The sequence below is a fragment of the Homarus americanus genome, unplaced genomic scaffold (assembly GCF_018991925.1).
Source record: "Homarus americanus isolate GMGI-L3 unplaced genomic scaffold, GMGI_Hamer_2.0 scaffold23598, whole genome shotgun sequence".
In the NCBI taxonomy this organism is placed as follows: domain Eukaryota; kingdom Metazoa; phylum Arthropoda; class Malacostraca; order Decapoda; family Nephropidae; genus Homarus; species Homarus americanus.
In genome coordinates, this window is record NW_024731054.1 from 3119732 (window position 1) to 3258917 (window position 139186).

General features: G+C 45.9%; 2 protein-coding genes across 4 annotated transcripts; both read right to left on the reverse strand.

The window, feature by feature from the left end:
- Positions 1 to 15889: 15889 nt before the first annotated feature.
- On the reverse strand, positions 15890 to 16900 carry LOC121867429 (elastin-like). Its single transcript, XM_042367339.1, has one exon. The coding sequence runs from the start codon at positions 16898 to 16900 to the stop codon at positions 15890 to 15892; it is 1011 nt and encodes a 336-aa protein (XP_042223273.1).
- A 2378-nt stretch (positions 16901 to 19278) lies between these two features.
- Positions 19279 to 121098, reverse strand: LOC121867518 (rho GTPase-activating protein 7-like). Of its 3 annotated transcripts, none has more exons than XM_042367496.1 (20): positions 120624 to 121098; positions 40129 to 40200; positions 39783 to 39931; positions 37926 to 38037; positions 32592 to 32785; positions 31962 to 32102; positions 30753 to 30962; positions 29639 to 29786; positions 29302 to 29436; positions 28164 to 28275; positions 27415 to 27543; positions 27024 to 27237; positions 26634 to 26829; positions 26238 to 26368; positions 25059 to 25226; positions 24300 to 24490; positions 23338 to 23490; positions 22435 to 22560; positions 21913 to 22092; positions 19279 to 21013 (listed from the first exon to the last, which is right to left on the reverse strand). In XM_042367496.1, the coding sequence occupies exons 1-20, from the start codon at positions 120700 to 120702 to the stop codon at positions 20899 to 20901; spliced, it is 2955 nt and encodes a 984-aa protein (XP_042223430.1). In that variant the 5' UTR covers positions 120703 to 121098; the 3' UTR covers positions 19279 to 20898. The 3 variants fall into 3 exon arrangements, with proteins under 3 accessions (XP_042223430.1, XP_042223431.1, XP_042223432.1); XM_042367497.1 differs by having other exon boundaries at positions 28164 to 28272; positions 120624 to 121097; XM_042367498.1 differs by lacking the exons at positions 37926 to 38037; positions 39783 to 39931; positions 40129 to 40200; positions 120624 to 121098 and adding an exon at positions 35298 to 35729.
- Positions 121099 to 139186: the final 18088 nt, after the last annotated feature.

Here is a 139186-nt window from a genome sequence, read left to right on the forward strand (position 1 = left end):
GTATAGTATATATCCAGCACTCTACTTAATGGTGACAGACTAAAAAGTAAATCAATAACAGCCAATAGGAGAACAGAGCAGCAGTCAGCACAACACCCCAACTTATGTTTTCCTGTTGGATATTTCTCTCCTTACATTGCCCATGGTGCTATGATGCTGGAAATGCGATGGGCAGTGTATTTGTTAACGTCTATCTCCCAGTGTTCTAAATAGTGCAAAAACAACTGCCAGGGGTCCTACAGAGACAGTACTGCCTCGGTCCGTGCATTTGCCTATGAGGTGCAGCGTCCCAGAGGCTGACAGAGGTGTTGGGGTCCCCAGGGGATCTCCATGGTGTCAAGAGCCCCCAGGGACGGCGGTCTAGGGCCCTTTGGAAGTGACGTCCTAGGAGCCTTCAATGGACAATGGCATCCTCAGCAGCCACAGGGCGATGACAGACCTCTTACGTGGTTGGGCCAGCAAGTGTTCCCTCCCAGGGCTTATCGCCCTATAGGTCATCTCAAAGCAGTGAGTGGGACCCTGAAGGACGCTGGTGCTAACAGGGGCCTGGCAGTAGTGCCACCAGGACTCTGCATGGGGCAGTGGTGCCCCAGTGACCCTCTAGGGGCATTGCGCCCCAACAAAAGTGCCCCTCCACGAGTCCCATAAGCAGCAGTAGGCCCATGTATACATTGTATATATCCAGCAATTCATACTTAATAATGTGATTGGTGATTAAATGTTAATCCACACAGCCAACAGAGAACAGAGCAGTCAGTCAGCACAACACCCCAACTTATGACCTGTTGGTTTCGTCTCCCTTTACATTGCTCATGGTGCTATGATGCTGGAAATGCACGATGGCAGTGTGTTTAAACGTCATATCTCCCAGTGTTCTAAATAGTGCAAAACGCACTCCCAGGGGTCCCTCAGAGACAGTACTGCCTCGGTCCATGAAATTTGCTATCAGGTGCAGCGTCTACAGGCCCTGCCAGAGGTGTTGGGGTCAAGGGTTCTCCATGGGTGTCGGGGCCCTAAGGGATGACGGTCTAGGGCTTTCAGAGTGGCATCCTAGGGACCTTCCAATGGACAGCCAGCATCTCATGCAGGGAGCGATGGACGTGACCTCTTGGGTTGGCGCCCTCATAGCAGGGTGAGAACCGCAGGTTTTCCTCGGGAGCGGCGCCCTTATGGGCCCTCTCAATGGCAGTGGAGTCCCAGGGACCCCTGCAAGGGGCCGCTGGTGCTAACAGGGGAACCTCCGTGAGTAGTGCCACCAGGGGACCCTGCCTGGGGCAGTGGTGGAGTGACCCTCCTAGGGCAGTTGGGGCCCCACAGAAGCGCCTCCAGGAGTCACCATAGCTTGCTTGGTAGTATTGTCATACAAGTATATATCCCCAATTCTTACCTAAGAACTTTTTTTTATGGTACATTTGCATTCGTCCATAATCCTTACTTAAACTGAAAAACCAAAATTACAGTCAATAGGAAACAACAATCAGTGCTTTGCTTAACTTATCTTTTCACTCATATTTTAAACTCTGGAGTAATGATAATAAAAACACACACGCCCATAGCATTATAGCAACCTGAACAATAAGGAGAATAATATCAAAAGCAAAGCATAAGTTATAAGCAACAGACTACTTGTTTTTCCTATTGGCTGTACTTGATGACGCACTTATTCCACAACCAAAGTAGCCAAGATACTCAAAGAATGCAATACTTGACAGACACCTTCCACATTTTTGGGGCGCCACCTCCCCTGGAGGACCTAGAGAGCCACCTGAAGCGTTGGCAATTCAGACGGCACTCTATGTTTGATGAGGTGTCTTTCAGGGAGACAACTAGGGCGGCAGCACCCCCAGGGGCCCTTCCATGCAGCACCCCAAGAACTTCATATTTTGTATTTTATTTTGCATTGAGTCAGTAATCTCTTAGCCGCTTGTGATTGGTGGGTAGATGCGGCGTCATAAAATTACGTATGGGAGGCAGGCAATCAGTCAGCACAACACCCAACATACTTTGCTGTTGGATATTTATTCTCGTTTCACTATTTTCGCTCTTAGGGGCCATAGTGCCAATAAAATACCTGCGCATAGCATTTTCCAGTATTATGCATAGCCTGAACAATGAAAAAGGAGATAATATCAACAGCAAGCATAAGTTGGGGTGTTGTGTGCTGACTTCAGTTGCTCTGTTTTCCTGTTGGCTGGCAATTTGATGACGTTACCTCTTATTCCGCAATCACGATTTAACGGCCAGGGAATTACTGAAAGAATGCAATATTCGACACCAGTATCCATTTTTTTGGGGCGCCGCCTCCCTAGGAGGACTATTGTGAGCCTGGGCATTGGCTGGTCCCTGGAACAGTGCCCTCTAATTGGCTGAGTGGAATGTCTTTCCAGGGCAGCAGGATCTCTGCCAGGGCGACAGCCCAGGGCACCACATCCAGCTGCAGAACTATATTTTGTCATTACCGTGCATTCGTCAATCAATCACCACTTAAAACGTGATTGGTGGGTAGATGTGACGTCTGGGGTGGCAATAAAGGAAATTAGAGCAATCAGTCAGCACAACACTAACCCTGCTTTGCTGTTGGACTATTCTCGTTTTACTATTTTTGGCTTCGGTATGATGTTAAATAAATACACACTGCTTATAGCATTTTCAGTATTACTTCATATGCGCAATGAAAAGAGGCATCAACAGCAAGCATAAGTTGGGGTGTTGTGCTGACTGGTTGCTCTGTTTTGGTGGCTGTAATTTGATGGCGTTACCTCTTCTTCACCAATCACAGTTAAGTAGAGATTACTGAAGAATGCAATATTCACGACACCAGTATCCATTTTTGAGCGCCTTCCTAGGAGGACCTATTGGCGGAGCCCTGAGCGTTGGCAGGTCCCTGGGCAGTGGCGCCCTCCCTAGTGGCAGTGGGTGTCTTTCCAGGGGCGGCGGATCTCTGCCAGGCGGCGCCCCCAGGAGACCTCCACATGCAGCACTTTACCCCAAGAACTTCATATTTTGTCGTACATTTTGCATTCGTCAGTATCCTTACTTAAAAGTGATTGGTGGAGAGTAGATGTGACGTCATAAAATTACAGCCCATGTTTCAGAGCAATCATTCAACAACACCCCCAACTTATGCTTTTGCTGTTGGATATTTATTCTCGTTTCACTATTTTTAGCTCTCAGAATATGATGTTAAATAAAATACACTGCCCATAGCATTTTTCCAGTATCACCCAACTGAACATGAAAGGAGAATAAATATCAACAGCATAAGTTAATTGACCATGCTGTTTCTATTTTCAATAACTGTAATTCAATGACGTTACCTCTTATTTTAATCTGGTAATGAGGAATTACTGAAAAAAGAATGCAGCATTTACGACACCAATTATCCATTTTTTGGGGCTTTTCTCCCCTAGGACACAATGGCCTGGGCGTTGGCTTTGGGGTCCCTGGAACAGTGGCACTTTTCCCTAGTAGTGGGTGTCTTTCCAGGGCAGGATCTCTGCCAGGGCGACCCTTCAGGGGCCCTCCACGCGGCACCCCAAAAGAACTTCATATTTTTGTGGTACATTTTGCATTCGTCCAGTAATCCTTACTTAAGCGTGATTGGTGGAGTAAGAAGATGGTATCATAAAATTACAACCAATAGGAGAACAGAGCAATCAGTCAACTGCTTTTAACTTATGCTTTACTATTTGGATATTTATTCTCGTTCACTATTTTTAGAAAACTCTTGGAGATATGATGTTAAATAAAATACACTGCCCTATAGCATTTTCAGTATTATACTTAACCTGAACAATGAAAGGAGATAAATATCAGCAAAGCATAAGTTGAGATTATTTGTGTGCTGACTGGTTTATACTGTTTCCCAACGTTACCTCTTTATTCCTGTCCTATTAACTCAGAGATTACAAAGAGCTTTAATATTTCATTGCCAGTATCCCATTTTTTGAAACATAGCCTCCCTAGGAGGACTATTGTGAGCCACAGGCGTTGGCAGAAGTCCCTGGGGCAGTGGCGCCCTCCTAGTGGCAGTGGGTGTCTTTCCAGGGGCAGCAGGATCTCTGCAAGGCAGCAACGCCCCAGGAGACTCCCTTCTGCAGCTTTACCCAAGAACTTCATATTTTGTCGTGCATTTTGCATTAAGTCCGTGTCCTTACTTAAACGTGATTGGTGGAGTAGATATGACGTCATAAAATTAGGGAACTCTGGGAGATATGATGTTAAATAAAATACACACTGCCCATAGCATTTTCAGTATTATCGCAACCTGAACAATGAAAAGGAGAATAAATATCCAACAGCAAAGCATAAGTTGGGGTGTTGTGCTGACTGGTTGCTCTGTTTTCCTATTGGCTGTAATTTGATGACGTTACCTCTTATTCCACCAATCACAGTTAAGTAAGAGATTACTGCAAGAATGCAATATTTACGGCACCAGTATCCATTTTTTTGGGGCGCCGCCTCCCCTAGGAGGACCTATTGTGAGCCACAGGCGTTGGCAGGGTCCCTGGGAGCAGTGGCGCCCTCCTAGTGGCAGTGGGTGTCTCTCCAGGGGCAGCAGGGTCTCTGCCAGGGGCGACGGCGCCCCCAGGGGCCCTTCCACATGCGGCATCGCCCCAAAAACTTAATAGTTTTGTCGTGCATTTTGCATTCGTCCAGTAATCCCTTACTTAACTGTGATTGGTGGAGCAAGATGTAACGTCATCAACATACAGCCAATAGGAGAATAGAGCAATCAGTCAGCACAACACCCCAACTTATGCTTTGCTGTTGGATATTTATTCTCGTTTCACTATTTTAAACTCTGGGAGATATGATGTTAAATAAAATACACACTGCCCATAGCATTTTCAGTATTATCGCAACCTGAACAATGAAAAGGAGAATAAATATCCAACAGCAAAGCATATGTTGGGGTGTTGTGCTGACTGGTTGCTCTGTTTTCCTATTGGCTGTAATTTGATGACATTACCTCTTATTCCACCAATCACAGTTAAGTAAGAGATTACTGGAAGAAACCAATATTTACGACACCAGTATCCATTTTTTGGGGCGCCGCCTCCCCTAGGAGGACCTATTGTGAGCCACAGGCGTTGGCAGGGTCCCTGGGAGCAGTGGCGCCCTCCTAGTGGCAGTGGGTGTCTCTCCAGGGGCGGCAGGATCTCTGCCAGGGGCGACGGCGCCCCCAGGGGCCCTTCCACATGCAGCTTTACCCCAAGAACTTCATATTTTTGTCGTACATTTTGCATTCGTCCAGTAATCCCTTACTTAAACGTGATTGGTGGAGTAAGATGTGGCGTCATAAAATTACAGCCAATAGGAGAACAGAGCAATCAGTCAGCACAACACCCCAGCTTATGCTTTGCTGTTGGATATTTATTCTCGTTTCACTATTTTAAACTCTGGGAGATATGATATTAAATAAAATACACACTGCCCATAGCATTTTCAGTATTATCGCAACCTGAACAATGAAAAGGAGAATAAATATCCAACAGCAAAGCATAAGTTGGGGTGTTGTGCTGACTGGTTGCTCTGTTTTCCTATTGGCTGTAATTTGATGACGTTACCTCTTATTCCACCAATCACAGTTAAGTAAGAGATTACTGAAAGAATGCAATATTTACGACACCAGTATCCATTATTTTGGGGCGCCGCCTCCCCTAGGAGGACCTATTGTGAGCCACAGGCGTTGGCAGGGTCCCTGGGTGCAGTGGCGCCCTCCTAGTGGCAGTGGGTGTCTTTCCAGGGGCGGCAGGATCTCTGCCAGGGGCGACGGCGCCCCCAGGGGCCCTTCCACATGCAGCTTTACCCCAAGAACTTCATATTTTTGTACCGTACATTTTGCGTGCGTCAGTAATCCCTTACTTAAGTGACCAATTGAATAAATGTGACAGCCAATAAAGATTTTAAACTTTGGAGATATGATGTTAAATAAAATACACACTGCCCATAGCATTTTCAGTATTATCGCAACCTGAACAATGAAAAGGAGAATAAATATCCAACAGCAAAGCATAAGTTGGGGTGTTGTGCTGACTGGTTGCTCTGTTTTCCTATTGGCTGTAATTTGATGACGTTACCTCTTATTCCACCAATCACAGTTAAGTAAGAGATTACTGAAAGAATGCAATATTTACGGCACCAGTATCCATTTTTTTGGGGCGCCGCCTCCCCTAGGAGAACCTATTGTGAGCCACAGGCGTTGGCAGGGTCCCTGGGAGCAGTGGCGCCCTCCTAGTGGCAGTGGGTGTCTTTCCAGGGGCGGCAGGATCTCTGCCAGGGGCGACGGCGCCCCCAGGGGCCCTTCCACATGCAGCTTTACCCCAAGAACTTCATATTTTTGTCGTACTTTTTGCATTCGTCCAGTAATCCCTTACTTAAACGTGATTGGTGGAGTAAGATGTGACGTCATAAAATTACAGCCAATAGGAGAACAGAGCAATCAGTCAGCACAACACCCCAACTTATGCTTTGCTGTTGGATATTTATTCTCGTTTCACTATTTTAAACTCTTGGAGATATGATGTTAAATAAAATACACACTGCCCATAGCATTTTCGAGTATTATCGCAACCTGAACAATGAAAAGGAGAATAAATATCCAACAGCAAAAGCATAAGTTGGTGTTAATGCTGACTGGGTGCTACACAATGGCTGTAATTTGATGGCGGCGTTACCTCTATTCCACCAATCACGGTCATCAAGAATTACTAAAGAAAGGTACAGCTACATTACCAGTATGCATTTTTTTGGGCGCCGCCTCCCCTAGGAGGACCCTATTGTGAGCCACAGGCGTTGTAGAATCCTGTGATGGCGCCCTCGTGGTTTCTTTCCGGGCGTGCAACTACCCCAAGAACTTCATATTTTTGTCATACATTTGCATTAGATCCAGTAATCCCTTATACGCGTGATTGGTGGAGTAAGATGTGACGACATAAAATACAGCCAATAGGAGAACAAGAGCAATCAGTCAGCACAACACCCCAACTTATGCTCTGCTGTTGGATATTTATTCTCGTTTCACTATTTTAAACTCTAGAATATGATGTTAAAATAAAATACACACTGCCCATAGCATTTTCAGTATTATATAACCTGAACAATGAAAAGGAGAATAAATATCCAACAGCAAAGCACAAGTTAGTCTTGTGCTGACTGTTCTATGTTTCCCTAATGGCTGAAATGGCGACCCTTATTCCACCAATCACAATAAAAGAGATTACTGAAAGAATGCAATATTCCGACACCAGTATCCCATTTTTTTAGTATGCATACTCCTAAGAGGACCTATTGTAAGCCACAGGCGGCTCACCTGGGAGCAGTGGCGCCCTCCAATGAACAGTGGGTGTCTTTCCAGGGCAGATCTCTGCCAGGGCAGCACCCCCAGGGGCCCACTCCACGCAGCTTTACCCAAGAACTTCATATTTTTCGTCATACATTTGCATTAGTCAGTAATCCCTTATAAACGTGATTGGTGGAGCAAGATATGACGATCATAAATTACAGCCAATAGGAGAACAAACAATCAGTCAGCACAACACCCCAACTTATGCTTTGCTGTTGGATATTTATTCTCGTTTCACTATTTTAAACTCTGGGAGATATGATGTTAAATAAAATACACACTGCCCATAGCATTTTCAGTATTATCACAACACTGAACAATGAAAAGAGAATAAATATCAACAGCAAAACAAAAAAAAACAAGACGTTACCAATCACAGTTAAACAATTACTGAAAAAGAATACTTCATTACACCAGTATCCACCCGCCTCCCTAGAGAGGACCTATTGTGAGCCACAGGCGTTGGCAGGGACCCTGGGAGCAGTGGCGCCCTCCTAAGTAACATGGGTGTCTTTCCAGGGGCAGCAGGATCTCTGCCAGGCGCGGCGCCCAGGGCCCCTTCCATGCAGCTTCACCAAGAACTTCATATTTTTTTAACGTACATTTTGCATTAAGTCAGTAATCCACTTACTTAAACGCGATTGGTGGAAGTAAAGATGTGAATCATAAATACAACCAATAGAACAGAGCAATCAATCAGCACAACACCCCAACGCTTTGCTATTGGATTTTATTCTCGTTCACTATTTTAAACTCTTGGAGATATGATGTAAATAAAATACACACTGCCCATAGCATTTTCAATATTATGCAACCTGAACAATGAAAAGGAGAACAAATATCAACAGCAAAAGCATAAATTAATTGGTGGGTAAGATATGGCGTCATAAAATTACAGCCAATAAGGAGAACAGAACAATCCAGTCAGCACAACACTAACTTTGCTGCTGTGGATATTTATTCTCGTTTCACTATTTTAAACTCTTGGAATATGATGTTAAATAAAATACACACTGCCCATAGCATTTTCCAGTATTATACACAGCCTGAACCAATGAAAAGAATAAATATCCAACAGCAAGCATAACCTCTTATTCCACAATCTGATATCAAGTTACTGAAAGAATGCAATATTCATGCCAGTATCCATTTTTGCCCCCTAGGAGGACCTATTGTGAGCCACAGGCGTTGCGAAGATCCCTGAGACAGTGGCGCCACTCCTAGTGGCAGTGGGTGTCTTTCCAGGAAACGACAGGATCTCTGCCAGGGCACAACGCCCCAGAGGCCCCTTCCACATCAGCTACCCCCAAAAACTTCATATTTTTATCATACATTTGCATTAGTCCAGTAATCCTTATAGCATTGATTGGTGAGATAAGATGCTGACGTCATAAAATTACAACCAATAAGAACAGAGCAATCAGTACACAACACCCCAACTTATGCTTTGCTGCTGGATCATTTATTCGTTTCACTATTTTAAACTCTGGGAAATATGATACTTAAATAAAATACACACTGCCCATAGCATTTTCCATTATTATACATAGCCTGAACAATGAAAAGGAGAATAAATATCAACAGCAAGCATAAGTTTAGATGTTTTTAACAGACGTCACCTCTGATTAAAATTACTGAAAATTAATATTTCTGACACCAGTATCCATTTTTTTTGGCGCCGCCTCCTAGAGGAACTATTGCAAGCCACAGCCAGGGGTCCCTGGGGAGCATGGCGCCCTCCTGGTGGTGTCTTTCCAGAGGCAGCAGGATCTCTGCCAGAGGCCAAGCGCCCCCAGGGGCCCCCCACATGCAGCTACCCCAGAACTTCATATTTTTGTCATTACATTTTGCATTAGTCAGTAATCCCTTACCAAAACGTGATTGGTGGAGTAGATATGACGTCATAAAATTACAGCCAATAGGAGAACAGAGCAATCAGTCAGCACAACACCCCAACTTATGCTTTGCTGTTGGATATTTATTCTCGTTTCACTATTTTTAAACTCTAGGGAATATGATGTTAAATAAAATACACACGCCAATAGCATTTTCAGTATTATCATAACCTGAACAATGAAAAGGGAGAATAAACATCCAACAACAAAGCATAAGTTGGGGTGTGTAACGTTACCTCCACCAATCACAGTCAACTAGAGATTACTAAAATCAATATTCACTACACAAATCATTTTTTGGGCGCCACCTCCAAGGAGAGGACCTATTGTGAGCCACAGGCGTTGGCAGGGTCCTGGGAGCAGTGCGCCCTCCTAGTAACAGTGGAGTCTTTCCACGACAGGATCTCTGCCAGGCGGCAGCCACCATGACTACATGCAGCTTACCCCAAGAACTTCATATTTTGTCGTACATTTGCATTAGTCAGTAATCCCTTACTTAAAAGCATTGATTGGTGGAGTAAAATGACGTCATAAAATTACAGCCAATAGGAGAACAGAGCAATCAGTCACACAACACAACTTATCTTTCCTGAGATATTTATTCCGTTTCACCACCCAAACTCTTGGAGAATATGATGTTAAATAAAATACACACTTACCATAGCATTTTCAGTATAATCATAGCCTAAACAATGAAAAGAATAAATATCAACAGCAAAATTTTTCTAATGACGTTACCTTATTCACAATCCAGAATAAATGAATTACTGAAAGAATAATCATTTACCAACCTATCCATTTTTTTGGGGCGCCTCCTAGGAGGACCTATTGTGAACCACAGGCGTTGCAGATCCCCTGGGAGCAGGCAACCTCCTAATGGCAATGGGTGTCTTTCCAGGAAGGCAGGACTCTCTGCCAGGCAGCAGCCCCCAGGGCAGTGGGTGTCTTTCCAGGGCAGGATCTCTGCCAGGGGCAGCAGCGCCCACAGGGCCCGCCACATGCAGCTTTACCCCCAAGAGCTTCATATTTTATGCGTACATTTGCATTCGTCCAGTAATCCCTTGCTTAAACGTGATTGGTGGAGTAGATGTGACGTCTCATAAAATTACACAGCCAATAGGAGAACAGAGCAATCAGTCAGCACAACACCCCCAACTTATGCTTTGCTGTTGGATATTTATTCTCGTTTCACTATTTTAAACTCTGGAGATATGATGTTAAATAAAATACACACTGCCCTTAGCATTTTTCAGTATTATGTAGCCTGAACAATGAGGAGGCAATATCAACAGCAACTTATAAGACAAAGATATTAACTCTCTTATTTTTGGGCGCCGCCTCCCTAGGAGGACCTATTGTGAATACAGGCGTTGGCAGTCCCTGGGAGCAGTGGCGCCCTCTATGGCTTGAGTGGGTGTCTTTCCAGGGGCAACAGGATCTCTGCCAGGGGCGACCTGGCGCCCCAGGGGCGCTTACATGCAGCTTTACCCCAAGAACTTCATATTTTTGTCGTACATTTTGCATTCGTCCAGTAATCCCTTACTTAAGCGTGATTGGTGGAGTAAGATGTGACGTCATAAAATTACAGCCAATAGGAGAACAGAGCAATCAGTCAGCACAACACCCCAACTTATGCTTTGCTGTTGGATATTCATTCTCGTTTCACTATTTTAAACTCTGGGAGATATGATGTTAAATAAAATACACACTGCCCATAGCATTTTCAGTATTATCGCAACCTGAACAATGAAAAGGAGAATAAATATCCAACAGCAAAGCATAAGTTGGGGTGTTGTGCTGACTGGTTGCTCTGTTTTCCTATTGGCTGTAATTTGATGACGTTACCTCTTATTCCACCAATCACAGTTAAGTAAGAGATTACTGAAAGAATGCAATATTTACGACACCAGTATCCATTTTTTGGGGGCGCCGCCTCCCCTAGGAGGACCTATTGTGAGCCACAGGCGTTGGCAGGGTCCCTGGGAGCAGTGGCGCCCTCCTAGTGGCAGTGGGTGTCTTTCCAGGGGCGGCAGGATCTCTGCCAGGGGCGACGGCGCCCCCAGGGGCCCTTCCACATGCAGCTTTACCCCAAGAACTTCATATTTTTGTCGTACATTTTGCATTCGTCCAGTAATCCCTTACTTAAACGTGATTGGTGGAGTAAGATGTGACGTCATAAAATTACAGCCAATAGGAGAACAGAGCAATCAGTCAGCACAACACCCCAACTTATGCTTTACTGTTGGATATTTATTCTCGTTTCACTATTTTAAACTCTGGGAAATATGATGTTAAATAAAATACACACTGCCCATAGCATTTTCAGTATTATCGCAACTTGAACAATGAAATGGAGAATAAATATCCAACAGCAAAGCATAAGTTGGGGTGTTGTGCTGGTTTATGTTTTAATGGCTGTATGAATGGCGTCACCTCACCAATCACAATTGAAAATAAGTTACTGAAAAGAATCTAATATTTAACACCAGTATCCCATTTTTGGGGCGCCACTTGCTCCCTAGGAGACCTATTGTGAGCCACAGGCGTGGCAGGGGTCCCTGGGGCAGTGGCGCCCTCTGAGTGGCAGTGGGTGTCTTTCCGGGGTGACAGGATCTGCCAGGCTGGCCAGCGCCCAGGGGCCTTCACATGCAGCTTTACCCCCGGAACTTCATATTTTTTGTCGTACATTTTGCATTCGTCCAGTAATCTCTTATAGCATGATTGGTGGAGTAGATGTGACGTCATAAAATTACAGCCAATAGGAGAACAGCGCAATCAGTCAGCACAACACCCCAACTTATGCTTTGCTGTTGGATATTTATTCTCGTTTCACTATTTTAAACTCTGGGAGATATGATGTTAAATAAAATAGACACTGCCCATAGCATTTTCAGTATTATCGCAACCTGAACAATGAAAAGGAGAATAAATATCCAACAGCAAAGCATAAGTTGGGGTGTTGTGCTGACTGGTTGCTCTGTTTTCCTATTGGCTGTAATTTGATGACGTTACCTCTTATTCCACCAATCACAGTTAAGTAAGAGATTACTGAAAGAATGCAATATTTACGACACCAGTATCCATTTTTTTGGGGCGCCGCCTCCCCTAGGAGGACCTATTGTGAGCCACAGGCGTTGGCAGGGTCCCTGGGAGCAGTGGCGCCCTCCTAGTGGCAGTGGGTGTCTTTCCAGGGGCGGCAGGATCTCTGCCAGGGGCGACGGCGCCCCCAGGGGCCCTTCCACATGCAGAAATTACAGCCAATAGGAGAACAGAGCAATCAGTCCTTTCTCACTAACTTATGCTTTGCTGTTGATATTTATTCTCGTTTCACTATTTTAAACTCTGGGAGATATGATGTTAAATAAAATACACACTGCCCATAGCATTTCAGTATTATCGCCGTCCGTCCATCACAATTCAGTATCATTGCATCCTGAACAATGAAGTTGACAAATATCCAACAGGAAAACATAAGTTGGGGTGTTGTGCTGACTGACTGCTCTGTTCTCCTATTGGCTGAAATTTGATGGTCTTACATTTTAGTCCACCAATCACAGTTAAGTAAGGGATTACAAATTGAATGTATCGCCACTATCAAAGCCTCTGGGGTGCCGCCGCCCGCCCAGGCGGGGCTGTCGCCCCAGCAGGGACACTGTTGCCTCTGGAAGGCCTCTGCCGCCTCTATGAAGGTCCCTAAGGGCGCTGCGACCCCTGGGAGAACATAGGTCAGTCGCTACTCAAGAGAGGGCCTCTGAGGTCGGCAAAGCACCTGGAATGTCTCTGGGAACCGCCGCCCCTGGCAAGTCTGTGGTCAGTGGCGCTCCTCAGATGGACCCTGGGAAAAGCAAAGCCCATGGAAGAGCCCCTGTAGAATACCGCTGTACCTGGGAGGGCCTCTGGGGCAATGGGCGCTGTAGAGGGACCTAGAGGAGCCACCGCCTCCTAGGGACCCCTAAAACCACCTCCCATTGCTAGGCCCCTCAGGGGCACCACAGTCCCTGGAAACACCCCTGGGCGCTACCGTCCTGGGAGTGCTTCTGAGTGTGTGGCTGTCCCTGGAAGAGCCCCTGAGGGCGTTGTCGTCTCTGGGGGCTCCTGGGGCTACAATGTCCATGAAAAGAGCTCCTGAGGCATCATTCTTGGTGCCTGATGGCACTGACGTCCCTAGGACGGCCTCTGAGAGTACTGCTGTCTGAAAGAGACACTGTGTGCGCCAACGCTCCCGGGAGGCACTCATGGGCGCCACCACATTTGGGAGGCCCCTGAGGGCACTGCTGTCCCTGAGAATTCCCCAGGTGGCGTGGTATCCACTGGGGTTTTTGTTTTGCACTATTTAAAACTGTGGTAGATATGACGGTAAAATACACCTCCCATCACAATTCAGTATCATTGCATCTGAACAATGAAAATTGACTAAATATCCAAGGAAAACATAAGTTGGGGTGTTGTGCTGACTGACTGATCTGTTCTCCTATTGGCTGTAATTTGAGTGGACTTACCTGTTAGTCCACCAATCACAGTTAAGTAAGGATTGCTGAACGAATGCAATATGTACAGCCGCCACTACGTCAAGTATCTGGGTTCGCCTCCCTTTGGAAGCACCCAAGGGCACTGTCGCCCCTAGCATGGTCCCTGTTGCCCTGGGAAGGCCTCTGCCGCCTCTAAGAAGGCCCCTGGGGGCTCCTGGATCAAGGGAGAACCCATAGGTGAGTTGCTGCTCCAGGACCTCTGACTTGACCAAAGCACCTGGAATGTCTCTGGGAGGCACCGCTGCCCCTGGCAGGGTCTGTGGTCAGTGGCGCTCCTCAGATGGACCCTGGGGAAGAAACCGCCCATGGAGAGCCCTCAGGCAACCCCTGTACCTGGAGGGCCTCTGGGGCAATGGCGCCTGAACCCAGAGGAGCCACCGCTTATAAGGACCCCCAAAGGCTCCACCTCTGTTAGCAAGGCCCTCGGGCACCAGATCCCTGGAAACACCCCTGGGCGCGCTACCGTCCCTGGGAGTGCTTCTGAGTGTGTGGCTGTCCCTGGAAGAGCCCCTGAGGGCGTTGTCGTCTCTGGGGGGCTCCTGGGAGCTACAATGTCCATGAAAGAGCTCCTGAGAGCATCATTGCCCCTGCAGTGCCCCTGATGGCACTGACGTCCCTAGGACGGCCTCTGAGAGTACTGCTGTCCCTGGAAGAGACACTGTGTGCGCCAACGCTCCTGGGAAGGCCTCTGTGGGCGCCACCACATTTGGGAGAGCCCCTGAGGGCACTGCTGTCCCTGAGAGTGCCCCGGGTGGCGTGGTATCCACTGGGGTTTTTTGTTTTTGCACTATTTAAAACTGTGGTAGATATGACGGTAAAAAAATACACCTCCCATCACAATTCCAGTATCATTGCATCCTGAACAATGAAAAGTTGACTAAATATCCAACAGGAAAACATAAGTTGGGGTGTTGTGCTGACTGACTGATCTGTTCTCCTATTGGCTGTAATTTAGTGGACTTACCTGTTAGTCCACCAATCACAGTTAAGTAAGGGATTGCTGGACGAATGCAATATGTACGACGCCACTGTCAAGTATCTGGGGTCGCCTCCGCCCTTGGAAGCACCCCAGGGAGCACTGTCGCCCCTAGCATGGTCCCTGTTGCCCCTGGGAAGGCCTCTGCCGCCTCTAAGAAGGCCCCTGGGGGCTCTGCGATCCCTAGGAGAACCCATAGGTGAGTTGCCGCTCCAGAGAGGACCTCTGACTTCGGCAAAGCACCTGGAATGTCTCTGGGAGGCACCGCTGCCCCTGGCAGGGGGGTCTGTGGTCAGTGGCGCCCATCAGAGGTACCCTGGGGAAGCCACCGCCCCTGGAAGAGCCCCTGTGGGCACCACTGTTCCTGGGAGGGCCTCTGGGGCAATGGCGCTTCTTAGAGGGACCCTAGAGGAGCAACCGTCACTGGAAGGGCCCCTGAAGGCTCCACCCCTGTTAGCAAGGCCCCCTCGGGGCACCACAGTCCCTGGAAAAACTCCTGGGCCCGCTACCGTCCCTGGGAGGGCCCCTGAGTACGTGGCTGTACCTGGAAGAGCCCCTGGAGACGTTGCCGTCTCTGGGGTGCTCCTGGGAGCGTCATTGCCTCTGGCAGTGACCCTGATGGCACCGACGTCCCTAGGACGGCGTCTGAGAGCACTGCTGTCCCTGGAAGAGACCCTGGGTGTGCCAACGCTCCTGGGAAGGCCTCTGTAGGCGCCACCACCTTTGGGAGAGCCCCTGAGGGCACTGCCATCCCTCAGATGGCCATAGGTGGCTTCATCATCTGGGTTTTTTGTTTTTGCACTATTTAAAACTCTGGTAGATATGATGGTAAATAAATACACCTCCCATCACAGTTCCAGTATCATTGCATCCTGAGCAATGAAAAGTTGACTAAATATCCAACAGGAAAACATAAGTTGGGGTGATGTGCTGACTGACTGCTCTGTTCTCCTATTGGCTGTAATTTGGTGGACTTACATTTTAGTCCACCAATCACAGTTAAGTAAGGGATTGCTGGACGAATGCAATATGTACGACGTCACTTTGAAGTCTCTGGGGTCGCCGCCGCCCTTGGAAGCACCCCAGGGGGAGCTGTTGCCCCTAGCATGGTCCCTGTTCCTCCTGGGAAGGTCTCTGCCGCCTATAAGAAGGCTCCTGGGGGCGCTGCCATCCCTAGGAGAACCCATAGGTGCGTCGCCGCTCCAGAGAGGGCCTCTGAGGTCGGCAATGCACCTGGAATGTCTCTGGGAGGCACCGCCGCCCCTGGCAGGGGGTCTGTGGTCAGTGGCGCCCCTGAGAGGGACCCTGGGGAAGCCACCGCCCCTGGAAGAGCCCCTGTGGGCACCACTGTACCTGAGAGGGCCTCTGGGGCAATTGCGCTTTTTAGAGGGACCCTGGAGGAGCCACCGCCACTGGAAGGGCCCCTGAAGGCTCCACCCCTGTTAGCAAGACCCCTCGGAGCACCGCAGTCCCTGGAGACACCCCTGGGCACGCTACTGTCCCTGGGAGGGCCCCTGAGTGCGTGGCTGTCCCTGGAAGAGCCCTTGGGGCGTTGCGGCCTCTGAGGGGCTCCTGGGAGCGCCAATGTCCATGGAAGAGCTCCTGGGAGCGTCATTGCCCCTGGCAGTGCCCCTGATGGCACCGACGTCCCTAGAACGGCCTCTGAGAGCACTGCTGTCCCTGGAAGAGCCCCTGGGTGTGCCAACGCTCCTGGGAAGGCCTCTGTAGGTGCCATCACCTTTGGGAGTGCCCCTGAGGGCACCACTGTACCTGAGAGGGCCTCTGGGGCAATTGCGCTTTTTAGAGGGACCCTGGAGGAGCCACCGCCACTGGAAGGGCCCCTGAAGGCTCCACCCCTGTTAGCAAGACCCCTCGGAGCACCGCAGTCCCTGGAGACACCCCTGGGCACGCTACTGTCCCTGGGAGGGCCCCTGAGTGCGTGGCTGTCCCTGGAAGAGCCCTTGGGGCGTTGCGGCCTCTGAGGGGCTCCTGGGAGCGCCAATGTCCATGGAAGAGCTCCTGGGAGCGTCATTGCCCCTGGCAGTGCCCCTGATGGCACCGACGTCCCTAGAACGGCCTCTGAGAGCACTGCTGTCCCTGGAAGAGCCCCTGGGTGTGCCAACGCTCCTGGGAAGGCCTCTGTAGGTGCCATCACCTTTGGGAGTGCCCCTGAGGGCACTGCTGTCCCTGAGAGGGCCCCGGGTGGCGTGGTCGCCAATGGGGGTTTTCTTTTTGCACTATTTAAAACTCTGGTAGATATGACGGTCAATAAATACACCTCCCATCACATTTCCAGTATCATTGCATCCTGAACAATGAAAAGGAAAATAAATATCCAACAGGAAAACAAAAGTTGGGGTGTTGTGCTCCCTACGGGCGCCTCTGCCCCATTGAGTATCCCTGGGAGCGCAGCCACTCCTGGGAGGGCCCCTGGCGGCATCGGCACCCCCAGGGAGGGTCCCTTGGGATGCTGCTGCCTCTGGGGTCACCATTGCCCCTGGCAGGGCCCCTGGGGGCATCCCCACTGTTGGGATTGCCCTTGGGATGAGCCGCTCTCAATAGGAGGGCCCCTAAGGGCGCTGCCGCCCTGGAAGGTTCCCTGAGGGCGCCGCCAACCCTGGGGGTTCCCGTTGGGCATCGCGGCATCTGGAAGGTCCCCTGGGGGTGCTGCTACACCTGGGAGCACCACAGTCCCTGGGAGTGCTGCTGCCCCTAAGGAGGGCCCCTGGGAAGGCTGTTGGGGATGCTGCCCCCCCCCCCCCCTGGGAGGTCTGCTGAGGGCACTCTCTACCTTGGAGGTCCCCTGGGTGCACTGTCGCCCCTAGATGGGCCCTTAGGGCACCGCCACCTTTGGGAGGCCCCTTGGGGGGCTTCTGCCTCCTGTATAGTCGGCGCTGCCCTTAGGAAGGCCCCTAAGAGGGTCCCGGTCACCCCTAGGAGGGCCCTTGGGGCCTCACCACCCCTGGGAGGGCCCCTGGGTTTGCCATCGCCCCTGGGGGCTCCGCTGCTCTTATTAGTAACAGGATGTTTAGCAATAGCAACACAACTAATAGCCTCCTTGAGCTACTTTGTTACATTCACCCAAAAATATAGTGCCGACCCTCATACACTTGGTCACTCCAGACACCCATACAACTGAGGAAACTACATACATGGGTACTCAGGTGAATAACCCACCCAATATGTAACTCTACTTATTGTGGTGGACTCGTAACAATGCCATGAGCTGGTCGTGTTTATTCCTCACATATGATCAACAGATGGGCAGTGAAGCTGTGAACACGTTCTGCTCCTCTGAGCAGCTGGCTGTACGTGAGATCTCAGCTCATCACACACCGTGTTATGTGACGCTATCCAATCTTAATGACAGTCATACATCTCCATACTGGTATTGGACGTCATCCTGGCATACAACAAGAACCCTCGGTCTATCAGACACCTGTTCACAGAGAAGTTGACGGCTTGAGTGAGGCCGGGAGGGAGTCTGCCTCTTGACACCCAGCCTCTCACAACCCCAGAGTCAGAACTTTTCTAGATATAATCATCAGACTCCTTTGCTGTACACATCGGCTTGTGAAAATCAGGCTCTGAGCTTATATTAATTTTCTAAGATCAACTTTTTAAACTAAACAGTGACTGAGCTTACAAATGCAAGAATTAAACCGACATCAAGTACTAAGAATGGCAGTGTATTGTGGGAGGAGCTTCGGGAGCAGATAATGATATATTTTCGCTATACAGTATTCCAGTGATAAGCAATAGACTGTTTACATTTCAGAAGACTGTTTACTTTCTATAATACTGTACAAGACTGACAACAATTTCAATACTATCATCAGATTCTCTGGTGTTCATAGATCAAAAAGTTATGAATTCAATTTTGGAATTGCTATCCCATAAGTTCACAAGAAACATATTGATTTACTGCTGGCGGGTGGGTACTCAGAACACATCGTCTTAACACGATGTACTCTACACATAACTATATATGGTGCCTTCAACATTCACCCAATACACCTAGAATGCTTTCTCTCACTGTAGGCATACCTTATTTAATGTATAATAAATTCATTCACTCTAAGTTTCAAATCTCTGAACATCATATGAAGTATTAAGAAATATCAGAGTCTCTGAGGTACATGAGAGAAAACGGAGGACTCGGGCGCACTGAAGTGGTGAGAAAACGAATGTCTCAACTGGTGGACTTAACAGTTTCACACATGTTTTGTGGACGGTGGAGCATAATATGAACAATTAGTGTTAAACAGACGAGCCATGCTATGATGACCATGACACCATAACGCTTTAACAAAGTTGCTTTCATTGGTACCAGATATCAAAATAAGTACAGTACTTTCTGTTTAATATAGCGGGAGGATTGAATAACTTCTAGACGCAATGTTGTTCTCAAACAATAGCAATGATATATAAATGGTAATAAATTTGAATTGATTACAGTATTTGATACTGATTATTATGTGTACATACAGTAATGGTAAATTGTTGGAAAATGTTATTAAAACATTCAACACACATTAACATATTTTATCTAACACTTTTCCAGTTAACAGTCTTCAATAGGTCACACATCTAGACACTGAAAAGGTTAGGAAACATATCATTAATTACTGATAATATATATTCAGCACCAAGAGGTACAACAGGAGTTCAGATTATGTGCCTAAACCTACAGCCTGTATTTAAGAAGTGCCTGTTTTAAGACATTAACATTTACAGTTGTACGGAGAATAACAAAATACAAAACTGATGTGGGGAATACACAAAAACAGGTTACTGTATTAAGAGGTAACTGTAAATATAAAATGTATGTTTTGTGTTATGAAAAGTTACTTACAATATACAAAATGATAAAACCTGTAAGACTAGGAATGTGCGCTTCAGACGACCATGCCAAAAGCATCTTGTCGAGTATCTACCATTTTTACTTTTAATGTCTTAACTTTGTAGATAATTATTTCTATACAGTATAAGTTTTCATTCCTTGTGATTCATAAATGTTAAGCTTCGAGAATATAATGAGACTGAATTTTCTCATATACATACAACAAGAATTTGGTAACTTCTTTTTTTATCTTTTATTTATATTTTCCTGAACCCTTATCAATTATATCATTTAACATTGTTTCTAAAAGAATACCTTTAAAGTACATTGAATTTTAAAATAAAGCCTTATTGTTAAAAGACTAGGAATGATTAATTTTGGGGCAACTCAAACAATTTAAGCATATTTTTAGAATGGTTAAATACTGAGAGTATCAAGCTCAGAAATAATAACAGCACCATTGCCTCATTAAAGAGTTTCATAACTAATGTAAAATACACTTTCTACTCTCAAAATTTTCTTGCTAGAATAATATATAAAAATATTCAAGGTATGTGTAAGACATACACAGTAAACTTATGAGCTCACTCACAGTCTCACTTGTGAACCAGTGAGCAGTCACAGTCTGTATGATACTGACATTCATCACAAAAGCTTCACAAAGTCAAGGCAGCTTTATATGAGGCATAAACCACATAGATTGAAAAACTTCATAGGCATTTATTTCAGTTCCAAAATAATAATGTTGGAAATAATAAATAAAAGACTTAGATATTGAACCTATGAAACAACTCTTAATACTTTTAAGTTGAAACTGTTCATGGCTTGTAATGAAATATTTCATGTCATGAATGATTTCAATCTGTTTTGACTCATCCTATGATTGTCATATGAAGCAGCATTTTGGTACAAAGTTTGTACACAAAGCCAAACTGGTGTATAATACATAATCTCTGCTATGTACATTAACTCATACCTGTAGGGATACAAACATACATCTATACTCTTGACACTCCACCGTGGAATGTACATCATGGTCCACACTGATCCTGGATAATGTAGCTGGGCACATAATACAATATATATATTTTCTGTTATGTTGCTTGCTTACAACATAAAATATAAAAGTTTTCAGTCACTTTACTGTGAACACATGGAAGCTCTGGTATAATATCACTTTTCATGGTCCACCTTCACTCATAGGGAAAGTTCTGAACTGTACTCTAAATGGTACAGCAGTGATGGGAAGAGTTGGTAGAAGATTATTTATACAGTAGGTTACCGAGATAAATTTTAGGGAGGAACCCCTAAACTTTGCTTTCTGGTCCAATGGCATGGTGCTGGAAGCTTTCTCTTATTCGTGTTAAGTGTGTGGCAGTGGCATGACCGTACACTTTGTTGTACCACTCAGGTGTTCTCCCTCTGAAAAAAAATTTTTTTTAATAAAGTTGAAGGAACTGTACAGTATCTGCAATCTAATAGTGTCATTTTGATTATAAATCTGAAAACTATAAATAATATTTACTCTTATCCTACTCTTAAGGAACTGGGTCATGGGATATACACCTTCAACGTCGGTTTGGCTTACCATACTTCACTGTTTACCATTACAGCTTTTATCTGTATTCCTGCACTGTTAATGCATGCAGTATTACACTGTTTGTATACCTCACCACATACAAGTAATATCTCCATTAGCCAGAATCCTTCAAACCCGGAACTCTCTGAGAGCCGGAATTGAAAATTTTTCTGAAAATTGTTCCCAGTCTGAATTTTCTTGAAAATTCCCACTTTGGGAACGATTGTCCGAGGGTCAAAATTTTTTGAAAAACTCTGCAAAAATTTTCCCAGTATCCGGAAAATTCCGGGGAAGAAGCAGTTTTTTCCTGGTTTGAGAGATGAAAATCGGGCACAGTTTCCGAATTTTCTGAGAACATTTTACGGTACCCAGAAAATTCCGAGGATGTGGGATATTTTTTCCAGGTTCAAGAGATCATGTAATGAGTAATTTCTGGAACTTCCAAGAATATTTTTCCGTTACCCGGAAAATTCCGGGTTGAAGGATTTTTTTCCGGCTTTGGGAGAATCGTCTCATTACCCAGAAATCTCTCATTCCCGGAAGTGCTCTGCACCAATTGTTCTGGCTAACGGCGCTACCACTGTACAGTATTGTACTGTAGCCACCTAGCTCCTGGTTCCAAAAAATTTTAAACCTCAAAATCTGAATCGTCATGTTCTGAGGTACTGTACTATTTCTGTGTGGAAAAAAAAATATCAAGGCTCACTTGTTATCTTAAAAGTAAGTTGTTTACAATAGATACCTCATATCAAGTCGTGATATGTGAGTGATCCTTGACTTGCCGGAGCCACAGGGCTGGATTAGATACCGGGAAGCTAAGACTATGCCCCGAACACCTCCGACCAAGACTGGGGCATCAGAGTGCTCCACAGAGGTTTCCACAACCACACAACTCCCCCGAGCCAGGCCGCTCTGCCAACATCTGGTGAGAAAAAAGGTTAACTAGTATACACAGATTATGAAATACATAAAGTTTTATACATTGTAACAGATTTAAAAAAATACAAATAAAAAAATAAGAATAATAATACTGTACCAGTAATAATAATACTGTAGTAATAATAATAAAATTAAAAGAAAATAGACATGTTAGGGCAATCAGTTAATAAGGCAGTTATTTATAACTTAAAAGACTACTCCTTAAGCCTCATGTGAGACTCATAAGAGTTCTTCCAGCTTCATGACTTGAATGTTACATTTTATTAATTAATTAGAGACCTTAACTTTGGTGATATGTCCCATAAACATAAATGTGGTGACTCACCTTAACACACAGTAGTCTACTGGGGGTCGGGGAGGCATGGAATTGCACATGTATTGGAAAACTTCAGCCTGGCGATCCAAACGACAAACTACTCTCCACTTTAGTAAAGAATCGTCCCATAAGTGCCTGAAAAATACCATGATTCAATATTAACTGCTTCTAATACAAATAACTATGGAACTGTATGTCTTTTTATCTTCTTTATGTATGTAATGACTGTTGTGAACTGTAGCTGTCTATTATTCTGTAATGTAAAAATATGAATTACGTCTGTTTGTTGTTGGAATTTTGGCCAAATTATTCCCCATCCTATGAAATCTGCATCACAGCATTAGACATGTACTGTATGTGACCTGCCAGGAGAAGACAAGGGTACTTTTACAGTATTTGGGAGGTGTGGGACTTAAGTGAGAACTCCAACCTCTCCAGGAATGCAAAAAAAATAATGTAAATGTTGATACTAAAGGTATTCTCATAAACACTAAAAGAAACTGTTTTTAAATACTGTAATCTCCCTCAAAATTAACACCATTTGATCTTAAGAATTACCACTGTTGTGAAGATAGCACAGCAACCTTTCTTATTACATTTAGTCTCTAGCACAACACTTTTTCCACTGTCAATGATCTAATTATTACTAGTGTCCGTATTGAGGTCCTTTGTCATTATCATTATCGATATTATAATCAGTGTGTATACAGTACAACCTTCTGAGAAAACCAGCAGCACAAAATAACCAAATACTGTACAACAATGATTTGTATTGAAGTCTTTAGTCATCAGCAACCAAATACCATACAGTAATGATGTGAATACCAAGTAGGGTAATACAAACATAAAGATACTGTACCAAGTAAATGGTCAGTAAATTCATGTGATATGAGACTAGAGACTTTGACTTACCTCTCTCTAATGACACGGTTTAGCAGTTCTGCGGGTGGGGCTTCTACTTCAGTGGTCGCTCGCCATAAGCGTAAAGGGTGTCCATCTCCGACTTTACGGTATAATATTTCGACGTGTGAATCAGCGCAGTTCATGTGTACCCAGCCTCGAGATCTGTGTGGGAGGTAGTTTATGTAAAATATATAATAATAATACAGTATACCTTTACTCTAATAATAATACTATAACAGTAATAGTTAAATTATATGATAAACAAACAATTCGGAATACATATACAGTACTGTATTGTACTGTATATACTTTTACCTCATGTACCAAAACACCTTAAGGTACTAAAACATACCGAGACCTTCAGTAAGAGCGAGATAAGCGGGTGACAATCTAGTGGGGTTTTGGAGTACCGTTACTGTAACGTCAATTATCTTCATCAAATCATTCGTATTTCACCACCCCTACCCTGGGTTAACTTGTACGTATAGATATAAATTTCAACTTTAAAAAACAAAACAAAAAACAATAAAAAAGATGAAAGAGTACTATGAATGATAGGACAAGTAATTCATGGGGAGGCTACACCAGTGAGAGAAAATATTTAACTGTTGAAAGCAAAGAAGAGAGCGAGAGAGAGAGTACAGTATTTGTGTTGTTGGTTCCAGCCACCCAGCACTATACAATAATGGCAAGGGGCCTGCAAGAGTCTAAAAAAAAGGAAAATGCAATACAGATAATTTGGTATCGTTCCCTCTTTTCTACTTTCACCTAAGACAGCTTTTTCTAATAAATATAATAATGCATTCTCAGACAGGAATGTTTTTTTTGTAGTGTACTGTACTCAAAGGCCAGAAGAAATCACACTTTTTAAGATATTTTACGAAAAAATTATACAACCCAACATTTAAATACAGTAAAATGTAAATTAATTACTGTATTGGCATTAAGCATTGAAAATATGGGAGACGTACTTGTCTCTGGCTTCCTTAAGCAGAGATGTAATGCAGGCACTCATATATGAAGCCCAGTCTCCATCCATGGTGGTTGCTCCTGGAGAGCCCATAACACCTAGATCCTCAAGGCACACTGGCTGGCTTTGCTCCAAGTAGGTAAAACGGCAGTTGGACAACATCTCCGTGGGCACACACTGGATTTGACTGACCTGTGGACGATAATTTTATCATTAAAAAGAATTCTAAGATACATTAACTTGCATTTCCATATACTGTACTGTATATGTTAAATAAATACCTGTAATGTCTTATTTGTTTACTTTACTTTTAGGGGTGGTTGATTGAGCGGAACTGAAATCTTAACCCCTTCCCTTTGGGATACCACTTTTACTATTTTATTTGGGTAATGCCAGACAATTTTATTCAGCTCAGAATGGGACCAATACACAAGAGGTTAAAAAAGAGGGGAACAATAGGGGGCAATGGTTGACGACAAGTGCAGAAGCAGTAACCACTTGGAATGCCTACATGTACTTGCTCATTCTCTCAGTTTAAATATACAGTATCGTACAGTACAATAAGTGAACTGTGATCTCCCACATTAATTAAAAATACTGCTATTCATATCATAAATGATTACAACTTCAAATTCAAAGAAACTCAAAGTACTGTAATACAGTAATTATTATTTTTTATTTGTTAATATGGTATAAGCCACAAAAATTATGTAAAACCTATTAGGAGACTCAAACTGACTCCAGGTTACGTATAATTTACCTGTTGGATCATAAGAGTAAGACACTGGTGTGCTGCCTTGTTCTCGTGAAGATCTCGTTGCTCTGGTGTTCCAGCAGCACGACGTCGCAGAGGGCTAGACCCAGAACTGCCTACATTTAGGTGGAACAGTGATGGTGCTAAACACACTGCCAGGTTGCTTGCATGCATCTGGAAGAAGTTCACATTAATTATTTTTACTTTATCTTTCTCTGGGATACACAATTAGGTTAGGTTATCTTTCACTTATTTAAAACATTATTCTTGTGCAAATAAAATTTACATACAGTAGACCCTTGCCAACCGTGGATTCCATGTATCCACAGGTTTCACTCTGTATACCATTCCACCAACCGCAGAATTTAGTTTTATGTGTCCGTGGAATAGCGTGGCATTTTCATCATTCCGCGGTCTAATGTATTCCTCCATAAATGTGAGGAAAAAGGAAAAATAATACTAATAAAAGAAAAAATACTGTAGTGCCATTTGGCAATCGTTTGACTAACTCCCGCAGATGTAAGAAATGTTAATTATCTTTATGTTTTGACCTGATGATAATAATCCAATTTATTTATTTATTGTACGTTCTGTATGAATGATTGTGTGTGCATGTAAGAGTAAAAAAAGACAAATGAAGTAAATTACGTACATCTACCCAAAAATGCAAGTTGATAAATAACAAAAACACAACTTACAGTTTGGCCTGGTAGGGGGAAAGCAAGATACCCGACAGCGCACCCTCTCCCCTCCCACACACATATACACTCATGCTCTCCATTTTTCTTATTTTATAGCAACATGCCATCTCCACAGAGATATACTGTAAAAATTATATTACTATTCAATTTATATTAAGATATTTTATATGTATTTTACTCAAATTTAATTAAATGTACAATACAGGCATTGTTTAGTGAAGGAAAAGGCAACTCAGTTAGACTTTGACGTGTGGTATCTGCGGCCATGAAACCTAATTCCCTATTTCTCATAAGCTTTTAGCCTTGCCAACTGTGGATTTGCTAACCACAGGGTTTTTCTGGAACCTAACCCCAGTGGTTGGTGAGGGACTACTGTACTGTACTGTAATATAATACTTTTAAACTCAACAATGTTTACCTATTAATTATGTCTGACTCAATTGCTTGTAAAAAAAAAGACAAATATAATGGCTGTACAACATACCTGATTAAGATGAGAGTTAGCAGCAACGTCTGCCAGGAAAGTGAGAAGTGCCATGAGGACTTCCCTATTCTCATCTGGCAGCAGGAGAACGGCACACTGAAGGGCCTCCAGACGATGCTCGGCCGGTAAGTCTGATGGAAATATAAAGTGACGACTGAACTGATATCTGAATAAATATGTTGTCTAAATAAACTTGTGCTTGGATAGTTGCTATTGTATTTAGAGGGAAACGTGTTACAATGGCTCAAGGAATCTCCCATAATGTACCAGAAATACAATGGATCTAAATTTTTATGAATGGTCTTGAAAACTAAATTCAACAAGAAGAGCTGCACCTGACCATTAAAATTAAAAATTACGCCTCACAATGTCCGCTACATGACAGCATAAACTTACACTGGAATATGGTAATAAACATCTCTGAAAGTTTGTTGGTGAGCAAAACTTCTGGCAACTCCCTGAAGTACGTCTTAACCATGTCGGCGATGTCGCAGGTACCAAACGTCGAGTACTGGATATCCTCCCCAGACTCGTGAAATTCTCGTAGTTTTTGAATGCGAGACCTAACGCCAGGTTTTCTGAATATACCAACCTAAAAGTGAGATGGATCATTTTTGTTATTAGTACATCCACGACCACCAGAACAAAATGTACCTATAATGTATCTATAACCAGTAGCTCCAATAAAAGTCACATAATCTCATTAACATGTCAAAAAAAAACCCACTACAGTATATGCAAGATGCTGAAAGATATGTGCCTCATTAGTGAAGTTTCCACACTTACTTGATCTAAACTGGTAGCTCTGAGGTACTGAAGGGCAGCCTGTATACCGGGAGGTATCGGCTGTCCTGTTCGTTGTGTGATCACCAGGAGAGGAACGCCAAAGACTTGTCTATCACGATAATCTGGCGTTTTAATTTTTCTCATAAATTTTGGCAGCTCCCAATTCCATCCACTGCGATTACTCGGGCAATACCGCTCCATCAGTGCTGTTAGCCTGTGAGAATAGGATAAAATGTAAAATTGGTTAAAGATATAGGAGTTCAAAATTTGTTTTCTTTAGTAACCATTGTACAGGACCTCTAATAGAAAAAAATATTTAATTAAGTAATCATTCACACTGTATAATAGATTTTTGGAAAAGTCTTATGAATTAGCAGTACTGTATACACACCTTAGTAGGGCCCTTTTTCGTAAATGTAGCATTTGACCAGCGCTAAAACCATTTATTTGAGTGCCTAGCTGTCGAGTACTAGGTAGGTAAGACTTTCTGTTGAAACTGTGCCACCTATCCACTGTAGCTCTACAAAATAAAATTCAAGATAAGAATAAATCTAGACAACCATAAGTAAAAGAAAGTTTGTCAAGAAAATATGTTTATTGCTCTGCCAGACACACAAAACTGTACTATAAAACTATGACTATAATTTTAGTTTAATATGGAAAGTCCAGTTAGCTAAAAAAAATAAGAAACACTTGCTACATAATTATCAGAAGACTTTAATTGGTAACCAACTGATATATCATAAATAAATTTGATCACACGGCTGTCTGAGATGTTGTTAGGCAAGTGTTAATAGTTTTTTTTAATCAAATTTTTTAGCTTATAAAATGTAGCTTCCAGTTTCTATAATATTGTTTCATTTTCTTGTATGATTCCATTTCATTTATTATTTACTGATAATTAATAAACTAATGAACAAACACTTGTTTTTGATTTACAACTAATTGTGTTTTCTCGTCTCATCTTACTTGTTGCTGCATTACTGGACAACTCTTTGTCTGTCAGCTTCATGATCCAAATATATTTTCTGGAACCAAAGTTGAACTACACAACATCTTTTTTTTTAAAAAGTACTTTATATTTATTCTTCTCTGTTTAAACTATAACATTAAAATAATAATAATACTCAAAAAAGTTACCTTCTTGGGCAAGGTTCATCATTATCTTCATCATCGTGTGCAGAGGGCAAAGGTGAATCCCGACTTTCTACGGTACACTCACTGCTCCCAGAACCTTCGTGTGCACTGGCTGCTGAAAACATTTACTTCTTAACAAAACATTCTCAAGATCCTTTGACACGCAGCTTATACCAGAAAACATTACACTAGCAAAAGAATATCAACCTTCCTTATCTATAGCAAGAGCCAGATGATCCTTGAAACAAAATCCAAGTTAGGACACAAAGATTGTGGTACAGTTGCAGCCTATCAATTAGTACAGACATACAATGTGTACAGTCACGAACAAAAGTCGTGTCACCCCTTCTACTGTTTCACGAACCCCAAGATTCAGACCCGTGAACTTGAAGCAGTAAACACATGCATTATTCTGTCCATAAATGCTTCAAAATCATGAACCTGAATTTTGGGATTTGTGAAGCAGTAGAAGAGGTGATAACATTCAGACATATCCAGGGAAAATGGCCGTAAAATGGTGATTAGGAATATACTTTACTCAATTACATAAAAAATATCAACCTTTACATACATGGTGTATAAGACAGCTGTACTATTATACCCACAAGTAAGACCTCACCACTGTATTCATCAATATCTATGAGATGTTACAGTTAACTACATACACCTGAATACCATCTATCACTGGCACATATCTTGACACAATAGTTTGTACTATGCATTTCCTAAAATAAAATTCATATTCAGTACCGTACAGACATCTACATCATTATCTATAGAATTTCACTGACTATATACTGCAGTACACGAATAGATCTAACACAGCTACAACCATTACAATTAACATCTTCCTAACAAAATATACTCACACATCACCTCACCACTACCAAACACTTCTCTGACATTGATTAAACCTTCAGGCAATTGTCTAGTATTTAAATTTAGTTGTCATTCTTAGCATACATGAAAAAAGAAGAGTGGATTACTACAGTTACATTAATATATGACATAAATTACTTTTATGAGAAGGTAACTATACTTTTTCCAAACAAACTCTCTACCCCACACACCTTCCTGACAACATCTACACTAATTTTATTCCTAACATCTGGCAAACAACTACAAACATTTTCAAACTCACCAGAATCCATGACTTCAGGCTGGTAGTCATGGTAACTCTTATTACAGATGATGAGAGGAACATTATCATAAACTGAATGTCTCTCTTCATCAGGGCTTGGTAAAGGTGAGACGTTCTCTGCATTTTTCTCCACCCCTACAAAATGTGTTTCTCAATTAATATTTTTGACATACCAACAAAACAGTTTGATACAATAATAAAAACAATTTAATATCAGAATAATCAACTACCTACTGTATTGTACTGGTAAACAACATTGAAAATTAAGAATTATTGATTTCCAAAAAACTGTTATGTAGAATATTGTACAAAATTAAGAAACAATGATGTAACTGACCTCCTCTGATGCTGGCAAGAAAGTTTTCTCTGGCAACTTGTGACTCTTTACCATAAGTAAGAGAGCCAGTGTGCCGCAGGTGACCAGATCTGGATGGTCTCCCCGAACCCGCCTTATTGGTGCGTTTCTCTGAGCATAACGGAGGTGACTGCAATGTAAAAACCACATCAGACACAAATTCATTACCTATGATTAATTACTGTACTGTGTATGTGTTCTATATCTAACATTGTATAATACTGTATATATTCAGAATTCTCAATAAGAGAAGTTATATGTACTAATGAAGGACTAAAGCTAATAGTCAGGTAATATCAAATGCAGTATACACTATGCAGAGGGTACTGGTCTTATCACAGATAGTGACGAGACATTACAAGAACTAGTTAATAGATTGCTGGAAAAAGGTGAAAATACAATATGGTTTAAGAGTTAATGTTGTAAAGACAAATGCAATGGTTGTTTCCAAATTGAAAATACAGTAAATTTTATATAAAAATTATGGTAGGCAACAGGAAACTTAAACAAATGGAAAATTTTTGTGTATTTGGGAAGTAACATTAGCTGTGGTGGTAAATGTACGGATGAAATAAAAACAAGAATAAGACAAGCTAAAACAGCATTTAATAATCTAAAAGACCCAATGAAAAGGTAAATTAACATCAAATTGAGAACAAGGGCAAGGACTGGTGTATGGGGCAGAAGCATGGAGTCTTTCAGCAGACACCAGACAGAGGTTGGAGGCCTTTGAAATGTGGTGTTATAGGCAAATACTTAGAATAAGTTACACTGACAGGAAAATCAATAAAGAAGTACTAAGATTAGAAAAACTTCAATTGAAATATTGTACTACTTGAAATGTACAGAAAAAGAAAAATAGGATACTTTGGTCATATAATTTGGGATGAGGGAATAATAACAGAAATATTAACGAGCAAATTTGTGAATAGGAGGGTCAGGGGAAGGCAGAGACTGAGATGGATCAATTAATTTAAAAACTGGGTCCCCTCAGATATGAGGATGGTACTCTTAACTGACTGAATGAAATATGATTACAGGAAAGTATGTAGAATCCATGGCTATAATGTAACTTTGTTAGAGAAGAATGTCACACCTGTCCTGCTGGAGTCATTTTGTTGGAGTTGGCATCTGTGAGGTAGTGTCTCCAGGTGGGGGGTGAGTACTCAGAGTCACTGTAGGCTCCACCCCCACCCTCTCCCCCGCCCTGATTGCTGCCTCCTCTCCTCCAAAATCGCCGTCTCCGATGGCCACGGAACATTGGGGTGGAACTCTGAGAGTGATCGGAAGCTAAAGACGAGGAATCCTGTAGAATTAACAATAAATAATTAGCTGGACCTGCTGGATATTACTGTTTAGTGTCATTCATCACTTTAATAATAAATAATACTCTTTAATGATGAATGACATAATTATCATAATATCAAATGTAAACATCTCATATATACAGTACCTAATCCACCTATAATTCCATACTCAAGCATTGGTTTAACTCACTACATCAGATAGACACAACAACATGAATGGGTCCTATATCCACTGGCAGGTTTGGGGGTGCCACAGAGGTTACACGCTCTGACTACTAATTTATTATCAAAGTTCTATTTTATTTCAACTGAAGTTTTATAACACTGGTTCAATTTCTGAACTTCTTTATTACCCTTTGGTTTAATTCAACACCACAGGTAGTTGATTCACGGCACTTTAAGGGTTTATATCAAGAGTTCAAAGTTGGCACAAACTGTTTAAGGACCCTGTGTACAATATATAGTGTACTGTACTGTAACATGTAATGAAAATCTTCATTGTGTGTTTGACTAAATCTCGGCTTCATGCTAACTATAAATGCCTGAGATGAAAACATGTACAGTACCACAAAAATTCAGGTATTGGGGAGATACCAAAAGTATGGTACTGCACAAATTGTTTTTTGAGATACATCCCCAAAATATACTCTAACGTTTGTAATTATTTAAGTCTAGATGTTTAGTTTGCATGGCACTGACTTTTAGGTTTAGACACTGTGTTAATATCTTCACACATATACAGTACAACCACAAGTTCCAAAATGGGTTTCATGTTGACTCTAATCCCTGATACAACCCTTAACTAGTCATACCCCATAATGTGTTCCTACTCTCACCTGAAGCTTGCAAAAAATATTGTAATATATACCCCCTGTACTGTACTGTATTTGAGGATCCTAAATTCATTAGACTAAATTTCTGCTCTACAAACATAACAAGACAGCAAAACGAGATGATAAAACTAATATTACAAGTAGAGTGACAGCACAAAGAGTGACCTCAGCATGGGTGGAGTGTGGGATGCCCCTGGGCTGTGTGGTGGTGGTGCCCCTGGACGACAACTCTGGTGACGCCTCGGGGGAGATGTCCACACAAGCCAGCTCCTCCACCCGGGCCTCCATGCGTGCCTCGTCCACCAGCTGCAATTGTTCCTGCTTGGTTAGTACAGTGCTGTGTTCACTCTCCCCACTGTTTACCGCTACTCTCTTATACTGTACCAACTACAGTAAACATGGAAGTGATACGTTGGACCACCTGAAGAATCTCCATCCCAAGATTATTTCACCTCAAGATTAACCACCCAAACACTAACCTACCCTAACTTTATCCCCCTAAATACAGTATTAGGGTGGTTAATCTTTAGGTGATATAAACTGGGGTGGAGATCTTTCAGGTGAGCCAATACTTTTGTAAAAAAATTTGCTGGTTTACTGATAATAAAACATCCTGTGTATTAAACCATGGTACTGTAGGGGTAGTCTCTTCCTCAACACATATTTAACACCGTGTACAGTACTGTAATGCCATGTTGCAGTAAAGATTCATTCGTCCTAATATATTGTACAGGTAGTCATGTACCTGTTTTGTATTGTTACCATCGAACAAGTGGGTGTTGTTGCCAGACTCACTTTAGGTCCACTGATGACGACACCATCCCTGTTCTGACGTTTCTTCTTCTTGTTCTTGATTGACTCCATACGCTTGAGCAAGGCCTTAGCGCCATCTCGGAGACGCTCTGATCCTGACCGCTTGAACTGACCCAACAGCACGTCCTCCGGCAGCTCCAGTCCGCGAGACTCACCACTAACCTTCCCTTCGCTTCCTGCAACAACAACAACCACAAACATTACACCTGGATCAGTCTACATGATATAACTCTGGTCAACCTTAACAAATTACTGGACAGTTGTTGTTACGTCACACAGGACGAAATGCAGACAAAACCTTGTTATTCTAATGTTAACATTTTTGAGGGGCAGTATTCTAGACTCTTGTTACTAAGGAATGGCATCACTCTTTTAAAAAATTCAAACTATAGTACAGGTACTGTATATATATACAGTATATAAGTGATAACGGCTGGGTGTATATATATATATATATATATATATATATATATATATATATATATATATATATATATAATTACTTGCAGCCTGTGGTACAGTGTACTTAACGGAATGTCTGTTAGTACTGTATTAATAAAATACATTTAATTTGGCTTTTATTTTGTAAAAATTCCTACAAGTATACATATATAAACCTTTACCGAGTATTACACAAGGTATTAGTAATACTTTGTGTTGATTATACATTATGAGCCCGACTAAATCTTCCATAATATACTGGACTAAAGACACCTTCCAGTGTGGACAACACCCCATTGGTGGTGTCACACTGGAGACTAGTTCCCTCACGAGTTATTGTGACACTCGGTGCTGTATCAGACCCAACCATGACCGCCTCTGGCCCAGCCTGTTAACAATAGTGCAACACTGTGCTGAATGTTGAGGATGACAGTCTGCCTCCCACCCATACACCTGCATTACCCCACCTCTACTACCCTGGCCTAGTAACCACGTGGCTCTTTGGTTAAATTGTTTATGAGTCTCCAATGTAGCCACACATTTCATAATTAAATTAAACTAAAACCTGTTCTCGGACATGATCGACTAGATAAAGCTCTTATACCCACGTGAATCATTGAGGGCATGGGTACGTGAATGAGGAAGGGAAGGAGTGATTAGGTGTGAGAGCAAGTGTAGAGAGGCGTGGATGTGTGCGGATGAGAGGAGAAAGACAATGGTGTATATCCTGATCCTGCGTCAACGCCTGAGTGGACAATATATGGCTGAGGAAGGGGATGACGCAAGCTCGTACTGTGACAACGAATAACCCTTTGACTATAGTAATGATTACCTAGGAGTGGGGGAGATATCCTCTTAAAACGTCATTACCTTTCAACACTCACACTAAGGTAAAAAAAAACTTTATCCTGACTTCACGCTCGGCTGATAATGGTGGTGACGTCACGACACACCGAAGGGTTCTTTAATGTGGTCACAATGATCATACGAAGAAGCTTCAAGATGGATAACATAAGCGAATAATAATAAGTTATTTATTCACGTAAATAATAATAATAAAAGAAATAACGCACCTCGGGAAATAAAAGATTTTATAGCTAAAACCATTGAGTCATATCCTCAAGTTTGGTGCACGTGACCTGGGTGGTTGGTGACTGGTTAGTGTTGGCGGGTCACCAGGCTAACACTCATTGTTTACTTACTCGCTGGGGTCAAACGACACGGCAGTATATACATGACCTTAAATATTTGCAGCCGTTCACCCCAGGAATGGATAGTCGTTTACACAAGGAGCTTCTCGAGGACACGGCTTAAAACTAACATACATTAGACCCAGTAGTTTCAAATATATTTATTTATGTTACACTGAATACCACGAACACGACTGCCTACAATCCTACACAGAATGAGTTAAATATCAACCATGTCGTAAATCAGATAAATAACGAATAAATGTATTTCTGTAAACGTCAAAGTGTTAATAAAAATAACACCGAAACGTAATATCACCTCCACGTGTAACCTGGCCTGAGGTGAGGTCACGGGGAGGAGTGGGAGGTGACCGCGGTATTGTGGGGTCATGCGGGGTGTCACCAGCGGCAGGTCATCGACAAGCTGTGTTGGGTTGAGCCTCAGGCGGGACGGAGTTTGGCGGGCTTTCACCTTGGGAGGATGACCTCACTCGACCTTGACTGAGCTGCACCTTACTCAACTGGTCATCTTGTGGTGCACATCAACAGCGAAATTTACCTGTACAATAATCTGCCTTGACACACATACACACACTGGTGATACATTCTGAACTTGTAGTGAGTTGGAACACGAAGCTGATAACTGTGGGCGAGACGGTGTACAGTACACGCTTCATGCTACGAGTACAAACAAAAATAAATTGATTGTTTTTAATCTGATTTTAAACACGAAATTGGGGAATATTTGACCGAAAATCCTGTACAATAACCCAGTCATAAATCAGTTATTGCTACATACTTGCTAGGTTCAGTTTTGTCGGTGTCGTGTCGTCATAAATTATTTACGCCGTAGTCCCTGGGGATTCGTGGATGACGCGTGACATTTGGCTAGCGTCTTAGAACAGGATTTAGGGAAGGAAAATTCTTTAGCCTAGGTGTTCACCGTACCAATGACGTCTTAACTAACTTTTCCTATAAGATGGTTTGTTGTGAACTGTTTAGTCTCATGTATACTCAACAGAGATTCAATCAGGCGACACACATACAATGCACTTACTAAATGGGGCGATGATATACAGGTGTTGGAGAAGCGGCTCATAGTGGCAGTAGCTGTCACGGTAGCCAGGGTGAGCCACATCGTACCCATCTCTATTCCAGGGAATCATCTTTATTCTCTCCCACACTCCCTCTACCCACCAACGCCACAATACTGCCTCGACGTCACCATACACTACACAATCACCACACCATTACGCACACTTTTCTTGTTTGCTTATATAGTGTGTTGATCTGTCGGGTTATATCTGCATCTACACCGATATTTCAACTATACTATAAGCATTCAAACTTGCCGAGAAGAGATGGGTTACGGCAGGTCTGGCTGTTAACAGTTTCTCGCCGGCACAGTACACTTATATCAATGTTTCATACAAGCTGTGGTCATTATACAATATCAGTGTTATAATGATACAAATTCTCATTATTTTAGTGTTAGTAATTGTAATTATTCCGTGTGTGTGTACGGCGTCGTCCCACACCACACACTGGGTCGCTTATACCACCAGTCAGTCACTACTCCACACACACACTGGTGACGCGCGCAACAGCTCACACGACGGCGTATACCCCCACCCCCTTAACTCCTCAGCCCTGGGGGTGTGGGGAGGGATACTAGGTGGGTAAGGAATAGGGGGAGACACTTGTACTGTACTTAGTAACTATTCAACCAACAACACTCCCCCTCTTTCACCCTTTCCCCTAACATGTTGATTTTAATACCGGCATCACCTGATAAATTAGACCCGCCAAATATTTATCTCACGTTATCATTATTGTGTATCTGTCAGCTACACTCGGTATGCTTAGTAAATTGACAGAAGCTTTGAGAATAAATGTATTAGTTAAACATTGACTTTGTATACTGGAGGTGTAACTTGAGGACATAAACAAGTCTTGAAGTTTTATTTGTTTTCTCAGCCGTCTACCGTTGCTTCTCTCCTCACTGGTCTTACGCCATTTAATATTCTTTAAGTTTTACTGGTTTACCTGAAGATTAGACACCCCAGTTTGTTTCACCTGATGATTAAACACACTAACTCTACCTGGGGGGTGGGGGGGGGTAAGTTGGTGAGGGTCTTAAAATGAAAGGTAATTCTTCACAAATTAATAGGGTAGGCTACTAAACTCTCTCTCTCTCACACCTACTGACTTCATAAAGTACGTATTACCAATGACGCTTCATACTTACATAAAGAAAAGATAATTACAATTTTTTTCACAACTTTCTCGGAAACACGTAAACACATTATGACGCAAAGATAATTGTTGAGTATTTCGGACATGACTCAACCAACGCGCGGCATCCTTACCGAGTCAGTGTTGTCCAGCTCAGTCCAACACACACACACACACACACACACACACACACACAGACTGATACACACAAACACATAATAACAGACACAGACAAAATAGTATAATTGTGTGGTAATTTCCATACATTATTTTTTTACGTTTTGAAAATTAGAATTATGTAAATAAATACACACAACTCTCAGTAATAAGATTGGTTATAGGTGTTAAGTGAAATACGATAGATAAAATAGATTATAGGCGGTGTTCTGATGGTCCCCAGTTCCAGGGACCTCATGTTCTGATGGGCCCCAGTCATGATGGTTAGGTTAGGTGAGTGACTTCTTAGAACTGGCTGCCTATTAACTTGCAACCCTCTACCTGACCTACAACAGCGAGTGACCTTCAGTGACCTGACCTAGACGGACAGAGAGGTCATGGAGTTTGACCTATTATATCGTTAAAAGGGTATTAACCTGACAATTGACCTCTTGTGGTTGAAACTACCCCAGTACTCGACACTACATGAAGCGGACTCGAGATGAATAACATGACCAACAGAGGTTATACACTAGGTCAGGTCAGGTCAGGTGTTCATAGATGTTACGAGATCATTTGTAAGATCGATGAATTTTCACAATGAACACTGCGACTCCTGTTGTCTCGGTAGGGTTGTCAAAATCCATCGTCCGTTGTGTCATATTGTTCAACACATCTCCGTAAAGATACTTTTTTGGAACGAGTTACCTTAGACATTCCTAGTTTATTTTACTTGATTAACCTAACCTAACCCACTCTCTTATCCTAACCTAACCTAACCCACTCTCTTATCCTAACCTAACCCACTGTCTTATCCTAACCTAACCTAACCTAACCCACTCTCTTATCCTAACCTAACCTAACCAGTCCCCTCTTCTCACCTAACCTATCCAGAGAAAAATACATGTGTGTGTTTATGACATGTATGTTTGTGACGTGTATGTGTGTGTGGCGTTGTGTTTACATATGTTTGTGATATGTACGTATGTGTGTTTGTGATATGTACGTATGTGTGTGTGTGATGTGTGTGTGTGTTTGTGTGTGTGTGTGTGTGTGTGCGGTATCCCACAGTGGTTTATAATCGTGGGAAGTGTAATGAGATAAGAGATTTCCGAGATATTTTATTATTCTTGTTAGCCGCCAGTGAGAGAGAGAGAGAGAGAGAGAGAGAGAGAGAGCACACAAACACAAAATCAATCTGTGATCTCAACACCTGCACACCCCATCAACACCTGCACACCCCATCAACACCTGCACACCCCATCAACACCTGTACACCACCTCCCTGTCTTACCTGTGTTGGGTGACCGCTCGTGGACGATTCTAGACCACCTGCGGGAATGCCTGACGAACATCCAGTTGCCTGACAGTGCACATTGTTGTTCCTCATCGTCTGACTCCTCCGCCTGTAACAACCACTGTATTAATAACACCATGATGCATAGTTATACACGAGTTATACATAGATATACATAAAGTTATACATAGATAAATATGGAAGTTATACAAAAATACAAAGAAAGTTAGTCACATCTAGTATACATGAACTATATATATGGTTACTACTATTAATACTAGTGTTTATATACAACTACTACTATTGCTACTACTACTACTACTACCACTGCTACTACTACGACTGCTGTTGCTGCTACTGCTGCTACTGTTAGGTTTAGGAGGGAGATGGAAAGGAACTGGTTCACAAATAGGGTGGTGGACGAGTGGAACAAGCTTAGCAACTTTGTAGTAAGTGCTGGAACGCTGGAAAGTTTTAAAAGGAGGCCGACCGGCCTATTGCAGACTCCTTATTTTCTTTTGTTCTTATTACGACTACGACTACTACTACTACTACTACTAATAATAATAATAATACTATCATCTTTTTACTATTTCCCACAATCATCACCTTACCTACCCTACCAATCTTCCTTTCCTCTTAATTCACCCTTCTGCTCCTCCATTCCTTGTCTCCTCTTTCACTTATTCCCCACCTCCTTCCTTTCCTATTAACGACCTTTCCCCAGCTCGAGACACACTTACTGGGAACATTCTTAGCACGAGTTTTTGAGAATCTACTTTACACTTGGTTGATGACTAAGTCCACAGCTGATCACGTGAAGATTAGGACCCCCCCAAGCTTATTTCACCTGATGATTAAACACCCTAACGATATCTGGGTTAGGTTAGGTTAGGTACGTGTGATTAATCTTAAGGTGAAATAAACAAAGAGAATTTCAATCCACATGTTTTAATCTCTCAACACACACACACACACACACACACACACACACACACACACACACACACACACACACACACACACACACACACACACACACACACACACACATACACATTTTCCCATACTACATGTTACTCAGGCTCCTCCGTCACAAAGCTTATAACGTCAACATAACAATAAACGGATGTGGGAAATCTGATCCGCACAGCACTCCGGATATACAGCTTAAAGGACGTATATGTGTGTGTGTGTGTGTGTATAATGTTGCAAGATCACGTGTAAAAAAAAAAAAACCCAAGTGTCTCTCGGGAATACTTTGCACAATTTTGGAAACCCCACAGGAACTTGGTATTAATTATATCATGTGTTTCCTGGGTATGACAGACGCCTTTTTTACCAGTGACAACCTGACCTTTAATACTGATGACCTTTGACCTTTAATGACTGTGAACCTTAATGATACTCTTTATTATTAGCCAAGTTTCACCATAACTGAGTCATTATCTAGATCTATGGTGTATGTGTCACCCCTCTCTCTCTCTCTCTCAGACAAGCCCAGTCGACCCTAGTACCTATTGAGACACCTAGACCACTGCCTCCTCCTCCTCCCAGCTCCAGTATAAGAAAGGTCCTGTAACTAGTGTGTACCAGGCTATGTGGTGCTCCTTATCCTCTCCAGCAGGCTCGTTGAGATCCCTGACACCTGACACCACCTGATACACCACACATATAACACTGACATGAGAGAGAGAGAGAGAGAGAGAGAGAGAGAGAGACTACCTGTATCACCAAATCTTCTCATCTCTAATTTCTTCCTTATTTTTCTTAATCTTCTCCCTGCCCTCATTCTACCTGGCAGATCCTTCCTTATCTCTTTATAAATACTACATGACACCACCTCCTCCTCACCTTGTTCTTCCTGGCGGAGTCGAGACGTATCTTGGCGCAGCGGTTGAGGGTGCGAAGTCTCCTGAAGAGCGCCTCGAGGGAGTCAGTATCCAGGAAGGTGTGGTCACGCTCCACGCACATCAGATCCAGCGGGAACTGCAACTCTGTCGCTACATAAAACACTCCGTCAGTCATCACTCACAGGTTAAGAGGGAAAAAAGTAATTCAAACAAAAGCTTCAACAATACTGATAGATTTTGTTGAATCATGTAACAGAAAGTCCTCTTTAAACTAAACATTACACACGTACACGCACACCCCCCACCCCCCACGTACACACACACACACACACACACACGACACTTACCTTCGTACATTTGGGCATACTGAGGGAAGCCAGCTGCCCGTAGCCACTTGCATGCTTCTATTGCTTCCAGTTCTGTGGGGAGAGAGAGAGAGATGTTAATCATAGTCTACATCTGGCAACACTGACTACTAGAGAACCTACTAGTTGAAATAGTCTAATGATAGTCACAACTCTACCAACACTGCTCACATACTATAAATATTAATTTTTGTCGGTAATTTCTGTCAATATACTGTCCGTCTGTATGTCACGAATGCTTACGAATACAAAGTTTACGAATTTATTTGTTATTTGCCACTTAGTCGTGCACCCACAGATAAATACAGGAACACGCAAGAGTAACTCCCCCGTCTACCGTACACTGAACTTTTAAGTGCTAATTCCCACCGCGCGAAGACACTTTAACTTTTAACGCAGTTGGCCCTTAAGAACTCTCAGCTGTCACAAGTTTTCTTTGATAAGTCCTCGAAGAAAACTTGAAGCTTTAATACAGAGGCTTAGGAATGATTTTGGTATGGGGGGGAAGGAGGAAAGTGGGGGAAGGAGGTAAGTGGGGGAAGGAGGTAAGTGGGGGAAGGAGGTTAGTGGGGGAGGGAGAGAGAGGGGTATAAGTTCCAATTAGTGACTCCCCTAATCACTACTACCAAGCACCCGTTCAGAAAGGTTTGACAGCTGAGTCAAGGAGCGCACCACCACGCCCACAACACGAGCTCTGGCGGGGTAAGAGGGCGTACAGTACACCACACACACACACCACAGACCCCAGGCAGTGTGAGGGGCCTGCAATCAGCGTATCGCCGCCCACTACGCCCACGATGAGTGACACGGACCACTGGAGCTCTGTAATAAGGACACCACCACCGCCCCTACGTATCTTGTCTGGTTTGGCGTATAATCTTGTAATAATAGGGGGGATATGTGACGTGTGGAGGGCGGCGTATTGGAGCGTCCGAAGATGTGCGTAATGATGACGTACGTATGCGTGTTTAAGGGGCGTGTCCGTAGATGTATGGGCGGGGTGTGGGTGGAACCGAAGATACGGAGTCAATATGGCGAGAGAGAGAGAGAGAGAGAGAGAGAGAGAGAGAGTCTGTGTGTGTGTGTGTGTGTGTGTATGGCTGTCAGGGAAGGGTGGTGGAAGGTAAGACGTACACAATAGGACGTGAGGGAGGCACCTGCATATATTACATATAAATAAACATATCGCTTTGTACACTCGCCCGCCATAAATACACACACGTGTACTTTGTTCTGTAAGATGACACTGTTACCATGTCTGTTGTGTACACGTGATAGATATTATTATTATTATTATTTATTACTGGTTTTGTTATTAATGTGCTCTATAAATATCTTTTTAACTATTGTTTCATGTCGTGGATGAGAAAAGTTTGCTCCAGTAGGTAAATATTTATATACCTGGTCCCTCAGTGTTTGTCTCTTCCGGCCCTCCAGACAAGAGACTCCGAAGACAACAAAGAGACGTAACTCCAGCTGGTAAATAGTATACTGTACACCATGTGAGGATTATGACCATTAGTCACCTGATGCCTCGCCGTACGACAACAGGAACCCAGTTTATCCGAGTGGTGGCTGATTAGTGCTGTCGGGCGTACGATACTGGCGGACGTATGCCGATTATCTTTCAACTTCATCCTAAAATGCAGGTTTCTTTTATCGTCACCTCTCTTAGGGCGATTAAACGGGAGGAGTAGATGGATTTGTCTATGGTATATTGTTGTGTGTTTTGTATACGACCAGACGACTGTGGTTTTGGTCGCAGGATGGAGACTTGGTTTGGCTTATGTAAAGAAGAATTAAACCGACTGTCACACACACACACACAAGGAAAAACGACGTGACCACACCAGACAAACAAGAGGCCAACTACTATTCACAAGTATAGACAGACAGATAAAAGAGCTGCCCCCACCATCACCACCACGATGTAGAGCACAAAGAAACCCTAAGGCCTACTTCCCGCCCTCACCCAGGCCTATTCCCCAGCAACACGTAGAAAAAAAAAACTATGATTGGCGGGTAGCTGTTTGTTTACGTAGGCCTGTTTACTACCGACTGTTTGTTTTTGATTCTTTGTTTACAGGATTCTACGACTCTGGTCTCGGATTCTCACGATATTTTTAGATGCTTGAGGTAGATCTATGGATACCTTCCACTAGATGACTCACTGATTAACTGACTGATTGACTGACGGAAATTTTGTGACTAACACCCCTGACCCTCTCACACCACTAAGCTCCCCACTACACCCCTGGCCCTCTCACACCACTAAGCTCCCCACTACACCCCTGGCCCTATCATACCACTAAGCTCCCCATTACACCTGGCCCTATCATATCACCTCCCACTACACTGACCCTCTCACACCACTAAGCTCCCCACTACACCCCTGGCCCTATCACACCACTAAGCTCCCCACTACACCCCTGGCCCTATCATACCACTAAGCTCCCCACTACACCCCTGACCCTCTCACACCACTAAGCTCCCCACTACACCCCTGGCCCTATCACACCACTAAGCTCCCCACTACACCCCCGACCTGCCAATATCACCCGTCCCTCATGAACTGGTCAGGCTCCAGGCGGGTTGGGGTAAGGTGTGAGGGGGGACAGGAGGCCTCATGAATACGTCCGCTACTTAACCTACATACATCTGTGGGCCGTCAGGAGCAGCACCAGCTTCTTCAGGGGCAGAGTACGGCTTCACCTTCCTCTGTGTGGGAGGAATAATTTACATCCTCAGCCTCGAGTTCCTCAAGGTTCGTATACTCTGAATTCCTGAGCTGAGTTAATCCTCTAAACGGAACCACTACTATTTCCTAATCCTGAACTTTAGATTTAATTAGGTTAAGTTATGTTAGGTTAAGATTAAGTCGAGTTAGGTGAGGTTAGATTAGGTTGGGTAGGGGTAGGTTAAGTTTAGTTTGGTTTTTGGATATGTATTAAGTTAAATTTTTCTCATAAAGGGAAACTTGAGGCGGATTGACTCACTTACGAGGATGGATTACTTGTCCGTCGGATATATTTACCTTATATCACTAAATCAATTGGATATACTTAAGAAAAAATGACAAAACAGCCGTGAAAATGGTGCCTAAAGTATACTAAGACTCTACTGTAGCTAATATAGGTTCTAGGAAACACAAAATACGCGAAAAACTGGTGAATTTGAACCCAGGGCCCTCTCTACCCCAGCAACCAACCAATCAAGTGCGGCCAACACGCCCAGCGGGTGTTACGCTAGGGACCTGGCCACTCAGCGGGTCATCAGCAACCCGTGGAGAGAAGAATGGCCCCGCGACAAGCATTTCACGGCCCCCCCCCTGACGTTATGCTGTCTGCTGGGGGTCTTGGCGGCTCATAAATGTGACAGTTCCAACCAGTAGCTAAGGCCTCAGGGGGGTAAGGGGGCGCTCTCTCACACAACCCACGATAAAAATAAAAAAAAGAACATCAACGGACCCCAGATTCTCTCAAAGGTTCTTATCGCCTGAAGACTCGGGAGGGAAGGAAGGGAGGAAGGGGGGTGTGACAATGCATCTAACGGCGTCTCTTAGCTGTGACACAAAGATGGATGACCATAAATGATGTAGCAATTGCAGACGAGACTCGACCAATATCCTAAAGGTCCTTAGAAAAAAAAGAGTGTGTGTGTGTGTGTGTGTGTGTGTGTGTGTGTGTGTGTGTGTGTGTGTGTGTGTGTGTGTGTCCATATTCACGTCGTAGTTTAAGCGAGTCGGTTAGATACGCCCTCACACCTCCAGCCAGGGGGAAGGAGAGGGGAGGGGGAGGGGAGTTTTAAGGCAGGAGGAACTTTTTAAGACTCCAGATGCAGAACTTTAGGGTTTTAAAGGGTCATAAAGTCACCGGTCGTTATATCAGTAGATCTTTAGGCGGGATTTACTTTATTTAAGGTGAAGTAACTTGTATCAATGTTAGTCTCATTATAAACGTGTTCTCTCTCTCTGCTGGACAGGTGGGCTTAAGATAGGTTAAAGGGGACACATTTAAGGTAGAGATAAGGGAGAGATATGATGAGAGATGGAGAGAGAGAGAGACATGTGGGAGATAGAGAGACAAGAAGATAAACAGAGGGTATAGATACAAGATAAAATTGTACAGAGACAAACAATGACACACACAGAGAGAGGAGAGAAGAAGAGACAAGAGAGTGTGACGTACTTCTCGGATAACCAATCTCCAACTAACTGAGAGGCGGGTGGGCGGGTGGGCGTGGGGAGGAGGAGCTAGGGTATGACTGTGATGGAGGAGGGGGTGAGGGCGGGGTGGGTGTGAGGAAGAGGGTGGGGAGGGGAGTGAAGGAGGAGGAAGTGGGTTGAGGGTGGATGGGCGTGAGGGTAAGGGAGAAGGGTTAAGGGTGGGCGTGAAAGGACAGAGGATGCACATCGTTAGGGCACCTGCAATGGGGCAACAGCTGGGGGTGTGGGCGTGGCGGTAGTGATAATGATGGGTTGCAGGGAGTAATGGGCGTAGATAAGATACGGCGTAGGCGAGCGTATGAGGGTTAAAGACAGGAAGCGTCAAGAAGTAATACAGGTGTAAGTGAAGTCTGGTAATTGATGACGGAAAGAAATAAAAATAAGGGTCTCTCTCTCTCTCTCTCTCTCTCTCTCTCTCTCTCTCTCTCGTGAAGGCCGCCACTCTGGAGTTTCAGGACGGACATATCACGTTGCTTAATGAGTAGCTCTAAGTGGGTGAGCCTTTAGCTGTGCCGACCCTCCTTCACAGCTGTTACCGCCCACCCACCCACCCCACCCACCCACCCCACCAGCTCTGGGTACGGGTGGGGTGGGGTGATGTTGGCTAAGGCAGTAGTCGAGTATGGATGATTTATTTATTTGTATTTATTTTTTATTAAACGAACAGAATCACGTGAAAGATCTGGGGGGGTTAGGTTAGCACTAGGTTAGGTTAGCACTAGGTTAGGTTAGCACTAGGTTAGGTTAGCACTAGGTTAGGTTAGGTTAGGTTAGGTTAGCACTAGGTTAGGTTAGGTTAGGTTAGCACTAGGTTAGGTTAGCACTAGGTTAGGTTAGCACTAGGTTAGGTTAGCACTAGGTTAGGTTAGGTTAGGTTAGCACTAGGTTAGGTTAGCACTAGGTTAGGTTAGCACTAGGTTAGGTTGGGTTAATCTTAAGGTGAAATAAATTGGATTGACTAATATTTATGTGGTCTGGCAAAGATTTTTTTATTGTGTGGCATAAAAAAAAATAACAATAACAGCTTCTTCTCACCCCACCACACACACACACACACACACACACACACACACACACACACACACACACACACACACAGAGGCCATAAATAAAACATTCCGTCGTCTTTTCCACACATAAAAACCTACAGTAATCTTAAACCGTCCCCAACCTCTTTTGAGCCCACCCGTCCGTGTGTCTGTCCGTCTGTTCGTCCGTCTCAAGGTCTCTCTCTCTTTCTCTCTCTGTCTCTCTCTTGGTCGCTCTTATCAATAACATCTCGTTCTCTGTCTGTCACTCCTCCCTCCTGTGTCAAGTCCACACACACACACACGCACACACACACACACACACACACACACACACACACACACACACACACACACACACACACACACACACACACACCTGCGAGTAAGTCTATTAGCGGCTGTCACCCATGGGACTACATAAAAAACGCCTGATGTCGCCGCTTGACATATGGTTTTACTTAATCTGACACTAGCACGGCGTATAACTGACACTAGCACGGCGTACATCTGACACTAGCATGCGTATGAGACTAGCAAGGTGGGAAACGCAGAAGGAACAGGTTTCGCCCCACATCAGGTACAACGCAACTTTATGGGAACACCAATATTTTTTCGGGGTGACGTACAGTGCTGAAATACGACCTTATATACGCATCCCCGTAAATACACGTCCTAATACGCCTTTAACTTAAATACAAATACTCAACATTTACGTACCACCACATATACGCACCCCCACATATACGCCCCATCACATACGCACCCCAATATGCAACCCCCTCCCTGTACATCCTGTGGTGATACGCCAGACACCAAGACGTGATCTTCTGCTCACTAGACCAAGACTTGTGGTGACGAGGCGACGTGAGAGTTATCCACACGCTGGCTGCCTCCTGTGTGTGTGTGTGTGTGTGTGTGTGTGTATGTGTACAGATCAAGTGATTCGTGGCTGACAAGACTGTGTGGTAAGAGAGAACATACATACATATACATATACATACATACATACATACATACATACATACATACATACATACACTATATTACACACGCACCCAACTCATTTCACTGATTAAACACTAACACTACCTGGGGGAGGGGGTGTTAGTGCATTTAATCACCACATGAAGTAAGCCTGGGGTGGTAATCTACAGGTGATCACAGGTGAGACAGTTCACCTTCTCTGGTGTTTCCATAAATGTCAAACACAAGGAGACCACAAACATTCAGGACGGACACAAGCAACACACACTAGACAAAGGTTTAACTACGAAGGGTTTAACTGGTTTAACTATGGATGGGTTTAACTGGTTTAACTACGGAAGGGTTTAACTGGTTTAATCTGGAAAGGTTTAAGTGTAGTTTAACTAAGCATGTGGAAAAGCATATAAAAGTTAACCTAACCAAACCAAACAACCAACCAAACCAAACCAAACCAAACCAAACCAAACCTAACCTAACCTAAATGAGTATATAAACCATAACACAATCATGAACTCTTTAACATAGTCAACTAAATATTATTAACCTTAATTTAAGACTGTATACGACACCAAGTAATTTAGTTAATTTATGTTAAGTTAAAAAATAAACACACAACAGAGAGAATTTTAACACAACTAAACCTTATTGTCGACTGTAAGAGAGAGAGAGAGAGAGAGAGAGAGAGAAAGGAAAGTGAATAATGCCGAAATCTCTCTCTCTCTCTCTCTCTCTCTCTCTCTCTCTCACCACTAAGACGCGACACTGAGACACACGCGGGACAAACCAGTGCAGCGGCGGTGAGAAAGATGTCTCTTACTCTACCATTTGCTGAGGCTTAAGAGAGGCGGACCTCCTACCATAAACCCAGACCACAGGGAAGGGAGGGGGTAGGGGAGGGGGGGAAGGAGGGGAGGGGGAGGGGGGTGGGAAGGAGGGGGAGTGGGGAGGGGTGGGAAGGAGGGGGGAGTAGGGTGGAAAGAGGAGGGAAGGAAAAGAGGGAAGAGGAGGAAGGAAGGAAAAGAGGGAAGAGGAGGAAGAGAAGAAAAATAAGGGGGTAGGGAAGCAGTTGGTGTCGTAAGTTAAGGGAGCCAATGAGAATCCCTGTTTATATCCTGGAATCTTCAATGGACCAATAAGATGAATCCACGTATACTGTAATGCGTGCCTGAAACAGGAAAATTTGCGTTCTCACACCTTTAATTAAGAGGAAAAAATACACAGGTAAGATCACTCGAGGACTTGTTTCCATGGTTGGCTGTGTCGCTTCACCTGCCATTGTCTCAGTCTCCTTCAGTCACCCGAAAAGAAAAAGAAAAATGAGAAAAAAAATTAACTTCACAGAGGGTCGGTGATTGGTGTGTTACAATGAGGACTCGAGGAAACTAGGTCACAGCTGAGAGAGAGAGAGAGAAAAGAGAGAGAGAGAGATAATTTAATTTATCACATAATGCAACCCTCCATCACCTCTCTCTTTCTTCTCTCTCTTTCTCTCTCACACACACACACACGAGAGAGCTGACAGGAGGAACACAGTAAAAAAGGTAAACACTTATTTGGTCAAGAATACTGTGAAGTTAACTCAATGTCGACGCGACGTATATGCAAATTAACCGCCAAGGAACGATGAGGAGAGACTCTGGGGGTGCGAGACTTAACGAGAGAGAGAGAGAGAGAGAGAGAGAGAGAGAGAGAGAGAGAGAGAGAGAGAGAGAGAGAGCATTGGCTTTGGTATCTGACTCTCTTGTTCATCTCCTTCCCCTTCCTCCTTCTCTTCTCCTTCTTTTCCCTCCTACCTTTACCCCTTCTTCCTCTCCTCTTCTCCTTCCTTCTCCCTTCTCCCCTCTCTTCCTCCTCCTTAATCCATTCTCCCACTTCCTTTCCCCTTCTTCCCCTCTCCCCCACCAACAAAACACCATCCTCACACCCAATTCAGGAACACTAACTAAAGCCTAATATATGCAACACACACAATGAACCTCGCCGACTTGAAGAAAACAGACAATGAGGTCATACTCCAAGTCATGCTCCAAGTTATGCTCCAGGTTATGCTCCAAGTCATGCTCCAAGTTATGCTCCAGGTTATGCTCCAAGTCATGCTCCAGGTTATGCTCCAAGTTATGTTCCAAGTTATGCTCCAGGTTATGCTCCAGGTTATGCTCCAAGTTATGCTCCAAGTTATGCTCCAGGTTATGCTCCAAGTTATGCTCCAGGTTATACTCTAAGAAATGCACCAAGTTATGCTCCAAGTCGAACTCCAAGGAATGCTCCAAGTCGTACTGAACGTCTGAATATTGTTGACTAAAATAACTTAATGTTTGATGTTATATGAGCGAGTAAGAGCCGTTCCTACATCTCCATTTATGGCTGATGGTTACCTTACCACCTGTCAGAGGCGTGAGGGTGTGAGGAGTGAGGAGGTGGGTGTGAGGAGGTGGGTGTGAGGAGGTGTGAGGAGGAAGGTGTGAGGGTGTGAGGAGGAAGGTATGAGGAGGTGGGTGTGAGGAGGAGGGTGTGAGGAGGTGGGAGTGTGAGGGTGAGGGTGTGATGGGGTGGGGTGGGGTGGGGTGTGAGGGTGGGTGTGAGGGGTGGGGGTGTGGTGTGGGGGGTGTGAGGGGGAGGGGAGAGGTGTGGGGGTGAGGGGGTGGGTGTGAGGTGAAGGTGAGGTGTGAGGAGGGAAGGTGTGAGGGGTGAGGGTGTGAGGAGGAAGGTGTGAGGAAGGTGTGAGGGTGAGGGGTGAGGGTGTGAGGAGGTGGGTGTGAGGGAGGTGTGAAGGTAGAGGTGTGAGGGAGGGTGTGAGGTGAGGGGTGTGAGGGTGGGGTGTGAGTGGTGAGGGTGCGAGGGTGAGGGTGTGAGGGTGGGGTGTGAGGGGTGGGGATGGAGGGGTGAGGGAGGTGTGAGGGGTGAGGTGTGAGTAGTGTGGGGTGCGAGGTGGGGGTGGGGGGTGTGAGGGTGAGGGTGTGGCACAACAAGTGAGGCGTGACACAGCAACACCCCTAGGACCTTTAAGAGATCCATCTTCCTCTCAAGTCCTCCCTGTCTCCGACGCTGCTGACACCTGAGGATAAATACCTAAATAAACATGTAACCAACCCATAAACCTCACCTCTCATGGCCCCACCACCCCCCACCTCACCCCCCCACACCTCACCCCACAACCCCCCACAACTCCCGACACTGGCAGACAATAGTGTTTAGCTCGGGGTGAATGGCGATGGATAGCAAGACAGTTATATCTCAGGAAAATATAAATAATACTCAATATTAAGTAAAAATTCAATAAAAATGATAAATTGTGTTTTTTTATGAGAAACAAGATGATTGGGAGGTAATATAAATGTAAATTAGGTTAATAACAATAATATGGTAATCACACACACATTTATCTACACGACAACAATAACAAATGGTCAATGATTTTCTTTCATAAATGGTAAAAAGAAAAATATACAAGGTACTAAATATTACCTACACACACTACTAGACTGACAACACCAAACAAATCACGATGATGAAGATTTAACAAGACATGAACGAGGGACGTCAGCCAACACCGAGGTAAGAACAACTCGGCACAACTTTTAGATCATATCTGCGACAGAGAGTAAACTAGCCCGTCACTCTCCCTCAGCGGCCTGATGAATGTAGCAAACACAGTGTATTATTATTATTACTGTGTGCCGTGACGCTGCTACTTCTACACCCCCTCCTCCTGTTGCCTGCCATTCATGCCCCCTTCGTGAACAGCTGTCAGGACAACACTCATAGGGGGGGGGAGGGGGGGGTGGGGGAGAGGGGAAGGGGGGACGGGGAGAACAATTGAGAGCCGTCTACAGCCTAGTTGATGTGGTTGTGTCGTGCGCTGTTTATCTGACCACCTGTGTAGGATGAAAGGCCAGGGCCCGAGTGTGGCTTTTGCCTAGGTTACTGCCTCGCTCCTGGGGCCTGCTGGTGCTGGGGCCTGTCTGGCAGCATTCCTCCACTTACTGCGCATGTCCCAACACACACACACACACACATGATCAATTAGAATATTCATCATTATCCTGAATCCTCTCTTGCTTGTGTGTGTGATGGATGAAGGGGGTATAGGAACCTCAGTGAGAGAGAGAGAGAGGCGATACGATACAGCAAAGTCAACAAGTAGAAACATTCATGCATACTTCTTTATATCCTCAACACACACACACACACACACACACACACACACACACACACACACACACACACACACACTAGCCAATACTAATCCAAACAAAACCATAAATAGGTCTTACACAATGCCTCTTCCCAAGCACCTGACTCATTAAACCTGGCAACTAACTGAATATAAAACAAAAAAATAAAAAATAAAAACAATCGATTAATGATAAAAATAAGGCAATCACTCAACAGAAAAAAATCTTCCCGAAAATTTTAAGAGAAAAATAATTGTTTGGTCATGAAAGAGTCAAAACAAACCACATATCATCGACTTTATTGAACATAATCACAATATTAAATCAGTGTCGCGTAAAAAATAAATGATTAACGTAACTCTCCTTCCACAGACAAACTTTAAAACGTAACTACTCGACACACAGACAAATTCACGGTAAACTCGATGGATATATGCCACCTGAGACTAATTATGTCTGTATGAAGCCTTGTACGTCAGCTTAATTCAATTATTTCAACGCCAAGCTTTTGTTGGGGAAAATCGCTGACGTCATGGTGTAGGAATATAGCTTTATTATTATTATTATTATTATTATTATTATTATTATTATTATTATTATTAACATTATATACTATACTAAACTATGTCAAATGAATACCAACAGAATTATCATCACTATTAACAGTCACCACCATCATCATCATCACCACCATCATCATCACCATCATCATCATCATCTCCCAAGTAATAATTATTATCCCCGGCCTTCCCTGCCTCCCGGATCTTACAGTAAAGATGAGAAATAATGTCTGTCTGTGTTCCGGGCAGCAGGGACCTTTGGGGACCACAACGACATAACAACCAGCTGAGGATTTACACCTGCGTCTCTCTCTCTCTCTCTCTCTCTCTCTCTCTCTTCTAGTACACCTGCGCAGTGAACCACGGGGTGTTGCACTCAGGGTGTAAAGCTTCCCTTCTACACCACCACCTTCAGGAGCAGCAGCGACGGCAAGCGAGGTGGGTGATGTCGGGGCAGAGTGGGCAGGTAGTGGCAGAGTGGGTACGCCGGGGCAGAGTGGGCAGGTAGTGGCAGAGTGGGGCAGGTAGGTGGCAGAGTGGGTACAGAGGGCAGGTAGTGGCAGAGTGGGGCACGCTGGGCAGAGGGCAGTAGTGGGCAGCAGTGGGCAGGTGGGCAGGTAGTGGCAGAGTGGGCACGCCGGGGCAGAGGGCAGGAGTGGCAGAGTGGGCACGCCGGGGCAGAGTGGGCAGGTAGTGGCAGGTGGGCACGCCGGGCAGAGTGGGCAGGTAGTGGGCACAGAGTGGGCAGGTAGTGGCAGAGTGGGCACGCCGGGCAGAGTGGGCAGGTGGCAGGTGGGCAGAGTGGGCAGAGGGGCAGGAGTGGCAGGTAGTGGCAGAGTGGGCAGGCGCCGGGGCAGAGTGGGCAGGTAGTGGCAGAGTGGGCGCCGGGGCAGGGGCAGGTAGTGCAGAGTGGGACAGCAGTGGGCAGGTGGTGGCAGGGGGCACGCCGGGGCAGAGTGGGCAGGTAGTGGCAGAGTGGGTACGCTGGGCAGAGGGGCAGGTAGTGGCAGAGTGGGCACGCGGGCGGCAGCGGGGCAAGTGGACAGGCATGGCAGAGTGGGCCAACTCTTCAAGTGGACTTCAATTGGTTAAATTGGTAGACAGAAGCTCATCCACGTGACCACTAGAGAGAGAGAGAGAGAGAGAGAGAGAGAGAGAGAGAGAGAGAGATCAGTCTGTCAGTCCTTAACATCTCTCTCTCTCTCTCTCGCCGTTCTCCCACTTCGTGTCCTCAATCGTTCATCACCGCCACTTGTTCAATGAAGTAGTGGTACCAGTGTGTGTGTGTCCGCCACACACACACACACACACACACACACACACACACACACACACACACACACACACACACACACACACACACACACACACACACACCAGGATGCCCAGTAATAAATCTAAGCAACACCTCATCTCCTCCACTCCCACCACCTTCCTCTTCCTCCTCCCTCCTCCCTACCTCCCTTTCACTCTTCCTCGTTTCCTTCATTCTCTTCCGTCTCTGTTGCTCTTCTTCCTTCCTCTTCCTCCAGCCCTATACACCTGGGTCAACCAACCTAACCTTCCTTAACTCATTGTCAATAAATTCCTAAAGTCCAACATTTTCTTGGTGTTCGACCTCTCACTCTTTCCTAGGATTTCCCCTCCTCCTTACGTCCCTTCTTCTCCTCCTTCCCCCTCCTTCTCCACTCCCTTCAAGGTCTTACTCCACACTCAGATGCCTCCTCCCTCCTACTCCCTTGTCCTACCACACCACCTGCCCCTCAACAAGCGTCCTTAACCTTCCCACTACTTGTTGTTTCCTACTTAAGGTGTCTCCCTTACCCTCCCTCCTTCCCTCCTTCTTCCCCCTCCCTGTCCTTCCCTCCTTCTATCCCTCCAGCCTCACCAGATGACCAGGATGACACCTCCTCCTTCTTCACCACCTTTTCCTTTCCTCTTCTCATTACTCCCCTCTTCTACCTTCCCTTCTTCCACTTACACCACGCCCACCCTCCGCCCACATCCAACCTCACGCCCACCAGCCGCCCACCTCGGAGTAAAAATCAGAGGTGAAGAATTGGGTAAATAAGAATTACATGAGGACTTGAGGGAGCCGGGGAAGTCCCGTAACCCTCTCACAACACTCTCTCCCTCCCTCCCTCTCACAACACTCACTCTCCCTCCCTCCCTCTCACAACACTCACTTCCCCTCCCTCCTCTCTCCCTCCCTCCCTCTCTCACTCTCCCTCCCTCCTCCCTCTCTCCCTCCCTCCCTCTCACAACACTCTCCCTCCCTCCCTCCCTCTCTTCCTCCCTCCCACTTCTACAATTCGTGGTCAGGTCAAAATCAAATGAGACATTAAGTTTACGAGTCAACTCTTCTGTTCACCCAAGGTCCAGTCAAGTCCTTCCAGTCAGGTCCTACCAAGGTCAAGTCCTACCACATTCGAACCAGGTCTAAATAATGTCCAAGGAAAGGGGGGGGGGGATTCCTCAGTGTTCCTGGAAGGGCGGCTCACGGGTCCAGGGAGGAACATTTTCCCGAAGTTGGTAGCCGAGGTGTAGAACAGCACGTCCACACCTCCTGCTGTTTGTGGTGTTGTGGTGGTGTGGTGGTGGTGTTACGATGGTGTGGTGTTACGATGGTGTGGTGGTGGTGTAATAGTGTGGTGTTGGTGGTGCTGTGGTGGTGATCCTGTCTTCACAATGTCGGTAATGTTAAAGTAACTAGCTAAGGTAGAGTCTCAGAGTAATTTAGACGCCACGATTAAGACAGACATGTGGATACGTTTTTATATATACAATTAAGAGTTAAATTCAACGTAAGAACCCTGGTTATATTTCAGATGGTGACAGGTGGTGGAGGGGGGATCAAGCACCCCCCTCCCACCCCCAAGAGCCACCTGGTCTGTCATACTTTCACCAGGTAGAGGGGGGAGGGCGAGGCAGGTCACGGTGCTATCTTCTACACCACAGGTAACACACTTGCTACTTTCTACACCTGTGACGGCTGAGAGGGAGGGAGAGGGAAAACAACAAGAGGAGGAGGGAGAGAAGAGCGACAAGGAAAAAGAAAGGAAGGGAGGAGGAGGAGAGAGGGACAGAGAGGGAGAATATGAATGAGGGGGAAGAGTGAGGGTGGGAGGGAGGAGAGAGAGGGGAATGAGTGATTGAAGGAGAGAGGGAGAAAGTGGGGAGAGAGAGAGAGAGTCAAAGTTTATCACCAGTGGTCATAGACACCAGGTCATCAACTACTTACAGTGCATCACCTTCACTACCAACACTGATAAAACACTGCCACTGATGAACACACACACACACACACACACACACACACACACACACACACACACACACACACACAAAAGGAAGTAAAGGGAAGGTTGGGGGGAAGGGAGGGAGGGGAGAGGGTGTGGTGGGTGATTGAGAAGAGGAAACAAGCACATCCTTAAATCACAGAAAACGACAAGAGGTGCTTAAATCACTGACTCTGGGAGGGAGCAGGGAGGGAGGGTGGGGGAGCAGGGGGAGGGGTGGCGAGGTGAGGGGGTGATGGGGTGGAAGTGAGGGGGACAGGAGAAGTGAGTGAGGGAGGTGAGGGGAAGATGGAGGTGGGGTAAGAGGGAAATAAGAGGGGAGGGCGTGGGAACTCTCCCTCACTCGGCGGGTCTTAACGACACTATAGTCTTCCCAACACATAGTTCTACCGTCCTGACGTTACCAGAGACACTGTAACACCCAGCACAAATATATGACCTGGGAGCGTGGGAGGCGCGTGAGAGGGCGTGGGAGGGCGTGGGAGAAGGAAGGAGGCGAGGTAATAGGAAGGAGAGGGAGGAAATGGGTGGGGGGTGAGACAGGAGTAGGAAATGTGGAAAATGTGAGGAAGGGGGTGAGGAGGGAAAGGGGGGTGAGGAAGGAAGGGGGTGAGGAAGGAAAGGGAGGGAGGGAGGAGGGAGGGAGGGAGGGAGGGAGAGGAGGGAGGGTGAGGGAGAGAAGCACTTTAGCAGAGGGTAGGAGTAGTGAGGGTGGGTGACATCTGTTGTGCAGCTGACCTTTGAGGTTTGACAAACAACAGACAGGGGAAACAGCTGACCAAAGAGACAGCTGACAGAGACAAATGTCGTAGAGGATATTGACTAACTCGACATCGACAGGATACTGACTGCACCGCTGACAGTCACAAGTTATAACAGGACAACCTACAGTCGACTCTCCAGGTTAGCGAAGGATTATTGACCGAGGGGTGATGTTGACACTGGCTATCAGCTGACGGCGGCGAGAACACCTGACTAAGATCTGTGGACAGGTGAGCCAGGAATTGGGACACAACACACAGGTGAGGACTGGGACCCGGATACAGTGAATCAACAGGTGTTTCTCTATTCTGTAGGTCGAACCAACGTGACAAATGAAGTTCTGAAGCTGTGGTTGAAGGGTTGGCTGGCCATGAGGAGAAGAAGGATGAAGAAAGAAAGGAAAGGAAGAAGGAATGGAAGGAGGAGTTAGAGGAGGTGGAGAAGGAAGATAAGAAGGAGGAGAAGGAAGATAAGGAGGAGGAGAAATTAGATATATAGACAGGCCTACACACACACACACAAAGAGGGGCCCCATAGTGACTCACCTAACCCACTGAGTCACCAACCACCCAACCCAATTCATCCCCATTCTCCTATCCAACCCTATCCTGACCAGTCCTCCTCTCCTGTGACTCACTCCCGACAACACATCGTCTATCCTGACTATCCCCTGACTATCCAGCCCTTCCCCACATCCTGTCACGGTTAGTCGCTGCAGGTTGAGAAGGGGTCTAGTCCTAAATAACCCCACTTTTACTAGGCCCCAAACCTAACCAATCATAATGTATTGGTTAGGTGGGGGGCCTACTGGAATTTGGGCTATTAGAATTAGAACCTATTAGAATTGAAGCCTATCAGAACTAGGGCCTATTAGAACTAGGGCCTATCAGAACTAGGGCCTATTAGAACTCGGAACCTATCAGAACCTATTATAACTGAACCCTATTAAAAAAAGGTCAATTAGTACCGAAATCTATCAGAACTAAGAACCATCTGAACTAAACACCATTAGACATTCAGTGTTCTAGGCAGCCTATAGCTGTTCCCTCCTGGTGTGTTCTGCTCAAGCCTTCATCTCTCTTATGAATTAATTAAACACACAAAAAAAGGTAAAATTCTTGAGAGGTGACGAAACTTCTCTGAGTCAAGAGTAGCCATGATGAAAAGTGTGTGTGTGTGTGTGTGTGTGTGTGTGTGTGTGTGTGTGTGTGTGTGCTATCAGGACCTGTGGTATTTCCTGTCCCTAGCTCACCTGCGTCCTACGCCCAGGTAACCAACGCCACTTACAGCAAAAGGCGACCAAATCATCCTAGTACGTGTTTACATAAGTTAGTACACAGTGTTGCCACCAGATGCCCTCCAACACGTATTTCCAACCAGGAAATAAACGATACACTCACAGCTAACCAATGGTGGTGTTAAGAGGGATCACCTGAAGATTAACCACCCTAACGTTAACCTAACCATTAAGGTGTTTCAATCATCAGGTGAAATAAGCTGGGGTGTCTAATCATCAGGTGAAATAAGCTGGGGTGTCTAATCAACAGGTGAAATAAGCTGGGGTGTCTAATCAACAGGTGAAATAAGCTGGGGTGTCTAATCATCAGGTGAAATAAGCTGGGGTGTCTAATCAACAGGTGACCCCAAAGCCAAGACGTGTACACTTGTAAATGACAGTGAACTTCCCAAGCTCACCTGGCCCTCGGCTGAGTGGTTATTACACAGCGTATGAAATAAACTCAAAAGGTTCCCAGGTAGTGAGGAGGAGGAGGTGGTCGTGGTGGAGGAGGAAGAGGAAAGAAGAAATAAGGAGAAGGAAGGAGGAGGGGGAAGGAGGAGGAGATGGTGGTAGTAGTGGTGGTGAAGGATGAGGGAGGGAAGGGATGGTAGTAGAGGTGGAGAAGGAAGAGGGAGAAGAAGGAAGAGGGAGGAAGAAGGAAGAGGGAGGAAGAAGGAGGAAGGAGGAGGAGGAGGATACAGCCACTTGCTACCTAGGTGTTAAGTTATTAGAGTAGAGGAGACTCCAACGTAAACACTTACCTCACGCCTGTAATATTCTCACCTCTCACACACACCTGCTGCTCTCTCATACACACCTGCTGCTCACACACACACACACCTGCTGCTCGCTCTCACCTGCAGCTCCACACACACACACACACCTGCTGCTCACACACACACACACACACCTGCTGCTCCACACACACACACACCTGCTGCTCGCTCTCACACCTGCTGCTCTCTCATACACCTGCTGCTCCACACACACCTGCTTCTCTCTCCACACCTGCTGCTTGCTCTCACACACCTGCTGCTCTCTCTCATACACTTGCTGCCCTCTCACACACCTGCTCTCTCACACACCTGCTGCCCTCTCACACACCTGCTGCTCTTTCACACTGACATTTCTCTCTCATAATTTAGTCATATATGTATACACTGACCTTGTATATCTGCAGTTACAATACACCCCCCCACACACCTGACCTAACCAAACCTCCCAAGACACTCCAAGATGGCTGACACACCTCCCAAGACACTCCAAGATGGCTGACACACCTCCCAAGACACTCCAAGATGGCTGACACACCTCCCAAGACACTCCAAGATGGCTGACACACCTCCAAGACACTCCAGATGGCTGACCACCTCCCAAGACACTCAGATGGCTGACACACCTCCCAAGACACTCCAAGATGGCTGACACACCTCCCAAGACACTCCAAGATGGCTGACACACCTCCCAAGACACTCAAGAGGCTGACACACCTCCCAAGACACTCCAAGATGGCCACACCTCCCAAGACACTCAAGATGGCTGCCCAACCTCAGATGGCTGACACACCTCCCAAGACACTCAAGATGGCTGACACACCTCCCAAGACACTCCAAGATGGCTGACACACCTCCCAAGACACTCCAAGATGGCTGACACACCTCCCAAGACACTCCAAGATGTTGACACACCTCCCAAGACACTCCAAGATGGTGACACACCTCCCAAGACACTCCAAGATGGCTGACACACCTCCCAAGACACTCAAGATGGTGACACACCTCCCAAGACACTCCAAGATGGCTGACACACCTCCCAAGACACTCCAAGATGGCTGACACACCTCCCAAGACCTCCAAGATGGCTGACACACCTCCCAAAGACACTCCAAGATGGCTGCACACACCTCCCAAGACACTCCAAGATGGCTGACACACCTCCCAAGACACTCAAGATGGCTGACACACCTCCCAAGACACTCCAAGATGGCTGACACACCTCCCAAGACACTCCAAGATGGCTGACCTCCCAAAGACACTCCAAGATGGCTGACACCTCCCAAGACACTCAGATGGCTGACACACCTCCCAAGACACTCCAAGATGGCTGACACACCTCCCAAGACACTCCAGATGGCTGACCACCTCCCAAGACACTCCAAGATGGTGACACACCTCCCAAGACACTCCAAGATGGCTGACACACCTCCCAAGACACTCAAGATGGCTGACACACCTCCCAAGACACTCCAAGATGGCTGAACACCTCCCAAGACACTCCAAGATGGCTGACACACCTCCCAAGACACTCCAAGATGGCTGACACACCTCCTACCACACTATTTACATATATCTCAAGGCTCAGTTGCACCTCATGAATATATACTTAACGTGGGGGAAGGGGTGAGGGAGGAGGAGATGGGAGTGGAGAGGTGGGGGGTGGAAGAGGTGGGGGGTGAGTGAGGAGTGAGGGCGAGAGACCAGCCAAAGGGTATAGTGTGGCTAGACAGCAGGTGTGTGGTAGAAACTTCAGTAAATGTTGTGAGGGGGTGAGGTGTGGGGGTGAAAGTACACATAGCAGGGGTCTTGTGGTGGTGGGGATGTGGTGGTGGGGGATGTGGTGGTGGGGATGTGGTGGTGGGGGGGATGTGGTGGTGGTGGTGGTGATGTGACAGCAGTAATTGTGGTGGCAAAAATGACAACAGCGACAGTATCAAAGGTGACAGTACCCATCCCTAAAAAACTGATGACACCGACATACCAAGAAACCACACACGCGCGCGCACACACACGCGCACATACCTACCACACCATCTTCATTAATTCACACCTTCGTCACCACCACAACTCACCTGTCAGTGGTCAAAACAAAACCCACAACAACACCTTTCCAAACACGTCCCCTGTACTTCCGCCCCCCGCCCCCCGCACCCAAACACCCAAACTGTGACCCAAAACAAACACCATTTTGCTACCACCTTCGCGAGGAAAAAAAAAACATCTCGGGCCAGCCAGGTGTGCCATCACAGGTGAGTGCTGACTGACAGTTCATCCCCTTGTTGTCGTTTTCTGTTGCATCATAGGGAAGGAGGGAAGGAAGGAGGGAGGGAGGGAGGGAGGGAGGGAAGACGACCTAACAGGTGGGTGAGTCAGGAGTTAATGAACGCTGAGGTTAACGCACTTGGCACAGGTGAGAAACCCTTCATTTAACACCTTGCCTCCCCTCAAACCTACCCCCTTCCTTCCCTCAAACCTAACCCCCTCCCTGCCCCCCTCACCTGCCTCACACACCTGGTGGGGGAGGGGATCACCTGGGCCAGGCCACCACCACTGGGCTATATAAACTCACTCTTGTCTATTTGTGACGATGATGAGTCGCTCCTGTGGACAGTGATGTAACCGCCAGCTGGTGCACACAGGTGGTGTAGTGTGTGTGTGTGTGTGTGTGTGTGTGTGTGTGTGTGTGTGTGTGTGTGTGTAGTGTGTGTGTGTGTGTGTGTGTGTGTGTGTGTGTGTGTGGATGAGTGTACAGGAAACCTGACCTTTATGAGAGAGAGAGAGAGAGAGAGAGAGAGAGAGTGCGTTTGTATGTAATAATAATAATAATAATAATAATAATAATAATAATAATAAATAATGATAACAGTAATAACAACAATAATAACAATAAATAATAATAATATAATAATAACAAATAATAAATAATAATAATAACAAAAACAACAATAAGATAACGAATGAGAACAAAGAAGAAGCAAAAAACTGATAATACTGAGAACAACATCAGATGATTGATCCTGAGGCGACGAGAACTTGATAAACAGGTAATGTAAACAACAGGTGAGAATAAATTATGATAACGAAGAGATAACACAGGTGAACGGTATCTAAACCACCCACACACACACATACACACACACACACACACACACACACACACACACACACACACACCACGAGAGCAAGTGTTTTGAGGACATCTTCAGAGACAAGAGCTCGTCCTTAAGTCCCCAGTGTACAAACATCTCAGTCAACACACACACGGCTGCCATGTTTACCCTTCAATATTTAAATGTTTAGAAGCGTGACGGGGAAAGTAAGAAGAAAAACCCCGTGGTATTTGTGGATCAATCTCTGTTTACATTATTGGAACGTTCACTCTTGTGGTGTGTGTGGTGAACTTTTTTTTTTAGGTTCGTTTGCTTACATCGTGGAAGGAACGTTTGTTGACATCATGGCAGAGGTGTTTGTAAATGAGGAACTAACGTGAAACTACCACCATTACCAACCACTACAACAACCCCTCCATCACCACCACAACCTCTCCACCATCACCACCAAAACCCTCACCATCACCACCACCAGCAGCATCACCTCCTCCACCATCACCACCACAACCCCTCCACCACCACCACAACCACAACCCCTCCACCACCACCACAACCACAACCCCACCACCACCACCCATCACCTTCCCTCCCTCCCTCCGTCTATTAATCCCAGCCTAACTCCCATACACGCAACTCCCAAACCTACGCACGCAACCTTAGCTATCACACGCGATCTTCTCTTCCCCTATTACTTCTATACAAACAAACCTCTCTACAGTGGTTCGTGTGTGGTGTAGGTGATTGAGAGGTGTATAAGCGGTGTTAAAGATCTGTGTTGGAGAGAGAGAAGAGAGAGAGAGAGAGAGAGAGAGAGAGAGAGAGAGAGAGAGAGAGATGAAGAAGACGCATGTAAAACCACTCACCCACACACACACACACACACACACACACACACACACACACACACACACAAGAGGGTCAAATTCTTCAGCATCAACTCATTTCTTTCCTTCCCCAGCTGTGGGATGTTAGTGTTAACGAAATGCGATAGGGAGCGGTTAAATACAGTCAGTTACCCTGAGACTTTAGTAGTAAGCACAAGCAGACACATGAACGCCCACACACACATACGGACGCCCACAGACACACGGACATCCAAACAGAGATCAATAAATTTACGTACATCCGCGGTCAAAATTCCCTGGACATTGAACAACAAACGGAGACACCTAACCTAACCTAACCAAACCCCCCCCCCCAGAGTAGGGTGGTTAATCTTCAGGTGAAATAAGCTTAGGTGTCTAATGTTCAGGTAATCCTTTCAAATTAGCGTTACCTGCCACCCGTTCCCTGGTTCCTCCTCCTTCGACACACACACACACACACGTACCTGTTAAGAAAATATACGTAAGAATAAAGAATAAAAATAAGAGATAATACAAACAGATAAATAAAATAAATAAAATATAAATGGCCAGAGAGAGAGAGAGAGAGAGAGAGAGAGAGAGAGAGAGAGAGAGAGAGAGAATCACAGCCTGACACAACAGTTTAGTCTGGCTGTAACGTGAGACTGAGACGTGTAACTGGAGCCGATCTCAGCCAGTTGTATACCAGTTAATGTCGTCAACAGTTACACTCGACACCTGTTATCCAGTTAATGACGTCACCAGTTACACTCGACACCTGTTATCCAGTTAATGTCGTCACCAGTTACACTCGACACCTGTTATCCAGTTAATGTCGTCAACAGTTACACTCGACACCTGTTATCCAGTTAATGACGTCACCAGTTACACTCGACACCTGTTATCCAGTTAATGTCGTCAACAGTTACACTCGACACCTGTTATCCAGTTAATGACGTCAACAGTTACACTCGACACCTGTTATCCAGTTAATGTCGTCACCAGTTACACTCGACACCTGTTATCCAGTTAATGTCGTCAACAGTTACACTTGTCACCTGGTCACCACACAGGTAACATTAATACAGGTATAATCACAGGTATAGATAGAAGTGCAGGTAAGAGCACACACACACACACACACACACACACACACACACACACACACACACACACACACACACACACACACACACACACACACACACACACACACACACACACCATTAAGATATCAGTGTACACATATTCACGGAGATGATAATTTGTTGTACGTGAACCAAAAAAAAAAATCTAAAACAAAAAAAACTGATTCTTTACTTTACAGGTTGTGTGAGGGCGGTGGAGTATCGACCTACAGTGTTCAGATTCAAAATGGTTCGTTCAAGTCTAATTTTCTCGTTGTTGAAGATTCATGGATGGATCGATCAGCTTTAATTAAAATAAAACACAAAAAATTACTTTAAAAATTAGTATACGTTCATTTATTAACAGTTAGGAGACAAAATTAACACTGAGACTCTACCTTAACTAGATACCTTCACTTAACACACCAGTTAGGAGACAAAATTAACACTGAGACTCTACCTTAACTAGATACCTTCACTTAGCACCAGTTAGGAGACAAAATTAACACTGAGACTCTACCTTAACTAGATACCTTCACTTAGCACCAGTTAGGAGACAAAATTAACACTTACGAAAATACTTAGGAGAATATATAAGGTAAAAACCTTTGATAATACTGAAGAAAATAATTTGCTTTGAGATCCTTTGAGAAAATTGAACCAAGTTTATTAGTGAGCAGTCCAGCGTCTCGGTCACACCTGAGTTCACCTGATCGTAAAGTGAACAACGCGATGTTTAACTCAGCATTGTATTGGGGATATAAACATTGGTCTGGGTGTTGATGTTCAGTACTAAGAAATACAGATAAGTCGACCAAAACTACAAAAACTCGACCAAAACTACAAAAACTCGATCAGAAGTACATAAACTTGACCAGAACTACAGAAACTCGATAAAAAAATACAAAAACTCGACCAGAAATACAAAATCTTGACCAGTACTACAAAAACTCGACTAAACTACAACACACTCGTCTTCAACCCAACAACTTGACGTAGCTAAAAAAAATGGATTGATACAAAGAATTTATTATTCAGGTCTGGTAAGCGTCTGGGGATTATGAGGCATTAAAACTGACTAACATTCAACCCCCTCCTCCTACTTCTCCCTTCCTCCTCCTCCTCCTCCTTCTACTTGTCCCTTCCTCCCCTCTCTTCCTCCTCCTCCTCCTACTTCTCCCTTCCTCCCTCGCCTCTTCCTCCCTCCTTTCTACTTGTCCTTCCTCCCTCTCTCTTCCTCCTCCCTCCTCCCCACTTCTCCCTTCCCTCCCCGCCTCCTTCCCTCCTCCCCTCCTTCTACTTGTCCCTTCCTCCCCTCTTCCCTCCTCCTCCTCCTACTTCTCCCTTCCTCCTCGCCTTTTCCTCCTCCTCCTTCTACTTGTCCCTTCCTCCCCTCTCTTCCTCCATCATATCTCCTCCTGCCCTCCCCTCCTTCCTCGACTCCTGCCAGGTGTGCTAGTATCCCACAGGTAGAGGGAAGATGTGAGATTAAGACACTTGTATTTACCTGTGGGGGTCTGCCTCTACCCCACACACACCTGTACCCTAATTGCTTGCTACCGTCGTCCTTCTGGTAACCCAACCAAGACAGTGTCACTAATACCCCCCCTTCGTGGGATCAGTTAGTCTACCTTTGAGGTACTGTTGGTATTAAGTTGTTCCATAGTAGATCTCAGCTTAATTTAGGAGTAGTTTAAGCTTAATCCATATTAATATCAGTTTAATCCATGGTATGTATCAGCTTAGTCTATACTTCTATCAATAAGCAGTCTCTCTCTCTCTCTCTCTCTCTCTCTCTCTCTCTCCTTTTACCTTCCCATCTCCCCCTCTTTCATCCTCTATCCACTAACTCACCCTCTCCCCCTCACCTCCCCCATACCCACATACGCCACGGTCGTCTCCCAAGCCTGTCTCATTCCAGCACGCCCGACACCTACCCCGCCCACCGCCGTGCTCCTCTCCTCCCACCCCGCCCGACCCCACCCGTTCCAGAGCCCTTCCCGTCCTCCCCAATCAGACAAGGCAGGTGTTTTAACTCCCCTTCCCCTCCTCCCATCCTCCTAACCTCTGGCCAAACCCTTTACCTCTAACCTAACCCCATCCACATTTACCCCTTCTCTCCCCCCCTCTCATTCCCTCGCTCCCCCTCTCTCTCCTCTCTCTCTCTCTCTCTCTCTCTCTCTCTCTCTCTCTCTCTCCATACTATCCAGTCTTCCCTCCCACCATTCTTTCTCATTTTTCTTCTCCTTTCCCATCTTTCAGCTGTCACCTCCTCTTACCTGCTCTTCATGATTACCATCACATCTCCCTCCCAGTCTTATCTCTTCACCCTTTCCATGAATCTTCCTTCCTTCTCGCCCCCCCCTTGCCCTTGCCTTCCTTCCCTCCTGCAACGCTTCCATAATTCATGACTCTCTCTCTCTCCTCTCTCTCTCTCTCTCTCTCCTCTCTCTCACTAGCTCTTCCATTGAACCACCCTAATCATCATCCAATCACAACCATTGTTTACAGTCTCAACCAATCATAGGCAGGCGACCCGATACAACCGATATTCGACCCGATTTAAGGCGTATCGGAATCAGCCTTCATTTCACTCGACCGTAGTTAATCAGGGAAGATATTTATTTGTATTCATATATTCACTCGAGTCAGCCTAGTGTGTCCGTGTGTGTGAGGTTAGGTTAGGGTGGGTGAGGTGGAGTGAGGTTGGGGCAGGGTGAGGTGAGGTGGGGGTGAGGTGGGGGTGGGGTGGGAGTGAGGTGAGGTGGGAGTAGGTTGGGTTAGGTTGAAGCTCATCAGGACTAAGACCTACATCACCTGACACCTACAGAGGCACCTTAAAATCCCCTCCAGGTAGGGGCCCCAGGTGTGTGAGCTGTGGCAGGGTATATGGCGACGGAGTGGCGACAGGGACTAAACTTGACCCTATACGGAGGAGGCAGGGGAGGAGGGGGCAGGGGCAGGGGAGGGAGGCAGGGAGGAGATGGGGGGGACGGGGGTGACATGCCAGTAACCAGTCAGACCAGTCACTCCCGGTTTAAGTGGTTCGAAGTAGTTAATATTGTATCCTAACTGGTGAACTAATTGAAGGTATCTAATTAAAGTCGAGTCTCTGTGTACTTCTGGAGCCATTTTTTAGGGGGGACAGCAGCTTTCAGTAGTAGATCCAGTTACGGACGCTTTAGTTTTAGGGAGAATCAAGGACCCACACCATCAAGGACGACTACAATCACGGACCAAACCCACTCAAGGACACTCATTTCTACTACCATCTATCTACCATTTATCTACCATCTACTCTTTCTTAAAACTTCTATATAAAGATGGAAGGATAAGAGACAACAGACGATAAATCCCAGAGAAGGAAGGAGAGAGGAAGAGAAGAGGAACAAAGATGAAAGAATTGCAAGACAAGTGGAGGGAGAATGACAGGTAACCAAACATGACTTATCAACACACACACACACACACACACACACACACACACACACACACACACACACACACACACACAGAGAGAGAGAAACATGAATTATGGAAGAGGGAGGAGGTTAAGTTTATGTTAATGGAGACGCTAAAGAAGTTGATAAAGGAGACTTAGAAGAATAGATGTGAAATGGAAGAGGTTACAGGCAAGTCACATGAAGGAGGAGGAGGAGGAGGAGAAGAAGAAATGAGAAAAAAGAAGAAGAAAGAAGAAGCTTAGTACTCGTCAGGTATTTCCCGTGTCGGAGTATGAGGCGAAGTGACCCATGACCTCCGGCCACAGTGTGACTGTCCAGCCCTCAAGATGACCCCGCCCACGCCCCCCGCCCACGCCCACAAGTAAAACGACACCTCCCCTCCCCCTACACACACACACATAATCGTAAGTTGTTATGCTTACGAGGTAATTAAAATGAACTATAGGTTGAGCTGGTGGTGGTGTGGAGGGAGGGGGGGGAGGGGAATGATGGTGTGGAGGGAGGGAGGAACATGGGTGGAGGGAGGTAAATGATGGTGTGGAGTAAAGAAGGCTGAAGGGGAGGAGGAGGGAAGGTATGATGGTATGGGAGACAGAGTCTAGTGACGCAGGTGAGGGTAGTGGCGAGAGGCGCGTCCTGTGGGCGTTAGCTGGAGGGCGTGGCGACATAATGTCAATGATTTTTGTTGGTATAAAAATTTTAGCCAAGGACACTGCCCACACACACACACACACACACACACACACACACATACACACACACACAAACACACACACACACACACACACACACAGATATAAGGCCTACATACACACACTCACAAACACACACACAGACCCACACAAAGACAGACAGACATACAAAGAGACAGTAACAAGACAAAAGGGGCGTAGTCACCACACTATCACCATCTGACAATATTACCATAACAAGATCCACCCTCAACACCGCAGCAACAACTAATGTTCTACTTGGTAACACTGACACACTCGCCCCATCATCTACAAAACCTATTATTTATTTATTTATTTATTTATTTATTTGTGGGATGGGGGATTATGTAATGTTATCTAAAGTAATAATTTAAGGTTATGTTTTGGTTCCTGCGGGAGATTTGTCAGTTATTTCTTGATTGTTATTATTGTTATTATTGTTATTGTTGTTGTTGTTGTTGTTATATGAATGGTAGAATATTACTGAATGTTATCTGTATATCTATCTACGTCCTTCCTTATATCTCCTTCTCCTCCTCTTCCCCCTTCATTTACACCACCCCCTTCCCCCTACACCCCCTTCCTCTTCACCCCTTCTCCTCTACACCCCTCCCCCCTCCTCCCCTACACCCCCTATGTTGCAACACGCAGGTATCAGTTCTTCCCTACACCCAGAAAGGAGGTGAGGCTTCTTCATCCCTCCCTCCTTCCCTCCCTCCGTGTACCGAGTGACCCTCCCTCCCTCCTTCCCTCCCTCCGTGTACCGAGTGAGCCTCCCTCCCTCCCTCCGTGTACCGAGTGACCCTCCCTCCCTCCATCCCTCCCTCCATCCCTCCTTCCTTCCCTTCGTGTACCGAGTGATCCTCCCTCTCTCCTTCCTTCTTTAATTCCCTCCTTCTCTATCTCCCCACACCCTCCCTCGCCCCCCCTTCTTCCCCTCCGTCAGAGTGCACCAGCAGACAGGTCGTGAGCCACAGAAGGATCACCTTATCCCCTACTCTGGTTAGGTCGTCACCAGAGATATCATGTGAATATAGCGTTGCAGGGGAGAAGAGAATGGAGTAAGAGGAGGAGGAAGAAAAGAAAGGAGGGGTGGAAACTGAAAATGGAGGAAGAGTGGTAACTAGGGAAGGAGTGGAAGAGGAAGAGGAGGAGAGGGAGGAAGAGGAGGAGGAGGAAGGAAGAGGAGGAGGGGCTTCCCAGGGTTGGTGTACACATCACTCACACATCAACAGCGTCTCCCTCACGACCTCATAACCTCTCCCTCCTCCCTCATTCTTGTAGTACCTCCTCCCTCACCCCTCACATGTAGAGCTGAGAGGTGAGAGAAGATTAGTAAAGGTATTGATAGTTAGGGAATTAGTCATTGTCAAAGAGAGGAGGGGGAGTGGGTGGAGGGGGGAGAGGGGTGGAGGGGGTGGAGAGAAAGGAGGTGAGTAGGTATCATATGAGCAGCATTGCAGTGGGCGGTATGTGGTAGGTATGTTGGATGGTATGTGGTGGCGTAAATTACACCCTCGTGGGAGATGCTCCAACACCTACTCATCCAGGACACACACACACACACACACACACACACTAATTAACAAGACTCATTTTTCTCATAATAACTTTTAATAATTCACAAATTGTCTTCTTTTGAAGTCTATTAACATCTATATCCGTAAGTGTTAATCTATGCCCAGCCTAACCTAACCAAATCGTAACCTAACCTAACCAAAAAATAACATGTTAAATTCGATAAGGTTTCACACGGGCTGACACGCGAGTTGGGTCACGTGGCAGGGTTGTAGAAATTAGGGGTGAGGGGGTGGGGTGAGGAGGTTAGGGTGTGAGGTGAGGTGTGGTGAGGAAGGGTGTGAGGTGAGGAAGGGTGTGAGGTGAGGGGGTGAGAAGGGTGTGAGGTGAGGAAGGGTGTGAGGGTGAGGAAGGGTGTGAGGGTGAGGGTGAGAAGGGGTGAGGGTGAGGAAGGGTGTGAGGAAGGGTGTGAGGGTGGGGAAGGGTGTGAGGGTGAGGAAGGGTGTGGGGGTGAGGGAAGGGTGTGGGGTGGGGAAGGGTGTGAGGGTGAGGAAGGGTGTGTGTGGGGGTGTGGGGTGAGGTGGGGAAGGGGTGTGGGGGGGTGGGGAAGGGTGTGGGGGGGGTGAGAAGAAGGTGTGAGGTGAGGGTGAGGGGTGAGGTGTGAGGAAGGGTGTGAGGGGTGAGGAAGGGGTGTGGGGGGGTGAGGAAGGGTGTGAGGGGGTGGGGAAGGGTGTGGGGGGGTGAGGAAAGGGTGTGAGGGGTGAGGGGGATTTGTATAAACTAGTCTATGTTAAGAATAATAACACGATCGCAACCACGAGCTTATTTTTTAAGGCATATATTACACTTTAACATACATACATACATACATACATACATACATACATACATACATACCCTGGCCTGGCAACACTGCAAGCTGGAGGGGTGGCAACAATGAGAAGCCGCAGCGGGGCAGAACTAAGTCGGGGTCACAGGTCACATAAAACAGCTGTAACAACACTCTCTCTCTCTCTCTCTCTAATCCGTGACAGTGTAGAGCAGGGGAGGGAAGGAGGGAGTAGGGAGGAGGGAAGGGGAGGTGTCGTGTCAGTGCGTACCTCTCCGTGTCTGTCAGTACCTGTATGTAACTACACCACACACACACGACAGACGATTATCTCCATTTATTTCTATTCCAATCTCTCTCTCTCTCTCTCTCTTTTCCTCCTTCTTCCTTCTATCCTCTCTCCTTCCTCCTCTACTTCCCTCCTTCGTCTGGTCTCCAAGTGAGGTTAAAGGCCAGACGACCTGATAAAAAAAAGAGAGAGACTTTGAATGAAGATAAAAAATACTAATGTTTCTTAGGTCCATTTGTGGAGAGAGAGAGAGAGAGAAGAGAGAGAACGTCTGGCTATACATTTATTCAAGTATGGACCCAAATACGTACATATTACTTGCAAATACACACAGGAGATCACATACACTGACACACACACACACACACACACGTATCCCAACCAAATTAACCAAAGTTTTCCAGGAGTGATTTCGTCAATAGACAATTGACACTTCAACCTCCCCCCGCCCCACGGATATGAGAATTACCCCCAGCCAACACCAGGACGCCACTACACCACCTACTGTACTGGCAACACCTTTATGGTTAATGGCGCAACACAAGAAACACTACACCTGCATTATACTGTACACCTAACTTAACCTAACCCAAATAACAACACAATCAGGTCAACACATTATAAGCCAGAGATTACTTAAGTGGGGGGGGGGGTAATTAGGCCATAAACTCCGCCATAATTACCTCTCAAATAACCTCAAACTGGTCCAATGACGTCACTCCTCTCATTACAACCATTAATTAAAATACCAAGTGTTAATTACATCTCCACTACAGTTCGGGGTTAATAAATATATATATATATACCTAATGTTAACCCCCCGAGTGGTGTTAAGTGACTCTACCTATGTATAGTTACAGGAAGAGTCACTGTACACTTGAGACGCCATTTTGGGATGTTATGACTTCAGTTCGGTGAGGCAGATTCACTTCTCTTACGTCTCCAGTTACGAGGAAAAGTTTATTCTTATTATTGGTTAAGATCCGGACCTCTGTGTATGGTTCTTCTCATAGCCGCGATAAAACCCACCTGAGTCATCTGTTTCGACGTACTAGTGGTCAATATGGCGGAACAATTGCACAGAAACTTGACTTTAAATCCGGTGTCGTGGAAACTTTATTGGGTGAAATGAGAGTACAGGTGTGGACAGGTGTAACAGGTGTGTACACGAGTCTACAAGTGTGACCCAGTATGTAAGATTTCCTGTAAGATTTGTCGATATTAGAGCCCTCTCCTTCTCACTCTCTCTCCCTCGCTTCTTTCCTCCTTCTCCCATCTCCCTCCCTCCCTGCTCCTCCCCCTCCTTATATGCTGTTCCTACTTCCGTATCCCACACTATCCTTCCTTCTTCATCCCCTCTCCTCCCTTCCCCTACCCCCTCACCATCTCCTCCCCTCCCCACCCCCACTCCTTCCCTCACTATCTTCCCCTCCCCCGACTCCTCTCTCCTCCCCATCTTACTTCATCTTCTCTCCCCCTTCTCCTCCCCTCTCCCCACCATCCTCCTCCTCCCCCTCCCCAGCTCCTCACTCCCCCGCAGAGGTGAAGGGTGTCAGGGGGTCGTGTGTGGGGGTCACCAAATTACTGTGGCTGCTGTCAGTGTCATCACCCTCCCTCCTGCTGTTCAGGATTCAGGTACTTATACTTGTAACGGTTTCTGTACTTATACTGTACCTGGTTTAGCCAGTTATACTATTCCTAACCTAACCTAACCCAGCCTACACTAACCTAAAGTTAATTTAACCTAAACTTATCAAACCTAACCTAACCTAACCTGACCTAACCTACCCTAACCTAAGCTCACCTAACCTAACCCAATCCCCAAGGTAGCGTTAGAGTATTTAAGCTTAAGGTTAAATAAGCTGGGGGTGGGTAGTCTTCAGGTGATCCAGAATAAGAGGAGGTGAGGCGAGACAGAGGAGGATACTCACCCTGGGGAAACAGTGGGACGACGTCATCACCAACTCAGCCAATGTGACCGGATGTGACCACTGACCCTGCCAACCCAGATATGGCGGCCTGATGTAAGCATCCTCCGGCCACCAAGCCTCTCTTGCCTCCTCCACTAATCTAACCTAGCCAGTCTCAACTTCCCCTAACCTTATCTTATCTAGCCTAGCCTAACCTCACCTCTCCCTACATCAGCTCCCTCCCTCCCGCCGCCACCGCCCTCCGTGGCCTCCCTCCGTCGACGTGATCAGACGTGTGGTCAGCGGGCGTCACCCACCGTCAGGGATTTCCAGAAGTTAAAATAATAAGTTTTCCTGAAACTTAAGATCTGAGAACCTTTCTAACGGGGTCACTTCACCAACCAGATCACCTGATGATTAAACACCCTGGGGGGTTAGGTAGGGTTAGGTGAGGTGAGGATAGGTTCGTTAAACTTAAGGTGGCAGAAGCTGGTGGGGCTAATCTTCAGGTGATCCTAATGACCAAATATAATAATTATCCCACTATGCACACTTATACTGATAAGGTTGATTTTGTTCTGCGACCACACACACACACACACACACACACCTAACTAACAGAAATTCTACCATAAGAGAAACGTGAGCTACTGACGCTTGGTTCATGAGGCAATCCCAGGTGAGAGGAGTTTCACCACATGGGATGGTAAAGAGACGGTGGTGGTGATAGTGGTGATGATGGTGGTGGTGATAGTGATGCTGGTGGACGATGGTGGTGATGTTGGCAATGGTGATGACGGTACAACACTCACAAACACATTAATTGTACCCAGAACAACAACAACCACACCACAACCACAACCATTCAGCCTCATGACCCAATACCGGGAAACTCCACAGATAAACACAGCCACCAGCCAATCATACCCTCAAACACGGCTTGGTTAAGAAATCCAACTCCCTTTACCGGCGATGCGCGATTGTTTTCACCCATAACAAAACTTTCATTACGTCTATTCTGAACCCTGTGTGGCGGCCATTGTTCCAGTTTATTGAAGGTAAATACGGAAAACCCAGCTACATCCAGTCAGCTCCATCTCCCCCTTCATGACTGGGAGTGGCTAAAACTAACTGGTGATGTCATAGTAGTGTATAAACCCCTTAACAGTTTAAACCAGGATTAAGATTGGAATGTTTTTAATCATAGAGGAAATAAACAAAAGCTATAAGTGACATAATCTAATCCCCTATACCCTATAGTGTCGATTAATCAAGTTGTTTATGACGGAGTTGAGTTTGACCCCTACCCCTACCCCCCCCCCTAGTGTTTACCAACCATTGTTTACTTACGAGAGTTAATGGTTCAAACACAAACAAAAACAGCATAACACAAACAAACAAATAAATATAAGTAAACAAGACAAAATACGAAATTATTACAAACAAAATACCCAAGTAGAATCACACACACACACACACACACACACACACACACACACACACACACACACACACACACACACACACACAGTTAATGTAAGAATCGTGTACAGGGCCCCAACAAGTGCTCTGGTCTGGTCTCTGTGTACGACAAAGGTTATAGTTCACACTGGCCAAAGTTATTCAAAAACTTCATCTGAAAAACACATTTGCTGGTCCAGGGTTTAAATAGTTAGGATGCCTAGACAGGATGTTCTTGTGTGTGTGTGTGTGTGTGTGTGTGTTTGTTTGTTTTGAAGATTTATATTGATGTTAACTAAATCTAATCTAAACTAATTTAACTTAGTCCAACGTAACCTAACCTAAACTAACCAAACCTAAATTAACTGAACAGAACTTAACCTATTTGAGTACAATGACCTTAATCCCTTGAGTACGATTAACCTAATAAGTCCAATTCTTTAGCCCCTTGATTACGTTGTCTTAACCCCTTGATTACAATTACACAACCCCTTGAATAATGTTTTTTTAGCCCGACTACAATTACTTAACCCTTTCAGTACAGTTTCCCAACCCTTTAGAAAATGATGAGCCAATTTTTCAAGTACAATGACGGTGCAGCAGAGAGAGGGGGGCTAACTCACCGTGTTCAGACCTCTTAATACAATGAGAGAAAGATTATAACAGTTATCAGCCCCCTGTGAGGTGTCTATGGTCCCACACACGGGGTCTATTTGGACTGGGGTCTATTAGAAGGGGCCTATTACGACTGGGGCCCATCTGACCACTACCTGTAGGAATTAAATTTTAAAATAATCTCACCTGAAAAAAATCCCCCAGTTACATGAACCATCCCTAGTTGATGACGTCACACGAGGCCCTCAAACAATGACGTGCAGTAATCACACACACACACACACACACACACACACACACACACACACAGAGGACTCCTCATTCAACCACACACACCAGGAAGTGCTCGATATAGACACGATATCGACATGATAGCAGTGAGACAGGATAGAGGACGTAGCTTATATCCTGGTCGTCTGAAGTGTGCTAGCTTTGGTTAGGTTTTGGTTAGGTTAGGTTGGGTTAGGTTAGGTTAGGATGACATTGAGTGAATCCTGTCCCACAATGTTATCGCAGAATGAATTAACCAGACAGGCAGACACACACACACACACCACTTGCATCACTCCCTCATGTGACGCAAGATGGTGGTGGTGGTGGTGGTGGTGGTGGTGGTAGAGGTGGTGGTGGTGGTGGTGGTAGTGGTGGAGGAGGAGGAGGAGGTGGGTGGTGGTAGTATGGTGGAGTTGACAGAAATGGTGGTGATGGTGGGACTGGTGGCAGCTGTGTTTCCTGGACACACACACACACACACACACACACACACACACACACACAGAATGGTGGGACTGGTGGCAGCTGTGTTTCCTGGACACACACACACACACACACACACACACACACACACACACACAGAGATCCACGTGTCCAGTGAACAGAATTCATAATGATATCTTAACACCCTAAACTGTCCCCCTCGTTAACTACCTGTCCCCTCGTTAACTACCTGTCGCCTCGTTAACTACCTGTCCCCACCTCGTTAACCACCTGTCCTCGTTAACTACCTGTATCACCTCGTTAACCACCTGTCCACCTCGTTAACCACCTGTCCACGTCGTTAACTACCTGTCCCCTCATTAACCACCTGTCACCTCGTTAACTACCTGTCCCCTCATTAACCACCTGTCACCTCGTTAACTACCTGTCCACCTCATTAACTACCTGTCCACCTCGTTAACTACCTGTCACCTCGTTAACCACCTGTCCACCTCATTAACTACCTGTCCACCTCGTCAACTACCTGTCCACCTCGTTAACTACCTGTCCACCTCGTTAACCACCTGTCCACCTCGTTAACTACCTGTCCACCTCGTTAACTACCTGTCCACCTCATTAACTACCTGTCCACGTAGATGGTATTGCTGAACAAACTGAATGACTTATGAGTGATTCTGATGCGGCTGAAATCACTCAATGTCCCTCTCCCCTCTCCCCCCTCCCCCTTCTCTCATTTTCTCTCCCTCCCTCACTCTCTTGTTCTCCTCTCATTAACCCACTCACTTACCCCCTCCCTCCTACCCCTCCCCCAATAATCTTATATTCTCTTCACACTTTTTTTTATTCAATTATTTCCTTATTTATTGTTCGTCTTGTCGAGGTTACAGCTTTATTATGTCTTCTTTTGTATTGTTCGTTTTTCTTACCTTATTCTCCTACTTCGTTTATTTCCTACCTACTTTACTCTTCAACTTAACCTTCTCTCTCTCTCTCTCCTTCTATTCCTCTCTCTCTCTCTCTCCTCCCCCCTCCCCTCCTCTCTCCATCAGGTTCTTTCTCCCCACAGGTCTCAGGTCTCCCTCCTACAGGTCCCAGGTCCCCCTCCTACAGGTCCCCCTCCTACAGGTCCCCCTCCCACAGGTCCCAGGTTCCCCTCTCAGGTACCAAGCTCCACTTTTCCCCTACGACAGATCCCAGGCCCTCCCTCAAGCTCCCCTCTTCCCTTATGACAGGTCCCAGGTCCCCATCTCAGGTACCAAGCTCCTCTCTTCCTCTATGACAGGTCCCAGGTCCCCCGGCAGCCAGAGGAACCTTGAGGGACCTTCTGTGCTCCGTTACTAGAGGTCGTGGTGCGGTGGTGCTGCTCCTCCTCCTCCTCACCACCAACACGACGAAGATGATGTGGCAACACTGTGTTTGTTTTGGTCAGGCAGGAGGTTGGACCAGGAAGTCATCACAGCTGTTTATGTCAACACAAGACTGTGACTCAGGTATTACGTCAGGTAAGAGCATACAGGTGATGTTTGAGGTAAGGTTTAGAGAGTTTGTTCACCAATTAAGGTACAAGTGACTGGACAGGTATAAAGGACAGGTAACAGTATCTTAACGAGGGTGTCTTAACTCCCATACGGTGACAATATAACAATGTTAGTATTTTTAACCTACATATAACAAATACTAACATTGAAATTGATTCTTAATTTAACCAAACACTACTGAAGGAAATTACTCTATGAATAATATTGAAATTAATAGACAAAGGTATTAAACACATTAGAAATTAACTGAATAATTAATAACTCAACATAATTACTCACAGGCTAATTAGGAGATAACTATTTACTGACATGGTTAAGTGGAGTGTTAAGTCTCACACACACACACACACACACACACACACACACACACACACACACACACACACACGCAGGCTTTTAAGTGCATCTTGCCTTAGGTGTGACGGCTCTAACTCACCTGTAAACAAGAAAACAATAATTAACCTTCAATAAACAACTACTTAAACAAAAAGATAAACACCTACTTATAAAAATCAATCAACACAACATAGCTTCGTTAAATTACACTTAAAAAAATATTCCATGTAAGTAAATCATTGACTCGGGAACACACTTAAGAGTACACCATTGACTCAGGAACACACTTAAGAGTACAACATTGACTCAGGAACACACTTAAGAGTACACCATTGACTCGGGAACACACTTAAGAGTAAACCATTGACTCGGGAACACACTTAAGAGTACAACATTGACTCGGGAACACACTTAAGAGTACACCATTGACTCAGGAACACACTTAAGAGTAAACCATTGACTCAGGAACACACTTAAGAGTACAACATTGACTCAGGAACACACTTAAGAGTAAACCATTGACTCAGGAACACACTTAAAGAGCCTATAGGGGTGTACAGGTGTGATCAGAAGTCCCTTAACATTGATATAATTCGTCAAGTTCTGTGGTTCCTATGTCAGTTGTCAAGGAGGAGGAGGAGATAATAAAGGAAGGAAGGAAGGAAGGTCAAGGATAAGGTGGATGGAGAAGAGAAGGAGGAGGAACCGAAACAAGAGGAACAAGAAGAAGAGGAGGAGGAAAAAGTGGAAGAAACACAGGAGATAAATGGAAGAAGAAGCGGGGGAAGGAGAAGAAGATAATAAAGAAGGAATATACAGTATAAGGAGACAGAATAAGCGAAGAAGTGTGAAGAATGATGTGAATGAAGAGGGAAGAGAGAAGATAGATGGAGAGGTATTTAGAATGATGAAAGAGAGGACACAAAGACGGATAACTAAGGTGAAGGAGACTTTAAGAAGATGGTAAGAGAGACAATTGACGAAAAGATGAAGCAAGGGAAATACCAGGAAGAGGGAAGAGAAGCAGGTGGTGGAGAGAGAGAGAGAGAGAGAGAGAGAGAGAGAGAGAGAGAGAGAGAGAGAGAGAGAGAGAGAGAGAGAGAGGATCAATAATAATAAGAAAGGAAAAGAAAAAAACAAGAAAAACAACAACAAAACACAAATTACCAACTAGATCAAACACACACACACACACACACACACTAATGTACAGTGGTTGTGTCGGTGTTTGAACTTTAAAAGGGGTAACAAGAACCGGTTTTAATAATTATCAGTGGTAACAGCCTTCCCCAGTAAAACCAGTCTGATTATTTGGTACCGGGTGTGTGTGTGTGTGTGTGTATGTGCGCGCGTGTATGTATCTGTGTGTGTGTGTGTGTGTGTGTGTGTGTGTGTGTAGTATAGATAAGGTAAACAAATACAGGTAAATTGAATTGATAAGGTGATAATTTCTTTTAGGATTGATCAGTTGAGATAGAAAGAAGCTTCATTAAACAGAGGTTGAAAGAGACCAGCTCCTTATGTTACCTTAGCGGGCTATTGTGTAAACAGTTCTTTATCCCTAGTGGCTTTACCTCGTCCAATGTTTACAAACAAACTCATAGTATTGCACAACACCTGGCCCAACCTCAGCTGCCTGCTTGGCCCCCTCCCCCCCCCTCACCCACCCACCCACACACACCATTATCTCCCACAGGTAATATCACTCCATTCAACAGGTGATAAATTAACATATACCTGCCCATGTTAATCTGCCCAGGAGCTCTAAGTCAGATGCTCTCTCACGCCAACAATTACGAGGAGAGAGTTTTACCTTACGACTTATCTAAGAATGTGAGACTTAACTACCCGGAAAATTCACCCAAATAGGAAAATACGTCATTGGCTTATCTTTTGTGGGTGAAAAATAACAATAATGTTCTCAGAAACCATTTTATATTAGATACGAAAGATTAAGAAAACTCGATCGTCTTAGAAACCAAAAGAAATCGCATCTTGGGGTCGGTTCTCTGGGTGACTCGGGGGTTTCCTTATTATCACCCACCCCGGATGAAGAAACCTTTTGCCTCATTGTGGAAAATCCCAAAGTTTAGAAACCACGTCACCTTGAAATAATCATTGTTTAATTGTTTTTGTTTCCTGGTAAAAACACACACACACACACACACACACACACACACACACACACACACACACACACACACACACACACACACACACACACACACACACACACACCACTAAAAGGTAAACAATTTAACGTCGAGGCGAGACAAATTTCACTTCACGGCTCCCGGACACAGCTGAGAGTTGACGTGATTATTTTGTCTCGTAAAATTACAAGAAATCTGCTAAGAGACTCCATGTTGAATACACTGTCGGGAAAACCTTCTGGGTATTATCAAAACCTTATAGAAAATACCCAAAACCAGTGTTGAGTTACAGGTATTATTATTATTATTATTATTATTATTATTATTATTATTATTATTATTATTATCACAATAACATTAAAAACTTCCTCGTCATTATAACTATTATCACCACATTAATAATCATTATATCATTGTCATTATTACCAAGTGTCTGGGGTTTATATTGTAATAGCGGGGAAGAAGGTCAAGCCTGGCCAAGTGTGTGACGTCACGGATAAAAACACGAAAAATCAGTGTTTTTGGTCGTTCATCACGTCTGTGTTGACCCAGGTGGCACGCGCGCGCACACACACACGACCAGACACACAAGATCAGACACACGCACACAATACCAGACACACACATACACACACACGTATCGACACACACACAAGCATTTGAATTAATCCATCGTGTGTGTGTGTGTGTGTGTGTGTGTGTGTGTGTGTGTGTGTGTGTGTGTGTGTGACCCCTAAAATCAACGTCTGACCTTCGTGACCTTAACGTGACCTCTCCCTCCTCCTCCAACCCTTGTATTCTCCCTCACCTCCTCCTCCCCCCTCTTCTTCACCTCACCACCACAAGCCAACCAACAGGTCAACCATCTTCATCAACGAGGCTTACCACCATTATCACCAACACTACCACAACTACCACCAACACCACTAGCACTACTACTACCACCACCACCACTACCACCATCACTAGCACTACCACAACTACCACCACTACTACCACAACTACCACTACCACCACCATCATCAGCTCAACCACAATTATCCCCACCACCACCACCATCACCAGTAAGCAATCTCTCTTTCACATTACCTCACCACCAGTCCTCCCCCTCCCCCTCCCACCTCCCCCTGCCCCCCTCCACCCCCCAGCTCATGCATTGCCCCCCTCTCTCTACCCTTACCGACGAGCTGAGACTTTTATGCATGCTCGAGAGTCTACAGCAGAAGGGGAGGGGGGACGAAGGGAGGGGAAGGGGGTGAAGGAGGGGGGAGAGGAGGGGGTAGTCTGGAGTGCCTCAGGGGTGAAGACACTTGAGGCGGAAGCATTTAAAGCAAGAATCTCGATGGTGGGGGAATAGGCAGAGGGTGGTGGGGGGTGAGGGTGGTGATGAGGGTGGGGGTGTGGGTGGTGTGGGGTGGTGAGGTGTGGGTGGTGTGGGGTGGTGAGGTGTGGGTGGTGTGGGGTGGTGAGGTGTGGGTGGTGTGGGGTGGTGAGTGTGGTGGTGAGGTGTGGGGTGGTGAGGTGTGGGGTGGGTGAGTGGGGTGGCTAGGATGTGGGTATAGGGTTCATGAGCACTCGTGAACTGTGTGTGGTAAGAGGCGGTAATGTGGGTGGTAGGAGGCTGCAGCAGGTGATAGGAATACAACCCATTCCTCAACTGAGAGGGACCTGGCCCACAATGAGAGGGATCTGGCCACAATGACAGGGACCTGGGGCCACAATAAGAGGGACCTGACCCACTCCAACCATCAGAGGCAGCAATAAGCAACAAGTTTTTGCCGAGCACCACAACAACCACCACCGGCCATCAAGAGGTATTCAGAGCAAGTGCCCCCCCCCCTTCCTCCTCCTCCATCTCCCTTCACACACACACTAAAGGATGTTGTTCTTCCTTCCCTCCCATCATTTCTCTCTCCTATTCACCCTTTTATCCTCTCTCTTTCCTTCCTTCCTTACCTTCCCTCTCTTCCACCTTCCCTCCCATCTTCCTCCACCTTACCTCCCACCCACTCTGCCATTCCCTCTCTCACCCCCCCCTTCCTCAACTCTCATGCTTACTACGCACAGCAGACAATCGCCCCTCATTAATGGTCCACAGCTCAGTACCTCCGCCTATAACTGTATACAAGCCGTCAGGTGTATTGAAAGTTTGGCTCTTGAGTACAGGTGAGAGGAAGAAACTACCGGGGTATACCTTAAACCACCCCACACACACACACACGCACACGCACACACACACACACACACACACACACACAGTCTACAGCGAGGTGAAGAAAGTACTGTACTGCACACGTGTCTTCCTAACATGGTGCTGAGAAACTTGCTACCTGGGAGTGGGGAGGAGTGGGGGAGGGAGTGGGGGCAGGGGAGGGAGTGGGGAGTGGGGGAGAGGTGGGGAGTAGGGGAGAAGTAAGGAGTGAGGTAGAGAAGTGGGGAGAAGAGAGGAAAAGCGGGAAGAAGCAGTACGAAGTAGGTAGTGAGGAAGAGAAGTGAGGAGTGAGAGGAAAAGCTCCTCCCATCAGTGAACAGGTTTAAAGGTTCTGGTCATCAGCTGTTCGTCACAATGTAAACAAAGCAACAGGTGAGCGGGCGGTGACTCAGGTGTACTGCCTTAATTAACTGTAGCAACACAACTATATATATAACAACTATTCAATAGATACATTAATAAAAATATATGAAAGGTAACAAATAATTAATAAATAATACATCAAATGAAGATTACGCATCCCAAATATATTGCTTATTTCACCTGCAGATTAACCACCTAAACACTAACCTAACCCCCAGATAGGGTGGTTAATCTTCAGGTGAAATAAACTAGGGTGCATAATCTTCAGGTTATCCTAAATAATAAATAATATAATATTCCAATACACAAACGTAGGAATCTTAATATTATATCTACTAACGGTGTTACCAACCTAAAAAAAACAGGACCTAGACTCACTTTAGCTCCATTAGCAGTATTACCAACACACGAACAATACCCACAGACCTTGGAGTGTATGATAAACGCGGATGATATCAATAAGACAGACAAGGCCCAATGATGACAGTCCAAGCTGACGTAATACTGTCATTATATACACAGACACGCAGGATTTATATACACCATCACTTTGTTATGTATTTCCTTTAAAGACAAATTATTATACTTTTCAAGGATTATTCAGTATTTTTTTTTTTCGGATTATATATATTATTTTTTATTAATTATTTGAGCTTAAGGTTATATAATTTATTGGTTTATGTCTCAAGGTTCAGGTCGAGGAAGAATTTAAGAGTACAAATTGGTCTATGTTTAAAAATTACCGCGAAAGGAATAACGCACCTAATGGAGTTTTCAGCCGAAGAATCTAATTTAATCAAACTTAACCTAACCTAACCTAATCAAACCAAACCTAATCCAACCAAACTTATCCAAAACTACGGTAAGATCATAAAGTCCAATTAAACTAAACTAAACTGATATCACTTAAATCAAACTCTATATATATAAACTGGATATAAATTCTTGACATATGAACATAACCCACACAAGGTCACACACACATAGTACCCAGTCACAACAATTTTACTGAGGGAGCTAGTTTTTCTGGCGGCAGTTGTGGGGGAGTAATCCTTCACCCCCAGCCAGCCACTGTACCCGATGTCTGGCTCTGTGTTGGAGGACCTTACGCTGACAAAGCTTAAAATGCTGACTATGACTACAGCAACGTTTATTCACCTGACAACGCTTACTCTGACATTATGACAACAACGTTTTTGTGACATGGCAACAACGTTTAAATTGACATATGACAAACAAGAGGGCAGCTACTAACACCTATGACTTTCTCATCTGGCGCAGTTCCTGGTGAGCCACTAGAGCGCATTTGGGCGCACCAGATTCATGAGCAAAACACTACCCAGAGAGAGAGAGAGAGAGAGAGAGAGAGAGAGAGAGAGAGAGAGAGAGAGAGAGAGACCAATTACAAGGTCATTTGCATGCGCTTCAACGCCACATTCCAACGTATTTACCAAGCTGCCACAACACACACACACACACGTCCATCCCTTGCCATGACAGAAGCCAAGCACACGAACATAAGTCCCCAGCTTAGTCCTAAACTCTGCTCCGCATTGGTTAGATGGTTAGGTTAGATTAGGTTGGGTCAGGATAGGTTAAGTCAGGTTAGCTTAGGTCAGGTTAGGTTAGGTTGGGTTAGGGGAACAATAGACCAGTGACTCCACACCTCCACCTCCTCGTAAAGCACCCCTCCCCCCTTCCCTTCCATCCTCTGAACTAACACAGTCCCCTTCCCGTCTCCTCCCCCTCCTTTCCCAACACAGGGCAGCCCTTGTCTCTCCCCCCTTCCGTCATAAACCTCAACAAACAACCAGCCCGGGGTTTCCACAAATCCAGGAAGCATTTGATACACGATAATTCAACGAGCGGGAAAAATGGTACCTCCAGAGACGTAATTTTTCATCATGGCGCCTCACGTGATGTCTTTTTTCAGCATAGCGGGCGATACAAACATCAACAATCGGTCATCATCGAACAGACACACAGACATACAAACACTGAAGTTATCGTAGCAAATAAGACAAAATTACAAGGTCTGCAAAATAATGTGTTTATAGTATATTAGTAATTATTATCAGATAGCAAGAGGTATCCATAGAAAGCGGATCATTTTTGGTAAGGGGATACTATGTTATTCCCGGCTATAACGTGTTTTTGTCGGACCCTCTTCTGCTTGCGTGCACATCTAGTTGTCTGCGGGGACGATGGAGATGGTTGGCATTGCTCTTCTTCAGACAGTGTAAAAAAAAAAACAGAATAATTATGCTTGCTGCTCTTGGTGGCATTTTTAATACCTTATGTTAACACGAAACTGTACCTGTATTAGACTCTGTACCTGTATTCTAGTTACTGTGTACCTGATAATGAGGTGTGTACTATATGTTACAGGTATATATAAAATACATAGAGATAAAAACAACAACTGGTATAATAGTCTCTCGTTAAATTACATAATACTAATTACTGTACTTAATTGTTCGTAACTCCTGGGTCACGAGAGAGAGAGAGAGAGAGAGAGAGAGAGAGAGAGAGAGAATGATGTCTGTTGTATATTCTAAATAAAATAAAAATATGCGTTAAGAAACATGTAAGGACTTAACCACCACCACTACCTACCACCACCATTACCAACCACCATTACCAACCACCATTACCTACCACCTATACCTATCACAACTACCTACCGACACATTCACCACCCCACAATCACACATCATATACCACTATCCACCACCATCCATAACTACCACAACCAACCATTACTCAAAAATCTATCACAATCTACCACTCCCACACAGACTCCCTCCACACACGCGTCACTTCAACAGGACACGGAAGAGACCAGCATAGTATATATTTCAGCCTTGGGTTACATAAACCATACACACACACATAATAATTACGTCCATCATCTGGTTTACACACACACACACACACACACACACACACACACACACACACACACACACGAGGATCCTGCTTTAGCGTTGCACTGTGTCTTGTTTCAGGGGATGGATAAGGATTTTTTTGGGGGGTGGATTTCCTGGCACCAAGGATTCACGTCCCTCCCCTCCCCCAAAAATCCTACCCAAGGATTCGAATCAGTGTTACCAATTTTTTTTTATCTCGTTTTGCTCAATCTAGCAGTTTGTGAGGTATTGGTATTACTGTTGGTATATCTACACACTTTTGGTATTGGGACGAAGATACTTAAGGACATTTAAACCAAGGGCACGTCACTCCCTCAGCTGCGGATTTTATTTACGACTCATAAAACACACACACACACACATATCACCCCGACATGTCCTTCCCCGAGACTAATTTGCATACTTAATCCCAGTTACATGAACCTTGTCGTGTTTAATGAGATAAGTTTATTTTACTTATCTATTTTGATTTATTTTTTGTTATTATTTTACAAATTTTTCCTCAAGGTCACGTTTTGGGGTCCGTCATTTTAGGTTCTGCTTTAGCGTTAAACCCACCATTACCACTACCATCACCCCTTACCACCATTACCACTACCATCACCCCTTACCACCATTACCACTACCATCACCCCTTACCACCATTACCACTACCATCACCCCTTACCACCATTACCACTACCATCACCCCTTACCACCATTACCACTACCATCACCCCTTACCACCATTACCACTACCATCACCCTACCACCATTACCACTACCATCACCCCTTACCACCATTACCACTACCATCATCCCTTACCACCATTACCACACAACCACCATCACCCCCACCACCCATCACCCCCCACCTTACATAACCTCTCACCCTTCACCCTCCTCAAGGAACACCTGACCAAACACAGCCCTTGAAGGTCACTACGACAGTCCTTTCCGGAGAGGTTAGGGGAGAGGGGAGGATGAGCGAGGTGTGGGGGAAGGGACTAGTGGGGACGGAAGAGAGAGGAGAAAGGGGTGGAGAGAGGAAAAAGAGGAGAAGAGGGAGCAGAAAGAGGGAGGGAGGAGAGATGGAGGGAGAGGTAGAGGAGGCTGAAGAGAAAGGGGAGGGAAAGAAGTAATGCAAGGAAAGGAGGAGGGAGCGGGGGGAAGAAGGGGAGGGAGGAATGATACAGAAACATAGAGAAGAGAAAGTAGGTCATCATCATCACTAATAACAACCACCACCAGCTCCTGAGGGGTAACAACCACTCAATAACACGTCATAACATAACCCTGAGGGGGGGAGGGGGGGTTGCTTGCCCTGACCCCTGACCTGACCTTGCTGGTGTCATGCGGCGTAACATCAATTAACCTCCGCGGGCGTAATGAGGCAATTTGGCTCTCGAGTGTATCACAACTTTTGACTTTCTCTTTCACGGGCAGGAGGATGGGGGGTGAGGGGGGTGGAGGGTGAGGGTGACCTAAAGAGAGGGTGACAAGGCGTAAGGGTGACAATAACACAAGGTGAGGGACAACAAGAGATGATGAAAGGCACTGTACCACCATACCACAGTCACCATAACTACCACAACAAACAACCCTGACTAGTTATAATACATCACAACCACAATAAAACAAAAACAAATGCTAGTTACTTGGGGAAGAGAAGAGTTGTAAATAGGATAACTAGCTCATAAGACCAGCCACCACACTATGACCACACCACAACCACACTACTGCCACAGTTAGCCTCTGTCTCCAGCGCCATATATCCCCACACCCAATAACCATAACATTACTGGGATCACCTGAAGATTAGAACCCCCCCACACACACACACACAAACTACCTCAAGGTCACATAAAATATATCCCGCATCAATAACAAGACGAGACGGGCACCCAGCAGCATACCGTGACGTCACAATGTAAACACGAAGTCGCCCGGGTTGACCGTGAGTGATGCGGCGTTACACCTACCTCACCCACACACACTTACTACCCGTCACACCTCACCCTCTCGCCTTACACCTGACCTTCTAACCTTACACCTGACACCCTGATACTCTGATACTTTACACCTGACATTACGGTACCTCATACCTGATGTCCTAACTTTAGGTCAAATTTGAGCCTCGAAATTTAAACATGCACGAATTCATCTTTTTGGTGGGGGAGGGAGAGGGGGGGGGGGGTTATAGCTTCATATGTCACTTGGAATTTTAATTAAGTTTTTAAGGTTTAATGTTGACATGACTGAATTTTTAAGCCCAGGCATCCTTAAAAGACAGACATACAGACAGACAGACAGACAGACAGACAGGCAGGCAGGCAGACAGACAGACAGACAGACAGACAGACAGACACCCCCCATCCGTCAGCCTTGATCCTCACCGTATTAAAATTCCTCTCGAGTCTTCTACTAAAATATTTCCAGAAGAAATTTGATATTTCCACGACCAAGTATAGTCAGACACGTTCACCCATGACCACACAGTCCACACACACACATACCTGGCCTTGTGTGTGTGTGTGTGTGTGTGTCATCACCTACATACATGCAGACGTACGAGTCGAAGTATGATCAGACATAAGGCTTCGTATGATCAAACACATCTCCGCTCGTGTCCTCCTTCACCTTTGTGTCTGGTGTCTAATCAATCCTTGCCTGAAGTACGATCACACACACACACACACACACACACACACACACACACACACACACACACACACACACACACACACACACACACACACACACACACACATCACCACCCCTTCCCTCTACCTCCCACCATCCCCCTTACCAAAGCCTTTCACCTCCCATCACTACCCCCTTCTCACCCCTCACCCATCCCCTCTCCACACATCCCATTCGACATTGAAAAATCGCATCGTCGTAAGCTATGGAAGGGTAATGCTATTGTGTGGTAATGTCCGTCCGTTCACCTGTGTTACAAGACCCAGGTGGGGCAGGTACGAGTACACCTGCCCCCCCCCCTCCCCCACACACACACCCTCGTCGGCCCTCTGGTGGTGATGGTCGGTGAGGGGAGGGAGGGTTGGGGGGGGAGGGAGGGTCACGAGTACCGTCATAAAACGTCAATATTCGAGACACAATAATTCTTAATTGTTACCAGGGAAGACAAAGAGCAAGATCTAGTGTCAAAAAGGACTATCATTTGTGTAGGAAGATTAAAAAACCTAACCTAACCAAAACAAGGGAGAGGGCGACGAGGAATAGAGGTGAGGAGGGAGAGGAAGGAGAGGAACAGGAGTGAGAGGGAGAGGAACAGGAGTGAAGGGAGGAAGGAGGAACAGGAGGAGAGGGAGAGGAGGGAGGAACAAAGTGAGAGGGAGAGAAGGAGAGGGAGAGGAACAGGAGGAGAGGGAGAGGAAGGAGAGGAACAGGAGTGAGAGGGAGAGGAAGGAGAACAGGAGTGAGAGGAGGAGGAGAGGAGAGGAACAGGAGTGAGAGGAGAGGAGGGAAGGGAGAGGACAGGAGTGAGAGGGAGAGGAAGGAGAGGAACAGGAGTGAGAGGGAGGAAGGGAGAGGGAACAGGAGTGAGAGGAGAGGAGGAAGTAGATAGGGAGAACAGAGAGGTAAGGGAGGGAAGTAGATAGGGAGGAACAGAGGTAAGGGAGGGAGGGAGAGAATGAGGAGTGGGAGAGGGGGCGAAGGGGGAGGTAGAGTGTGAGGAATACGTGAAGGGGGGTGAAGAGAGAGGGGGGGGAGTGAGAGCCCCTGGAATCATAAGCCATGAAACAGGTAAAGGCCAGGTGAGGCTTTAGGCGTATCACACACACACACTAAATGGTACAGGTAACCTAACCTTTACCAGCCACCTTACCTGACTCTCACCTGCACTAATGAATAATATAGAGATAATAATAACCAATTACTGTATTGTTATGAGGTAATTTCTATGTTTACTCCAGGAGAGAGAGAGAGAGAGAGAGAGAGAGAGAGAGAGAGAGAGAGAGAGAGAGTGTGTGTGTGTGTGTCAGGAATCTTTAACGTAACAACTCTTGAGAATCGAGTTTTGTGACCGAACATAAATGAACAGATAAGATACGTCTAGACAACACCAGTTACGAGGATTTTCTAACTTACAATCCTTTGAGAATTTGTCTTAGTGGTGTAGTAGAACTGGACCGTCTGTAGGTATGTCTCGTCACGTCTCCAACTGGCGGTGAAACTTTGAACCTAAGAACTTTATGAGATTATTTTTTTAATGTAACTTCGTCTGAGTTTTAAAGTTTAACGTAAAGTTTAAGGAATGATATATAAAATTTTAGTTCATCCTGGGATTAAGAATTTTATCACAAGGACCCCCAAGGAATCATTCATATACGTTTAGTTCGTCCTAGGAATAAAACTAACAATACATCCTGGGAATAAAACTATAAGATAAACACCACAAGGAATCAGTTCGTCCTGGGAATAAAACTAAGATAAACAACATAAGGAATCAGTTCGTCCTGGGAATAAAGCTCTCCCCCTGAAGGCACCGCTCGGCTCAACATGGCGACGGCTCGATCAACACACTCAGTGACCTTTACATCTACTGTCCCGGGCTGCCTGAGTCTGGGAGTTTACCAGGAATTTGCTTCAAGGCTTTTCTTTATCCCTGCTGACTTGGGGGGAAGCCCGGGGCGCCGTATATGGGCGTTGATGAACAAGGCTGTCAGTGAACGGACGAGTCACCCCGGCGTATAAACAAAGCACTATATTGCCTCCACCTGCTGGGATGTGTTGAGGCGCTTGTTTATACCTGGGGTCTGTACTTATATATACTGCAATGATTATTTTATGTACACACACACACACACACACACACACACACACACACACACACACACACACACACACACACCAATAAATATTCAGAATTATCATACACTCGCCAGCACAACTTTTACGATTTAACAAAAGTACCCCCCAAAATACTAAAACAAAATCAACAATAATAAACTTCGTAAATAAAACAAGATATTAAAACTAAATTTCTTATTAATACTATTTTTATCAATCGTGGATATGAGTTATGTGAAATAAAAATAAAAACTTTTAATTTACCACAATGAAACTTTACCCACCTAAGGAGAATAACCTTGGTAAGAAATAATTAAAAACTTCATATAATATAATTTAAAACTTTATAAAACCACTAAAGAATATTTTGCCAATCAGGTTACCACGAGACACCTCAAGCAACTTCACGGGAGAGATCAGATCAAGTTAGTGTGAAGGTGTGTTATCAGGTAAGGCGGCTCCCTGAACACGCGAGGGCAGGTGTAAATAGTGGTGAGAGAGGGGAGAGGGGAGGGGGGGGGGAGGGGGAAGGGGGGAGCTTATGGATAGCCTATACTGTACCTGCTGTTGGTTAGTATGGCAAGATGGTTGGTTGGATGATGGATGAGTGCTGAGGGACAGGTGGATGGAATGCTGACTGGTTCGATGGTTAGCTGGATGATGGATGGTTGTGAGTGGTGAGGGAGAGAGATGTAAGTGGGGAGGAGATTGATAAGGTGTGGAAAGGCGTGTTGGCGAAAATTTAATCCACTGGTTGATGGAGAATGGCTGAGAGCTTATACTGGATACGGGAGATGGATGAAACTGAATGCTTGGTGGATAGATGGATGTGAGAGAGGGAGAGAGGTAGTGGAAAGACGATTAATTGTGGCCACAAATCTAATCCACAGGTGTATACAAAGGCATCCACATCCACGTAAACAAAACCTCTCATCCAGATCCATATATCCACAAGTCATCCAAATCTGTAATCCCAGATGTAGCCAATCCAGAATCAGGGATCGAACCAGTGAGCTTAACACACCTGAATCACACACGACCATCTGAACAGGAACTTCCATCCGTATCTGAGCGTCCATGCACGAGAGCAGAGACCAAACTACGGTAACACGGCAAGTCATTCCTATTCGTTTTCCTACGTACATCCACGACCGAGCTTCAGACATGTCAAAACCACCCAAAGTTGACCTATTTACTCACTTAGCAACCAGCAACCAATCATCTTCCAGGATTTGTTACGTTGCTAAGGACGCCACTGTAGTAGGAGCCAATCGTAGTGTCCAGCAGCTGAGTTTATGTAGTACTTCGCCTGATGCACTTCCGTATTCCCCCGCGCCTTCCGTCAACACACAAAATTCAGATTTTGAAGTGGTGAAGTGGTGATGAGGTGGTGGAGGGGGTAATGAGGTGGTGGTGGTGAGGGATGAGGTGGTGGCGGGGGGAGTGGTTAGGGGATGATAATAAGGTGGGGGTGATAATGAGGTGATAGAGGGAGATGATGGGGTGGCAGAAGGGGAGGTGTAGAGGTGGTGGGTGGAAGGGGCGAGGAAGATGAAGCTGTGTTCTAGGTGCGTGGTGATCACTGTCAGATACTAAGCTGGTTCCCCCCCTCCCCCCAAATCAAGCGTGGAGAAGAGAGCTTACTGTTCCCTGAGGCAGAAAGCTTTTTACCGTGGCGGCGATACATTTGTCTTGGTCGACGACACTGATTACAGGTAGGAGGGCCCCGCCAAGGTAACCTACCGCCTCTGACTCATTCTACCAGTACAGGTAACTCGCTACATTCACCTGTTCACGTACACCCGAGCTAACACCTGACGCCGCCGTCCAAAGTGGTGAGACTAATTCATTCACACCTTTTCCCTCCCATGTGTGTGCGTGTGTGTGTGTGTGTGTGTTACTTCACTACAGCCAAGCATCAAAAAGTCATCAAATTACTTTCAAGTCACTGAGTCAAATCGACGCCATTTTAACTCCCACCTTTATGCCGAACCTTACGTGAACCAATTAAGGTGAGATAATTACACGCGGCCTCACATCTCTACCTTGAAGGAAGACAATTTACCGTACGAACTTTTTGACAATACATCACCATCCCAACCAACGAGACGGCCATCTTTATCCGAGTCACCGTGAGAATCTATCTTCGTCAGCTCAGCCGGCGTGAGTGAGAGGTCCTCCGAGCAGAGCGGGCGGGGGCGAGTGGGTGGGTGGGTAGTGAGTCCTGCTGTACATGCCAGAGAAAGTAGGAGTGGTCAAGCCTGAAGCCAGAGGAGAGGAGAGGAGGAGGAGGTTATTGCCTGAAGGTACTAGTACTGGTAGTGAGAGCCTTAGGTGAAGTGTGGTCACAGTTCACCACACACACACACACACACACACACACACACACACACACACACACACACACACACACACACTAAAGCGACATAGGGCGAATACTTATCATGTTTACCAGATACAACTTGTGTGTGTGTGTGTGTGTGTGTGTGTGTGTGTGTGTCTTGGTTATCATGTCGTCATACTATGCTATTTGTCATAAGCCACTCGTTTCCTCTGTGTGTGTGTGTGTGTGTGTGTGTGTGTGTGTGTGTGTGTGTAAGATACTGAAGGAGAGGAAACAGCAGCTGATACGAAGGGGCATGTGGGGAGGAGAGGATAATGCAGCTGGGGAGATGTACAGCTGTTTAAGACATGTGTACAGCTGTTTAAGACTTCGGTGACCTACCTCCTCCTCCTCTCTACAGCTGCCTCAACTAACATCTGCCTGGAACATACCTGCAAGGAGAAGAAAAACACCATAAAACACCATACAAACACCATACAACACAGTAAAACACAAACACTAATATAACACCATAGACACCATTATAACACAGTAAAACACCATTAAAACACACGAACACCAATAGAACACCATAAAACACCATTATAACACCATAAAACACCATTAAAACACACGAACACCAATAGAACACCATAAAACACCATTAAAACACACGAACACGATTAGAACACCATAAAACACCATTAAAACACCTGTACATATGCCAGATTACCATATTAATTATCTACCTGGTGAAGAGAGAGGTTGCGTCAACCACCTGTAAAGTGTAAAGTGAATTTGGACTCCTTAACAATAGAAATAAGTAAGTTAAGTAAATACCACACACTTAGAATCAATGGTGTTAAGTGTATAGTTTGTTTAAGTAGTGCGTGGTTACTTTTGTTAACTTAGAATTATAGTTGGGACATTGCAAGTTCTTAGAATGGTAAACAGCTACTGAGTGTTGTAATGTGTGTGTGTGTGTGTGTGTGTGTGTGTGCGTAACTATGTAGTGACGATGACGACTACTAACATCCTGTGTGGTGTGGCAGAACTGTGTGTGTGTGTCTGTCTCCACACACACACACACACACACAGGTAAATACGAGAACAACAAAAACTAATTAACTATTGTATTTCAGGTAGGGTTTTAGTCCAAGGTGTCTCATGAACCCTGACTGACTGGCTGACTGACTAACTGGATGATTGACTGGCTGAGTGGTTGATTGACTGATTGATTTGATGACTGACTAACTGGATGACTGGTGGACGGGGGGGCGGGATGGAGGACAGGAGGTGAGGCAGAGGGTGGGGTGGGGTGGGGCGGGGCGGGGCGGGGCAAAGTGGAGACTGTCACCAAGGGAAGGCAGCGGGATTTGGTTGACTGGTGACCGACTCTCAGGTTACCAAGTGGGAAATTCTGGAGAGCGAACTGGACCTACCACAACTACCACCACTACTACCACTACCACACACATACCAGCACGCAAGGGCAGACGCACGCAACAAGCAACAGGTACACTCACACGCAATCAGGTTTCACAACACGATAGGGAGTCATAATCACACGCAAGAGAGGAAGGAAGGACGGACGGACGGACACACACACACACACACACACACACACACACACACACCTGGGCTGGGAAAAACAGGTACAGGTCGTGTAATATACCTCATTTAGGTCATCTGAGGCAAGTGTCACCAGGTGGGTATTACAGGTAAGGAGAAGGAGAGAGGAGTGACCAGGAGGGAGGAAGGAGTGACCAGGGGGAGGGAGGAGTGACCAGGGGGAGGAGTGGCCAGAAGGGTACTTGACAGGTGAGCTGTGAAAGGTATTGCGGCCACAGGTGGAAAGGTGGTGACTGTGGCCAGCAGGTGGACAAGGGCAACGTATAGTGTGGCCTTTAGGTGTGGTGAGGAATGTAAGGTTGGCCACAAATGAACAGATGTAAACAAGTGGTGTGGCCAGGTGGACAGGTGTGGCTAGGAATGATGACTGGTGTTTAACCCTTTGAATTCTGACGAGTTAAACCACCATCGCCAAAGAGTTAAACCATCGTCCCCAAAGAGTTAAACCATCGTCCCCAAAGAGTTAAATCATTTTAGTCGTCGTTTTCTTGGAGTCACTTAAGAGTTACTAGGAAACAAATCCGTTCTTGTATCTACAGTAACGTAAGAATAGCCCTGAATCCACCCCCCCCCCCTGTTGTTACGTCACGCCCTCACGAATATTACCAACACAAATGAACCTAACCTAACCATTATATCACCTGAAGATAAACCACCCTAACGATAATTTAACCTAACCTAACCTATAAACGACCCGAGATGAAACACACTTCATCAACCACTGTGTTTGGTGTCCCTGAGTGTGGTAGAGGTGAAGACACAAACTTAACACCACACTGAGCGAACGGCAACAGGAGATCAGGATTGTGAAAATATAGAAGGTGAAACTCAAAAGCCGCCATACAGGTGTGACGACAGGTGAATGTTGAGTAACGGGCTTCACCTGACACACACACACTCCTCTCCTACACACAAACAACCCCCTCCCCCCCTCACACACAAACAACCCCCTCACACACCCTCACACACAAACAACCCCCTCCCCCCTCACACACAAGAACTACCTGCCACCGTAGACCATCTTAGCGGGGAGGGGGGAGACAAGAAGTTAATAACACATCTTGCAGGTTACAGCACTTAACTTTTTGTCCCTAACAGGAAGTGGTGTTCCCCCCCCCCACCTCTCTACCTACTTCCTCCTTTCTGGGGGTAAGAGAAGTAAGAGGAAGCAAAAAAAAACAAAAAAGTGGTCTTGAAATTACGCTGAGACTCTACCTTAACTAGATACGGTCATTTAGCATCAGCTGGGAGACAAAATTCACCATCAGAGTCTTTAAGTGAATCCTAACTCTTGTTCTCTCTACTTCCACCGTTATCATGTTTATACTGTGTCACGTTTATTCCTTCTTCCTTATGTCTACCTTCCTCCCACCTGTTTCTTCCTCACTTAATTCGTCAAAAATACCAACTCATTCTCTCCCCCCTTCCTCTCTCTGTCTCCTTTCTTCCTGTATTTATGTTCCCTCCTCTTCCTCTTTGTTCCCTCCTCTTCCTCCCCCCTCCTCCATCTCTCTCCCTCTCCTCTGTTCCCGTGCCTTTCTTCACCTCTCCCACCCCCACCCTCCTCACGACCTCTCCCAATCCCTCCCACCTCTCCTTCACCCTCCTCCTCCTCTCCCCCAACCTCCCCACCACCCCTATTAGCACCCTGGTATACCCCCGACACCCCATTTACCTCCCCATTCATCATCTCCCCTACAGCAGTCCTCTCCCCACAAAAACTACTCCTTCCTGCCTCCTAAACTAACCTACCCTCCCTTCCTATGCTCCCCCCCCCACCCTAACTACCTGATTACCCCGCCTGTTCCTTCCCTACATTCCTCCCATCGAATTCCTTCTCCCTACCTCCCTTTCACTCCCCAAATCTCCCTCCCTCCCCCTCTGTCTCATCTTCCTCTCTCTCTCTCTCCCTTCTTCCACCTCATTTTCCCTACCTCCCTCTCCACATAACCATTCCTCTTCATCCTCTCCATTTCCTCTTCCACCTTCCTCCTTTTGTCTTCCCCTCCTCCTCCCTCCTCTTGTCCATCTCCTCCTTCCTCCTCTTCCATCTCTTCCTCCTCCTCCTCACCTGACCCAAGGCTGCGGTTTACCAAGGCCTGAAATCTCAAAAGTTCATAAGGTTTTCCCCCCGTCGACTGGAGACCCGAGAACGTGTCTAACTCACTGAAACTACGACATAAATTTGGTGGTCATTAATAGCGACGAATTGTCTCAGACTCGACAGTGACTTGAGGTGTTTTGTTGTCCTCAAGGGAAGTAAAAATTGACTTAGGAACCTTTGAGGATTCAGGTGTTGATTCTGGAAGGTATTTGTAAGATCGAATTTTAGTTGTTTGAAGATTAAACCCTCCAGCTTAAGATTACCTCTCCCCCCCAGCTTATTTCACCTGTTGATTAATATTCTAATGTAAACTTAATCTAACGAAACCTAATGCTGACACTAACGTAATCTAATTCAACCCAACTTAATCTAACCTAACTTAACCTGACTTAACCTAACTTCCCCAGGTTGCGTTAGTGTGTTTAATCATCAGGTGAAATAAATTAAACCGTCTAATCTCCACGTAAAATAAGCTGAGGCGTCTAATCATCAGGTGAAATTAAGCTGGAGTGTCTAATCTTCAAGTGTTCTCTCCTTTCTCACCCCCCCCCCCTCTACAAGCGGTGAGTGTGGTTAAAAAAAGTGTACGGGATAAATATACAGTCTTGAGGGAGATGAGAACCGAACACTCGTAGGCTGATGTTGTGTTACGGTTAGTATCCATAGCAGAACACTGAGCATGTAAACTTTGTGATCAACCTTTAAAGCATACACTTGAACACTATATTATTGAATGTGACACACCTGGCTTATTGTATCTTGACCTTTGTAATAACTACATTGAATCGGGGGTGCTTGAGGACATTCTTGCTGTTTATCCCAAATTTGCTACCCCACACTGATTAGTCTTCAATTAGAATATGACGTCCAATGTATGTGAACCACTGTCCTATATATACTGCTACTGAATATGATGCATTTCTTTGTGTATGAACCTCTGTCCTGTGTGGCAGTGAACAGTGATGTTACCCCCACAACCATTCCTCTTCCTCTCTCTCAATCCCTCCCTTCCTTCCTCCTCCTTTCCCTCCCACACCAACCCTCCCTCCCTACCACAGTGGACGGGGAGTAGACAGGAGGGTCACCACCCTAATAACAGCTACACCTCCACTAACAACAAAGCTTCTGTCTAATCACCATCATTATCACCAGAGAGGTGGTCCGTCCTTCAGGTGTGTCCTTCAGGTGAGTCTCCAACAGGTGTACGTCCTCCTCGACATAATCATGGAGACTTCATGACACCACCTTCCCTCTTCTCCTAGCACCCCCCCCAGACTATCATACCATGAACACGATTAAGGTAGAAATACCTCAAAAATACCAAGAAAATCCTAAAAAATAATTAATAAAAAAAAACCGAAACGACAGAAACATGAAATCAGATAAAAGACAAAACAGAGAACACAGAAAGAAAAATAAATAAATCAGAAACAAAACAAAGAAACAGTCTTGAAAATGAAAAAGAAAGAGAAATCAAGACAAAGGGAAAATCAGAACAAGTCAGTGGAACTCAGAAGGGAAAAAATATTAGACACTGTAAGATAAGGCGAGTGTGTGTGTGTGTGTGTATGTGTGTGTGTGTGTGTGTGTGTGTGTGTGTGTGAGGAACATCTCGGCTGCCTCTTCTCCTTCATTAACTCCAACACACTGTAATAACGACGACGCCCTCAATACTCCCCCCTCACAGATGGCTGGATTAGCCCCCAATTAAGGGGGGAGGTGGTGAGGTGGAGGGAAATGGGTAATGGGGGAGGTGGAGGGGATGGGTAATGGGGGGATGGGGAGGTGGGGTGGATGGGTAATGGGGGGATGGGGAGGTGGTAGGGTAGAGTAAAGTAGGGTAAGGTAAGGTACACTAAAGGTGGTTTTTCCAACAGCCAGGTGAGTTAGTCCAGGTACTCATCAGGTTAATTAACGGTGATTAACAACCTCAAATAACAGTGACGCAGGTGAATCTTACCCTCCTGAAAATACAACTTCCTCCACCAGTGACAAAAACAATGTAAACACAGCGCCATCTTGAGTCAATCCGCCCAAACACTCAGACCACAATGCATGGAAACCAGAAATGGACTTGGATTACCTGAGGATTAGACACTGCATTTAATTTCACCTGTTGATTCAATGACCTAATGTTACCTGGGGAGGGGGTTAGGTTAGGTTAGGTTAGGTTATTTGAATCTCCAGCAGTTATTAACCCCCAAAAAATCTCAACCAATCAGAATACACCACTCAGAACCCCGAAAAAATCCTACAGCCAATCTGAATACATTAATTTAGCATACCTAGTTGCAGCCAATCAGAATACAGTACGGTCATTAAACATGCGCAGAACCATCCCATTTTCATACCTGCTCTGCGCATCTACTCAGTCACTGTCGCCTTATTTAAAAAAATTGTATTTGAAATTTAGATTCAATTGTGTAAACGGAGAGAGAGAGAGAGAGAGAGAGAGAGAGAGAGAGAGACCATTCTTGGGTCAAAACAATGCTCCACAACTCTCTATAAACCAGAGCTCAAATAAACCATTAACACGAAACTAAACCTCACCCACACCTACACCACCCACCCACACCTACAGTACACCCACCCACCGCCCACAGGAGGTTTACACTAATGCTACACACAACACTACCTTCTCCTGACCAAGATTACACCCCGGCTGGTAGTAAGTTATGCATAATTATAGAGCGCCACCCCACCCACCCATATCCCACCCACACACCCACCCATCCCACCCACTCACCCGTACCCCACCCACACACCCCACCTACCCCCATCCATAGCCCACCCACAACCCAAATGTCCTCCCCACCTCTTTATCTCCCCGGCTGTCTACCCCCTCCTCCATCCTCTTCTCCCCTTTAGACCCTCCCATCCTCCCCTCCCCACCACTCGAACCCTCCCACCCTATCTCCCCGACAGCCTATACCCTCCTCATCCCATCTCCCCCTCTCCCCAGCTGCCTCCCCTCCCCATCCTCACCTCAAATTGTATCCAAATCAATCTCCAGTAGAAGGTGGTGGGTGGCTGTGGGTGGTAATGGGTGGCTGTGGGTGGCAACAGGAGGCGATGAGTGGTTATAGGAGATGGGTGCAGGAGACAGAGGTGTGGGAGACGGTACTAGGAGATGAGAGACAGTGGGTGGCGGTGGGTGGCAGTGGGTGGCGGAGGCTGCGTCCTTGCCACACTCGTTATCAACAAGATCTCGACTCACCTCCACTAAATGGGTCTTTAACTATTAATTATATACTGTGACCGGCCAGTGGCGTCCTCCGCTCAGCAGCTAACTACGTGTGTGAGGACCAATTAATTGTACGTATCTAAGAACCAATTAATTGTACGTATCTAAGGACCAATTAATTGTACGTACCTAAGGACCAATTAATTGTACATATCTAAAGAGGAACATTATTGGAACCACGTGTGTTTATTCTTGCTATCGTTTCGGGGTTTTGAAGTGTTCTAAACAAAAGTGTACGGGCCAGCTGGAGATTAGCCCCCCCTCCCAGTTTGTTTTAGATTAAATATTCTAATGGTAACCTAACCTAACCTAAAGCTAACCAAACCTAACCTAAAGCTAAACTAACTTAACCTAGTGCTAACGTAACTTAACTAAAACTAGCCTAACAAACCTAACCTAATCTAAAGCTAACCTAACCAAACCTAATCCAGCCTCCTATAGGTAGTGTTAGGGTGTTTAATCTTTAGGTGAAATAAGCTGGGGGGGAGGCGGCTAATCATCAGGTGCTGTGAAGGTAAGGCTGGTCACAGGTATAGTGATTTACCTGTGTGTACGTGCGTGAAGCTCTACCAGTGGAAGGTAACAGGTCGCCAAGCTGTGTTGTCATCTGTAAACACGAGACACGAACACAGCAGTCCGCCATAACACATGTTAGTATACGCCATGTTGATGTACGCAGATGGAGGTTACATACATACATACATACATACATACATGGTTACATACATACATACATACATACATACATGGTTACATACATACATACATACATAGATACATACATACATACATGGGAACTTAAACACACACACACACACACAGGTGGTACCATAACCTATAGAAGTAAACAATAATATAAGAACTGATTAACCTGGAGCTGTACACGGTAAACTAACCTAACCAACGGGGCTCACAGTTAACAAATATTCTGTAGGTTAATATTACCCTCAAAATGGTATGTTAAAAATAGATCTAAAATATAATTGAGTCTTAATATAATTCTGGTGCCATTTTGGATGTTTTTTCAATAATTCTACTTTAATCAATCTGTCAGATACGTTCTTATATTTATATCCATGAGATAAACTTAATATCCTGTAATCAACTGAAACGTAAAGAAAATACAAAATAAAGTCACCTGTGTAAATTTCCTCATGTATAAACGACACAATAATAAACAAGGGAGGATCGGAGGTTCCAACACTCTAAAAAAATTGAACAAGTGACGATCGCGACGTCCAAGGCATAAAGGTTCCAAGCCTCTATATAATTTACACGTCCACACGTCTATACCCGTCGACAGATCTACCGACAATACTGGGTCATAAACACCCCCCCCCCTCCCTCACAACAAAACATCTCGCTAAAAAAATATAAAAAATAATAAGAGCATCGTAAACAAAGGAGGATCTAAAGTCTTTTCCCGCGTTTATGTTTCTTATACTGCATCAGATCTTCCCTCCACCCTCCTTATACCCTTCCCTCCAGAGAGAGAGAGAGAGAGAGAGACATCCTACACCCCTCCACTCAATAATCCTTCACTCCTAGGGACACAGAAGGACTCCAGAGCCATCAGGAGGGACAGGCAGGACCACCCCGCCCTCACTCCATCACCCACCCTACTCCTACACTCCCTCACTATGTTCACTTACTCATTTACACAAGTTAGGCTAGGTTAAGGTTAGGTTAGGTTAAGTTTAGTTTAGGTTAGGTTTGGTTAAGTTTAGGTTAGGTTAGGTTAGGTTAAGTTTAGGTTAGGTTAGGTCAGACTAGGTCAGGGGGTCGTCCACTTGACAGCTTCATTTCCCAGAAGAAACACTAAAACTTTGAGCCTCTGAGGACGGTCTGGTGGCTCCTCGTCGGCCCCTTTGATGTCTTGTCGCCGCTCCGTGTCGAGTTAACCCCCAGCCTCAACCACCACACTGTAAATCACTCACTATCACCACGACCTCCTTCACCATCACAATCTCCTCCATAACTACCAACACCACCACACTCACTATCACCACCACCACGACCTCCTTCATCACAACCACCACCACAATCTCCTCCACAACTACCAACACCACCACACTCACTATCACCACCACCACCACCTCCTCCTCCTCCACCACCACCACCTTCCCCTCCTCCAACACTACCACCCCATCCCTTTTCCCCCACCCTTTCCAAGCCTTTCCATCATTCCCTCTGTCACAATTTCTTTCCTTCTTCGTCTCTTCCACTCCCTATATCCTTCCCTCCCCCTCGTGCCACCAGGTATAACACGGATAACACTGTACATTATTTACCAGACTCCGGCCGCCGCGTTCCGCCCTTGTCTCTGGACCGGCCAAAACCTCGATGACATTTCAGCAACATTTCCTAACCTAAACTAACCTAACTCTAACCTGACCTAACCTAAGCCTGATGTAACCAATCCTAATTCTAACCTGACCCAAACGTAATCTAACCAAATTCTAACATGACTTAAGCCAAACATAAGATAAACTAATCTAAACTTAACCTAACTCTATCCTCAATTAACCTCAGTCATATTTAGCCTAATCTAACCTAATTCTATCGTAAACTAACTTAATCTCCCCTTGCTTAATCTACCCCGTAACGAAACCTAACCTAACCTAACCAAACCTAAACCAAAGTGTAAATCCAGACCACAACAACGCAATAGGCCGCCCACGACTCCAGCCCCCCCCTCCAGAATGAAGCACGCCACACGTCCAACCCACCTCCACGCCATCAAGTCCATGACCGTATCCTACCCACGCCCACACGCCCACCGCCCTCCCTCCCTTCCGTGGCTGCCTCCTCCTCTGCCCCGTGGTTGAAGGGCAGCGTCGAGGTGGTCCTTCTTACACGTCACCAGAGTCTTGAAGGATCACCCTCGTCCTCATACACCTCCTCCTTAACCCCCTATTTCGCCTCATTCACACTCGACCCCTTTTCCCCTCACTCACCCTTCCACCCGTCCTACACTCACCCCTTCCACCCGTCCCACAATCACCCCTTCCACCCGTCCCACAATCACCCCCTTCCACTCGTCCCACAATCACCCCTTCCACCCGTCCCACAATCACCCCTTCCACCCGTCCCACAATCACCCTTCCACCCGTCCCACAATCACCCCTTCCACCCGTCCCACAATCACCCCTTCCACTCGTCCCACAATCACCCCTTCCACCCGTCCCACAATCACCCCTTCGTCCCACAATCACCCCTTCCACCCGTCCCTCACCTCGGCAAATCACCATTAAAATAAAATGATAATTAAACCAATATTCAAATTACACTATAACCATCGTGTAGTGATTCAGAATAAACTAAACTCGGCCATATTACTCCTGCATATAAGGTCGATATTACCTTTATAGTTCTACCAGGGAGGTGAATATCAACCTTATGGCATTAGAGTATAAGGGTGATTTTTTTTCCATAGGGGTATACCGGTACCCCACAACCTCTAAAACACATACTTTACAGGAGACAGGTGTGACGGGGGGTAATTAGTCCCAGGTGACACACTCCCACACAAACCCCGTAAATAGTGGCCAGGTAAAAATATAAACAGGTCATATAATCCTCGTATAAATATTCTTAACGTCAAAATATATATAATTAATGTAAATAAAAGGAAAATAGAATCTCCATCAACTATTATTTTAAGAATCTAATCATTAACATCGTGTAAAAACCTCAAATACTTCTTCTATTCAGTTGTTTATTCGTATCATTAACATTGAACTTTGACCCTTAACAACACTCCATCATATTAAAACACAGACCTAGTGTATAATTTATTAAGTCCCCCCATGAAATCAACCACACAATTGTTTACTTAAGCCTTAAATCAACAACACCATGAGTCTATTTGTTGTTCTCTTGGTGTTCAAAAAAGTCTGATCTAGGAATATGTTCACCTTGGCTGTGTGTGTGATCAATAATAAGAGAAGCAGTCACCCAAGGCCATACCTGTTGGCTGTGATGTGTCAAGTATTGGTGTGTGTGTGTGTGTCGTGTTCTGCCTCCTGCCGCCGCCCTAAAAGTGTATCAGGGGTGAATTTTTTGGAGGGGAAGGGGGAGAGGGTAGGGGAGGGGAGGGGTGGGTGTTTTGAAGGCCATTCCTGACATGACTGATGGATGTTCTTCACAGGGGGGGGGTGTTTTTTTTTTTTGCTCTTCTTTAAAATCAGTGAATATATATCACCTGAAGATTAGGCACCCTGACTTATCTCACCTGATATAATTAAACACCTTAAACCCTAATCCAGGTACAGTTATGGTGTTTAATCATCAGGTGTGATAAGCGCCAGGTAGGTAAATCAACAGGTGAACCAAATATACATACGTGCGCTATACAGTATACATTTATATACATATACACTGAGGTATACTAGAGCCATGGGTGTATGGGCCTACACCTGGCTGACTGATGCATTATCTGTGCAGGTAAAGACACAGGTGAGGTACTACAGGTGAGGTACCAGAGACTCGACCATAAGTGACAATCAGAAGACCATTATTCTTGTGTTATCACCTCCACTATCACCCTGACACCCCCTCTTCCTCCACCCTGACACACCTTCCTCCTCTTCCATCACACCTCCCCCTCCATTTCCTCCCACCCTGACCTGCAGCCCCCCGCCCCTCCTCACTAAGAAGAGTCACCACCTCCCCCCTCACCTTCACAAAAAACTCAACGACCCACCTATATCCACCCCACATCCACACACAGGCATCCACACCTCTCACAGCACTATCTCTTCACCCCTCCTCCCATCCACACACAACACCACCCCACCATTCTCTTCCTCCTCCTCTTCCCCCATCCATTCCTTCTCCACCCCCCCCAGCACCCAACCCAACCCACAGCATGGGAGTTATTCCGCCCGCGCTATCGCCCTCCTGCTGTGCTAGACTCAATCATCAACTTCCCACCCGACCACCGCCCACCCGACCACCGCCCACCGCACTACCACCCACTCAGAAAATATATATATAAGGTATCAATAAAAGACTAAAATTTGTAGTTTCCTCCTCCACCTACCTCTCCTCTCCCTTCCTCCTCCACTCCTCTCCCCCTCCACTCCTCCTACCTCTCCTCTCCCCTCCACTCCTCCTACCTCCCCTCTCCCCCCTCACCTAGAGACGTGAGAAAGCATCAAAATGACTCGATCAAGTTATACTACATGTGTTGCCTAATATGGAGTAGAAATTGCACCCAGACTCTACCTGGGGGAAATCTGGCCAGGTGAACGAACACAGACACACACACACACACAAAGCTTTGCAATAAAATCTACATTGATGTGTATTTCACTCCGGAAACTGACATTACCACAGAACGGAGGCCACACCTGCTCTCTCTCTCTCTCTCTCTCCAATCCCCAAATGACATCCCACTTTTCATGAGAGAGAGAGAGAGAGAGAGAGAGCGACCAGCCCCACTGTCACCATGTCATTTGGCGTCTGGGCGTACCGATGCGTAAAACCTACACGCCACACAGGAAGTCCTCCCCCCCTCACGCAATACGCAGGCCACACTCGGTACTCCCCTGCGTGCAGCCCCAACGCTAGGTCACGGTACAGTAAACTCAGTATAAGCCAAGCTCAACCATGTGGCGTAAACGAGGAAGTAATGTTGATTATACACACACACACACACACACACACACTTATATATTACGTTCTAGTCTCCTCACCACGACACACACTCAAGAGGTCAAAATGACGGTGAAGAAAAATAAATTATTCTCTCTGTCTGTCTCTCTGTCTGTCTCAAATGTGACAATTCTCAACAATACAAAACACGACCACAGCTTTTAACTTTTTTGACAAAATCTCCAACCAGGTGTAAAGTTAACAAGGTCATTTATTCAACAGTGGACACCCCTCCACGCCGCACACCGCCACCCCAGCCGCCCACCACCACCCCAGCCGCCCACTGCCACCCTCTGCCACCCCAGCCGCCCACCACAGCTAACACTATGATAGATCAGCTTAGATTTGCTTAGGTTAGGTTAGATCAGGTTAGGTTAGGTTGCCACTAGAGGGCAGTGAACCAGCTGACCAACGAGAGTTCCGGTCCTGATGCCATTGTTTCACCTCACAATGGGTCGTGTCCCAACATCACCAGGAGGGGGGGTGGAGGGGAGGAGGGGAGGAGGGATGGAGGGAGGGGTTATCAGGAGAGCTGCAACAACCAACAGAGGTCAGAGGGAGAGAGTAGCAACAGGAGGGTACAAACGTCTCTCAGTGAATCTTGATAAAGATTCTAAAACTATTTATGTTTGTTAATTATTCTGTTTCTAACCCAACTAAACCACATTCTACCAGCGCCCCCCCGACGAGAACAACCTCAACAGAGAGGTGACCACGGCCCCGCCCTCCTCACCCCAACCAGCATTACCTCGATAATAGCGGATTTAACACACACTAGCCAGGAGTCAGTCAGCTTCGCAGCGCATGGGCGTTGTGGTCCCCCTCCCACCACCACCGTAAACACAGATGGCGATGACGCTACGCACTGATCCCTCGACCAGGATTCAGAGAGGATCGGTACGTTAAATATTTTTTCTCTTAACTGGTAATGAGAGAACGTATCTAACTGGCTCCTTGAAACTACCGACACAAAAATAGATTCCACAAGGTTCTTACGTTAATTTTTCCTCATAAACTAGTAGCCAGATGGTAATTGGCTCATCTAACCCTCCACGACAACAAAGATGGTCATCTAAATGACGTAGAAACTGCACTAAGACTCGACCCAAACACAGCCTGCACGAGTCCTTGAGCAGCGACGTGATTGGCCGATTAAACCACCGGTAAGATGTAAGCGTAACGTGATTGGTTGGCAATACCATGAGTCAGAGCCAATGAGGGGGCCTTTGTATCTACCTGGTGTGGCCCCACGAGACAAAACAGGTCACTTAACATACACCTACACTGCGTCCAGCCTCTTGCATTATTATCTAACTCATTTTAACTTACGATCAAGATAATTTTAACTTACGATCCAGCTAATTTTAACTTACGATTCAGCTAATTTTAACTTACAATTCAGCTGACTTGTATTTCGTGTGCAGTGATCTTAAGTTCTTGTCCAGATAATTCTAACTTATTGTCCAACTGATCTCATCATTCTCCTCAGCTAATTTTACAGGTTTATTGAGGATGTGACAGTAGTTAAGAGTGATGTGTGTGTGTGTGTGTGTGTGTGTGTGTGCGTGTGTGTGTGTGTGTGTGTGTCTTAAATGAACACACACACACACACACACACACACATTTTCTTCCAGAGTTCCAGCGGTTACTAAAACAGACGAACATACAGACAAACGGATAGCATTTCCTGGGACATAACAAAAGCTTAGTCAGTGAGTGAGTCATCTGTCTGTGTGTGTGTGTGTGTGTGTATGTGTGTGTGTGCGTGTGTGTGTGTGTGTCGGCCGCCCACGTCTACGCTTTACGCTACTCCTCCTGATGGGCGTCGCTGGTCGTGGTCTGAGGGCGTGGGCGGCAGAGTTAAGGATCGGGGACACAACTACTACTACCACTATTACCACCACCGCCCATCACCACCACTATCCTTTACTACTACCATAACCACCATTACCCATCATTAATATATACTACCACCACTACCCACCACTACCACCATCATCCATCGCCAACAGAGGGGGAGAAGGAGAGAGAGAGAGGGAGGCAGCGGGGAGATACAAAGAGGGAGGGAGAGAAGAAGGGAGATAAAATAGAGGGAGAGAGAGAGAGGGAGGAAGGCATGCGGAAGTACCCGACTTAACGCGAAGCAGGAAACCTTATGAGAACTATCTTACGAGGAGGAGGAGGGGTAGGAAGAAGAACAGAAGGAGGAGAAGGAAAAAGGAGGAAAACGAAGCCAGTCTCTCTCTCTCTCTCTCTCACAGTGGGCGGGCCAGCAGGGTGAGGAAGGTGAGGTCTACCCGAGGCTGGCTGACCGTGGCTAGGAGGGGTGCCGGCTGCCCTGGTGGTCCACTGGTCAGCACGATCACTTAAGTTTCCCCCAGCCACACCGAGGCCCAACCTGTACACGGCAGGTGGAGGGTACAGTATACAGAGGGGTACCTGAGACACACGGTACTTGCAATAAATGGTACCTACAAAACATGGTCCCTACAAAACACGGTACCTACAACACGTCAACTTACGAGAATGAACCAAGGGTATTCACAGAAAGACAGGGAGCCATCATTAACACACAAGCTACTCGGAACAAGGAAGTGTATAGTACAAAACAAGCGAATCACCTGTACAACAACCACCCTAATATTTACAAGCCAACCCACGACTGCACCTGACCTGGCCTCTCTCACACACCGGCAGCAGGAGCAGAGATACGCAAATCTCTCTCTCTCTCTCTTTATCGTCGGGATATCAGTGAATCAGATGGCTTTTACACGTTGAGTGGGGCAGGAGAAGGAGGAGAGGGAGAGAGAGGGAGGAGGAGAGGGAGAGAGAGGAGGAGGAGAGGAGAGAGAATCATTTCAGCGATACGACCACAAACCGGTTATCAGTGAGTTGCAGCCTCCTTAAGAGATAACTCGAACCTGGGACCACTGGTTTCTCGGGTGAATGCGATAAACACTCCACCACGGCTTTGATGGGCGATGTGAAGTATTTAGAGAACGTGGGTCATTCAGATATGATTCGAACCATGGGTCAGTGGGTGGTTATTTCAGTACAATAACCACCACGCCACATTACAGGTTCTTTGGGGGAGTGATGGGGATTGTGAGGGAGTGAGGAGCATAATGATGGGAGGAGAAACTAATGGCGGACTCACAGGTGGCAGACACACGCACCTGACCTAACGCGTGAGGATGACTGCCCAGGTGAGGAGATCCTGCTGAGAGGTGAGGTTAGAGTTAGGTTAGACTAAGTTAAGTTAAATTAGAATAGGTTAGGTTATGGCGATGAACATATACCGTAGGGGTACAATAGGGCACACTAGGCGGTACACTAGGGGGGGGGGGTGTGGGTCACCTTGGACAAACACCTTCGGTCCCTTTTTTCCGACACACTGACGGAACCTTCTTAAAATTCACACCTGCTAAAACAACATGACTGACGTGCACACCGCCCACACCCCCGCCCACATTAACGCTTACACCTCCTCCCAGTGACGGCCATACTAACGCCCACACTCTCCAACCACCAACACCCACACTCCACCACCCACACTCCTCCACCAACACCCACACTCCACCACCACCACCACCACCACGCTCCACCCTGAGGCCTTTCAATGTTTAAGGCGGACTAATATGCTAATGGCCACCGGGGGACCTGTATTTAAGCCCTGCATATACCCGGGTTACGTACAGAGGCCGCGGGCTGTGTGGTGCCGCTGCTCCGGTGTGGGTGTGATGAGGAAGCAAAGTGAGAGGCAGGAGGAGGGGGTGAGAGAGGCAGGGGGAGAGTGAGAGAGGCAGGGGGGAGAGGCAGGGAGGAGGTGGGGAGGGCAGGAGGTGAGAGGCAGGGGGTGAGAGGCAGGAGGAGGTGAGAGAGAGCAGGTTATAAGCCCTGGTTAGATTATAACTTGTCTACAGGTTAATGAATGATTAGAGGGAGGCGCTCTTGACACCTGGGGCTGTTTCCTTCTTGGGGTTGAATGAACGTTGGGTAATTCTCTCTCTCTGTCTCTCTCTCTCTCTCTCTCTCAGGGGTTGAGTTAGTGTTAGGAGGAAGAGAAGGAAGAAGCACCTATAGAGACCAGTGACCCTCGTGGTGGTGTTTAAGCTAACGTGAAGGTCAACTAACGTGAAGGTCAACTAACGTGAAGGTCAACTGACGTGAAGGTATAGAGAAAAAAAATTCACTTGTGTCTTGAGAAATATTTTTTCCTTCTTTCCCAAGTCGAGGATTGAAAGTTTCCCCCAAGTAGTGTACCGAGATGCCAGTGCAAACAACCCCCCCCCCTACCACGCTCTCGTCTGTCTGTCTACCCACCCACCCAAACCAACCCACTCTTCCATCTAACAAAATACCCACCCACCCGCCCATCCACCCACCCACCCAAAACCAACCCACTCTTCCATCTAACAAACTACCCATCCACCCGCCCACCCACCCACCCGCCCACCCACACACTCACACCCCAAACCACTCATTCACACATATATATTCACCCAGCCAGCAACACAGGTACAATAAAGACGAACGATAATTGTCTTCCTTAAAGGTATATAAATTATTTATGACTTAGGCTAGGCAACACACACACCTCTCTCTCTCTCTCTCTCTCTCTCTCTCTCTCTCTCTCTCTCTTAAGCGGTCACCTTCTCTACTTACCTGTTCATCGACTCATGGACACACTGGGAAAACTCAAGAGGGGGAAACAGAGAATCAGTTGAGTCAGTTAGTCACAGTAGGTTATTCTGATGTGTTCATAATATAACACACCTTACTACTACTACTACTACTACTACTATTACTACTATTACCATTAGTATCTGGATATCTGAATCTACCACGACTACTAACTACCATTGACCACAAACTCTCACCCATTAGACCTATACCAACCACAATTCTAAGCCTCACCACCACACTACCACTTCATCCTACCACCAGCACCCCCCCACTACCCTCCCCCGCCCCACACCACCACCCCACTACCCTCCCCCGCCCCACCCCCCACTACCTCCCCCGCCCACCACCCACCTCACTACCCTCCCCCGCCCCAAACAAGCGTAACAACCTCCCCCGAGCGATGGTGTGCAGAGATTTCAGCAAGACCACAAGGCCACGTCCTCACCTCCCCCCAGACACATCCTCACCTCCCCCACAACACAGATCACAGTCTTGCGGGTACAATGCTTCTAAGCACAAAAAGTCTTGGGTATGGTGTGACGCCATATTATATTTTTTTTTTTGTGTGGGTGTTTTGGAATGGGTTAGGTTCGTGAGTAGAATTGTACCATAACTGTGTGCCCTGAGACCACTATCCCAGTCTGTGTGTGTGTGTGTGTGTGTGTGTGTGTGTGTGTGTGTGTGTGTGTGTGTGTCTTGTGATAACATCTTACTGGTGTTAATGTGTTCGTACCACCAGCTTACCTGACACTCTCTCTCTCTCTCTCTCTCTCTCTCTCTCACCTCCCTGTCTTCCTCCTTCTCACCTCCTCCCTCTTCCCACCTCTCTTATTTCCTCCTCCTCCTGTCATCACCCCTGCCTTAACCTCCTCTCCCCTCACTCCCCCAGGCCAGCTCCTCCCTCCCCAGCAATAAACCTTTTTTTTTTGGGGGTGATTAATATTGGTCATGGAACGCTGTAGAGCCACCCCACACAATGGTGGTTGGGTTAAGATCAATGCTGGGGTGGTTAGGTTAGGTTAAGATCAATGCTAGAATTGGTTAGGTTAGGTTAAGGTCAGCCTTCAAATTGGTTAGGTTATCAGTAAGGTCAGCCTTCAAATTGGTTGGGTTATGTTAAGGTCAGCGCTAGGTAGTTGTATAGAATGTAATGACCTAGGGGGGGGTGCAGCTAATCTTCAAGTGATCCAATATCGATTCAACACACCAGAACAATAAGGGCGTATCTCCACAACCTGCCCGACCACCATTAACTAAATTTTTCCCAGAATTCCTGTTTGGTATTCCATTGAGACCCGGTTGGTGACTCATACTCGTGGCTGACGGCTGATATCGGGTACTGACGGCTGATATCGGGTACTGACGGACGATATCGGGTACTGACGAGTGATATCGGGTATTGGTGGCTGATATCGGGTACTGAGGGGTGATATCGGACACTCACAGCTTGATATTGAAACAGTTGGTTCGTCACTCATAGCTGGTTCGACACTCACAGCTGGTCAGTCACTCCAGCTGGTCACTTACTCAAAGCTACATGACCCCAGCTTGGTAAGAAGGGGGAAACAGCTTCACTTCGACACCACCACAGCGTAACAAGTGTCACCCTGAGCCAGTGACCGGGTACTGGGTGGCGGGGGAGTGACCGGGTACTGGGTGGCGGGGGAGTGACCGGGTGCTGGGTGGCGGGGGAGGGGTGTTACTGTGACCCCATCGTGCCCAATACCGTATTAAACAGCCCATCACGTGTCTCCCGAGCCCTTCACTAGTACCTCCCCCTCTCGTCCAGAGTTTGTGTGTGTGTGAAACAGATCCTACACTGATAACCCCTCCCCCCCCACTACCGTACGCACTCACAAAACGTAAATAAACAGGAGCAGTAGTGGCCAGCCTTCGTACAAGCCAGCTGTGTTGACGTACTCTCAGGGGCCATACACAAACCTCCACAGACTGTCGGTGTAATCACGTCGGGCAGTCGGTGGAGGATGTCGGGGCAGGTGGTGGAGGATGTCGGGGCAGGTGGTGGTGGTGGAGGATGTTGGGGCAGGTGGTGGTGGTGGAGGATGTTGGGGCAGGTGGTGGTGGAGGAGGATGTTGGGGCAGGTGGTGTAGCAGAGGGCTTCAGTCACCTAAGAATGTGGTGGTGGCAGCAACGGCAGGCGGCATAATCGAAGGACCGGCTGCCGCCCCTGGGAATATGCACGCAAAACTCCCACCCCCAACACCACCCTGTCACCCCACCACCCCAGAACCTGTTGCTTGGGAGGTTCACACGTCCTGGTTCTTCATGACTCACACCGATACGTATAAGGAAGACACCCGAAAGCTAATCTCCAGGAGCAGGTCTCACAGGAAGCTAATCAGCCAATCTTCACACTAGGTAATAAAAGGACACAATCATCTAATCTTTTAACAGCCCGTCTGAATGGAAACTAATCTGCTAATCATCACAGCAGGTGTTACAGTGGGCCAGGTAGGTTTCTCCTAACACACAGCATCTTAAAAGTACCTATTACTGTCTCCAGAGAAAGTACTTCACCCTGGGGAGCTACTGTCTCTTCCCCCCCACCCCATGATGTGTGTATGCAGTACCACGTCACCCCCCTCCCCAAGTGACACGTGTGGGGTCACCTGCAAGTACCACGGTCACCCCCTCCCCCCAAGTGACACGTGTGGGTCACCCAAGTACCACGTCACCCCACCCTCCCCAGGAGGTCACCCACCACTCACCCCCCCATGACACGTGTGAGTCACCCCCCCCGGGGTCACCTGCAAGTACCACGTCACCCCCTCCCAACACCCAGGTGACAGTCAACAGAGGTTATGTCTTCCTTGTCCCCATCCTAGTAACACATGGCACATTAATTAACCCGTTAATTATGTTCCCTTTTTCTAAGGTAGGCACGTTTTACCTGTTAATTAATGGCTAATGAATAATTATCTACCTTAGCACATCTAATCAATGTTTAATTTCAATCACTCACTACACCACCACATACCATCACCAACACACCTGTCCTATCACCAACTCACCTGTCCTATCACCAACTCACCTGTCCTATCACCAACTCACCTGTCCAGTCACCGGTATACACCACCACCACCACACCCATAACCACACCATCACACACCGCCACACCCATAACCACACCCATCACTCTGCCACACCCATAACCAACACCATCACACACACACACCCATAACCACACCATCACACACGCCACACCACCACACCATCACACACTGCCACACCCATAACCACACCATCACACTCTGCCACACCCATAACCACACCATCACACACTCACCACACCATCACTCTGCCACACCCATAACCACACCATCACTCTGCCACACCCATAACCACACCATCACACACTGCCACACCCATAACCACACCATCACACACTGCCACACCCATAACCACACCATCACACACCACCACACCCATAACCACACCATCACCACTGCCACACCCATAACCACACCATCACACACTGCCACACCCATAACCACACCATCACTCTGCCACACCCATAACCACACCATCACACACTGCCACACCAACCACACCATCACTGCCACACCCATAACCACACCATCACTCTCTGCCACACCCATAACCACACCATCACACACTGCCACACCCATAACCCACACCATCACACACCGCCACACCCATAACCACACCATCACTCCTCTGCCACACCCATAACCACACCATCACACACTGCCACACCCATAACCACACCATCACTCTGCCAACCACAACCACACACACCATCACACACTGCCACACCCATAACCACACCATCACACACTGCCACACCCATAACCACACCATCACTTCTGCCACACCCATAACCACACCACCAACAACACTACCACACCATCACTCTCTGCCACACCCATAACCACACCATCACACTGCCACACCCATAACCACACCCATCACACTGCCACACCCATAACCACACCATCACTTCTGCCACACCCATAACCACACCATCACACACTGCCACACCCATAACCACACCTATCACTCTCCCACACCCATAACCACACCATCACACTCTCCACACCCATAACCACACCATCACTCACTGCCACCTATAACCACACCATCACACACACACACAAATCCCCCAAAATAGTAACACAAAACAGACAAAACACACACTGACACCTCCCCACACATGCACACACACACAACACCTTATTTGTAGGTTGGTATTGAGGGTAGCTGGGCTTGTTGTGGTGGGAGTGGAGAGTTAGCAGGGTAGTAGTGGTAGGTAAGTGGTAGTAGTAGTAGTAGTAGTAGTAGGTGAGTGGTAGTAGTGGTAGTAGTAGTCATGGTGGTAGCCGTACTGTGATGTGCCGTAATGAGTGAGAAAGCTAGGCTACTGTAACGCTCCTTCACCTCTCCCCGGATATGGCAGACCTCCTCCTCCCCAGCAGGAAGTGTACCAGCTGCCCCCCCTTCCCTCATCCAGGTCCACACACACACACACACCAGTGAGACCATTACCTGAGTCTCTTGTCACGTGATTGGTATCTCTCTCTCTCTCTTCCTGTGTTAACTATGTATATTTTTGCGGGCGTTTTCTCTCCTGCGTTTCCTGTCCCACGTTGAGATTTTTTCATGTCACGCCCACACCTGGTTGCCTGACGCCCACCTAGTTGTCTGGCGCCCACACCTGGTTGTCGATGCCCACCTGGTTACCTGACGCCCAATACATCCCGCACGCTCACACTATACAGACATTTGGTTGGGTCATGTTTACTTATCTGCCACAACCCACACTCAATTTTTCCCCACGCCCATCATATATAGTATTCTTACCCATATAGCCAGTCATGCATGAGCACCCACGCCCGCACACCCATTCCTACAGATCCACCCACACAACCATGCTTACAGTCTCGCCCCACACACACACACATCATTGATACCTAACTAAACCAAACAGACTAACTAACAAACTACAAGAATCATAAGAGTCCAACACACAACAGTTGAAGGTTAGGTTGGATTATGTTAAGATGTGTTATGTTAGGTTATATAGGTTATGCTATGCTATTATGTTGGGTTAGGTTAATATCTGTACATAAAAATACCAGAATTTAATATACAACTCATTAAAATCTGGACACTGTTTTTCGATGATCTCTGTATTAAGGCGGGGAGCCACTTGGGGTTCCTGGAAATCTGTAATTAAATCTGAACGCAACACTGAGGTCATTCTAGACGACAACAAGATACGCATTCTCGGCTTATATTAATATTACGTAATATCCCCATCCAGGGTTCGAACCTTTGTACCGGAGGACGTCAATCTGAGGCGACAACCACTCCCACAGGCCATCAAACCTTATATAAAATAAACTGAGAGAGAGAGAGAGAGAGGGGGTGCTGCGTCACCCACACCACCTGTAATTAACTCCTGCCAAATAAAAATGTACCTTTAAACACCAGTCAACAAAAGAGGCGGATGATGAAATAAAAACAAAAACAGTAGTAACCTGATAATACTTGCGCCGGCGCTCACACACACACACACACACACACACACACACACACACACACACACCCTATCCGTGTCTCTACCCCTTCCCCCTCTCCTTCATATACTATTTACACACTATACTATCCTATCCCATCCTGCCAGCCCACACCACCTATCTCATACCCACACCCCCCCTGCCCCCGACCAGCACCACAGCACCCACACTTCTCCCCACGGCCAGCAGCACTCCCCACTCGGCCACCACCCCGCCCGTCATGCCCACAATGGTATCAACAAAGCCGCCGACGACTTAACGTTATAAAGACGCTGAAGAAGAACCTGACGAGGGAGACGCAGCCAGTACTGACCGTTATAACAGTACAGTCTATTGAACCTTTACTTCAGGACCATGAAACAAGACCTTGGCAGGGTCCTACATAGTTTGACAGGACCACCGTAGCTCAACACTCGGCACCTCGAGGGTAAAAAAAAAACACAAAAAGTTGATATTACCGGAACGCTTATGTATACCAGCGAGGTGACCCTTCAAGGTGACGCTCCAGTGTACGTGTGTGTGTGTGTGTGAACATGCTTTGTAACTAAGGATATAAGAATATACTTACTCTCTCTCTCTCTCTCTCTCTCTCTCTCACCCATGACAACACACCATCATCCACACACCATCCAGCATACTCCACCACTTACACCCATCATCCACGTACATAATATTATACACTTTCCTCCACACTTTTGCCTCCCACAGTATAATTCACCTCATCATACCCGCCACTTATACTCCTGGGAACAAATCATGCAAATGCGGCTTTTTCACGGTAGGATATTTTTTGTAATGATTTGAGGTGAGCAGGTGTGGGCTTGTGAGGGCAGGTGTGGGCTTGTGAGGGCAGGTGTGGGCTTGTGAGGGAAGGTGTGGGCTTGTGAGAGCAGGTGTGGGCAGGTGTAGGAGGGTGTGGGCAGGTGGGTACAGGTGATCACCTGTCTAGCGTGTTTCAGTAGCCGGGGGCAACACACACACCCGGAATAGTGTGGCTTGTCTGATCATCTGATACACCAAGACAAGAAATATATCATTTTCAAAACAGGAACTCTGTGTGTGTGTGTGTGTGTGTGTGTGTGGAGATTTGATTGCTCGCGTGTGAGTGTGAACATATGTGTGTGTGCGTGTTAACCCCGTCATTAGGAACCCAAAACCCTATATATTTAAGCTATCGTATTATCTAGATATATAATTTAAACCACTAAAAAAAACCGTATCATAAAGACAGACATACACACACATCATCTTAAACCAACAATCACAAGAAAAAATAAAAACACCGTAAGAATCATCAAGACTTGAAAGCTCATCAATCTTAAATTAAGAGAAAATCCTAACTTACGATTCTTTGAGCACTACCTCCCCTCCCCCTCCCCCCACCTCCAAATTTCCACTTACGCTAAAAAAATATATCGTATTATTTTTTAGCATCGGGAGCCATGACTGGAGTGGAGGAGGAGGTAAGAGTCAAGGAGGAGAAGGTATGCTGGAGTGACATTTGACGGAGGCCGCAGTAGAAGTAATCTCTCTCTCTCTCTCTCTCTCTGGGGTGTTTACTGTACGTAGGGGGAGGAGGTGAGGGAGGAGGGAAGAGATGGGATGTGGGGGATCAGGGGGGTTATGATAGTAGTAAGGGGGCGGTGGGGGAGGGGGTGGGGTAGGGGGAGGGGGTGGGGGGGAGAAGGGTCTACCGTTAGTCACTGTTTTATGAGAACATCAACAGTACGGTACTGATGTGTTGTTCTCTTTCACAATGACCACTGACCCACTGCCCTGACCTAACCCTTACGTACTAAACAGCGTCACAGTATTTGACCCACCTGCGCCGTGAGAGAGAGAGAGAGAGAGAGAGAGAGAGAGAGAGAGCCGCAGGACACTCCACACACACACACACTGGTAAGTTGAGACTACACGACACAAAGCAACTTTAGCTAACAAAGAAACGTTTATAAACAACACAAAACGAGGCAAACCAATACAAACAATGGAAATCAAGGTAGACAAACCAAACAACTCAAGGGAGACTAACCAAACAATGCAACTCAGTGTTACAAAAAACAAGGCAACACCCAATGAACGCAAGACGTGGGGGTGGGGGGGATGAAATGTGCTGGTCCAGACTCCACCGATCACCTGCAGCAGTGTGGAAGGTCATTTAGTTACGTGATTCTGCTACCTGGGGTTAGCTCGAAATATATCGCTCGTTAGTGAACCCCTGAACATATCGCCTGTTAGTGACCCTTCTGAATATATCGCTGTTAGTGAACTCCTCTGAGATATATCGCCTGTCCCAGAACCTCTGAGATATATCGCCTGCTTCCAGACCCTCTGAAATATATCGTTCGTTTGTGACCCTCTCCTGAAATATATCGCCTGTTAGTGAACCTCTGAAATATATCGCCTGTTTGTGAACTCCTTGAAATATATCGTCCGTTTGTGACCCTCTGAAAGAGTATCGCCTGGCTAGTGAACCTCTGAGAGTATCGCCTGTTTCAGGATCCTCTGAAATATATCGCCCGTTTGTAACTTCTCTGGAAATATATCATTCTGCCAGATCCTCTCTGAAATATATCGCCTGCTTCCAGAACCTCTGAAATATATCGTCTGTTTGTGCAAATCTCTGGAAATATCGCCTGTTAGTGAACCTCTGAAATATATCGCCTGTTTGTGATCCTCTGAAATATATCGCCCGTTTGTGACCCTCGAAATATATCGTCTGTTTGTGACCCTCTGAAATATATCGTCTGTTTGTGACCCTCTGAAATATATCGCCTGTTTGTGAACCTCTGAAATATATCGTCTGTTTGTGACCCTCTGAAATATATCGCCTGTTTGTGATCCTCTGAAATATATCGCCTGTTTGTGACCCTCTGAAATATATCGTCTGTTTGTGACCCTCTGAAATATATCGTCTGTTTGTGACCCTCTGAAATATATCGCCTGTTTGTGAACCTCTGAAATATATCGTCTGTTTGTGACCCTCTGAAATATATCGCCTGTTAGTAACCCCTGAAATACATCGTCTGTTAGTGAACCTCTGAACATATCGTCTGTTAGTGAACCTCTGAAATATATCATCGCCTGTTAGTGAACCCTGAAACATCGAATGTTCGTGACTTTTTTCACCTGTCTACTTCACAAACACTACAGGAGCTTACTATCGCCCTGAGAGAGAGAGAGAGAGGAGGTGGATGCCCCCTGCAACGTGATGACAGAAACAGACGGACTAACACCACCACCACCACGCAGCCGTCCTCCTCCTCAACACTTGCGCAACCTCCTCCTACACTCACCCCCTCACTCTCCAGCCCAGAACGGTCGCGGATCTTCTCAGCGCCCCTCCTCAATGCCCCTCTCACATCCCACACGGTGTGCCCTGATGATCCTGACGACATCAACCTGGAGGAACAGAGAGCTCCTGGCTGGCCTGTGTCTCAGCAGCCAATCTCCAACTTGCTGCCATTACCCTGTTTTAGAAAATCTCAAAAATCCTCTTACGTGGTCACCTGAAGATTAGACACCCAAGTTTATTTCACCTGATGATTAAGTTCCCTAATGCTACCTGGTGGGGTTAGGTTGGGTTAACGTTAGGGTGTCTAATCTTCAGGTGTTCCCAACCATGTAATAATTCTTGAAGTTAATGTATTAATTTTTTTTGGTGTACTCCCAGGGTAAATAGTTTCAACGTGTGTCTAGTTATTAGCCACAGAACCTAATTAAACTGGGACTAAAATAATGGAAAAATTCAGTCAAGTTACCTAAAAATATTATCTTACATATGAACTAATTTAACCCAGTATTAGAATATTTACAAAACAAAACATTCTGAAACACAACACACACACACACAACACACACACACACACCACACCACACACACACCGATAATATACTAGAGCCATGAAGGTTCGAACACCAATGAACACTAAACCCTCACCGTCTCGACTCTCAATTGGTGTTCGACAACTTTCGACTCATCACATAGAAAGACTCTCCGGGGCATAATGACGGGTCCTTCTGATATATATTTAGGAGAGGATGATGGCGGGGTGCCTTTCACTCAGCGGATCACTCTAAGACAACTTGGTGACAATAACAAACAAAAATAAAATAACATACAATAGTTTTTAACATAAGATTATTTTTCTCCTCAAAGTCGTCAGGAATGAAACTCTGCCTTAACAATCCTACAGCTGCTGAATCACTAAGACAACTACCACAATGGCAGTTAATTTGTTTAATATATAAAGACCAATGATAAAAAGGTTTTCCAGAGAGAGAGAGAGAGATGGGGAGGTGAGTGGCGTAAGACCAAATAGGATATGTACATGAATGGAGGGGGAGGAAGAGGAGGAGGAGGAGGAGGAGGAGGAGGAGGAGGAGGAGGAGGAGCAAGTACACAAGGACAGAAGGAGAGAAGAGGTAGATGAGGAGGAGGAGGAAGAAAAGATGACGAAAAAGGAGTAGGAATGAGGAAGGACAGAGGAAGGGCGTGTGGGCGCCAGAGAGTGTTGAGCAAGGAGAGACTATAGCAGTGCTCGGCGGAGACCCACACAACCTTCCTTCCTCCTCCTCCTCCTCTGTTCTTCTTCCCCATCCTCCTCGTATTTCTCCTATTCTTCTCCTTTCTTCCTCCTCATCTTTCTTCCCCCACTCCTCCCCTCATCCCCCCTCCTCCCCCCCCCCCCACACCCTTACATAAAGAAATCCTGTACTCAACAACTACAGTAAACAAACGCTTACAAACACGTTAAATATTTTCAGTCTACATCAACACACACACACACACACACACACACACACACGCACACAGGACATATGAAACGAATAATCACAACAACAATAATAATAACACGAATAACACTCGTAACAACTACAACCTTTACTCACCACCACCAAGTCACATATAACCATTATGTTTCTCACAAGTGTTCACCAGCCGCGTGCGTCACAACTTTCTCATAATGACAAAACAAAGCCTCACCACCACTATCTCCCCCACCAGTACTCCATCAATACCTTATCCACCTCCACCACCATCTCCATCACTATCACCACCATCATCACTACTAGTAACACCATCTCCACCACTATCACCAGTATATACATTATCCACCACCACTATCACCACGGCGACTAACATCACCACCCACTATAACCCCCACACCCCCACCCCCACCCCACACCCCCACCACTGGCGCACCAAGAGGGGAGATGTACAGTACAGGAAACAGCCAAGCAGCCTGTACCCAACCCACCACTTAAGCGTTAGTCGTACCCACAACAACAACAGCGGCTCATTACCAAGCTCTTGTGTGTGGGACAACATTACCACTAAACAAGCCTTCAAAATTACGTAGTTCACTAATGACATCGTGTGGGGGGAGGGAGGGGGGGAGAGGGGGGAGGGAGAGAGGACGATGGGGTGGCGTAGGAGAAGTGGAGGGAGAGGAGGGAGGGAGAGGAGAGAAGGAAGAGGAAAAGGGGATGAGAGGGGGTGGGAGGAAGGAAGGAAGGAAGGGAGGGAGGGAGGGAAAAGGAAGAGGAGGAAGAGAGAAGAAGAGAAGCAGGAAAATGAAGAGGGGATAGAGTGAAGTAAAGAAACTACCATATTTAGTAACACCACATAAATATTGCTACGTGATAATGATAATAATAATATGCCATTAACGTCACCTATGGAATTAAATACATAAATCGGAATGTTCGTCTGGGTGATCATTCTAAATAACCTTTCTTTACCTGAGTCACGTCACAGAATCATAAACTAATCTTCCTTGTGTTAGAATCAAATAAAATCAAGGGTGTGTCAATATCCCAGTAGAGGCTTTACCACAGGGAACATGACGAGCATTATAATGAGACTGAACATGTCATCGGTACAAATATTGCAGCAAAGACCATTAACTGCGTCCACCTACACACACACACACACACATGTACATATACCCGGTACACACAGTCACACACAAGGCTAGTCAGACCACATACCAACAACCGCCACACCCACACCACCATACCCCCAAGCCACACCTCCCCACCCCCCCCCCCCACGCACGCACACACACACACGCCAGAGAAGTACAGAAACACACTCTTGTCCTAAAACGATACCAACCCCACACAAGCTTTGAACAATGTGGGTATGGGTGGGTGTGGGGGGGTATCTCAGAGGCATGTGGGTCCTGTGGTGTGGGTGTGTGTTTGTGGGTAGGTATGGGGCCTATGGGAGGTGCCTAATGTTCAGGTCATCCATAACTTGCACCAGGTATTCGATTTTCACAACCTATAAAACAACCCAGGACGCAAGAGACTGGACACAGGTGTAAACAAGCCAGCCACTAATCACTCTCCACAGGTAATAAAAACACACAGGTGGATCATTTATCAAACTGTGTGAACGACTCGGTAAACCTATGTAAGGAGTGTCCAGTCTAACTCCAGTCACACAGTCAACTACAGTCATACAGTTACTATCTCCGTGTCTTGCCACTTATAAATAAACGTCAAGGAACAGGTAAGATTAATAATAAACTAAAGAAACAAATAATCATGATAAAAGGGTAATAACTGAATTAAGGTGATAAGTAATGTAAGCATATGCAGATTAGAAACCTAAACCTATTGCACCTGATAATTAAACACCTTAACCTAACCCTCGCCTCCAAGTAGAGTTACGGTGAATTTTGTTTAAGGTGTAGAAGCTGTCGCCAACACAACAACCACACCCTGAGTTAACGAGCTGCATGACCCAGTGTCGAGGAATAGTCCAAGAAGACCGGACAACTCGCCAACTGCACTGGATAACCATTACCCCGGAATACGATCCATAAATCGATTAACATTCAGGTCCCCAATTACTGCTGGGTAGACAGGCATACACACACTAGAGGCCAGACAACACACCATATTTCTCTCTCGACTCCAACTAGTCAACAAATCACTCACTCCCTCCCCTAATGGACGACACGAGCGGTAATACGGGGAGGTGTGTGTGTGCCACTACAGGGGTGAGGTGCCACTACAAGGGTGAGGTGCCACTACAAGGGTGAGGTGCCACTACAAGGGTGAGGTGCCACTACAAGGGTGAGGTGCCTCAAGAAGGGTGGGGTGCCACAACAAGGGTGCTGTGCCACTACAAGGGTGAGGTGCCACTACAAGGGTGAGGTTCCTCAAGAAGGGTGCAGTGCCACTACAAGGATGAGGTGCCACTACAAGGATGAGGTGCCACTACAAGGGTGACCTACCATTACACGTGAAGCACACACAGCCATACAGCTGCGGTGGTGAAGGCTGTGGTTGCTGTGTGGTGGCCTCTAACAGCATGACGGCTGTGGTAGTAGTGTGGTACTCAGGATAAATACCAAGGTACCACTACACCGCTGTCGTTACCACAACTTCATCTCACTGGTACTGTGGGAGTACTGATCGAGGAGGACATGTCACGTATTTTCTGGTGTTTGTCTTCGAGTCGAGTTTTAATATTTACAAACAAACCACAACAATCCCCCAGTACTACACTTTAAAACATTCTTTACGTATATTTCATAGTAGATCTTCACACTGAATCATTCAATAGTATTCATTATTGGTAAATCATCGTCTGTCTTTATTTAGACGTACACACAACACCCGTTACAGTAAATAAACAATGAGTGTTCAATACACGTGTATAGGGAGGCAGGAGCGCCACACCCTCCACCATCCTCGTATCCTGTGGAACTAACCCCGTGAGATGAGGTGAGTGACGTTGATGCCAGGCGACCTTGGGAACATATCGTACAGTGCGGCCTCCCAACCACATGCTCTAGACGCCGAGTAACGAACATCTATAGTGAAGATTACAGCATTTATAACAATATCTCGTAAATTTCTTCATATATATAAATTCTATCGTCTATGAACTCACAGTAACGCAGAGTGACGGAGTATTCTTGAGTTACTACTATGGTTACTCACACGTCAGGCACCCACGCGAAGATGGGCGGTACCCTATTCCGGGAAGATTTAACTATCAGAAGGACACTATATAACTAGGAAATAATAGGATATATTAACACATACATACGCACACATATACACATGAAAGACACAACAGATACACATACATACTAGGTACATATACAGACAAAAAATGCATAATTGAAAATGTTAAAATTCGAGGATATTAACACCCACTGCTGCACCCTACTGTTCACAAAGCTGTCAATCACGTGGTTGACAACAATTGTTTCCAGTTCCGGAACACTTACCCCCACCCATCCCACCAAACACTACGCTCCTTTCCTTTAAATCATCTCTTAAAAAAATATCTATTGTCTAAGTATTAATATTTCTTGTAACACCTACTATATTTACAGTACCTGCTTTTATTGTACCATCAAAACCGTTTTATCGGAAATTATCATGTTAATAGATAAGTAATTACCATTGCAATAAATATAATTGCCAACTAGACATAATCCTGACAGCTCTGTCCTCTTGTTCAACCTTATTACTGTACACCCCAGGTTGTACTGCTGCCCATTATACTTAGGTTTTTAAATTCCACTGTAATTTATGTATATATATAAATAAATAAATAAATAAAATTAATAAATATTGAAGTGATAACCGTGGTAACATGTTCTTATTACCACCATGCTATTGTACTATTCCAGATGATACTAAATGTTACATAATACTTCCTTGAGATAAATGTATAGTATATATCAGGTGCAGCTCAGGTTCTCAACTGACTCAGCCATGTTAATATTGTTATTATTATCCACTCTGTGTCTGTGTTTTTCTGACTAAATAAACTGTTACAATATCAATATAAAAAACAACAGATAAATATTTAAACAAACAACACAGACAAACTACTCACCACCTTGTTCGATGGTTCAGCACTAACAGTCAACACAAACATACCTGTATGAAGGAAAAAATATATATAAGTAACATTTTAATAATATACTGTACACACTATGTCAAAATGACCTCTGACCTCTAACTACTACTAATAAGGTCATTAAAATATTATAGTGTTACAATCACCTGAAGATTAGCCACCCCAGCTTACTTCACTTGATGATTAAACACCCTTGACACTACCCTCCCCCTCTCCCCACACCCCACCCCCCTCTCCCCACTACCCTCCCCCTCTCCCCACACCCCCCCTCCCCTTGTCTTTGCACGCACTGATCCACTTCCGATAGCAACAGCCCAGTCCACAACAACAGTAAGTAATGATCCACTTAGCCTCCACCCCACACCCTCCCCTCATCACCCCACCCACTCCCTCATCACCCCACCCCCTCATCCACCCACTCCCTCATCATCTCCACCCCTCCTTCATCACCTCCACCTCATCACCCCCACCCCCCTCATCACCCCACCTGCTCCCTCATCACCCCCACCCACTCCCCTCCTCACCCCCCACCCCTCCCTCATCCCCCCACCCTCCTTCATCACCTCCACCCCTCATCACCACCCATCCTCCCCCTCACGACACTAACTTGTTATTCTAATCTCTGGATCTTTATCACGTCTTCTTACTTCACCATCACTTCTTCCATCTCCTCCCCCTCCCTCCCTCTTCCTCCAGCTCGTCCTCCATGTCTTCCTCTCCCTGTTCTTCCTCCTCCTACTTAACAACAACAATCCCACTAATCCCCATAGGGCCACACACTAACCTAACCTAACCCTCCTCCTCCTCCCAGCACCACCAACACGCCCCCTCCCTCTTCCTGCCCCTCTCCCTCCCTCCTTCCTCCTGCTTCTCCCACGTTCTGCCCCTCTCCCGCCTGTTCCTCCCTCCTTCTGCTCTTCCCTCCCTCCCTCCCTCTCTCCTTCTGCCTCTCTCCTCTCCTCCCTCCTCCTGCTCTTCCCTCCCCCCCTCCCTCCCCGGCAACCCCTAACAATTTTCAACCAAGATTATACTATTTCCACCAGCCTCTGACACCCAACGCTTGTATGTTGGCGAGAAGATTTGATCAACGCGAACCAACACAGACACTGAGACACGGTACTGTAAAATAATGGTGATGATAATAATAATGAAGATAGTGATAGTACTAGTAATAGGAGTCGTAATAATAGTAGTAGTAGTAGTTATCTGTCTGTCTGTCTGTCTGTCTGTCTAGCTCTATCACAATACCACTAGTCATCACCACACTGGACCACTCATAAGACGGCCTGGGGTGAAGATAATGCATTGTTTGGATCACCATAAAGGTTTAGACCACCCACCTTATTTCACCATTAACCTCCCTAACGTTACCTAGGGGTTAGCTTAAGTTAGTGTGGTTAGGTTAGGTTAATCTTCAGGTGATCCAAGTTAACTCAGGTGAAAGGTTACCTGTTTGTGTGTGCCGGAGGATCTAGGAGTCATTGATGCTGGGGTCAATAACAACAACACCTAGTGAGGGAGGGAGGAAGGAGGAGGAGGAAGGGAGGAGGAGGAGGAGGAGGAGGAGGAGGAGGAGGAGGAGGGAGGAGAGAGGGAGGAGGGAGGAGAGGAGGAGGAGGAGGAGGGGAGGAGGAGAAGCAGTGGGTCGCCTAAGGGACACCCGCCGATCATTACAATAATTAAAGTCTTTGTCCTGGACGCAAGAGGGAGACAGGTGATATAATACAGGTATTATCTCCAACACTCCTCCCTCAACTCCCAAAGACAGCTTATTAGGCCAGGTGAAGATTAGACACCCCACAGCTTATTTCACTATACAGCACCTTGACAATATATTTACGTTAGGTTAGGTTGGGACAGGGTTCGTTCCTTTAGTAGTGTGTGTTACGGTATTGTAACCTTCACCGCGTCTGGAAGCTATTGCACGTGTAGGAGAGATTGTACGTATCCAGAGGCTATTGTACTGAACGTATCCATAAGCTATTGTACGTGACCAGACGCTATTGTACGTGACCAGACGCTACTGTACGTGACCAGGGGCTACTGTACGTGACCAGGGGCTACTGTACGTGACCAGGGGCTACTGTACGTGTCCAGACACTACTGAACGTAACCAAACGCTATCGTACATCTCCAGAATCTATCGTGGATGCCCAAATATAACGCGATTAACCAGGTGTGTTATAGTTGTGGTTGTTATCCATATATAAGGGTTGTGTTCCCATAGCAACTCCAGGTGTACGTGAGGGCGCCCCGGGGTGCTGCTGACGGAGGGAAACAGATCATTATTGGGTGTCCTTGATGCCTTCGTCTCCCTCACTGCTTCAGAAATATCCCCCGTCGTGTAATTATCTGTGTACGTTCATAACACTGTAGGAGGTGTGTGTGTGTGTGTGTGTGTGTGTGTGTGTGTGTGTGTGTGTGTTGAGGAGGTACTTGTAAATACTGTCAACCAGAAGGAGACATAAATACACAAACCTAAACCAAATCTAACCTAAACTAAACCAAACCAAACAAGATAAGACACTTCCATAACACGTAGAGAGTTAAGGCAATTCACCCTAACAATAATAATGAATTAGAGCGATGAAGCGTAAAATAACATAAAATAATGACTTGTGTAAAAGGAAGAATGGAACAGTTTAGCAGCGGTCGTGCGTGAGATGAGGGAGGGGGGAGGGAGGGGGGAGGGAGGGGAGGGAGGGGGAGGAGGGAGGAGGGAGGGAGGGGAGGGGGAGGAGGGGAGAATCGACAGATTGTATACATATGTTTGGTCGTGTTCGTGTAGTCGTTTAGGTGATAATAATACTAATAATAATAATAATAATAATAATAATAATAATAATAACAGGTGAACTTTCTTCCCTCCAGGTGGCGCCTCTGTCTTCACCAACTGAGCTCTTGCAATATATGTTTAGTTATTCAATGTTGCAAGAAAGCTAGTGGTGCCTTACCTGTACCCACCTCCTCTTCCCCTCCTCTTCCCACCTCCTCCTCTTCCCACCTCCACCTCTTACTCTTCCCACCTCTACCTCTTCTCCTTTCTTACTTCTTCCTTCTCCTCCTACCTTCTCTTCCTCCCCTTCCTTCTCCCTCTCTCCTGTCTTCTCCTCTCTCCCTTCCCCTCCTCTCCCCAGGTCAGGTAATACAGTTATCAAAGGAAATCGGAGACAACGACGGAAGACTGTAACCATCTACCTGTCCAACCTATCTACCCATCTACCTGTCACCCACTTCTACCTGTCACACTCTCCTACCTGTCACTTTCTCTACCTGGCACACTCTCCCACCTGTCACCCACTTCTACCTGTCACTTTCTCTACCTGTCACTTTCTCTACCTGTCACCCCTACCTGTCAACTGCTTCTACCTTTACCCCTCTACCTCCACCTGTCATCAGCTTCAGTATGGCCATCAAATATACCTGTGACTATAGTATTACCATAAGACTAACCTAACCAAACCTAACCAACCCTAACCAAACCTAACCAAATCCTAACCTAACACCCCAGGTAACATGAAAGTGGTTAGTCCTCAATTGAAATACACTATGGGGGGGCTAATCTTCAGGTGCTCCTTGATGGCTACGTGAGGGCTGATGGATCCTCTCAGTGGTGGTCACAGTGTCCATGGGAGACGACACAACACACCGCTGATAACAACAACATTGACGCACAGTGAGTCATTGTTCAGCGTCTGGGGTGAGGGGAGGGTGGGGAGTGGGGAAGTGGGGAAGGAGGGAGGTGAGGAGGAGAGGGAGGAGGAGAGGAGGAAGGTGGGGAGAGGAGGGAGGAAGAGGTTGAGGAGAAGAGGGTTAGGATGGGAGAGGGGGTGTTGAGGAGGAGGAAGAAGGGGGGGATGAGGGAGGAGGTGGGAGGAAGTTGGGGGAGAAAGAGGTTGGTGTAGGAGAGGGGTGTGGAAAGGAGAGGAAGGAAGAAGAGGAAGAAAGGAAGGAAGGGGAGGGTAAGAGAGGTTGCAACAAAGTACACAATGCAGGTAAAGGGCTGCAACAAGCTACAGGTAAGAGAGGTTGCAACAAGGAAATACCGTGCAGAGCCTGAGAAGACCCTTTATATCAACGTCACCAGTCCTTCTACCGCGATTTATCTCTCTACTGGAGACTGTAGGAGGAAAGAGGAGAGGGGGGAAGAAGAAGAAGAAGAGGAGGAGCAGGAGGAGGAGGAGTAAATGAAATAAAGAAGAGAAAAGAAAAGAAAAGAACTAAAATAGACTTGAATAAGAAAAATATAAAACACACACACACACACACACACACACACACACACACACACACACACACACACACACACACACACACACACACACACACACACACACACACACACACACACACACACACACACACACACACACACACACACCAAAACAACAATCAAACCAGACTAGTAAAACACAAACACAGGTGAAGGACTCCACTAATTAAAGGTAACAAGCATAACGTAGGTAAAGAAACAAGTGATAATTAAAGGGCTAATGAAGGAATAAAAACAATAATGAAGCTGACAATGACGAAGAGGGGAATGATGACGAATGATAAAAAAAGGCTTAAGTAGATTGTTGTTGTTGTTGTTGTTGATCTGAGTAGGTTGTATCTGGACCTACCTGGCGACAACAGCAACAATAAACAAACAATGACACACACACACACACACACACACGACCCCCCTTTATAAAAAAAAACCCACATAATATCGCCTTTATCAATGTTTCCTCCTAATATCATCTTTATCACTGTTTATTCCTTCATTCCGTTATCAGCCGTTCTCCCACACCCACCATTATTGCCTCCTACACCACCCACCACTATCATCACCCTTATCACCACCATCATCTACCACGTATTTTGTCTTATTATCAACAAACATTTTCTCCTCTCCTCTCCCACCCACCACTCAGCCCATCTCGCCCACCCACCCATTCACCACCCCCTTCTTCTTCTTCTTCATCGCATTATTAACAAGCACCATTCTCCCTCTTCTTCATCCTTCTTTTGTTTCTTCCCCTCTTCCTATTCCTCTTCCTCCTCCTCCTCCTCCCCCTCATCCCTCGTTACTTCCTTTTCCTCCTATTCCTCCTCTTCCCATAACCTGTAATCACCGTAAGAATCTTCCTCTATAGTACCTGTACACCTGAGAATACACTTACCTGGTTCACGTAATTAACTCACGACACAAGGCACACGGTCACCAAAATATCGTAAATTACCTACTATGAGTTACGTTTTTTGTCTCAAGTTAAGGAAATCTCTAAGAATCTTGCTTTACACACACACACACACACACACACACACACACACGTCTCTCCAATGGTCCCTCCCTACACGCCCTCTCACCGCACGCCCTCTCTACTGACCTACCCCACGCCACCCTAGCCGTCACACACACCTGCCAAACTTCACACAGGTATCTAGATTATCTCACAAGGTTCCTACGCCACTCTTTTCTCTCACCTGGGGGATGTGAGGTAATTTTTAGCTAAAGGTAGAGTCTTGGTGCAATACCGACGCCATTACTGTCAATAACGTGTCGTAGTTTAAGGAATAAGTTGTTGAAAGTTCTATGTTAACCTAACCTAACTAACTTAATTTAACCTAACCTAACCAAACATAACATAACATAACACACAATAACACAGAAAGAAGACGTCACAGGTATACAAGACTAAGGCAACATTACAACAGTAGGTGGGAAGACTTCACTTATTACAGGTGTGGTGTAGGTAAAGTGTGGCAGGTGAGCCAACTACCTCACCTATCATTACACACAGGTAACACTTACAGGTGAACTCTGTGGTGATGTGTGTATGATCCAGTCTGGTGATGGGCCTGGTGCTCTGTAGGGGAGATGGTGGTGATGGGGAGATGGTGGTGATGGGGAGATGGTGGTGATGGGGGTGGTGGTGATGGGGGAGGGTGGTGATGGATAGGTGGTGGTGATGGGAGAGTGGTGGTGTGGGGGAGGTGGTGATGGAGAGGGGTGGTGATGGATAGGTGGTGATGGGAGAGTGGTGGTGATGGGGGAGGTGGTGATGGAGAGGGGTGATGGGGGGCTGGTGGTGATGTGGAGGGATGGTGATGGGGAGTGGTGGTGATGGGGAGATGGTGAGGAAAGAGGGAGAGAGAATGTATGTGTGTGTGTGTGTGTGTGTGTGTGTGTGATCCACCCACCAGTGAGAACTTTACCAGCCGTGACGTTATGGTGGGGGTGAGGTCAGGAGGTCATACGGGAGGATTACCTGAGTTCACAGTCAGGTCACACACACACACACACACACATATCTGAGTCTTCTACACAACTATATAGATGGTGTGCATTGGTGTATCTATCCAGGCAACTGTGTACACCAGACTCATATATGTATGTATGTGTGTGTGTGTGTGTGTGTGTGTGTGTGTGTGTGTGAGTGTGTGTGTATGTGTGTGTGTGTACGCGTGTGTGTGTTGTGTGTGTGTTAAAATATATACAAACACAGCTATCACTATAATCCAGGTATGACAAACAGAAGACTCTGGGATAGAACAGGAAGGAAGGTACAGCATAGACAGAAACAACACGCCTGACAGTAAACCTCGGCAAGATCCTCATAGGGAACAGTACAGTGTCTCGTTTTCTTTCCGTCCAGGAATTTGTTGTGGCTTTAAGGCCAACTTGTGGATTTTTCGTCTGTCATGTGAAGGTTTCTTGGGATCACCTGAAGATTAGCCATCCCAGTGAAGAAGATGAAGAAGAAGAAGAAGAATATGAAGAATATGAAGAAGAAGATGAAGAAGAAAGAAGAAGAAAAAAAAAAAAGGAAGGAAGGAATGAATGAATGAATGAAAGAACAAACTCCATAAAGGTGACTCAAATAGGTCAGAAGTGGGTGTGACTTTCAGGGAGAGGTCAGTAGGGGTCACAACACAGCGTGACACCTGACCTGAGTTCTTTATGTCCCAGCCTAAGGTAGTGTAGGTGACCCCTTGTGTGTACCTGACCACACCTACACAACCTCACCTGGCCACACCTACCTGACCACACCTTACTTGAGCACATCCCATCAGACCTACACAAACTTCCCTGACCACATCCCTCACCAGACCTACACAAACTTCCTGACCACACCAATAAGTATCCTCAGAACAGGGTGTGGCGTGACAGATCTATGGTCAGCTTGTGTCCCCGCGCGATCTTAGAGCCTGATTGTTGGGTGGGGGGAGGGAAAGGGGTAGGGGGTGAGGAGAGGAGGAGGAAGGGGTAGGAGAGGGAAGGAGGAGGAAGGGGAGGGTAGTTACTGGCTTCGGTGCATATGACAATTTAACTAACCAAAACTAACCTAACCTAACCAACCTAACCTAACATACGTAATCAGGTGAGCAATCGAGGAGGAGGAGAGAGGAACGTTACTCACAAGCACAAATTCCACACGTACAGTATTTGCGCTCTCTCTCTCTCTCTTTCTCTCTCTCTTCCCGGTAATTAATAAACGGACAGGTAACTAATAAAGCCCAGGTATTAGCATATAGTTAACTAAAAGACAGGTAGGTAACTGGCGCAGATATGTAATGAATTAGTACAATCACCTAGTACACAATCTAGTTAGTACACAGGTGAGTAGATAGGACCTAGTACGCAGGTAACTAGTAAGCACAGTTAGCTAGTACAGTTAACTAAGTAAGCACAGTTAGCTAGTACAGTTAACTAGTAAGCACAGTTAGCTAGTACAGTTAACTAGTAAAACACACACCCTGCGACGAACAATTATAAAACATTCACTCAAATATCATACGAGGGTTATGTGCAGAACACGAGGACGGTGACCAGCAGGAGTACCTCAAGGTGAACTGACATGACTGATAGTGACCTTCCCCCTCAGAGCGCGTTTGACCAGGTGTACTTTCTCATCAAGTACACAACGGTGAACCTTTCAACTAACTGAATATACCTCAAGGAGTTCAATTGGCACACACACACACACACACACACACACACACACACACACACACACACACACACACACACACATGTCTCTGTGTGTCAGGCACCAACACATAACTCTTTTATCTCACCAAACAAGACATCAGATCCCCCCTCCCTCCAGGTCCCCCCTCCCAGGTCTCCCTCCAGGTCCCCCCCCAGGTCTCCCCTCCTACAGGCACCAACACGTACCAATAACAAAATTCCCTAAACAACACCACATCAAACAACTTCACTATTATGCCATTTTTTAGTCTTTGTTTACAAGAGTCCATCAGATAGACCCTTACGAGGATTATCTGACGAAGGGGTGACGGAGGAAGAGGAGAGGTTCTTGTAGTCTGAATGGTAAACTCCAGGTAGACCGCAGGTAGCTATAGGTGATGAAGGTAGTATGCCCCAGGTAACTCGGTAGTACTCCAAGGTAGTAACCATCTCTTATGCCATTAAATAACCTGAAGGAGTGGATGAAGGAGGTCACCCATGTACAGGTTCTATAAATAAATAACCAAATATTACATAACCTAATATAACTAAACTACCTAACTAACCTAACCCAACCAAACATAACCTAATCCAACCAATGTGAAGCCAAGCCACACACACACGCACGCACACACACACGCACCACACACACAGGTCAGGGTAGGAACACCTCACAAGGGAGTCGAGGCAGCAGTCATCTCACCCCACATGTTCCTCCACTCACCCCCACCACCTCCTCCCCTCAGCCCAACCTATAACCACAACACCCGTTTTTTGTTATATTTTCCTCCTCACAACTTTACTCAACTATAGCTTCCAAACGCTAGTAGATATCGATAAATAGTTTCCAGCTTGTTATTAGTTTAGTATATGTTGCTATTATGTTTTGGTGACCTTCTTGGTATTAAAGGTCACGTGAGAGTTGTTTGTTTTATGACTCCTCAAAGATAGACCTTTTGCAGATGTTTTTATAGTCTTCAAGAAATGTTGGATCACCTGAAGATTAACCCCTAGTTTATTTCACCTGATGACTGACCCTAACTACTACCCGAGGGAGGTTAGAAGTTAAGGTTAGGTTACGTTAGTTGAGCAGGTGGTCAATTGGTCATTGTTAAGGTGTATAAATTGAGGTGTCTAATCTTCAGATAATAAAAATCCTTACAGGTATATTTCTAACCATATCTAAGTAATTACCTTTAAGATACAGCCAACATACTAATTACTGTACCTGTAATTTATACCTGAATCTGTACTTACCTGTAAAAATACATTAATCAAACCCTAATTAGTTTCTAAGAAAACCTGTATAATTGGTAGTAAATATTGCCATTTATTATTCCCCGCCTTTGAACGATTTGTCAGGGGTATATACTGATTGATGTCATCTGTGTCTGTCTGTTCGTTGATGAGTGACTTCAGTGAGGACCGGATGGAATGGTTGGCAGTGAAACGTGACACTAGCGCTTAACTTCTCGGTAAATGGTAAAAAAAGTGTTGACCCCAAATGGCAAAAACAGACCCATAAATGCCAAAACAGTCCTTTCTAAATAGCAAAATTGACCCCAATAACAAAATAGACCCACAGAATGACAAGATAGGCCACGAAAACAGCAAAACAGCCCCCAAAAAATAGCCTAACGGACCCTGAAATAGGACAATATAACCACGGAAATAGCAAAATAGCCGCCAATACAAAACAGCCCCCAGAAATTATCAAAATATCCTCAAAAGCAAAAAACCAAATCACCCTTTCAACTGCAAACTCATCACCCCTCCAATTCCCTCAACACACACACACACACACACACCTAAGCGACTTTCCTCCGTGTAACCTTACCTTCACAAGAACCAAACAACCACTAATTACAGGTAGGGAGACAAAAAACAAAGACAAACAAAAACAAACGAAGAAAAACTATGTACCCTACCATTACAGGTTTGGGGTGAGGGGTAGGGTGAGGGTGAGGGAAAGAGAGGAGAGGGATAATGACGTCATATCCCATGCTCGATGACGTCATATCCGTACCTGTGTTATGTTACTCACCTCTTATATCAGTGTTCATCTCACTTTAACCACCACCCAAACAACCTCCCTCCCCCACTGTGGCATCCTCTAATGACAGTTATGGCACTCTAATGACAGTTATGGCACTTAATGACAGTCATGGCACTCTAATGACAGTCATGGCACTCTAATGACAGTCATGGCACTCTAATGACAGTCATGGCACAACTCTGAATGATTGGTCAGAAAATATAGATGATAACTCTTTATTACCAAGGTAGGATTTCCAGGCAGGTGTGTCGGATTTCAGTCAACTATGTCCGAGAAAATCTTACCCATGTCAGGTATATATCATGTCCTTACCCAGGTAACACAATAAAAACACCTGCCATCATTACCACCTGTCAACACCTGAAGCTTACCACCTGCCAACACCAGTTTACCACCTGCCAACACCTGAAGTTACCACCTGCCAACACCTGAAGTTTACCAATGCCAACACCTGAAGCCCACCTGCCAACACCTGAAGTTTACCACCTGCCAACACCTGAAGTTTACCACCTCCCAACACCTGAAGTTTACCACCTGCCAACACCTGAAGTTTACCACCTGCCAACACCTGAAGTTTACCACCTGCCAACACCTGAAGTTTACCACCTGCCAACACCTGAAGTTTACCACCTGCCAACACCTGAAGTTTACCACCTGCCAACACCTGAAGTTTACCACCTGCCAACACCTGAAGCCACCACCACAACACCTGAAGTTTACCACCTGCCAACACCTGAAGTTTACCACCTGCCAACACCTGAAGTTTACCACCTGCCAACACCTGAAGTTTACCACCTCAACACCTGAAGTTTACCACCTGCCAACACCTGAAGTTTACCACCTGCCAACACCTGAAGTCTACCACCTGCCAACACCTGAAGTTTACCACCTGCCAACACCTGAAGTTTACCACCCGCCAACACCTGAAGTTTACCATCGCTCTGCCAAAATTTATATACGCTCAATGTTATTTCCTCACCAGCCAAACTAACACCAACCTTATGGACACCCAACACAGAGCTCACTATCCCATGGAGGTCCTGGGCACGTGTCACTAATAGAGTTTGACCTCTGACCCTCTTGAGTCAGGTCAAATGAGGTCAACCATGAAGGGACATAGCCAAGAAACAAGAAATAATAGTTGAGGATTTACTTTGTTTTATACTAGAATATAATTTGGGGCTACACACACACACACACACACACGAGGTAAAGTTTAAACCACCCAAAGATTAGCTTAGGTTAGTTAGGTTAGGTTGAGGTACGAGTTAATTTGTGAAGGTAAGGGATAGGATAGATAATTGGAATGCAAGGTGTGTGTGTGTGTGTGTGTGTGTGTACAGAGTCCCTGGTAACAACCTGGTCCGGACTCTATGTGTTCGAGGTCCACCTTAAATAGACCAGAGAGGGTTGAGGAGCGGTGGTTTGTGCCCTGAGGGAGGATTACGTGACGGGTACAAGTGACACCCCCTCTCTCTCTTCTTCATATATCACAGTGGATCTTGTTTGCCACTGAGTTCATCACACACACACACTCACACACACTCACTCACATACAGTCCAGCTGGCCTCCTCAACCTTGTGTGACCTTCTCAGTATCACACACACACACACACACACACACACATACACACACACACCAGCTGGCCTGATCAGCCCTGCTTGACCTTGCCTTCTGGCCATCATCATCAACACTACGCAACACCTTGGGGCTGTCTTGGGGGGGGTAGGTTAAGTGGGCCCTTGTCTCAATACGCTACCAGTCTTAATAGGCCCCATCGTAACGTATCAACACCTTGGCCAACAGATGAGTTCACCTACTCTGCTGTTACCTGTCCGTGTTCTAGTTATTTTCCTCATGTATCTACCTGTAATTAAGAGTCAGGTTAGAGTAAAGGTAGTTTAGGTTAAATTAGGGTAGGTTTAGTGAGATTAGAGTCAGGTTAAGTTAAGTTAGAGTCAGATTAGGTCAGGTTAAGGTCTTTTCTATCTCGTGGGATCCAGTTAGGTACAGTTGACAAGGTAACACTGTCAACACACCGTGAACGAGACCATCCGGCGCTTGACAACCTTCTGCAGTCTTTTCTGTCTCGTGGGATCACCTTCAGGATATGTCTCAATTATATAAACCTGGTGTAACTTCCTCTGCTAAGGTTACAAGGGGCCTAAGTGAGGATCTGTCTGTCTGTTACTCTGGTCTTGGTGTTTCCTGTGTCGTGGGATCCTGTGGTGTTTTTATGTAAGGTATGAGGTAGGTTAATTAAGACAGGTGGGTTAATTAACACAAGTGGGACTGAAGAATGAGGTGTGAACAGTGTCAAGGGTAACGTGACACCTTCAGTCTCATTGTTCACTTGGTCAAGGCAATATCTGGGAGTATCCAGGTGAACGCACTCTACCTGTGGGTGCGTGAGTGTGTGTGTGGGGGAGGTGACAGTACGTGCATGGGGGGTCGGTGTGTCGGGGGAGGGTAGAGTTTCAAATCCACTAACCACGTCCACACACCTGATCACACTCTCCTAACCAGAGAGAGAGAGAGGTGGAGATCTCTCTCATCTTTCTGTTTACTTGCGTCTGTCTCTCTGTCTCTCACCGGGGCACTACTGAGGGAGGGAGGAGGGAGGGAGGAGGGAGGGGAGTTGAAGAAGGCCAGGAGGAGGGTAAGGAGAGGAGATATCTCACACACCGCTCAGGAGTCTCCTCTTACCCTCCCCCCTCCTCTTCCTCCTGAACCCTTCATTTAGCCGCTTCAGTTACCTCCCCACAGCTAACACAGCCAAGCTAAGAGGACCAATCAGTACTCCCAGCTAAGTGGACACAATTACAAAAAACCAGCTACCAGGTGTCAAAAAGCTAGTCCAGGTGAGGTAACAAAGCCAAAAGCTAAATCCTAAGCTATTTTATAACAAATTAGCTGAGGTTAAAAAACTAGGTGGATTTTTCAGAGCTATATCATCAGCTAAGGATCACGTGAAGATTAGGCACCCCCAGCCTATTTTACCAGATCATTAACCACCTTGACAGTAAACTTACCTAACCTAAAGTTAACCTAACCCAAGCCCCCAGGTAGCGTTAGGGTGTCTAATATTCACGTGATCCTCAGTTACTAAAGCAATCACGCCCCCACACTATCACCCATCACGCCCACACACCAACCCCACCCAATTACAACCCACACTATCACCCACACCCATCACGCCCACACTGTAACCCACACCCATCACGCCCACACACTATCACCCACACCCATCACGCCCACACTGTAACCCACACCGATTACAACCCACACACTATCACCCACACCATCACACCCACACTGTAACCCACACCCATTACAACCCACACTATACCCCACACCCATCACGCCCACACTGTAACCCACACCCAATACAACCCACACACTATACCCCACACCATCACGCCCACACTGTAACCCACACCAATTACAACCCACACTGTAACCCCACACCCATCACGCCCCACACACTATCACCCACTCCCATCCGCCCACACACTATCACCCATTCCATCACGCCCACCACGCCCACACAAGCCTGGCGCCTCGAGGAGTGTTCCCAGGGGTTAAGTTTACAGACAGGTCCTCCAGACTGGGCGGACCTGAACTAGAGGGACCTGAAAGCAACCAACCCCTCCTCCCTTCTCTCTTTGTCTTCCTATTCTTTTATCTTCTCTTTATTCTTCTTCTTCTTCTTTCTCCTCTTCTTACTTTTTCTTTCTTCGTCTTCTTGTTGTGCTTGGTGTTGTTTGTGGTTTGTTGTTGTTGTGGTTGTTGTGGTTGTTGTTATTTTGTTGATGTTGTTGTTTTGTGGTTGCTGTTGTTGCTATTTTCTTCTGTTTCTCTTCGTAAAATGATGATGATGGAGTGCAGGAAGGAAGAGGAAGGGAGGGGGGAGGAGGGGGAGAGTGATGGGGGGAGGGAGAGAAGTTAGAGGTCACAGGTGAGTAGTTTGTCTCAGGAAGGTGACACCACACCACAACCTGACCTCTACCCACCTCTAAGGTCACTCCAATCACTGACCTTTACCCGCCTCTAAGGTCACTCAATCACTGACCTTTACCCGCCTCTAAGGTCACTCAATCACTGACCTTCACCCGCCCTAAGGTCACACACTTAATGACCTTTTTACCTCTAAGGTCACTCAATCACTGACCTTACTCCGCCTCTAAGGTCACTCAATCACTGACCTTTACCCGCCTCTAAGGTCACACACTTAATGACCTTACCCGCCTCTGGTCACTCAATCACTGACCTTTACCCGCCCTAAGGTCACTCAATCACTGACCTTTACCCGCCTCTAAGGTCACACACTTAATGACCTTTACCCGCCTCTAAGGTCACTCAATCACTGACCTTTTACTCCGCCTCTAAGGTCACTCAATCACTGACCTTTACCCGCCTCTAGGTCTCACACTTAATGACCTTACTTCTGATTGCTTCATACCTTCAATTGTCCATCTTACCTGTAGGCTCCGGACGACATTAAACACATTATCTATTCCACTACTTACATACATACACACACACACACACACGACCACATTCCCTCTTCCACACAACACCCACAGCACACCACGCTACAATGAGAGAGAGAGGAGAGAGAGAGAGAGAGAGAGTGTGTACCCACTCTACATTCCACACACACACACACACACACACATACTCCCCCCACATACGCACGCCCCACCTCCAACACTCGTGCCCTTCCCTCCAACACCTCGTCCCTCTCCCTCCAACACCACGTCCCTCTCCTCCAACACTACGTGCCCTGCCCCTCCAACACCATGCCCTGCCCCTCCAACACGTCCCTCCTCCAACACCACGTCCTCTCCCTCCAACACTACGTGCCCTGCCCCTCCCACACCACGTGCCCTGCCCCTCCAACACTACGTGCCCTGCCCCTCCAACACCATGCCCGCCCCCCTACACAGAACAATACACAGGATACACAATACCAGCCAACAAGAACCTACACTTACACTAACTCACACACACACACACCTTAACATGACCGAGGAATTTTAAAAGATCTTAAGTTAATTTATCCTTAACTGTTGATATAAAATGATTCTAACTTATTAAATTCAACCTACGACATAAGATAGATTCTCAAAGGTTCCTAGTTAAATCAGCCAATTGACTTAAGATCAAAAGGACATATCAAACAACTTCACTTAAGATACGACAAAAAAAAATAAAGTTCCCAAAATCTCGTAATCAGAATATTCCCGCAACTTTAAGACACAGATCATCTTAAATAATATCTCTTACATTTATAAATAATATAAATGTTCCAGTATAATATATCCTAATAATAATAATAATAACAGCACAATGTCACTGCACAACAATATAAGTTCTATGAGTTTGTCAAGGTGTAAACCCATGGCCCATACCTGTGTGTGTGTGTGTGTGTGTACCAACTAGTGACGTGGCTACATTAGGAGGGTTATATAGCGTGTCACAGTGTGGTGGAGCAGCCAATCACAGGTGAGCTGATCTATTGACTAAGCTCCACCCCATACCTTCTGTTGTTCTTAGCAGCGATGCATGATGATTGGTTAGTGAGACGCGTCATCATTTCAAGCCCAATCAACTTTTGGAGATTTTACGTCAACACAAGTTTACCAATCAAGAGCATCTTAAAACAATGACGTCACAGAAAGAAACCAGTCATCAATAATTCACGACTCAGAGCAGCTTTAACCAATGACGTAACAGAAAGGAACCAATCACAGTTAAACACGTAACGCAGCACCACCACGAAGAAGCCGACAATAGAGGACAACCAACTCCTTTATCGCCTCGTCATTAATCATCTGAGGAGGAGACGAGAAGGTGGTGCGGGAGAGGGGATAAGGAAAAATATATATAATAAAGAGAAGGAGACAGGAGACTGAAAGAAGAAAGCAATAAATAAAGAAATAGTGAGAGGTGCCTTCCATCTCACCATCACGTGGGTAACAGTTCGGGGTAATTCGTGGGATTTACCTCTCGTACGGAGTGATTGAGTGGGCGGAGAGGGGTGATGGGAGAACAGGGGAGGAGGGGGATTTCAACAGCCCTGTAATCCTGATAGAGTAATAACAATGTTAAGGGAGACTATCTGCCTCGTTACATGCACCCAAATGGCCTGGTTGGATCGTTACGGGCAGCCTTGGCAAGCCTTAATGGTTCATGGGAAGAGGACTATTCGTTTAACAACAACTTAACCCTCCTTCACTACAGCAACAAGATGTCAAGAGATTAATGAATTCAAACAGGTATTACACAGGTGAGGAGGCGACACACTAAGGGGTCAGTCCCATCCAGCGTCAGGGAAGAGGATTACAGGATTACACTTATTAATTTACATAGGATGGGGATTAAGGCGGTCTACTTTATCTGGTGTGGTGGAACATGACAGGTGAGTAGTTGGTTGGTCTATTGGGCAGGTGTGTGTTCGTCTAGAGCCCTAGCGCAGGTGTGTGTCCGTAGGCCTATAAGGCAGGTGTGAGGTAAACAGGATATGGTATCACTTTCCCGCATGTCATCGGACGAGGAGGAGGGGGAGGAGGAGGGAGGAGGTGGGCTTAGATTAGATATTATCAGTAGATTCGGTTGGTTGGGATTAGGTTAGTTTAGGTTGGGTAGGCTGGATAAGATAAGCAATAAGGGTATTTAAAACAATCACACATCACTCTACAACAACAACAAAGATGGCGTCGAAAGTGAACCAAGACTAACGAAAATAATGACAAATTAAATATGAATAACCCCCATGATTGTCAATTTGTCATTCAGTTTTCCCATAATATTTCGTCTTCTGGTTCTCGTTCATTCTGGCGTTATTCGGGTTCAGGCGGCAGCTGAGGGGAACCGTATCGAATTACAAAGTGATTTTAT

What these genes read in the sequence shown, in the direction of transcription:
- LOC121867429 (XM_042367339.1), bottom strand. Translation starts at nt 16,900, where the DNA reads ATGGCACCTACAGAGGCCTTCCCAGGAGCGTTGGCACACCCAGGGGCT.
- LOC121867518 (XM_042367496.1), bottom strand. Translation starts at nt 120,702, where the DNA reads ATGCTGTTAGAGGCCACCACACAGCAACCACAGCCTTCACCACCGCAG. An exon ending in AACCGTGTCATTAGAGAGAG is followed by an intron (nt 22,561 to 23,337) that starts GTAAGTCAAAGT and finishes GGTATTTTTCAG; the next exon opens with GCACTTATGGGACGATTCTT. An exon ending in GTAGACTACTGTGTGTTAAG is followed by an intron (nt 22,093 to 22,434) that starts GTGAGTCACCAC and finishes TTTTCTCACCAG; the next exon opens with ATGTTGGCAGAGCGGCCTGG.